The 142,152-nt window shown below is 40.6% G+C and overlaps 11 protein-coding genes across 18 annotated transcripts; 3 read left to right on the forward strand and 8 right to left on the reverse strand.

The window, feature by feature from the left end:
* Positions 1–606: 606 nt before the first annotated feature.
* lmx1al (LIM homeobox transcription factor 1, alpha-like) lies at positions 607–18,786 on the reverse strand. 2 transcript variants are annotated; one of them, XM_078268988.1, is made up of 9 exons: positions 18,200–18,786; positions 15,968–16,056; positions 14,805–14,994; positions 2,995–3,227; positions 2,028–2,191; positions 1,829–1,906; positions 1,615–1,735; positions 1,361–1,516; positions 607–1,007 (listed from the first exon to the last, which is right to left on the reverse strand). In XM_078268988.1, exons 1-9 carry the CDS (start codon positions 18,241–18,243, stop codon positions 850–852), a joined length of 1,233 nt encoding a protein of 410 aa, XP_078125114.1. In that variant the 5' UTR covers positions 18,244–18,786; the 3' UTR covers positions 607–849. The 2 variants fall into 2 exon arrangements, with proteins under 2 accessions (XP_078125114.1, XP_078125112.1); XM_078268986.1 differs by having other exon boundaries at positions 14,805–15,012.
* A 101-nt stretch (positions 18,787–18,887) lies between these two features.
* Positions 18,888–33,018, reverse strand: gmip (GEM interacting protein). Of its 2 annotated transcripts, XM_078268985.1 has the most exons (22): positions 32,748–33,018; positions 31,187–31,277; positions 30,637–30,730; positions 30,486–30,525; positions 28,351–28,476; positions 26,478–26,542; positions 26,213–26,320; positions 26,015–26,095; positions 25,575–25,736; positions 25,223–25,360; positions 24,385–24,575; positions 23,847–23,938; positions 23,687–23,749; positions 23,488–23,577; positions 23,264–23,406; positions 22,989–23,165; positions 22,755–22,892; positions 22,428–22,624; positions 21,980–22,304; positions 21,181–21,283; positions 20,725–20,799; positions 20,194–20,283 (listed from the first exon to the last, which is right to left on the reverse strand). In XM_078268985.1, exons 1-21 carry the CDS (start codon positions 32,791–32,793, stop codon positions 20,747–20,749), a joined length of 2,523 nt encoding a protein of 840 aa, XP_078125111.1. In that variant the 5' UTR covers positions 32,794–33,018; the 3' UTR covers positions 20,194–20,283; positions 20,725–20,746. The 2 variants fall into 2 exon arrangements, with proteins under 2 accessions (XP_078125110.1, XP_078125111.1); XM_078268984.1 differs by lacking the exon at positions 20,725–20,799 and having other exon boundaries at positions 18,888–20,283.
* Positions 33,019–34,175: 1,157 nt separating this feature from the next.
* On the reverse strand, positions 34,176–40,430 carry colgalt1a (collagen beta(1-O)galactosyltransferase 1a). Its single transcript, XM_078269500.1, has 12 exons — positions 40,031–40,430; positions 37,628–37,738; positions 37,418–37,535; positions 36,754–36,888; positions 36,458–36,662; positions 36,230–36,349; positions 35,974–36,050; positions 35,737–35,843; positions 35,503–35,635; positions 35,293–35,420; positions 34,987–35,193; positions 34,176–34,854 (listed from the first exon to the last, which is right to left on the reverse strand). The coding sequence occupies exons 1-12, from the start codon at positions 40,249–40,251 to the stop codon at positions 34,587–34,589; spliced, it is 1,830 nt and encodes a 609-aa protein (XP_078125626.1). The 5' UTR covers positions 40,252–40,430; the 3' UTR covers positions 34,176–34,586.
* A 379-nt stretch (positions 40,431–40,809) lies between these two features.
* pgls (6-phosphogluconolactonase) lies at positions 40,810–49,328 on the reverse strand. 3 transcript variants are annotated; one of them, XM_078269502.1, is made up of 6 exons: positions 49,008–49,328; positions 43,020–43,310; positions 42,664–42,771; positions 42,451–42,552; positions 41,561–41,701; positions 40,810–41,142 (listed from the first exon to the last, which is right to left on the reverse strand). In XM_078269502.1, the coding sequence occupies exons 2-6, from the start codon at positions 43,281–43,283 to the stop codon at positions 40,996–40,998; spliced, it is 762 nt and encodes a 253-aa protein (XP_078125628.1). In that variant the 5' UTR covers positions 43,284–43,310; positions 49,008–49,328; the 3' UTR covers positions 40,810–40,995. The 3 variants fall into 3 exon arrangements, with proteins under 3 accessions (XP_078125628.1, XP_078125630.1, XP_078125629.1); XM_078269504.1 differs by lacking the exon at positions 49,008–49,328 and adding an exon at positions 46,275–46,476; XM_078269503.1 differs by lacking the exon at positions 49,008–49,328 and adding an exon at positions 44,953–45,053.
* On the forward strand, positions 45,204–51,150 carry LOC144530039 (uncharacterized). The gene is given in 9 exon segments (XM_078269441.1): positions 45,204–45,782; positions 45,918–46,014; positions 46,099–46,201; positions 46,470–47,155; positions 48,785–49,088; positions 49,325–49,458; positions 49,545–49,650; positions 49,735–50,267; positions 50,269–51,150. Coding segments are annotated over 9 exon segments (2,334 nt in total). The 5' UTR covers positions 45,204–45,489; the 3' UTR covers positions 50,347–51,150.
* Positions 51,151–51,544: 394 nt separating this feature from the next.
* Positions 51,545–55,725, reverse strand: LOC144530089 (uncharacterized). Its single transcript, XM_078269501.1, has 4 exons — positions 55,285–55,725; positions 55,073–55,185; positions 52,719–52,824; positions 51,545–52,618 (listed from the first exon to the last, which is right to left on the reverse strand). The coding sequence occupies exons 1-4, from the start codon at positions 55,562–55,564 to the stop codon at positions 51,807–51,809; spliced, it is 1,311 nt and encodes a 436-aa protein (XP_078125627.1). The 5' UTR covers positions 55,565–55,725; the 3' UTR covers positions 51,545–51,806.
* A 47-nt stretch (positions 55,726–55,772) lies between these two features.
* On the forward strand, positions 55,773–58,955 carry vac14 (vac14 homolog (S. cerevisiae)). Its single transcript, XM_078269499.1, has one exon. The coding sequence runs from the start codon at positions 55,911–55,913 to the stop codon at positions 58,269–58,271; it is 2,361 nt and encodes a 786-aa protein (XP_078125625.1). The 5' UTR covers positions 55,773–55,910; the 3' UTR covers positions 58,272–58,955.
* Positions 58,956–62,171: 3,216 nt separating this feature from the next.
* Positions 62,172–64,987, forward strand: trim35-13 (tripartite motif containing 35-13). The gene is made up of 6 exons (XM_078269385.1): positions 62,172–62,573; positions 63,505–63,600; positions 63,696–63,926; positions 64,019–64,041; positions 64,133–64,251; positions 64,341–64,987. The coding sequence occupies exons 1-6, from the start codon at positions 62,172–62,174 to the stop codon at positions 64,877–64,879; spliced, it is 1,410 nt and encodes a 469-aa protein (XP_078125511.1). The 3' UTR covers positions 64,880–64,987.
* slc27a1a (solute carrier family 27 member 1a) lies at positions 64,981–71,587 on the reverse strand. 4 transcript variants are annotated; one of them, XM_078269381.1, is made up of 13 exons: positions 71,455–71,587; positions 70,662–70,829; positions 70,175–70,569; positions 69,272–69,442; positions 67,973–68,042; positions 67,782–67,873; positions 67,584–67,693; positions 67,261–67,470; positions 67,049–67,175; positions 66,805–66,942; positions 66,357–66,521; positions 66,101–66,247; positions 64,981–65,991 (listed from the first exon to the last, which is right to left on the reverse strand). In XM_078269381.1, the coding sequence occupies exons 2-13, from the start codon at positions 70,826–70,828 to the stop codon at positions 65,834–65,836; spliced, it is 1,950 nt and encodes a 649-aa protein (XP_078125507.1). In that variant the 5' UTR covers position 70,829; positions 71,455–71,587; the 3' UTR covers positions 64,981–65,833. The 4 variants fall into 4 exon arrangements, with proteins under 4 accessions (XP_078125507.1, XP_078125508.1, XP_078125506.1 ...); XM_078269382.1 differs by having other exon boundaries at positions 71,185–71,587; XM_078269380.1 differs by having other exon boundaries at positions 71,181–71,587.
* Positions 71,588–71,702: 115 nt separating this feature from the next.
* On the reverse strand, positions 71,703–75,356 carry ptger1c (prostaglandin E receptor 1c (subtype EP1)). Its single transcript, XM_078269384.1, has 3 exons — positions 75,175–75,356; positions 72,306–73,223; positions 71,703–72,186 (listed from the first exon to the last, which is right to left on the reverse strand). Exons 2-3 carry the CDS (start codon positions 73,221–73,223, stop codon positions 71,968–71,970), a joined length of 1,137 nt encoding a protein of 378 aa, XP_078125510.1. The 5' UTR covers positions 75,175–75,356; the 3' UTR covers positions 71,703–71,967.
* A 946-nt stretch (positions 75,357–76,302) lies between these two features.
* Positions 76,303–85,236, reverse strand: adgre5a (adhesion G protein-coupled receptor E5a). Its single transcript, XM_078269752.1, has 19 exons — positions 84,860–85,236; positions 82,687–82,767; positions 82,270–82,413; positions 82,002–82,154; positions 81,730–81,876; positions 81,215–81,337; positions 81,008–81,051; positions 80,850–80,921; positions 80,435–80,588; positions 80,166–80,288; positions 79,858–80,048; positions 79,602–79,766; positions 79,216–79,419; positions 78,621–78,838; positions 78,466–78,526; positions 78,291–78,382; positions 77,935–78,103; positions 77,760–77,855; positions 76,303–77,302 (listed from the first exon to the last, which is right to left on the reverse strand). Exons 1-19 carry the CDS (start codon positions 84,888–84,890, stop codon positions 77,261–77,263), a joined length of 2,310 nt encoding a protein of 769 aa, XP_078125878.1. The 5' UTR covers positions 84,891–85,236; the 3' UTR covers positions 76,303–77,260.
* Positions 85,237–142,152: the final 56,916 nt, after the last annotated feature.

The raw sequence follows: 142,152 nt of genomic DNA on the forward strand, positions 1-142,152 counted from the left end.
CTCAAATGACCCTGTAGTGTTGTCTAAATATTAAAAACAAAAGTGATTTTATTTATTTTTTGGTCCAAAAAAACCAAGTTCAAAACTAAGAATGTAGTTTGAAATTACCATTTGACATGGACAGTTTCTTCCTCTTTCAATCTATGTCCTTGAAGTCACTGGGCAAGTTAAATTGTAATCCTATCCAGCACAATATCCTGAGTTATAGCTCAGGTTACATAAACATACACACTAACCTGAGAGCAAAATTGTACTCCAATCCATATACAGTATTGTATACGCTGCAGTCTTCCGCACACAATAACTAATCATTAGTCCTGTCAAAAAAAGTTATGCAATATACTAATTTAATTTAGACCCTCAGCTGCTCGTAAGGCCTGCCAAGATTCATAAATACATGTAACTTGATTGATGAATTTACTTTCAACAACCAATAATTATCCGTAAATTATGATATACATATGTTTGATAAGTGTCTTTTGTTTGTCATTTTATTTGTTGGAAAGTGCCATGAAATGTCTTTCATTGAATATTACATAAATACAACAGGAGAAATTGAGGTCTTTTTTTTTTTTTTTTACATATCTTGGACATTTACAGTGTCTGTATTTCCAGCATGTGATTCTTGTCAAGGAAAGATGGTTGGAACACGACGCTAATCTGCTGCAAAGTGATATTATGACTATGCCTGTGATGATTTTGGCCTGTGATAAAAGCTCAGAAGTGTGTTTGTGTGTAGGCTATTTCATGGAGAGTGGTCCCACAGGCATGTTGATGGACAGATTCCATTAGCTGCAACTCTGAGGTGAAAGGTGGAACAGGAGTGGGAAGGGTGAGAGTTTATAAGGGTCAGGAGGTGAAGTAGGAGTTCTGCATGGAGTAGAGGCGGTCAATGGGATTTCCCACTCGCCCTGGCAGGAGACTGCCGTCCCCTGTTGCCAAGAGGCAGTCTCCAAGGTGACCAAGGCTTCCATCGCTGTCCAGGTCATGGAACACGGTCTCTGAGTCTGCGGTGAAAAGAAATGGAAGTGGAACGTTTTTAATTACCACCAGAAAGCACAGATAAATATGAAAATAGGTACACATTTTTAGAGCAGCACTCTTTTTACGCTAAACTCAACAGCTAATGGACCTACAAAACACAATGAGTCAGTCTCTGTAGTTTACTCTCAGCCTTTTCCTTATATCAATTCCTCACAACCTCACAGCCTTTACAAGACTAACTCGCTAAATGGCCCCATTAACTTGAATTATGGTTTTGACTGGCACATGTGAAAGTTACATTATCTTTAAGGGAGATAATGACAACATTTTCATTTTGAGGGGACTGTTTCTTTTGAATTTCCAGCTCCTGTCTTACCATAGGAGTGGAGCTGCTCGTTGCTCAGCTGAGGCGGTGTAAGCCCGTGTCGAAATGGCTCTCCACCGTAGATGTTGGGGTCCAGAGCGAGTAGCTGCTGACGTGGCAGAGAGGGATATCCCAGCATCCCATCCATGCCGTGGGTACTAGAGCCATCTGTGTAGAGGTGATAATCCCTTTAGTCATATTATTTCATAGGTAATTCTTATGTTCTTCTTGATCCTGCTTTGTTACTTTACTGTGTTAGCTCTTACCCTCACTGTCGTCATTGCTCTGGCGGCCCCCTCTACTCGCTCCTCTCCTGGTCCCTCCGAGCTGCTCTTGTTCCTGCTGCTGCTGTTGCTGTTGCTGCTGTCTTCGAGCTATCTTTTTCATCTGGGGCACAAAAAACCCACTGTCTGTATGAATTTTCTCATCGTGTTGATCTGTGAGGCAGAACATGTCCTTAGGAAATGTATAAAGTCCTACCTTGGCTCTCTGGTTTTGAAACCACACCTGCACAACACGCACTGTAAGCCCTGTCTCAGCAGCCAGTGTCTCTCTCACCTGCAGATTAGAGGTTTTCATTGTTCTTAAAATACAACTTTAAAGAGTCAAACACAACTTGAGATTAATTGCTTATTTTCTGGTGAACATTTCCAATGATAAAACAAGCTGGTCCACCCACCTTGCGGCAAGGCTTAGCAGACACTTCAAAGGAGGCCTTGAAAGCACGGCGCTGCTGTGTGGTCAAGATGGTGCGTGGACGTTTTGAACGCTTGTGCTCCTTGCCTTCATCACCACCTTTCCCTCCGCCAGAGCCTCCTCCACCGTCCTCATCCTCACTTTTCACTGAGCAAGGTCAGTAAACAACAAAACAGTCAGAACAACCCATAGGAGAAGGTACATTTTCATACTTCATTAAATTAAAAATAAGTATTTGACACTGAAGTGACTGTGAGCAAAAGCCAGAGTGTTTCTTAAACTGGTCCCTAGTTCTGTAGGTAGTGAACCTCTGGAGAATAAAACTGTTTCTAGAATGTCCAATGCCAAACTGTTGCAGCGTACTGGCGGTTCAGCTCCATATACTGTAAAACATTCCCAGAATGCAGTGTAAAAACCAGTGAGCACCTTTGCCGATCCTTACTGATCACACATCAAGACACTTCTGCTACACTTTCCAAACAGAAGTAACATCATCTCAAAATGAAGGATGACATATTCAACTTTATTAAAAAATATATATATTATTACTGCTTCATATCCAAAACAGTGTATCAGTTATTTTTCCAGACCTTTTGCCATTGAGGTTTGCTGCTGTACTAAACAGTTGAGTTGTACGTCATTGACTCAGTTTCCCAGTGGTCATAAAGTCAATAACCTACTCAGTGCCTGAGATCCAGTTCATTATATACATATTTATTACCTAGTGAACAAGGGATCAGTTTGAGACCTTTAACCTCCCATTTTTACTTCACAAACTGCTCACTGGTCTGCAGTGCAGCAATGAGATTGAGACTGGCTGTGCTGAAAGATATGTTGAATGCATGAATGTAAAAGAAAGACAATTTGTGAAGATGTATTCAGAAAAGCCATGGAACAAATTGATTTAAATGTGGTCCAGGCAAAGAGGCCTTGTAACAAACCTACTTTACCTGATTCAGTTGGTGTGGGACTAATAGCAGCCAGCATTTCCCTTTCCTTCTCATAGTCCATGCGGCAGAGCAGCTGGCCTTCTTTCAGCACAAACTCATCACCTCTTTGCAGCCGGCGTTCACACTCGCAGCAGGTGAAGCAGCCCAGGTGGTACACCTGGCCTAGCACACGCATTATCAGCTCTGAACGTCCAATCACCTGCAGGCATGCACTGCACTTCCTTACAAACAGCCTGGAGGTGCACAGAAAGACACACGTATGGGCTTATATGTGAAGGATACCTACATAAACTGTAAAACATAGCATCATGTGAGTCAATGAGTGCAGAAAAGGTGAGGTAATTAAAGATGGTGGCACAGGCAACAAGCTCTGACACATCTGGGATTAGCATAGTCTCTTAATTAAAGATCATATAAACATTACCCAATTCACAGAGCAACAAGGTGAACATCTGCTGAGAGGAATTACAGTAGTCTGCATTTTCAGATTGTATTTTCTTTTCTCCCTCATTACAGTAGGTGGCAGTAGCTAGCTTTTGATAAGACAGCTGCCTGTAGTCTTTCCCTTCTTAATCCTTAAATGTGGAGATCAGTTTAATGGGGGTAAACTCCAGTCTATCTATATCCCACCCACACATTTTGAAGTGCTTGTTTAACTCTATGAATAAAGCTATATACAGAGTCTTTCTCAGGTCCATGGCTTTTTCCCATGACCACTTTCCTTCTTTTCTCCCTCTGTCTCCTCCTGTGAGATGTTATAACCCTTCAATTTCTCTCCTGCCTCACCATCTCTTCACATCCCTATTTCCATTCACAAAGCCTAAGTCTCTGCCATTAAATTCTTCTCAAATCCCTGCTCTCACACTTGGTTTCCTCCCCCTCCCTCCCCAGTATTTTCTGCCAGCATTCCCAGTTCTCCCTTACGCCCTCCCAGCCCGCCTCCCCAGTTCACTGAAACTAATAAAGACAGGATTAATTAGATTGTTGTTTAAACAGTGCGATGGCCAGACAGACGCTGTAAACTCATAACCAGGGATTGGGGATAGCATGGGGTTAATCTCTCTCCTCTCACTTATGCACACTAAAACACATAGCCACTCACATACACATGCATGCGCACACACAGGCATGCATGCACACAGACATTTGCACACACCCACCCACTGAGTATCAGTATACTTAGTCTGACATTGACTAGTTACCTATGCGTTCACCGTACCATGACCCATGATCATGCTGGTGGTGCAATAGTACAGATATGCTTACTAACCAGAATATCTTTTTAACGGAAAGAGTTACCAAGTAGTCAGAGCATAGGTGTAAGAAAGAGAAAGGTCAGCAGATGCAGAAATAGCACCAAGAACAAAGTACAAACCTGGACAAGAGGGAAGGGAGGATGAGAGGGGAGTGAATAGGGGGAGGAAGGGACGAAGGCAGAAGTGTTGACGCTCCCTGACTGAGTGATAGGAAGGTGTTGCTGCCTAAATCTGGAGTGTAAAGAAGGAGCCAGGTCTGCACATTAGAGCTCCTAATCTGTGATTCTGTCCCAAACGCAGCTGCTACGGCTAATCTTTCTCAATCCATCTGCCAAACGCTCCCCAAATTCCCCAAATGACAGTGTCGCTAACTTAACACATTTGTCCCTATAAACTCTATTGCGGCAGGACCATGTGTTTAACTAAATGTTCCTCAACCTATTTACTTAACATCCTTTTACATCTTAAAAGGATGTAATGCAAACACCTTGTTTATCAAAATATCTGGCATCTAACACATTTTCTACAAAGGAGAGCAATCACCACCCTGCTCTTTGTAGCTCACTCTCCATCAAACACACACTTCAACACTTTAAATGCTTCCTTTCACTGTGAACTAAATACAACAGAACAGAATTGTCACAGGATTGCTTGACATAAGACTGATGATGTTGGTGGTTAAGTCCCACACTCCCTAATCGGGGTGTACACAGCACGGCAGGAATTTACTCAACATGGCAAATGAAGGAAACTTGGGGCAACTGCCACAGAGGGGGGTCTGTAAGTAGATCAGTCTTATCCCTCTAATAGAAGTATCATTCACACTGGCTCTGACCATAAATCAATATAGACATGACGGTTAAAGGACATCCACATGAATTAGGTAAATTTAGGTTCCAGACAAAATCAGTTTTTCATGTTTTGGGTGGAATTACATGTATGTGTATCCAAATGAATTATAAATACATTTCTTTTTCTTTTTTAATTGGTCACTTGTCATACAAACAGGCATGTGTTTTTGATTATATGTTGTTTTTTACAGCAGAATATGTATGGTAAAATAAATATAAAAAGTTTTTTATTATGCTATATGGAACCACAGTAAAAACATGGTTTTCAAAGTTTCAATATCCCTAATATAGCAGGCATATCTTTGCTCCCATCAGGAATCAGTGGAAAAAAGAATATTTGCATGACACTGACTATATTACAGAGAAAGTTTTTCTTTGCATTTCAATTTCCGCTAAGTGGAAATGAAATAAACAACTTTAGAGGGCTTTCCTTTAATGAAGTGATGTGTGTAATATTAATGATATGTACAGAATTACAAAGAAGAGAAGTGTAAGTGCAGACAGAAGACTGTCTGTGTATGAGCTTGTAATGTAAAAACTTTAACTTGGCCGCAGGCACCTTCATGTTTAGTGTCATGGATTTCTGAGGGGTTAGGGGGCACAACTAATTACAAGCTCACTGATTATGAGCTCAAATGCAGAGAGACAGAAAAAGGTGATGTGTTGTGTGTATTTTGTGGTTATAATCTGCCCTTTCCTTCTTACAAACAGAATAACAGAATGTTCATCATCTCCCTAAGCTGTGTCATGTGGCATTGTTTTGCCTGTGAGCTTTGACAAGCACAACATTGCGTGGACCGCAACACAATCATTCCATAAATATGTATGTGTCTTAGAGCAATTACAGTTATTGTGCTTGCTTTCATAATTGATGAATATTTATACAGGTATGGGTTTGACTAACCCTAGGTTTGGAGTGCCTGGTATTGAACAAGGTTTGTATGTAAGTGAGCCAAGAAAAACCGAACTTGGACAGATTAAGGCTTCAGTCTGAAGTAGTGGCTCACCAAAGATCTACCACTGTCACTCATTTTGATTCCTAACCTGTAGTTTAAGATGCATTTCCGTCTCTAATCAAGGTACTCATGTACTAGCTTACTTGTGATTCCCACACCTTGTGTTCAGAACGACCATGTGGGTCACACAAATGGGTGTTCACACATTCCCTGAAAATGAAGGTACATCCAAGAATTCATGTGGTAGATGCAAAAAGAACAAATAATATGCAACAATCTTACTTCTCAGTTGTATTCTGTTTAGTATCCATTTCTGAGATGTGTGTGTAAGGGTGTGTGGATGTGTGTGTGTATGTGTGCACTTTCGGCGGATATTGCTTTGTGAAGCAAAATGGCTCAGAGCCAGGGTTCAGTAATCACATCATCTCCTTTTATTAAATCTCCCTGCACTGCTTCTGTGTTATTAAAATCTCCCAGCATTCCCCACGATACTCGCTACCTCTGCCACCACTCACTCACACTCACTCACACAAATACACACATGTATACAAATATATATATATATATATATATATATATATATATATATATATTTATATTTACAGTACAGTCGCACGCACGCACACACACACACACACACACACACACACACACACACACGTGGGTATACATAGCCACATAAACACAAATATGCACAGTTAGTGTAAACACAGATAAGGTGCCTGGGTACAAACATCAATAAAACACTGACAGATGCTGTCATTTGTGCACCGTATCCATCCATGCATCAATAAAGTAACATCATAAGCAGTCCTCTTGCTCATTGAACACTCTTCAAAATGTGTAAAAGCTATATAGGCTAATAGTTGTTATCCTTAATGGCCTGCAGTGTATGGAATACATCTTTAGAGGCATTTCTGCACAAACCCTCAGCCAATCCCACAGTTATACAGTTACATGTTATACCTCTCACTGTAAATCGTTCACACAGGTAATAAGACCAGCTCTTCATGAGAGCAGCACTGACGCCTGTAATATTCTTAAGACCTAATGTAATGTACCTGTGTAAAGTAACAACAAAAAACCTGCATGAGATGCATGGTCTGCATGGTATGTGTCTCTGGGTGTGTGCGATCTACACCTGATGCTACCAAGAATGAATGCTATGTGTGATATAGATGTGTGTGTGTGTGTGTGTGTGTGTGTGTGTGTGTGTGTGTGTGTGTGTGTGTGTGCGTGAGTAAGTAGGCGTGTGTGTGTGCGTGTGTGTGTGTGTGTGTGTGTGTTAGTTTAGATAAAACAGTTAATCCCCAGGCCACCAGAACGCAATATCCTGTCTGCCCGTTTCTCATTTCCTGTCTGACTCTGGCGGAGTGGGAAGCAGCGGGGAGGGGGTGGCGGGGGACAGCGGGACCCGTTGCCCCAGAAACAGGAGATACAGCCGGTTGATTTAAGAAAAGTCTACGCCGATCTCCCTATCTCTCCCTCTCTGTTGCGGCGCCCTATTCTCTCTCTCTTTTTTTCTTCTCCCTCTCTGCTTTTATTATCTCAGATTTAATAAAGCCAAGGCGAGCAGCTTGTTCTGCCATGAAACATTTATTAGCTGTCTGTTATAAAATTGTTGTGGGGGAGGAAAGATGATGGGGTTTCATCTCACGTTATGCAAAAACTGTGGCAATTTCACACACACCCCCCCCCCCCCACACACACACACACACACACACACACACACACACACACACACACACACAAACACACACACATGCATGCACCAAGACAAAAATCTGAGGCTGCATCCCTTCCTAAAAATCTCCGACACCTCGTCTTTGCCTTCTTTATCCCATTTCAAACCCTTTCTCCATCATCGAGATTTCTCCCTGATGTTCTTTCATTTATACTATAAAATCTTACTGTTCTTCAACAGCACAACGTCAAAACTCCCCTATCCCTACTTTCCTTTCCTTGGGCACACTTCCAACCATCAACAGTTGTTGAGCTGCAGGTTTAGCCTGTGTAAGGCTCCTGGTTATAGGGAGAAATGTTTGAACGTTTCAGAACCACATATGCATGTATTATGTGTAGCCTCTCACTGGGATTTATATATACAGTACAGTCCTGTCAGTCAGTGCAGTCATGATTCACCTTTAACCAACTCTGAACCACAAACTTTCCTTCCACTTGCAGTCAAAACTAATATTTTGTCACTAGTATTTCTAGCAATGCGTGTAGTTTTGGTTTCATTTGCCCAGGTTTTGAAAATGTCTGAGATTTCTGCTACCTGCTACTGAAAAGACACTTTACTTTTTTTTATGTTATGCAATTTTTTAATTAGTAAGTAACTTTTTATTGCTGTGCACACCACAACAAACTCCATTCACCTCCTATCTAATTTTAGAGGCAAACATCTGCATGGTTTGTTACAACTACAATAAGGAAGAAATGTGTTTTCTTTTTTCTTTTGTTAAACAGACATGTTTTAAAGGTGATGTTTCCATATTCAGACTTAATATATTGAAAGTAAATCATTAATATGACATTGACTCATTAACCATAGTTGAGAGACTAGCTGATGGGGATAAGGGCTTGTTGTCTTTCTGATGTGTCATTGCACAATTCTCTCTAATAGTATTTCCCTGCAGCCTAGTGTCAGGCCTGTCATCACAGGACAGCTACAGAATGCTGGGTAATTAGCACTGTACCCAATCAGCCTCCCCACTACCTCCTCCCATTCCCATCCTGAGACACAAAGAGGCGCTAAGGGAAGGGAGACGATTAAGAGAAAACAAGGGATAAATGGGGAGATAAACTGTTTGGTGTCATCGCTGCCATCAATCTCAACGAGAAGGAAATGAGGTTTGGAATAGAGAAATAATATTACAAAGCAGACAGTGATGAACGAGGTAACGGATAGAGAGACAGGGAGAGAAACAGTGGCTGGTGTCGGGGTATGGAGGGGAGAACAGAGGTAGAAGATGCTGTTTCTATCCTCAGTCTCTGTGTTTTAGAGCAGCAAGACTCAGAAGTTTAAATGCACCGTAACTTGAGAGGATACTGTGTCAGGCCGTCAGTGTTAGCCTCCCATATAGATACTTGGTCAGCAGAGGGAGATTCCATAACTGTGGCGGCGGGGTCTCCCTCTCTCTGTCTGCAAAAACAGGGTTTGTGGACCTAGATGTAGTCTCAGTGCCCTCCACCCCACAGAGTGGGGTATTAAACCCAAGATTTAGTGACTATCCACCCTGGTGACCTGTTTTTCACAGGGCTGAAGCTGCCTTTATGGGGCTTACAAGGGAGCTTGCAGGCTCCGCGCAGCCAGGCTACCCTCTGTTCTGTCTGGGCTCAGCACTATTGACCAGGGAACACTGGCCTTATACTGCTCAGTTTGGCAAGGAACCATAATGTCGAGCCAGTGCGTAAAGGCAATGACTGTGAAAAAAGTGTGTAGGATTATGAGGACGGTAGACAATATTCATGCATGTCCGTCTGCTAATCAGGTGGTTTCATTGTCTTATTTTTAATCAGAATGATATATTAATCATTCTGTAACTTTTGTTAAAAATAAACATGTTTTTGAGACTTAATTCCTACCACGGCTCATTTAGATCTTTATAAAAATGTTACCCATTACTACTCAGACATCCTGTTTCTGATGTGGTAAATGTTTTCCATCCATTATTTGTATTATTCTTGCCGGCAAAAATGATGCATTAAACCAGTGCATAAAAACATCCTGATGGGAATTTAATATGTGGAGGGAAGCCTTGCCACTAAATTATTCTAAAGCCTCATGCTGAACATCTAGTCCATAGCAGGATGGGGTTCCAGAGAATTTCTTGAGGTTTCAAAACAAAAATGAATCCACAAGAAAAATCCACAAGATGCACTTGAGTTTATTGTGTCTAAATCCCCTCATTTCCATAACTGATTGAGAACAGGGAATCTCGAAACTGAAGGCATGCCTCCTGTTTTTTCTTATTATGCCTCCTGTTTTTTCTTATTTTGCATAGATAATAAGTGGCAAGGGCGTAAATCCCAGGAGGTTAGGGGGGGTCAGGACCCCCCCCCCCCTCCCCCATCTAATGGTTGTACCCCCCTAAAAATATCATTAAAACAATGCTGTGTATTGTAAATAACATAATGATGTATACTTAAAATATCTGTGTAAGTAGTAAAACAATACAAACCCCAAAAAATGCTTTTTAAGTTTAGAAACATTTTGAGTCCCCCCTCCGTTGCCTCACAGTAGTTTGGTCCACTGCCTGCTGTACCTTAGAATCTGCACTAGACTCACAGTCACATCGGTAGTGACAGGAATGTATTAGTAAGTAGGCGGTTCAAGGCTGTTTTATTCACATTAAACATCGGATGAAGTTGTTCTTTTCTCAAATAGAAATGATGCTGAGTAATTAACTAATTAGTCATGACAAAAAGTTTGCTATGTTAGTGTAATATAATGTAACGTTACCTAGCTTATTTAATAGCTTGTTGGATAGAAATGCACCCACTACAACTAACGTTACCACAGCGATAAGCCTAACGTTATGTGTGTGAACTGATATTAGGGTTAATATTGAAGATCTAGAGTTGTGTTTTGCTGAATATGAAGTTAAGTGGCTGATCAGTTAAATATATATCCTCTGTCCCAGACAAAACCTAATATTTATGTGGAGGACGCAAGATCATTTTATAATTATAATATGACCGCGTGGTGAACCTATGAACCTAACTCATTTAGACATCTGACCTTAAAGATTTGTGTTGTTGTTGCCCAGATAAAATGACAGAGAAATGAAAAACAGGCATAAGATCCTTTTTCAGTACACCAAAACGCCAAGTAAGTACAATAAGTCCTCATATCAAGACAATTTGGTAACATCTTGTGACTGGGTGCTTATGGAAATACTAACGTCACTATGTCACAGGCAAAGGAGACAGAAAGAACTGAGGAACAGGGAGACCAGGGACAGTCAGGTGTAGAGTCTCAGGTAAGTGTGTTGAGCTTAGTTCATATTTTTGGAGGTGTGTGGCTGTCAGTGTGAGCAGATGAGCTTTACTAGTGGCTCACTAATTTACATTATGATCAGGTAATTTAACACGTGTACAAAAGCATTGTATTTCTTTTATATGGGGAAATGTTTTCAAAATAAATCATTATGTTTTAAGGTATTTTTGTGGCTTAATTGTAAACAACTTAGAAATAAATAAATGGTTTTAAAGAAGAATATTTTGGTCAATTTAGTCAGCTTTTTCATTGAATCAAGAGAAACACTGAAAAGAAGGATAATGGTACAGTCTCCATGCTACACTAATGATAGTATTAAGGCTTTCATCTGTGTACACATGTCCTCTACGAGTATAATTGTGGCTGAATTATTTGTGTCCCCTTCAAAAATTGCTCTTCAGAAATTTTATGTTTATTGTCCCCCCCTACTGTTAGATCAGATTTACGCCCATGGGCAGTATGGTAAACACTCATTTATTACAAGACATTTCAGGGACTAAACTTGAATGTGACTCACAAGTGAACCTTTATTCTATATGGTTATATACAGTATAGTGCTTGAATTTTTGGATTAGGATTATGTGTTCCACCTACTGATATGTTGAAACCTTACATTGAGAATACACAGTGATCAATTTCTAATCATTCTGAAGCAAAATATCCTTGGAAAACATTTAACATGCAAATGTTGAATAAACTTTTGCCTCGAAGGCAGTTTAGCCCAGATGAATCAGGGTGGGGGATGGGTCACATTTCAAAATTTGATTTGTCTCCTCATTTGAATTGATAGACATCTACATGCATTTATTTTTTTTTCACTTCAGCAGAATAGATTAATTATAAAATTTTCAGAGACATCTCCCCCAAAACACATTGTTTTTATTTCTATTTTACCATTTGCTTTTAGGAATACTAACTACAGAAAACAAGCACATGCAAACAAATGCACGGGTAACTTTACTGTACAGTGTGGCTTTTAGCTTATGCTGATGGCCAGTCAGGGAGGAGAGTTCTGCCTGTGTGCTGGGTGATGTAATCAAAGCAAAGGATAAACTAAAGAATATTTGGACAAGCCCAAGATACTGCATGAGGGCGAGATGGAAAAATAGCCCAGTATGAGCAAGGAAGGCCTGCAAGATGTGGTCTTACCATGCATGTATACATTTCATCCACACATTCTTTAAAAGTATACTTGACAATCAATGTGTATAGACGTCAGGCAGTTGACCTGCCTCTGCTTCTTTCAACTAGAACTAAAATGGAACCAAGCTAAAAGTAGAGGGTTAAAATAAAAATAAGCATCCCCTAATAACTGTATGGATTCCCCTAAAATGTTGAATGCACGTTCCAAATTCTTGGACATCTATTATCTGATACAATGCACACACCTGCTCTAGATGGGGGGGGGCGGGAGGGTAGTAGTGTAAGGCGCTGATGGACAGATTGCAGGGAAAACAAGGAGACATTGTTGCTGATCCACTGAAGGTCACAGGCAGTACTGCGTGCCAAGTCTGGCACCGAGTCACACAACAAGGCAACTATCCATACGCAATGTATAGGGGACTAAATCAACACCATAGTGAATGAGCCGCTGACTATTAATTTGGATCTACAATTACAGTCATTACACGAGGGAAGCAAATACGCGTTTTCATTCCATCACTGAAGACGAACCCAGTGCTTCATTTATGATAAGCCACTGCCTCCACGTTTCCCACTCATTTTTCCAGATAAACGTCACACAATGGGACTTTCATCAGCCAGTTTCTCTCTCTCTCTCTCTCTCTCTCTCTCTCTCTCTCTCTCTCTCTCTCTCTCTCTCTCTCTGTCTCTCTTTCTCTCTCCTCCAGATGTCAGGTACAGTGGGAGAGTCTGTGCTGCTGGATGCCGTCTGACACTTTTCAAAACAATGATAACAAGCTTCAGGCTCGTCCTTCAGCTGTCTAACCCTGGAGCTCCCACCGCAGGCGCACCCACTGACCACGGCACACACAAAACAACCGAAACAAAAAGCGCACACACCACACGCATACACACCCATACAAAAGGTATGGCCTCAAAAATTGAATTATCAAACAAAAAACACTACACTTTACATTTTACAAAGCAAGTATTAACTGTGTGTTATTGCTTTATATTGTAGTATGTCCAGACAGTGTACATTACATTGGAACGTTAAATAGCAATATTAAGTGCTGTTCATTCAAAGTAGATTGTGGACATAAACACCATGGGAATGGTCCTATACAGTAAGTTCCATAAGTATAACTTTATGACACAAATAGACAAAGAGAACTGCAACAGTCAACTACAAATAATTGTCATTAAAGAATTACTACAATTCTTAGCAGAGGGAAAGGGGGCGCACATGTTTCTCCATAGAAGAACTCTGTATTAAGTGCCAAGAACCTCCAGGTAATCATTTGAAACCTCAAACCCTCTTAAATGACCTCATAGATGGATCAAACATTTGTTACACTGTAGCTATATCTGTATCACACTTTCACCAAATTTGATATTTAATTTGGATGTTTTGTGTTGGTACAATTTAAATGAAATGGAAAAATCTAAAATGTTCCATTAATTGTACACACACTATTCATACTTCATATTCAATGTCTTTTGGGATCTTAACTACAATTTAAAATGAAGCTGTGTAGGTTTGAGCAAAGCTTTTGTACACATCACACTGGTTGAACATGAATTTGCAAAACAAAGTACTTTTTGTTAGATATAGCTTTGTAGGGGGAGAGGATTGTTAAACTTTTCATAAAATCAGTAGAACACTATTGTCTACTTTATAATTCCCAGCTAGACATCTGTCTCAAAGATGCATCATTGGTGGGCTGACCTCTAGCTCACCCAGTAAGAGCGTGCGCCCCATGTAGGCTGAGTCCTTTGCAGCGGGTGGGTTTGAATCTGACCTGTGGCTCTTTGCCGCGTGTCATCGACTCTCTCTCCCCCTTTCCTGTCTATCCACTGTCACTGTCGATTAAAGGGAAAAGCCCCAAAAAATAATCTCAAAAAAAAAATGCATTATTGGTTTTAGTGAAATGTATGGGTTTTTTAATCAGACTTGTGTGATATTACGACTGACTTATAAGAGTAATTTGCAACACTGAAAACACTTAACCTTTCTTGACACGTACATTCATTTGCTCAGTAACTATCAAAATGATGCTTACTTGTTTGGTAAAAGCCAGATGTTTCAGCCTGAAGAATGTACTGTACACTGTATAAATGAGGTGTGGTCACAAGTGTTTTTTCTCTAGATGTTTCCCCCCTCCAGATTTATGCTTTTGTTCAGGTAGGCCTAAGCTCTTTTGACATGGTTATTCATCAGTTAATCTCATATTAAGTCTAAGAGACTCGCTCTTAGCATGCTGAAACTAAAAGGCACTTTGTCAAGCCCCCAATTCTGACTTATTCCTCATCACCTTCTGTTCAGTATTTCCCCCTGATTTTTGTTTTGTTTTGTACAAAGTTTAACATCTAACAAATTAAGTTTGAACTAATGTTCAGTTTCTTTGTGACCTTGTAAATAATAATCATATCACAAATTGCTGTCACTACCTGGCTAGCTTTCCAGAGAGGTAGTTTCTTATTTCTTTGCAGATTAGGAGTTCACTTCAACGTAATGTGTGTTTGTTTGTTTGTGTGTGTTTGTGTGTTTGTGTGTGTGTGTGTGTGTGTGTGTGTGTGTGTGTGTGTGTGTGTGTGTGTGTGTGTGTGTGTGGACTCTTACTTTTCATAGTCGTGCTTGCAGTACAGCAGGCGATCCCTACAGTAACAGGTCCCGGTGAGCGAGCTCAAACACACGGCGCACTTGACGCAGGTCTCGTGCCAGGAGCGCTCGTTCACGCGCAACAGGAAGCGGTCGGCGATGGGAGACTCGCAGCCCGCACACACCTCTCCCCCTCCCCTGTACTCCGGACCTGGAGGGGGCATATCAGTGCGTAAATAGGGAGACAGAGAGGCAGGGCCGAATATTTAAAATACTGGGGTACATGAGTCCAAGTTTCTCCAATGCAGCCCCGCACCATAAGGAAATGTTGACTCCCTCCAAATTTCCCCCGTGACCATCTGTAAAACACTGTTACACGGATATATTTTTTTAATAATAGGCCTATGACACAGAGTAATCCACCCCGTGCGGGTGTACTCAATAGGCAAAAGTTTATAAAAACACTACTTATTGATAGTATTTCTTTTAGACAGTAGATTAAAAAGTCCCCAGGACATTCATTTAATTTATTCGTAAATATAGGCCTAGGCCTAGTTTTTATGTAAGCCTATAATGGTTTATTGTATCCTATAAAAAATTATATATTTTTTTTCATTCCTATTTGACTTGAAAAATATTCTATGTGATAGGCTACTATGATTAGGCTACTAATTCCTAGGAATTTATATTGTGTGAATACTAAATAGCGAGGTTACAGTGAACTTGATTGTGATGATGATGATGATAGATAGATAGATAGATAGATAGATAGATAGATAGATAGATAGATAGATAGATAGATAGATAGATAGATAGATAGATAGATATCCTTTATTATTAGACTCATGGTCCATTTAGAAAAACAACACGATTAAAAAGGACAGATACAAAAGAACAGACACAAATTAAAAAAGACAGCTAGGCCTATACCAGTAATCCTATAAGGGTGACTGGTATCGCACAGCACCGAACCTCGGGTCAATCAGATCTAATCAGATCTATGTTAAGGTTTTTCTTCATAGTGTTCTTTATAATATTCATAAATAGTATAGGCTAAAAGTTTATGACGAGCCTTGGTATCCTGACAATATTTTCTGTGGTAATAATGATAATAATAATCATGTTTAATTACGACGAGTTTATTTAGTTTGGGCCTTTATGCAGCAAATTGCCAGTTAACTCACCAAAAGGCGTTGAGGATGGAGGCTGCTGCTGACAGGGCTGCGGGCTTCCCTCTGTTTTCATCCCTTCTCTCCTTCCCTCAGTGTGATCGCTACAGAAAGACACACAATTCGCAATTTCTATCTTAGATATCAGACCGACTGCAATAAATGCATTTGAAGATAAGGGCAACATGAGACAAAATGTAGGCCAATGCACGCAGATTATCAGCAGATTAATATTAAATCAGTCACTTCCAAAAAGTATTTTTAAGGCGACATTTTAAGTTACCACAATATAGAGCCAAATTAGACTGAATTCGCACACACACACACACACACACACACACACACACACACACACACACACACACACACACACACACACACACACACACGCACACACGGATTTAATTCAAGTTATTAAAGACATAAATAAAAATTACAAAAGATGGAAAACATACATTTCTGATGATTTGATAAAAAGATCAAAAGAATTATATCAAGCATCAAAGTTTAGCCCATTATACAAGCTTCATTTTTGGTTAATATTAGGCTACAGTTAGGGGCCCTACATCTAGTCATCTGATATTTTAAAAGAGAATGTCAACCTTGAAATATCCCTTAACATTAAATATATATATACATATATATATATATATATATTTATATATTTATATATATATATTTATATATATATATATATATATATATATATATATATATATATATATATATATATATTTTTTAAGTAGGATGAAATTGTGAGAATACCAAAAATTAGACTACGTTCTTACGTAAAGGCCTATTTTACATTTCATTTTAAATAACCACAGGGTAATTTTAAACATTTTTAAGGTTATTTTGAAAATATCTAGCCTATGTTTTAAAGTCTTTTCTGGAAATTACAGCCAACAATTTAATCAGCCTATATTAGGTTTAGGTTATTATTCTAATTTGTAGCCTACATCTGTTTATTCATATTATTCATATGTGACAAAATGGAGTAATGCAGAAGAATCATTTAAAGACGCTCGCGGCATTTAGTGTCCTACAAAGTTCTCTTTAAAAGTCGACAAATCCGGAAAAAAAACAAAACAAGTTGACTAAGGAAACTAATTTCTCTAGTAGGCTACTTTAATTGTTTACTGTGGCCTTGTCAGACTCTGTGGTATTATTTTATTAGGCTCAATAAATAAATAGTTCTATTGTAGCATATTTTACAATTGGATATTAAATAATGTTAAGATTTTTGTTGGTGTGATATTTGTAATGAATCCTCATGTTTATAATATGACAACCTTTGGGAGGCAATTAGCCTGTAACATCCACAAATACAGAATATGCTATTGAATATCGGCTAATTGCCGCATTGCCACCGAAAAATAAAGTAATTAAATTACACAAATGAATTATGTAAATACAGCTGATTTGATGTTATGCCTAATGCCGTGTTGAATACATCACTGATGTATTTGTGTAATTCACCGATAGTGATACATGTTGAGACTAACAGCCTGACACTCTGGTAGGCTTATGATTGCCGGAATAAAATTGTTGAAAAAAAATGTCATTAACTTTGCTGCAGGTCACCTGGAGCTATAATTAAAGGAAATATAATTGCCACGTCGTATGGGGATCAACACATTGTTCTATGAAGTTGGAGCGCACTGTGAAGATTGACGATCAAAGAAAAAGTAAGAAGCTCGGTTTGAAGGTAATGACCAACCTTTATGTGCTCAGTAACTAATATAACAAGCAGAGGATATCTGTTTGATAATATAGTTTAGTTTAAAATGCTGGGGAAATTACCAACATTACCTGCTGTGTTATGAAAAATAAAAGGTTGAGTTGTTATGCGGTCTAACATTTGGATGTGATTACTCATAAAACAGCTGTAAACTAATGTGATAATGAAATATTACCCACGATAAGCATCAGACAATCTCAAAAGCAAGTACTGAACCACTAACTGAAACCCAACCTGTAATAACATCGGTTCTCTTCTATTTGTTTGGAATAACAAACCAAATCAAAGATAATTTTTCAGATAGCACGGTCACTGTGGCATGTGCTTGTGTATATATATATATTATACCTGAGCATTTAAAAAAAAAAAAACACACACAAAATAATGTTAGAGTTACGCAAGCGCTGCTGCAGGAATAAGAGACATATCAATTCTGTCAACACAATTACTTGGAAATCACAAGTCTGCCTTCACCGACAACCTGTTCTTGAGTTACCGAGTCTTACCTTGAGGTGAAACACACTCCTCCTGAAATCTCGGTTGGCAACATTAAAACCTGGAGAAAACTTTCGGCCAGTAAATGAACAGACGCGTTCACAGCTTTTTCACCTGTATCTCACAGTCCGGCGCGCATGTTGCCTAAGGTAAAAATCCAAATACCATGATGACCAAAACTATTGTCTATTGTCTCTCCTGTTTTCTCCGCCAGCCGCGAGTGCGCTCTGACTTGTTTTGTGCGTAAAAAAGGCGAGGGAGGAGATGGACAGACAGAGAGGGAGGGAGGGAGGGAGGGAGAAGGTGCGGAAGATGATGAGGGGAAGATGAGCGATGATGCAGCCTATTGATAACTCAGATGAGGATGATGTTTTGCATTTGTATTCAAGGTTAGACGGAGACTTTAAAGGGCGCAGTTGATACGTGAAAAGACTTGCGGTGAGACATGAATCTCCCTCCACACGAGAAACAGGAATCTATTGCGACGCAAATTGTTTATTATATGCTTAAACTGCCTGATTCTGGTGAAATACTTTCAAAAGGACAAAGACAAATGAAGATGAGTGCAGTTACAGTCAACCATAGTTCCATCTAGACATCAGCAAATGTTGCCTCAATTCATATGCCATGCACACTCTAAACTGAAAAATGGATGAAAATGCTGATATGGAAGTAGGAAAAGTGACATCTCAAAACATGTAATTAGAAATGAGTGGTTTATTGCCCTTCTGCTATTGTGTCTAGCATGTTTTCCCCACACACTGGGAGAAGACCGCCCCCTTGTGTTAAAACAGGAAAGATGCATGGATATGAGATTATACATCAACTTCACTATGACACCAATGAAGGTATATCTTAGTTTATGTACCACACAAAAATCCAGCCTATAAAACATTTCAAAAGCACAACAAATAGATAACAAAATTATCTTAGAAAAACAACACTTGGTGGCATTTGTATTTAGCTTTCGTTTCGTTTCGTTTGTTCAGGGCAAAACCTGAAATGTTATACTTATGTGCTAGTTTGCATCTCAATCCACCTGCTTGTTACATTGAAATACATTAGGGGCATTAATAACTGATAAGTACCTGAACCTCTCTAGTCTGGTCTGATATTAGACAGCTGGATGGTCAACAGATCAACATATTAAAGAGGATTAGTCATAATAAAGCTGTGGCATCCAAGTAAGTATCAGGTCTGAACTATTCAACTGTGTTTCCTTAAAGTAAGACTCAAATGTGAGTTTAACTTTAAGGTAACTGAACCTTCATCTGAGTAATCTTTTGAAGACATTGCTGTGTATAGATATGTGTGTGTAAAATATGGGAGCATTTTGTTCGTGAAACCTGCATGAATCTTGACAGTAATTACACACAATAAAGGATATATTATGACTATACATCCTCCAGTGCGTGTGAATGTATTCCAGTGAACTGTCAGGAGATTTCTATCTTTCCTCAGACAAAGAGCTGCTCGTCCTTCCCTGAGTGGCGGCGTCTCAGTTTCAAGCCAGACAGGATTTTCTGTGCTGGTGAAGTCAGGTTGTGCTCAACAGGAAGTGTCTTTGGTGATTGACACAGAGCCTGACTCTGTCCAGCACTCTGTCTGTTATTGGACTGATTGATGTTCTGATCAGATGGACACCCAGATGCCACCACCTTAGAAGACTCCTGTGTTGTACTGGATGATGTCGCAGTTGTAGCTGATGTAAATATTGATTCCAGTCCCAGCATGTACTGCACAACCTTGCGGGGACTCAGTGGGACGTCCACTTTACTCTCTGTGGCAATGGGGGCCGGGTGGGGCTGGTGGGTGTTCTCAAAGTGGATGCCTAAGTTTTGGGAAAGTCTCTGTGTCCCTGGCTCTGGAGAGGAGCTCCGGCTGCTGTCTGCACTCCTTGGAAGGCCCCCCGCTGTGGCTGCCGGCTGTCTGATTGGACGACCTGGGTTGGGGAGTCGGGTTCCTGAGTTATGATGCCGGTAATATTTCACAGGCTGTCTGGTGAAGCGATAGTTGGGCTGGGACCCCAAATGAGAGTCTGGTTCCCCCACCGGCTCACCCTGAGGATTGCTCGATACCCCTCTCATAGCCAGGACTAAGGCAGAAGAGGGAGAACAAGCACATGTTTCATTAAAGCAATTAAAGGTTAAAGGTGGTAAAAGTTAATGCGGCACAGGTTATTGATTATAATAAACTTGGCTACAGCATACTGTTTTTAGGCAGTTCAAACACAGAACCTACATTTGGCAATAGGTAGCAGTACTTGACTGAAAACTTGACTCGACTTGAGTTAAATGTTCATACAGAGTTCTTCTGGAAGGTGTACAGTGTAGACTGGAACTATATCCTGCACTGATTTGAAAGTGGTTAACAGTAGTTCAAAACTAATTACACTATTCTGCATTTGATGTGTGCGGTTGTGAATAGAAGCCTTGAAGCTGCTTGGTGTTCTAGCCACAGAAAGCACCTTAGCACTAAAAGTAAAGCAAGCGAAGAAAAGATGAAACTTTAGACTCAACTAAGCAATCTGACTCACCCAGTTTTACAGAGGAATATAACTAGATGGCGTCAGCAGGAAGAAACGGGAAGGAAGTCTTAGATCTATAAATAACTGGAGGAAACGTGTAAAATGAGAAAAAAAAATTGGAACTGCAACCGACCCTTGAGGCACTCTGCACCCCCTGTATCTGGTGCTTAGGATGATACTGTGTAACTGCAAGCTAGTACAAACCACCTGTTTGTGATAAATGAAGTAAACAACTCGGGAGCTGTATGTATCATACTTACAAGATCTCCAGAAAACATTAATAAAAACATGTCCTCAAGCAGTAAAGGTACAAGAAGACACAGTGATCTATAGTTCATTATACCAACAACTAAAAACCCCAACATCTACAAACTACATAAGACTTCAACACTATGAATTCAATTCTATTATTATCTTCACCTATGCTAGTCAGGAGTAACTGCTCTATCGCTAGGTCACGCCTACCTGCTCTCTCATTGGCTTCAGGGCTGAGCTGGTCCACTGCCTCATTGGATGAAGACTTGTCAGATACATAACCCTCGCTTGACTCTCTCTTGATTGTTCGACTCTGTTGGAATGACACAAGTTGAGTGGTGGATTTCTGCAAGTGTTTACAGACCACGTCTAAACCTGAGATACTGCAGCACTACAGTATGTGATAGTGATTATTACGGGGGAAGGCCATTAAATACTGCTGGATGAGTATGCCTCTTTTATATCAGGTACAAATTGAATCCTTGTCCAGGACATTTTAAACTATGAGATTAAGTAGCCCAGTATTAAGCGCTGTTTTAACCCTCCTGAAGGACAGATAATTTTACTTTTGTGCCTCTAAGCTAACTGATACAGCAACTGTAAATGTATATAGTGGGATAAATCATTTTTTCCTTCATAAGCAATAGCAGTGAAATGTCCACATGAAATAGTATAGATCGACAGAAGGCTATGCTTGTCAGAGACCAGAGAGCAAGGAAAATGCAGCAGCTGTGCAGCATGTTAATCCTGATAGAATGAACCTGAGGTTAAGGTGCTAAGGCTCTTAAAAAGGTTATTAAACTTGAAAAATAGCTCAGGTCCAAACTTACTCAGCTGTACTGTATGTGTATGCCAAGCAACTACTGCTGATCCCTTTTTACTCAACTAGCAGTCAAATGCTACTATAAAAAATGCGTTTGTGAGTCCTGTAAAAATCCTGCACACTTCAATACAGCAGCAACCATTAAGTCTGTGTTTGAATTGAATGTTTCATCACCGCAGTACTTACTTCTAGTAAGTGTGGTCGCTCTCTAGAGGAGGCTTCGTGTTCCGAGCCGGTGTAAACGTCCCCGTCCAGGGCACAGGAAGCTCTGGGAGGGGTGTCTGGAAGAGGTGCAGTGGGGGCTGGGGGAGTGGGCGTATTGGGTCTCTGCTGAAGGCCAAAAACCTTGTCATGGTGTGTGATGAGGAACTCAACAAGTACAGCCTGGTAACTGGTCTCGAGCAGGGCAATCATTGGCATGTCCGTAGACACAAGAGGGCGCAATAGTGTTGGCCCAAACACAATACCCAAATTGCTAGCGGACATCTTGTTCTCACAGTTCTCTGAAACTCTGTGAAGACAGAGAGCAGACAAATTTAAGATTCATGAAAATTCAAGAAAAATCTTCTGGCAGGGATGGGTAAAACCAGGTAAAATGTAACTAGAGAGGTCTGTAACCCTGCTCCATGCTCACTTTTGCAGGTGAGATATTAAGTGCTGCAAGGTGCTGTAGCAATATGGAGGGAGTTTCTGTAGTAGCGTTTGCAGGTTTTGAATAATGTCCGTCTCGTTAGTGTCTGGTGTTGGCTCCCTTTCACTCAGGTGCTGAAGGGTCTTTCCCACCGTGATGAAATGACTGTACAGGTCAAAGGTTAGTAAAGGCTCTGGGAGCTGGAAGAGAGTGAGGAATAGAAAGGTTATTCACTGAGATCAGAGAAAAGCTATGACAGGTCTGACACTACCTTCTCATATAATCAGCCTAATTCATTCAGTACAGTTCATTTGGCAATGACTCCTGTACCTCCTTGAAGAAGTGTTTAAGGATTGAGGTGATGTCATGCGGTGAAAGGTCAGAGAGCTCCACCTGCTCCTTTTGCATCTCAAAGGCCTGACAGATCTTTTGGATGCGGGGCTTGGACCCACTCACACGATACACCCCCTCAGAGAAACACAAAAGCAGAAAACTGTTAACAGACCACAAGTAACACCTGACACCTTTTTTTAACATTTCGGTCACTGTGATGGTAAATAATACCTGGATCGAGAGAGCGCGACTCTCAATCTCAGACGTGCAGAGCAGCACCACAAAAGGCACCTCCTCTGGCCTGTCGGCACACAGCAGAGAGAGCTCCACTCCGAACACAGTCCCCTTCCTGTGCTCACACTCCAGCTGACACACCTCCATACACTTCCTGTGCAAAGCCACTCCGCACTGAAGGTGGGACAGGAGCAGGACAGAGGATATTAACCACCTTACTCAGCACCATTCATGTTCTGCTGTTCTTCTCAAAACGCCCTGTTATTTCGTACCTCCTCACATTCGACCCCACTGACAACAATGTAGTTTTCACACTGCTTGCATTTGACCATCTTGCTCTTCATCTTCCTGAGTCGGTGTGTCAGTGCAGCTCGTGAAATCGTGCGCACTTTGACTGGCTGACCATCAGTGTATTCTGTAGGGAGAGGGAGAGGATAGAATCATGCGGTTTAATTACCATATGAGGTTATAGAAGCATAAAAAGGGAGTAACAAACCTGATTCTGAAGCTATATCCCGTTCGTCCATGTCGTCCGATGATACTGTCAAAGTGGATGCGGTTTTAGGCAGCCTCCTATTAGTATGAGCTTCAATTATGCATTCCAGTAGAGGGGAAAGCAAACATGTTTATCTTTGAAATGTTTCCAAATGCATGTGAAAGAAACGTTACAGAAACAAACGCAGGCTTGTGCTTACCAGGACTGGACAGAGATTCTAAACTGCCTCCAATACTCTCATTGTCACTGTACCCTGTTCTCCCTAAAGTGCACCAAAACACAAGGAAACAAAAATGAAATAAAAATGAAACTAAAGTGATAATTTATCTAATCATGGTGTAATCATGGGGAGTCCTTACTGCCATCGCTGTATCGTCTGAGAGGGCTATCATCTGTCTTAGGTGAAGAGTCCTGCAGAGAGCTGAGATTGTTGCTGGTTTTTCGTATGTTCCTTTCAAATAAAAAGGATTGTGACAATAAAGAGTTAGTAGAAGTACATACAAATTGTACCCCCAGTAGATATCGAGCAATTTTTTTCTGCTTATACCACTTAAAATAGATTAACCAATCAAGAGTTGAGCACACAGATTCATCCAAAGTGTCCAACGTGTTTCTTTCTTTCACTTAATATTAAGTTTCCCTTCTGGCCTTAAACATATAAATTATGATTCTTTGTTTTTTAAACGACATACTGGAGCGACCTCTAGCTCACCCAGTAGGATGTGTACCCCATGTAGACTGAGTCCTTGGCAAGCTATCATATCAATTAAAAGCCATAAAAGCCCCCCAAAGAATGAATAAAAAATAAAAATAAAGCAACATACTCTTTTGATATCCACAGTAAACACGCCACAGCTAAAGTAACAGCAGAAACTGTCATTGGTCAGTTTACCGTACCCTTTGGAGTGAGGAACGTACTCCTGGAAGGTAAAAACTTGGACACGCTGTTCAAGGCGGGGCTTGCTGAGGATGTAGAGCAGGTAGCGCTCGCCAGGCTCCAGGGACCTGGATGTCAACTCCAGGTTGTGATAGCCGAGGGGAACAGGCTCTGTCTGCTGCCGCTGGTAGTAAAACATGTTGACTGTGGCCTGATGCAGAGAGGAGACATGATTGGGGGAGACAAAGAAAATACATTTACTGTGTTAATTTATCAACAAATAGTTGCAGGGGTGTAATACATCATGTCACAATATTGCTTTGCCTATTCTTTTTAAATCTTCATCATTGCTAGCAGTGATAACCGCAACACAGAAGAAAAATGTAGCAAAACATGACTTATGTGTAGAAATTCTACAAGAGTAATTCCTTTGTTTTATTCCATTATAGAAGCAAGGTTGCAAACCATAAAGCACAGATTAAGTAGATTATTATATTCAAGCACATGCATGCATTGGTTTGTGCAGACGTGAAGGCGGAGACATGGTTTACTATTCTCTAATAACATATGTGTCATTTTATACACAAAGGGAGTTGCTTTAGACATTGTAAATGATCTGCCGAAACAGAGAGTACTTGCATCCAAATGCATCCTTGGCTGATGCTGCTATAAATGTTCATATAGTGGCCTAAGTCATTGACATTTACTCTGACTAAAACAAATGCATGACATTACTATTACATGTCCTATATTTAAACCACAGCCACATTTAATTATGCATGCTTAGCGACTGCTGCAGAAAACACCCTATCTAGAAACAAGCTGACAGATGTTTAGTTCCCTTGATTCCATACCAACCTCCTTTAGCACAGTGTCTCCCTGACAGATGAGCTTGCGAATGTGGGCAATAATTCTCTCTTTGACCTTCACTAACTCATCCTGGTGGATCCTGGCGTCACTCGCACATTGTCTGTACAAAAGCTCTGCGTCCATCACCTGGACAGAGACAGAGTGAAGACCTGAGATATGCTAAAGTATCACACATTTACATAATTTTTTATTTAATTGTTATTGTGTCAGTTCTAATTGTTAAACATCATAAACACACTATGATAAAAATGATAATACACTGTATTTATTCTGTACTAAACTCTACCAGAAGTGCATATCTACAGATTATATCAATGTAGTGCATTAAGGAGATATTCACCTTAGTCTGGGCTTCATCCTTCGACTTCCGCCTCTTATCCAGTGTTTTGATTCCAGTTGTGTCGTCCACAGCTTTAGCAGAGACAGCTTTAGCCTTTACTAGCTCATCACAGCACTTGAAGTATTGGTGACGAGCCTTTTTAAAAGCCGTCACTGCTTCGTTCTGAAAACACACAAGGGGGATACAGACACAAAGGGAAAATCTTTTTATTTTTAATTATTTTTTACTGTGTGAGCCATGTGCAGTCTAACATGTTCTAAGCAGAAATCAACAAGGTCATAACAGACAGATCATTCTTTCATAGAGAGGAATACTTTTGCTTTAGATGCTTGTTCAGGCATCCAGTCTGTTGAGTTGTCTTAAATGTGAGTAAATTAGTTTTGACAGTGTAATAAACTGAGCTCGACTTCAGCCATAAACAAGATTCCTAAATCACTTACCATCCTCCTTTGTTCTCTTGCCCACTGCTCCTTAAATTCTCTGCGCCACTTGTCGATTTCATTTTTCTTGGCAGCTAAGGCCTTTGGGACAGAGATACTGGATTAAACATAAAGTCACAGCTACATACCCATCACTGAAAACAGAAGATTTATACTGAAACTCAAACTTTTTGTATGTGTTTGTGTGGACTTCTATACTTGGTAACAGCGGTTTTGTAGCAGTTCTGAAGTCTTTCTAGAAGCCACACTGTTCTTGATGTCTTGCTCTAGTGCCATTGTGTAGATGTACTGCAGTGGCATCATTTCCTACAAAGGCAAGAACCACTTTAGACATAATTTTTAAGAGAGGCCAAATGTTACAAACAACTTTTTTGTAGGAATTCATTTCAATAACCATCTGTAACACACTGTGATAATCACTAAAACCTTTTCTTTGGTTCACATCCAATAAACAAAGTTGTACCTGCTGCCCCACAAGGGTCTTTGCTCCTTCAGCTGTCTTCATCACATTTTTTGCAAATTCTTGTTCTGTCAACAAAAATAAAGTTTTCGTTACTCACAATAAATTGTACATCAAGGCAAGACAAGACAAGTAGAATAGGACAGAATAGGACAGTGGCTGACCTGGAACCACAATATTGATTACTGCTATTAGTGTGTAGCCTCAATATGATGCTTGGAGCTCCATTTTGGATCTGCTTGGTGATATTACCTAGCCTCTATGATCCCTTCAGATAACCCTGGCCTTTCCTGAAAAGCTCATCAAACCTTTTGGAGCTCAGGCAGGGCTGGTGGGTGTCCATTTGATCCTAATCAGTGGAATTGGTTTGCTTAAAAACAGATTTGGTCTGCATTTTGCATCAGCTGTTGATACTAGCAAGTACTACAACATGAAATGAACTTACACCCATTTGTTTTCAATGTTTATGTCTGAAACGGTCTGTAATGGTCTGTAGATAATCTGACTACACTTAAACAGTAAGGGTCATAATCAGATACACTTCTCTGACAGCAGTTCTTGATTAGGCCTCTCTTTTTTTAAATGGACACTGTTGTCCATTCAACTGTTGTTGATAACTGTTGCTATTGGGGATCTCACAATGTTGTTCTAGTATGTGTAATCTACAGTAGTTTGGGGCTGAGCTCCACCCAGCATTACTCATCTGTTGCTATTGCCTAACACGGTCCTCACACAGCTAATGAGGGGGACTCTCCTGTTTTGTCTTGCATGCTTAGCATCTCAGTCTGGACACTAGGCTACTGTGCAGGCTGATATGAGGGTAATCACTGTCTATGTACTCTCAAGGCATCCTGTCTCCTTTATTACCCTACCCTGCCTGACCCTGCTAATCTGCCCTCTAATCCCTTCTCTGTGTGTATGCAGTGTGTAGTTCACTGTGGGGACTGCACCACCTGCAGATGCCCTCACAGAGTGAAATAATACAGACACACCATGTTATAGTCTGGTTACAACAACCCTCTAACATGCCTAAAGTAGTGGTTATTTATCGATGGACAATATGAAGCAAGGCTCTGCTCTCCTGAGGCCTACTGGCTACTGTAGTAATGTCTATATATATATATATATACATATATATATATATATATATATATATATATATATATATATATATATCTTTTTTCTAGGAATGTGTGGGTGTCTTGTGGCAATGTTTCTGGTAATAATTACAGTTCTGAATTGAATCAGTACACACAGCTCTAGATCTAAGATCTAAAAAGTCCCACCTGCTTATACAAAATGATAAATAGCCCACACTTGAAACAAATAAATGGTGGTACTTTTCCAAAACTAGTGACTGCAGAGTGGATAATAGGATTTTCATGCACTAGATTCTCTGTTGTAGAGACAGAATATTTGCATTTTGTGTGCAGTTTTTATTCAAATGCATTAATATTCTAAGCACAGATGCCTTGATAGAGACACCACAGTTTTTACTTTATTTCAACTAATTTACTTAGTTTATAGTACATTCTTATATCATTGCAATGTCTTTTTTTGTATATATGCATATCTATGCAATCCATCCAGTGATAATAATAATCATGAAAAAAAAGCAACAATAACAAAAGCAAGGTAACTAAAAGTATATTAAAATTAAAAGAGAGAATGAAAGAAAGAAGAAAAAAAGAATAATAATAAAAAAATAAATGTATACATACATAAATACATGTGCCACGTCTGCACACACACACACACACACACACACACACACACACACACACACACACACACACACACACACACACACACACAAACACCTATATACACATATGTTACGCTACGGTTTCCTCTTCTCAGCAGCATGTGCACTTACCCAGGCTGATTCTCTTCTCCATCCAGGCCAGGAGGTCTTTGGCGTAGCGGCACCACATCTTGGTGTACTGCAATGCTGTCTCCACTCCATCATCACACCGACAGAGGGCCAGGTCTGCTTCCTGGGCTGAGAGGGAGTACATCAGTATCACTGTAGGCCTCAGAAACTTGGAGCTGGACCCTGGGATCACACAGTGTCCACTGGGCTATACACCACAGCTTGTCACTCCTGGAAGACTCAAACAGCCTCCAGCATCCAAGAAACACTTATCTACTTTAAAACCCCCAGCCCCTAGGTTTTCTTAGACAAGACAAAGATGATCAACAAAATCAAATGTCACTTAAAAGAAAAGGTATACACAAACCCCAAACAGGAAACAATGACTGCATATGGTCAGTCATAGCTGCTCCGCTGAATAAAAGTCCGATGGTTTCCAGTAGGTTTCAGCAAACTTTACGTATCTCTTGCATGTTGGATGTATACTGTTCTAAAATCTCTTTAATCAATCAAAAAACTCCTCCAGTAGACACACATGGGGGTGTAAGTTTCTATGGACCAAAGACAAACAGCTTTAGCTAAATAACTTCCCTCCTCTTCCCTCTTCCTCTCTGCCTGGCCCCTCCCTCTCACACCTGTTCACTTCTAGTCAGCTACAAAGAGACAAGCCGAGTTGTGAGAGCAGAGTCACCAACACTACTCAGTGCCAGTGTGCAGCATTAGACAGCATCATGTCACAGCTCTACTGTGGTCAGGCAGGCAGGGCGTTATATGACAACCACTCTGGTTCTTCCTCTCTGACTCACACCAACACAGGGCAGACCTATGCGTAACAACCACGTGGTCTCTCAAGCGCTCCCCACACCACTTTCTCTTTTCCTCTTTGTCTCTTTGCCCCCTTCAGCACAACATGTGCAAACAAATGTCAAGATCTATTAGAATAAATCTTCATTTTTCGTCACCAAAGGTTAGAGCAACAGATGCACTTCCAAGAACTTTCATTTCTAAGGGTCCACAGTGCAGTTCCAAGTATTCAGCTATGTTTTTAACTGAGCAAGCACACATTGCCAGAAAGAGTGCAACAACTTCTCTCTCAAGTTCCTCACTCGGACATGCAGATTTTATTCTGGTCTGCTCTTTTACACAGACGCCAAATCCAGTTAGAGTGGTATCAAAATCCAAGCTTAGTGATCTTTTCTTCTCTGTCTTCAAGCAAAATCCCCAAGAAAGAACAAGCAATTCCAGAAGACTGATGGATTTGCTGCCAGATTGTGTGCCAAAGTTGACCTCTCTTAGCCGTTCCTCTCTGTGTTTTGTTTAAGAAAGAGCTCTGAGCACTTTCAGAAATCAGCCTCCGAGCAGATTCTGTGCTGCCACATGGCTATGACCTCCTGCACTTGGATTGGGGATTATCCTAGTCAGGTCCAGATTGTGGAGTGACAGGCTTTAGAGGAGCATTGAGTGAGGATAGGTCTGGACTGGTTTGGAGTTTGGCAAGCTTTTTTCTATTTCTACTCTGTTCTTTAAACACCATCTGGCTCTGTAATTTCTAATCTCTAATTGCGTGCTGTGACCTGAAGTTTGAGTCAAACTGAGGTTAGAGTACTTCGCAGTGACAGTGTAGTCCTTTTCTCTGTCTCCACTGTATTTACTGCAATAGCATGACACTGACACATCCTTTTTTTTCGGTAGGCCCCACCCTCTCAGCTTGTGTCTGAAGTACAAACTGAGAGCAGCTGTCTCTTGCTTTAATCCTGTTCCTTTATCCTAATCTTGTTACAACCGGGCAATTACAACTCACAGCTAAACAAATAAAAATTGAAGAAAATACTCTATCAAATATAACGGACAGCAGCTCCTGCACATTATCAGTAATGATCTGCTGGGATTTTGGATGTCAGTCACAGTGTGGTCTATGTTAAGATGGTAATTAGACCAGTAAATTTAACCACTACACTACAAAGTCTCTAATACACAGACTGGTGGTAACATACAGTATAAATGAGCCTTGTATTGATTCCCAGTGAGTAAGGCTTAACAGTTTCTATCAACTGGACCGACTGACTCACACAGGAGAAGCATACACACACCTCCACACTCATCTTTCTCACTCTCTCTCACACACACACAAATCATACCTGATTGGTTTCCATCCGCTTCATTCACCTCAGCACGTCTCTGTGGACAAAAAGCATTTTTATTTAGAATTACTCTATGAAGGCATCACCAATCCCCCCAAAACTCAGCTACATTATTCTTAAAGTGTTTTCCTAAAAAAAAATTCCTTACAGACACATCATGTTGCTCTGTGAGATCTGCACTTTGTGTCAAGATGGACTCTGACAAGGACTGTGAGTCAATGTCCAGCAGATCCTCCCCTTCACTGAACACAGAAAGAATGTATTGGGTGAGAAACATACACAGTCAAATAGCAATACCTACAAAGGATCAGGGTTGTTGAGGAACATACTATATACAAACAAACCATTTACCTGCAGCTGTGTACAGATGTAGGAAACTAAAAGCATTTCTACTTCACAATATTCAGACTTTCGGTTAGTGTCAGGGATGTGATGTTTGGGCAGATGAGTTACCAAAGGAGAAGTTTCCACTGGTTGTCACAAAATTGGATTAAGATAGACTAGACATGACATGATTAAAAACTTGTTCCCAGTGCATGAAATAATAATGGCTGCTTTGAGTTGACAAATATATTTGAACAGTTTCATCCTGTATGGATTTCTATGACCAGCCAAGCTTGAAGCATCTTTGAATGACGCCAACAAGCTCGGCGATGCAAGAGAAACACGTGGTAGCACCGTAAATGTATAATACTTACGGAGAAATGAAAGATAAATCAAGATTATCAAAGTCTCTGAAGATCTCACTGTATCGCTTGATTTCAGGTTTACGATGCACCTTCTTCAAATCTGAAATGAGAAATGAAAAAGCTAAGTAATAACATGATCACACTATTTGTGTCCTACATAAGTGGAGTTGAGATCCTGATATGTGATCCTCAACATCAAACACAGACATGCTGACACTATCTTAACACAACACAAATATTCTTTTGAGGCCAAACCAGAGCCTTTAAAAGCTTTTACGAAGAAATGAATGTTCTGCATATGTGAGCAGACTGCAGATCCACAAATTATGTTTTCTTTCTTTCTTACAAAACAAATGGAAATATGTAGGTTGGAATGATGAATAAGCCATGTAGCTCTGACCTACTTTTTAGTGGTCCCTTGATATGTTGGTGATGTGGTTATGGAAACACACTATATTTTACCTCTGCACTACCTCTTAGTCGCTCAACAAAAGGCATCAGATAACACCTAATCTACAACATAACAACATACTTTCAGAAAAAAAAGTATTGAGGTTAATGATTGTGCTAATAAGATAATTAATAAAGAATAAAAATCAAACTTAGTTCCTCCCCTGAAGTCATATACAGCATTTCTTTTACATTTCTGAGAAAAACAGTTGTTGGACTGAATGTGAACTAAAATGTAAAGCGGAACAACATGGTGCATTTTGATAACGAAGCTTCAACCTATTGTACTCCAACTACTAAAAGTAACTGATGTTTTACCTTGGGGCATACCAAAAGTTAAAAACTAAATGATTTACAACAGATGCCAAAAATGAAAAAGAACTAGTTCGCTCTTTCACGGACGTCTCCATTTTGGTCAACCACATCCTGCTTGCAATTTGTGTCACGCCGCATAATGAACATAGAGTACTTGTTTTTCACACCAGCAGTGTTTCAGTATTAGGGTGCGAATTGAGAGGCAAGTAAGTTGTTTCAACAAAACTAGAATAGAGTTTTACAGTCAAATAGACAAACTCTTGAACGTTTTTGTTTGCTGCAATATATTTTTTACTGTCATTTATTTAAGTCACATTATGAAAAGTTCCTGAAGTTCCGAGTAACTTAGGAGCATATTGCAAACATGTCTACTTTTCACCAAATGTCACACCAATCTCAATATCTTAAGTTTGTTTTCTATTTTGGGCTTTTGGCAAAGACAAGCATATCTTGTTAAATAAAAATAGAGAAGTTACACAAAAAAATGACAAAATGTGTCAAAACAGAGAAAGAGTTCAGGAAGTTCCCCAGTCATCCTCTGACTAGGAGGATGCAACACAGCATTGACAAAGGCATATCCAGGCACATTGTGCATACACACACATGCAATACGTATGTCCTAATGGCACTACAGCAATGTCAGCAAATTTCAGCGCATTGCCATTTAAAAACAATCCTAACAAGTGAAGAAATGTACAAAAGAACCAAAAAAAGATTCAAAGTACATATAAGCATGATGGGTAATATAGCCTGTATAAGAAGTGAAAGGGAACATTTACTCAAAAATCTCTTTCTTTGTACTCACCTGTGGCTTGAGAGGAATCCTTGTTTGGCACTTGGTCTTCCTCCATTTCTTCACTATCACCACAGAAGCCAGACGCTACCAACACCACGCACACATCATCTGCCCTTAAGGTCACACTGCAATGCACAATACAGAACAGTATAGTTGAGGTGGCAGGAAGTCTGCACTGCAGTGTGTACACACACTGACACACTTACACTGAATTATTAGCATGCAGCTCTGAGCTTGCTGCTGTTTGTGCTCTCAAAATGATCTTCCTCTAGTAGAGGGGAGGTTGGCCAATCTGTTCAGCACATAGGAAGAGGAAGTGTATCTTGCTGTCACTGTAGGCCCCACCTACGTACACTATCATACCACACACAGTGAGAAGGTGCCACGGTGTATAGATTGTGTCGTTTTAGTAAAAAAAGATTTTACGTCAGTGGAAGTTGAAATGCAAACATTTTGGATAGCATGTGTTGTTTTTTTTGTTTGTTTGGTTTTTTTTTTTACAAATTACAGATTTGTAAGATGTGACATCCATAACAGACCTTTATATTGGCAGGGATTGGTGTAACACTGATAGTCACCTATACTGCATGAGAATACATAAATGATTGAAATGTCACACTTAACTTGTAACTTGCTAAAGGAAAGTTAAATTTGCACAACCAACATTAACAGAGGTAATTGGTTATAACAGCATAATAATATCCAATATTACACCAATCACAAATTCAACTTTTTTTTCAAAATAAAACATTTTATTTATTGTTGGCACAATGCACAACAAACATTGTTGTGCTCCCATTAATACTCAAATCAAATTCCTGGTAGATTTAGTGTAGCCATACGGGGCAAAATCATGACAGAATTAATCTCTGTACAATGTAAGATTATACAAACTGTATGTTCTCTTTCGCAGGTGCCTTTATCAAGTCTTCCTCACCCAAAATGTTCAAATTCAGATATAACTGAAAATAATTAAGTGGAGGAGACTAATGCGTGTTTGGATGTGGTTGGGTAGGTTCTTTTATAGGGAACTCTAAGGGCATTTATAACCATGCTACTCCCAAACCACAAGTCTGAGGCGTTAACAGCAGTTTGTCCCGTCTATAGCCACGTCAACCGTGGGTTGAAACAATCCCAAAGTGATTGGGACACAGGAATAATGAATAGCATTTGGTATATATAGACCTGACTGCATCAGCTGCTTGTGTTTTGTTGCTTTGGTAAAACTCTGCTGCAAAGTGTTGGCTAATGATTATTCAAAACATAGCAATATGAAGTTTAAAAAGACAATACTAAAGATCAAAGCAAAAGACATGCAGATGTTTCTCCTCTTGGACCAATACATTTAGAATGATAACTATGACTATAACTATGATAAAATGATTCATTTAAGAATGAATGTCTGCGAAAGTCTTGATTTTTGCTCAGAGACATACAGTGTGGTAACAGCTCAATTCATTTATAGTTTTGAGAAATTTATAAAAAAAAAAAACATTTCACAGTGTAATCTCAAATTAGGACAACATTAACTGCCTGATGACTGAAATGCAACAGTCCAATTACATTCTTTGCTAATATATAGGTTCATTTCTGTATGACAGACAGAAGTTGGGTACTGCAAATGCCATTCCAAATGGCAAGTCTAGTGCCTTTATAAAATAAAATCTATAAATGGACAATGTGACAGAAAACACACCTGATCCCTCATTTACTTGTCACACATAGATAAATTAAAATCTAAAATCTACAACTTTGATGTCACATCCCTGCTATGATACAAAATCTTAAGTATAAGAGACGAAACATAGGTGGTTTGTAAAATTCTGCAAGTCTCTCATTCAGTTCTTCTCATAGCTCGTCCCTCGCTGTGCTGTCCAAAGGCGACTGGAGCACATCTGAGTTCTGAGCCTCGGTGCTGATCTCAGCCTGCTCCCCCGTTTTTCCTGAGCGTGCTCTGTCCCAGTCTGTACGGACCTTATCATTGTCCCACACTGTGGAGGTCTCAGTGTCGCTGATGTAGCCTTTGTCGCCCGTGTAGTGTGTTGGATACACTAGAAGAGGCTCAGCTGAAAATGCCTTCAACTCCCTGGTTTCAAACTGTTCCATATAATCAGACCTGTGGATGAGAAGATAATGTCAAGAAAAGGAAAAAGGGCCAAACTGCTGAGTAGAAGTGTATGTTGGGTGTGTGTGTGTGTGTGTATGTGTGTGTGTGTGTGTGTACTTGTACTGGGTAGGGTACACTTACACAGGATGTTTATTGTACATGATAGGAAGAAACTCATCCACTGGCAAAATCCTCTTTAGTGGTTCTGCTTTCAAAAGCTTCTCTGCACCTTGTAATGATATCATATAGCCTAGTGTCCAATATGAATAGTCTGCTTCCACTATGTTGCGTATATTAGGCACTGCTTTCTCTGGGTGATCCACTTGCATTCTCTTCCGACCAATATAACTGGAAGAAAAAAATAGAAAGGAGGATTGAGAAGCAATTGCAAACTTAGGAGAATCAAGGAAAGAAAAATCAAAGATTGTGAAGGAAGCACAAACTCACATGAGATCCCAGTCCAGTCCTTCATCCTTCACCTCCCTCATTAAGTTCATCAAGCGCCGTTTGAAGAAGATCTCGAAGCGCAGGTCATCTTCAATCACCAGGGAGGTGTCCAGGCGTCGCTCCACAATCTAAAGCCAGACACAGATTTATCAATCACTCACCCATCTGTCTAGTTCACAAACTTTCACATGCTTGGCTTCTGGGGTTCACCTCTTTCCAGACGTTATAGTGGGAAAGGAAGCATCCCAGCTCTCCCTTCGTCAGTGGGCGACCGTGATAGGGGTCACTGTATCCAGGGAGCATGTGGATGCCCATAGCTTGAACTTCACTGATATTCATCGCCCTGAAATAGAGAAGAACAAATGTGACAAAATGGTAAGGAAAAACATGTGATAACTAAGTACTATATAAGTGTAAAGTAATCATTAAATAGAGTTAACTTACTTTCCATCTACAGCTGCAATGACCTTACAAGCAATCTCCTGCTTGTATAATGCCCTCAACATACGTTCTCGGCGGTCAGTTCGCCTCTGCAGGTTTATCATGAACACCTGCACATGGGCAACAGTGGAGCCGGTCAATGTAATTACAGATTTCTAACAACAGGGGGAGGCATTCAGCACAGAAGTGGATAGAGGGCCATTTTTGCAGACTCCCATCTTCACGTCACTCGATACTCACCTCATCAAAGCCCAGTTTGTCGGGTTGTTTTCTAGGAAGAGGTATGTATTTGGAAGGCATCACTGGGGGATTTCGCACTACACAGTGAGAGGGAAGATGGATGCAGAAATGGTATAAAATATATAATAAGAAGAAACCTATGCTGATAGTGATCATTAGATAAAGCAGCAGGAAGTAGAATACAGACTTCAAGCTCATGGAAAAAAGGGAGTTAGATGCAAAAGTACAACCCTTAGTCTGAATGCAAGCTACTCACCATTAGCCTCCAGCAGGGAGTGCACAAAACTGTCAACTTCGTCTTGCAAGGTATTGTGGGATCGCAGTGGCACAGGAAAGTAACCATAGGTCTCTTTATTACATACAAACATTTGAACATCTGTAGAGAGCAGAGGATGAAAACGTTTCGTCAATATCAAGTCACGCCATTTAGGTTCAAAAGGTAAAAGGACAAATGTGTAGATTCAAGCATTGAATTGTAAAATACCTGCCATCCGAGCAGAGAAAGCAAACACAATGATGTCATCGAAAGCCCAGCTGTATTCTGGGTGTGGTGGGTGAAAGGCCAGCTGCCTGGACGCCTCTTTCCTGAGGTCTATCAGGAAGGTGGAGTGGACCATGGGAACTGCAAAACAGCCCTTGCGCACCTGCTTTCTCATGGGTATGTAGGCAGGAGTGCGCTTATAGTAACCCTGAAGAAGCCGAGACGATTTAAGAGCATTCATTAAATCAAACAAACACTTGACATACACAAGCATGTACACCCAAACATCAACAAAGTACCTGGGAGGTCATTCCGCACCAGAAGTTTGAATACGCAGCACGGGATTCAAGCATCGGAGCTATGACAGTCTTGTTTTCTCTCATGAGCTTCCACAACACATCGGGATTGGTGAGGAGGTTATCACAGTCCACCAACTACACAAGGAGAAGGAGATAAACTGTAAAATATGTTTGTGAATTGTCAAAAGAAGTCTATAAGGCACACCATCAATTGACTCAGGAATCTTCAAAATATATACTTACAGGTCACGAGGGTAAATGGGGCACTAACAAACCCAAGAACGATAAGAGTTTCCAAAAAATTGTAGCACAAAATTATTGCAATTCTGGATGTACTTTGCTTTAAATTATACCCCACTGAAGCTCGACTATGTGGGCTGGGCTAGGGAATACAAATAGAAATGTGCTTCATTTTAAAATACAGCTCATGTTGAGACAAGATTTGTGTCAGTGTAAAGGATCCAGATGAACCAGACCAGATCAACTTTAACCACAGGAGACAGAAAAATAAAAACGGGTACATTTTTGACACACTTCCCGCTGCTTAAATTACCACTGTGCTGGTGCTTTGGACTTGACTCTTGGCTCAATGTTTAAAATGGAAAATTGTTCAGTGTCATTGTGCTTACTTTTGTGCCTGTAAAGAGTAGCTTTGTTGACCTACCATAAAGTAGTCCGCCCACATCTCACGAGCTGACTCCAGTGCTACTTGCCGAAGCTTCATCACATGCTCATAACGGAGGTCTGTCCATTGCTTCGGACCATCTTCACTCTGATAATGTCTACAGGAGACATTTGGATACTAATCAGACTGATTCTATCGGCTCTGTGAGCAACACAAAAATATCACCAGAAACTCTAGTAAATAACCAACCTGGGTTCCTCTTTTGGCCTCCACTCCACATAATGGTAAAGGCTCTTCATCTTGACAAGCCAGTCACGCAAAATGGCTGTGGTGTTGTCCTCGTTATGATCAGTTGCTACCCTGTCATTAAACACCAAATGTAAATGATTAGAATTAACTTTATTGTCTATTCGACATCAGAGGGGTTAAACATGATCTACAACTGAATGAAAAACAGTAACATTGGTTGAATGTTGCACTAATAACTGACTGGATCCAAGCTGAGACAAGAGTTGAAAGACGATACCATGACTCAAATAACAATAGCCCAGTGTTCACTTTTAGTAAGCACATTGTCTGCCGCTGTGGGAACTGACACAGGTGTTAATGATAACACACATGATGGTATCATTAACACCTGTGTCAGTTATACCATCGCCACAAAACAAAAACACACACTGTACACCTAGTTGATTGTTTATGGAAGCACATCACAATTTAAGGAATAAGGAATCAAGGAAATAAAATAAGGAAACCAAATTAAATAAACAACATCCACAGCCTTCCTTCTCTTTAGCCATGTGTTGTATTTTAGGCTAACAGGCTTGGCTGCAAAAAGAACGAGTTTGTCTCTTGCTTGAAGGGACGACAGCCAGGCTGGGTTCTCTTGACAAGATTTCACATGGATCCGTGAGAACGCAGCAGCTGGTTGCTAAACCATTTCATCCCACACTCCTGCTGTCCATCCTTCCAAATTCTCAAAGTTTGAATTACACTGACTCTTCCGCCTCATGTCCATCTCAAATAAATATTTATTAAAAGCATAGTTTTGAATGATGGTGCTCCAAACATACATCTACAAGTGGTGTTTCACTTAGATCTGGTGTATCGTTGCTCTCTTATGAGTAGAAATGCAGGGCTAAATGCAGACACCCAAGACTTAAATTAAACTTTAGCCTAGGCATGCTTACATACAAGCAGCTGCAAAAAAGCTTACAGCATGTAGTGTTTACAACATCTCGCAATTGTTAGCATTTTACAGCTGTAGCTTAATGTGCTTGCAGAACATAAAAAAAAAAGGAGCAATCAACCAATTCCACTCACTTAAAAGCCCCTAAATAAAGGTCCCCCCTTTATTTAGGGGCTTTTAAATGAGTGGATATACTTCAAATTAGTGAGTGAAGCGCATATACCTCTCTGAGCCCTCCAGACAGTCATGCAAACTGCTAATAGCTACGAGGGTATAAGCATGGGTGGGCTGTTGGAACATGTTGTTTAGTTATTGTGAGAAACACCTCCCTTTCACCTCCATCAACTTTGCCTGAGCATGGTAGACAGATGTTTAAATAGTCTATAACAACTATTTGCACTTCCCACAAAAGAATTGTCTTAGAATGTTACTGTGTTAGCCCTGGAAAATGGCAGACAGAAACATATTTAGTGAGCCAAAATAGGGAATAATACAAGGTTTCAGTCTCCATAACCATGTAGCATGTATATAATATCGATAGTTGCACTGTCCCTGCACAAAGCTAAATAGGCTAAATAGTACCATGTCATGCTTTTATTTCTAATGAATTACACCAAAGAGGGCTAAAACAGAACGCAATAAAGCTAGCTAATGGTTACTTTTTTGTCATAGTTAGTGCTGGAAGAGAAGTTATTAATTTTCACTTCCCCTATAGCCAACAAAACTCTTCACCGTTGGCATTTCCCTAGGGCTAAAGCTTTACAAGATGGAGATCTGTGGACTATAAAATGGATCTGCCCCTGACATGATCCTGGGTGGGAATCAATCCCTCCACTGAATACAGCCTACATTACACACAGGCCTAACTGGTTGCCAGGAGGTGATACGGGAGATGAAGAACAGAGGTAGCCTTGAGTTAAATGTGTGTGTATTAATGGACAGTGCAGACACAACAATAAGTCACTTTGTTAGGAATTGTGTTAAATCATACAGCTCCCCTCGTGGCCAAATCAGTTCCTTCCTCTCCCCTCCACGTATACAGATCAATGCATGCATGGCCCCTCTGATGAGCAGTGACCAGATGTGCTCACCTCTGTCCAACAGTGGCTACCTAAGGTTGCTTTAAATGTCCATTCGTGGTATGAAGACGGCGATAGTTCTTCGTTGTTTTCCGGCTTGTTGAAATTTGTTGGACACGTTTAACCCGCAACACAACTTGGCTAACATTGATATTAACGTTAATAAGTTACCCCATCATTTTCTGCGGGCCCACCCCATTTTTACTCAGAAGAACTCCCCAAAACCCAGCTGAACAATCAGCAATGCACCGTTTTTTATGAAAATAGTAACTTTAACAAATTTTTAACCTTAGCTAAAAACATGGACGTTATACTTTAACTATTAACGTTAGCTGCTTATCGTTACTAGCTTGCGAGAAAACGAACATCCTAGTATCAACTTACCACAAAGCCATACGCTCCTTGGGATAGTTGAGGCGCTCAATAGTACCGAGGAAATACGGCAGAGAGTGCTCGGAGTTTCTGCAGATGAGGGCGACGAGGATCCGGGGAGCGAGGAGCGAAGACTCGGGGCTCCAGCGCTCCTCCGCAAAATATCCCCGAGCAGGAGTACAGGAGAGGAGCAAGAGAAGCAGGGCGGCGGGGAGGCAGGCGAGCCCGTGCATTGCGACAATAAATTAACAAGAAAAAACTAATCCAGGTAACGTTAGGTGACAGTTGTGGCTCGTAGTGAGACACTACAGGTTAGTTGCCTCTTTACTTTGTGCAGCCATCACAGGACAGCTAAATCTGTGCAGCAGCTCCTGATGTGACCACACTGCAAAGTTGAGCTTTAAAGGGGTGGTGGGATGTGCAACGATCTTAAAGGGGATGGACAAGTGAGCAAGACGTAGGCCTACATTAAACACAAAAGGCAAATGTTATATTACATATTTCTCTAAATTGCTAATGAAATTAAGTGTTATAGATGGTTGTAATGCACCCAAGTTCCAAATGAGGATTCATTTTCAGGGTCAGAGGTAACTTTATTGGATATTTTACAAAGGGTGGTAAGGCAACTCAGAGTTGAGAATCAGAACAAATATAGCTTCTTCTTTTTTTTCTTTTCTTTACAGTGCATCAATATAATAACTTTGTCATATAAGTGGACTGTTCCTAAACTTCACAACCGAGAAAATCTAAATTTAAAAAGGTCCCCTCCAGACACACACACACACGAAATGTATGGTCACACTCACACACTTTTTTTATTTTATTTTTTTTTCCATCTCCATTTCTTCTCTTACGATCTCACCTACATAAACCATTTTAATGTGAAAGTAGGAATGTTTTGCATCATTTTTCAGTTTCTTCATTCAGGTTTTCACACCAGTGTTGACGTTAAGCCTTCATCTGGCAGATGGAGAGCTCTAGAGTTTGGCCCCCGAGCCTAGCCTTTCTACCTGGATAGTTAAGGAGGCAGCTGCAGGGTCATCAACAAGCCAGAACAGCTCGCCGTTAGTCGGGACAACACGGGCCGCTGGAAACGCTGGACCCTCTCTACCCTCTAGCACTTCCTGCAAGAAACACAACATTGTTACATAACTTAGTATGAACCATATTTCTGCTAGGCCAGTGGGTCATAAAACTGCTGATCAGATTATTGTTTTTAGTCATCTGTAACAGAATACAGGCATACATTTGTGCTAAAGTTCATGTTCCTTTCACTTTTTTAGTTTATTTTTAGTCCTGACATGGTTTTCAGCTAGGCACTGCCTATCTATAATTGTAACTGCCGAGTCATATAATTGGACCTGCAGAGTCTATCTCAGTGATTTTGTGCATGGTTTTTGTTTTTGAATTACTCATTTTTTTTCTCTATCTAATAACAAATGGGTTTTGTGTCTAAAATGATTGATTGTGCCATGGAAACAGGAGACTTTTAGGATTATGAATATGAAATGTGTTCAATGAAAGACTATATAGAAAATATACTTTTAAAACGGGTGCTTTGCTTCCTCCTGTTGATACAAAAGCCACACAGCGTGCAGAGTTCACCACTGGAAAGGTCATAGTTACGCGCTGTGGCGGTGGTTTGGGAGAGTCGCTGATGGGGGCCACAATCTTCTTGGTTTCCTGAATACGGGGTACACCAAAACCCAATCATTATTATGTGAACTGTATAGCCATAAAAGTGTGAGAACCACAACCCAAGACTATACTGCAACTGTCAAATATACGATAGAACATGAGGAAGATTGCCACACAGAGGTGTAACAAGGGATGACAGTGCAAACCACAAATTTCAAGTTGTGCTTGAAACAAAACCAATGATCCATAACTGGTCATGGGAGTGTCTTGAAAAATGCAGGCAAAACACACATTGTTCTTCTAGACTAGCAAAACAGGGACCACATCAAAGTGTAAACCCCAAAATGCCTGCAGACCTTACTTAGCATGGCTGTCAGAATTAAATTATTAAATTAAATAATGTGTTTCATATGCTTACTGTAGAAAACAAAATTCATAGTTCTACAACTGAGAGGTATGATTTACAGAAAAATATGCAGAATGGCCAGAGCTTTGCAATTTAATGACCAGTGTCAAATGAGTCCAACATGATTTTACATGTGGATTTATGTTTTTAGAATTATGACAGTACAAAACATATGAAACTTGTGTTTTTTAATTAAATATAATAAATGTATTCCAAACAAAGCTTTGATGCATAATTGGTTTAATCAACTGAATCCTCTTAAGATGTGTATGGTGAAGAATCAGAGAAGGGGTGTCTTTCTGCACTCAAGACAAGACTGTGACAGACATACAGTCAGACATTACAAATTCTGCCTGTTCTGACAGTTTCACTAAAGTATTGCCCTCACCTCCAGGAGAGGGTGGTCTGGGAAGAGGGAACAGGTGTGTCCATCAGGTCCCATACCCAGCAGTAACAGGTCAAACACTGGGAAGTCACCATCTGGGAAGGCCTGTGTATTTGAAAGTAGCAAAACAAAAACGGTAAACATTCTGCAAATATATTAAAATGTAAAAGAACATGCATGGGTGACACAGTCACAGAACAGTAAAGATGCCTGCACCTCCTTCAATTTGCGGGTATAATCCTCAGCACACTCGTTGACTGCCAGAGAGGAGTCAATGGTTAAGATCCCACTGTCAGGGATGTTGACCTTGGAAAACAACTGACCCTGGATGGAAACAAAGGCTTATAGTTGACCCCAATGTAATAGAATACCATAGATTAATCAAGGTAACTTTATTGTCCCTGAGGGGCAATTGTTTGTACAGCAGACAGACATAAGGACAAGACACACAACAATACAGCAAGACATGAAATACCCACCGTATCTAAAACACAATGGTAAATAAATACATTTAAAACAGTTCATTAATGTAACCAGGACACATGCAAACAAACACGCTCCCGAACAGATACCTTGTACAGCCCATAGGTGCTCTCAGGATCATCGAAGGAAACCAGTCGCTCGTCACAGAAAGCAACCACCCACTTGCTGCAGTCCAGGTCTGGCAGGGCGGGCAGCTCTTTGCTGAGCATGGACACAAGACTTCCTCCAGAGAGCCCCAGAGTGAACCGGCCATGAGAGATGATGGCCTTCTCAGCCCGAGATGTCACCAGTTGGGCCAGCACCGGTCCAAGCTCCGCTGAGGAGGGGAAGACCACAACTCTTCTGCCAGCCATGAGAGAGTTTTCTGAATAAAGTTGTTCCTGGGTAGTACAGAAAGCGAGAGAGAGAGAGAGAAAAAGCAATATATAAGGAAGTCAATTACAACACCGTTTTGCAAGTCATCATGATGTGTCTGTAAAAATCAGCTACATAAACTGTTTGTATAATAAAGCCCTACTTTTAAAAATAGTTTGGTTAGATTGATACTGTTTACTTAACGTTATAGGCTAGTGACAATGCCCCCAAATTTTTGAGAAACCCCTACCGGAGGTAGAACTAAACCCAACAATGTTTTTCCTCATCTCTAAGGTCTCCCATATATGAAATGGATTCTTGGCTAAAAATATTTTACTGCTAAGTTTGTTAAATTAACAGATATTGTTATACACCCCAAAACCAAAAAAAGGACTAAAATATAGCCTGTCCATATGAGAGTTAAGGCATAGAAACTAATGCAGATCAATCACACAAGCTCTGAGAGCTTTGAAACTTGAAACTGAATGGCTACCAAAAGCAGTTCATGTTCCAAATGGTTGCTGCTAGAAAAAAACAGCTTGAGAAGAGGTGGCGATTCAGTGAGGAGTGGGCTCATTCCCCCTCAGTGTTTGTTTTGTTAGATTGCCATTTGTTTGATTTAAGACAGTCATTTAAATTTGTATTGTGTTAAGTTACAGTTTTATTAAAATGCTCATTAAGGTCAAACTGCAATTCTGACTTCTGGTCTCCTGTTTGTGCTATGGTAAGGTGTTATCTTTCGATTTCAATCTTTGTTTCCATATGAAATGTATAGGGCATGTGTAGTGCCATATGAAATGTTTCATTATTAAATGTATCTTATATTTGAATTGCTCAACAGTTTTCTCACCACTGATAATGGGCTTTGGACTTGAGACTAAATTATGTCAGTGTTCCATTTTCTTTCATTTTGGACACCTCATACATTGAGTGAAAGAACACCCTGATTTGTCATGCAATATTTACATATCTGGTATTGCTGGATTCAGCACAACCCCACCTTTCCAACAAGCCATCATATGTGTTTCTATGATAATCCCTGGCAAAGTAACCACAAAGTAAATAAAACCATTCTGCATAGATATTCATTTTTTGCATGTTCGCCTATTTTAGGTAGGCGTTTATAAGTTTCTGTTTATTCCATGCATCAAGATATTCACATCCATTCTTTTCTAGTAGGTAATGCAACTTCCTGACTACAAACATGCCAAGTTTCAAAGCTCTCAGAGCTTGTGTGATTGACCTGCATTAGTTTCTATGCCTCAACTCCCATACGGACAGGCTATATTTTAGTCCTTTTTTGGTTTTGGGGTGTATTACAATATCTGTTCATTTAACAATCTTAGCAGTAAAATATTTTTAGCCAAGAATCCATTTCATATATGGGAGATGAGGAAAAACATTGTTGGGTTTAGTTCTACCTCCGGTTGGGGTATCTCAAAAACTAAAGCCCTTTTTGACCATTTGTCACTAGCCTATTAGGCTGGGACTGTGCAAAGAGAGGACTTGAGCTAAAACCAGTCAATGAAAAAAAAACAAATCCTGATTTTGCATGATATTGCACTAGCCAGTATCGGAAATATGCAGGATAAGCGATTCTCATTTCTTAAACAAACCTGACATTTAAGCTCTTAAACTACAGCTTTCTGAAAAAAGAAGTGTCCTTACTTTAGTGGGAATCTCAACAGCAGATTGTCATGAGGAGGAATTTCAGTCGGCAAAATGTAATCCGACGCGCTACTTCCTAAAACGTTTTCTCACCAGCCAATCACATTCTGTGTTTAGACCACACTGCATTCTGGTTAGTGGAGTCCCCAACAAAGTAGTCTCGCATAAAAATCCTCTTAATACATCCATGATAAAAACTCATCTTATCGACCAAGTTAAAAACAACAGGCGATTATCAAAACACCTCGGAAAATTTGGGTGAATTTCACACAGTATCGATATGAAAGTCAATGAAGAAGCTATGTCAACATTACGGCTCGTAGGAGCTTTGTGTACGGCTGCTGTGCCTCCTCCCAGCCGGTAGATGGACATACTGTATCCGTTTCAAGCACTTGAGTTTTGAGACACTCGCGTATCTTGCTATGGACATGCACGCAGCTATTCCTGCGTATTACGTTTGAACTATTTTACAGTGAACATTCAGAGCAACAACTCGTCCGTGTGCATCTCCTCGCCCAGCAGAAATCTACACGAACCATGTCGACAGTCTTCTCTTTCCAGACACAGCTCGTCTCCATCATGGACGCGTTATCCAAAACAGCTGTAATGGAAATAAGCAAACTGGTCGACATCGAGTCTAAGATGCTAAAAATTGAGATAACTCGAGGGCGAAATGAAATAGCCTCGCTCACAGAGAAACTGCAGCTGATGGAGAAATTGCTTTATCTCGCACAGGGGGGCAGGCAGGACGCAGCAGCATCCTTAGTGCTGAGGGACGGTTCAGAGGAGGGAATATTGGAGTCTGGCAGAACGAGACCTGCCACAAAAAGGTAGGCTTGTTGATTCCTGTGTTTAGCCTACAGGTAGATTTAGTGTTTGTGTTATGCTTGCACCATAAATACATCTCCATTCAATCATGACTCTTTGCTGTTAATATACACCCTGCCTGGTGTATTTAATCGAAGTTTGTATCCTAGTGAAAGTCCGTGGGAAAGCATAAGTTCCTCCAATGAGATGAGTAAGTGGCATCATCTTCAAACGGAAGAGCATGCCATAACTGAAGTAAGTCCTGCACTGATCATATTATGTCACTATATTGTACCATGTCCTTAATTTGTAACAATGCATGCACTGTTCTCTGACTAGCTCCCAAACCCACTGAAAGAGCAACCTGAACAGATAGTGGTAAAAGAAGAGCCGACAGAGGTGGACAACAGAGACTGTGAACAAGATAGGACAAGTGAAAACAGTGAGTATTAAATACATGTTTGGTTTCACAGCAATGTGTCAAACACAGTACAAATTCTGGCTCAGGAAAATACCTTTTTGTATCATAAAATAGACCTTGAGTGACAATACGTGGATTTAGGAACTTTGCTCATCATAATATGTGGTTTCAGAAATTCTTAAAGTCTTCTTAAAGTGTCGAATTCATCTATCATCTTGTGGCCGTCATCAGGGCAATTGGGGTCAACAATATTCAACATTTTAAAATGTTCATATAATGCTGTCAACAGGAAGGAAAACATTCACAGACACCGGGAAGAGCCCAGAAGTGATGCAGTGTCTCAAACCCGTTCCAGAACGTCAGCAGCCTCTATTTACTGACAGCTTTGTGACAATGAGCACCCAGCCGTCTCTCGCTGGACCAGGGAGGAAGGAAACACAGTGGAATCCACAGCTTACACCTGCACACACAAACCTAGTGGTTGGGAAAAGCATGACTCAAAATGTTGCCTCCCAAAGCTTAAGTGTGCCCAGGAATATGAAGCTCCACAACTTGAGGAACTCAACTGCAAAGAGGTTTGGTTGCTTGCAGTGCGGCAAAAGCTTCAGATGCTTTAGCCAGCTTGAAATACACCAGAGAAGTCACACAGGAGAGAAACCGTTCAGGTGCACACTGTGTGGAAAGAGATATGCACAAAAAGGGCATCTGTACACACACCAGCGCACACACACTGGGGAGAAGCCCTACCGCTGTCCTATTTGTGGAAAGGGCTTTATTCAGAAATGCACTCTCGATATGCATCAGCGTACACACACCGGAGAAAAACCTTTTGTTTGTATCAAATGTGGCAAGGGCTTTACCAAGAACTGTAATCTGAAAAAACATCTCACAGTACATCTAGATCCTAGTTTGAACATGTATGGTAGTGAATCTAGTGTACCGACATTTAGTGGGACATTCATAAATGGAACCACTTAAAACAGCCAGTCAAATGTAACTTGAAATAGTTTGTGCATAATAAATCCAAATGCAAATTTGAGTGTGTGTCACCTGCTTTTACTGTTCAAATGGGATGAACATGTGCACTGTGTTATCTGCTACCCTTCTAAGTTTCAACCAATCCCCTTGATATTGTGCTGCAGTATAAATACTACACTCATATATTACAGTATAAAAACAACTGATGAATGAACTAATCACTCTTGTTTTATTGATAGTTGGCAATGCCTAAAAAGAAAAGAAAAGCCCAAGTTGCAGTAATCTAGAGGCTAGAAAATGAGTCAACAATCAATATAATAGATGTTTAGAAGTCTTTAGATTGGCCTTACTTGACTTGGGTCTTGTTAGTGGCACATCAACACTTATATAAATAAATCAAATGGTTTAGTCCCAGACACCTCTGATTACTGAGACCATGTTGTGACATGATATGGTTGGTCACTACTTTCATATATTTAAATGAAACAAATATTCACCAGAAGTTATAGTATTCCATCATGTCTTCATTGTTGGTTAGACTAATAATAATGATAATGAGTTGTGAATATTGATCAATAACTATTAGCCGAAATGAATGGGTGTTGCAGTTCCTCACTGCTACCACTAGAAGGCAGTGAGCCCTTGGTTTTAAATGATGTCTAGCAGAAGAAGAGTGGTCTCTACATTATCAGTGTGTTAGCATAGACTGTAACAAAGCCCGTCTTATTAGAAATTCTTTGACTGTATATAAGAATGGACCAACAGATCCCGTTGCTCTGGACGGAGACCAGTGAATGCCTTTAAAAGCACTTTTCCGGTGAGCGCTGAGCGTTACTGCGCAGCCTCCAACTGAGAGAAACGACGTAAATGTGACGTGAGCAACGTGTCTGAAAATTGTAAGTCTTCTGGTAGCTGTGCCAAGAGAAATCTCAATCATTCCCAATCTTGCAGAGACGGAGAGCGTAGGTATATGTAAGGAGACAACATGGACACAGGCTAATTATTGCTAACTAAAATGCTAGTTAACATTAGTAATTAAACTTAAACAGCTAATGTAAGTCCAAACTGCCTGCGAGCTTCTCCTGTACTATACGGTAATTCCTCTAACGTCGGGCGATCGCTTTGTAGCATCAAAATGGCGCCATAGGAGATTCGAGCTCTGAAGCGAAGCTTACCCCCTTGTGTGTTAGTTATAATTTATACCACGCTCACGCCGTAGACTGTAAAACATAGGAACCATGCTAATAATGAGTTGTACATATTGATATTAATAACACTACTACTACTGGTGTGTTACCAAAGTAGACTGTATGTCTATGGTTAGTTGGTAACCATGGTTGCTTTAGCAGTCCCTCCCTTCATTTTCAGCTGTTTAAACAAAGGGTAAAATAATGTATCATGTATTATTAAACATAATTTTTTTTTATATTACTAACATGACTTAGTAGTCAGAAGTATCTATATAATTCCCACTTAAGTAAAAAACGTTTTTAATCTTTCTGGGTTTTTATACTGTGCTGCTTTCGGGTGGTCCTCGTAATCGTACGCGAGCATTCAGTTTTCCCACAATCCCTTGCTGCCCCCCTATAAAACATAATTGATAAAGGAGCAACGCTGTTTCGTTAGGAATCTTGCCAAAATTTCGAAATACTAAGCTCCCCTGTCGAGATGATGTGCGACACAACAAACCGAAGTTTTCGGGCGCAGTTAGCCGGTGTTCTGGACAAGCTAACGAAGGCGGCTTTGGTTGAAATAGGCAACCTCGCTGACGAATGCTCTTCCGTCCTTCACGCCGAGATATCCCTGCACAAAACGGAGAATGAGGCGCTGAAGAAGAGATGTTACTTACTGGAGGTCCAGCTGAGAGCAGCGAGGGAGGCACAGACCTATCCTGCACATGCCAACAGCGTCAGCCGCCGACACCCTGCAGGTCAGGATGGTCCGTAATCTGGTTTGTAGGTTACCATAGCGCGGAGTAACAACGTAGGCTATCTGTATTTGTGTCATAACAGGCTAACGTTAGCTAGTTAGCTTTGTTGTAGACCACAGCCACCTTAACTCAGGTCTTCACATCATTATAAACACTAATACATGCTGTTCTAAGTTGTATTTGATCTTGATTACATCTATAGGAGGACCACATTTCACATCTGCTTCTTCTTCCAGAACGGCAGCAGCCAGCTATCGACGGAGTTTTTGGAAAGGACTGGTGCATGGATCTGTGGAGAGAAGAAAAACTCCCCTCTCAAAGAAAAGAGACAGTGGAGCCGGCTGCTACTATGACAAGCATGGGGATACAGGTCAGTGAATCATCGACCAGCTGGTTTTGTTTTCTCTTAATGCAATCTGACTGAATAATCGTTGTGTTTACATGTCTTGTTGGCAGGCAATAGACTTAATGGAGAGAGAACCTGATCTCATCTTTGTCAAGGAGGAGACATATGACGACCATCCAATTGGCCAGCAGATGAGGCTAGGAGATAACAGAAAAAGTAAGTTTGGATTAAAAAGAAACAAAATAAAGTCATTATAATTTCAATAGTTTGTGATTTAACTGCCATATTCTTATTTGACAGTTGGGATTTTTGACGAGGACAGCATGCTTCATAGATCTGTTGATGAGCTGCAGCTTCACTCAGGGCAATTAAACCACTTTCCCATGACGGCTGACAGTCAAACACAACAACGCACACAGCCAACAATTATGGACAAGTTGATAGATGATGCAACAATGTGCACTTTGGTTGACAACACAAATCCACCTTCGGCCACCGCCGAATATTCAGACTTCACGAACAATATCCACATGAATGCAACCAAAGAACTCACTATTCAGCCAAAACCTGTGAAGCCAACAAACCGGTTTGAGTGCTTATTCTGTGGGAAAATATTCAACTATCTAAGCAGTTTAAAAGTCCACATCAGGCGACACTCCGGTGAGAAGCCGTTCAGTTGCTCAGTTTGTGGGAAGCGGTTTGCTCAGAAAACCTACCTGAAACTGCACCAGCGTGTGCACTCGGGTGAGAAGCCTTACAGCTGTCCAGACTGTGGAAAAAGTTTTTCCCAGAAAAGCTCTCTGAACATACATCTTCGAACACACACCGGTGAAAAAGCCTTATAGCTGTGTGGACTGTGGGAAATGTTATGCATACAAGTATGGTTTAAATCACCACCAGTGTTTCAATTGACTGATCAAACCATGTGGTTATTGGTAAGAAGTCTAACTGGTCAGAACTGCTTCTACTAAAGTGCTCTCTGTGTTGCTCAATATGTCTATACAAAAGTCAAATGTGGATGGAAAATGTAGTTATGAAATACTCCCATCTATATAAAAAAAGGCTTATTGTATAGCCTGTTGATGGTGCTGTGTTTGATGTGTTTTTAGTTTTATGGCTAAGAGAAATGTGGCAGCAGTCAAACAAGGTTACAGAGAATATCTGTCTGAATTGGTGGGATTCAGTTTATTTGATTGCTTAGGGGGTTCATTGTTGAATTTTTGTCATGGATGAAACATGAGACATGTTTGCGGCTTACATTTACTGTGAGGTGCTCATCCAACCTATGACAAAAAAATACATCAATTTTATCCATTGCATGTTTTCGTATGTTTGGGGTACCATTATACATACCTCAGTATCATGTCTCGTCCCACAAAAGGCCTGTGTCAAATAATGCCAAAATACTTACTTTGGACAAGTGCTCCATTGCTTGCACACATGTAGCATAAATCTTCAAAACTACCTCTTCACAACTATGTAGAAGTAAAACAACTCCGTCTGTTTGCTTTATTGCCCAAGTCTCAGTGTTGCTTTTATATTTAGCGTATGTCATGCCTCATTTCTTGGTATTTAAGTGATAGAAAGTGGGTAGTTCTATCTCGTTGACAAACAAATGTTAATGTGTGTTGGTTACATAATATTGAAATTACTTCCAGAAAGGGTTCTGGTTTAAATGGTGTTACTGTTTTAAATAAATGTATTTGTATGACTGCATCATAATTGTAGAAAGACAAAATGTGTTGTCAGTGTAGTAAAGCCAAACGTCATTGGTTTTTCTTCTAAATGTGACGCATTTCTGTTCTAGAAATCATATATATATTTTATTCTGTACTGTGTCATCACACCTAAACTGAGCAATTCTTTGTACTAAGCATCAATTTTGCTTGTAGTGATTCCCCTGAACAGACCACACTGACTGAATGAAAGAATAATCCCTGCCCAAGAAAGAAATCTTGTGCGTTGATTTTTTTTCTGCATGACCCTTACAGAGCCACATCAGATGTGCATTGTTCATGTATGTAAAGACTCCACTGATGAAAATGAATTAAGACAACTTTTAGATTAGACAAAATAAATAATTCACTCGTTCTTCCTTCTTTAAAAGGAGTTTTATCAAATAAAAGTTTAATTAAATTAACATTCATGTGTTTTATTGTAAGGACAGAAACATCTAAAACACTGACGTGCTTAATTCTTAAATTGACAAAAGCGCTTAAGCAATACAGTACAGGCTACAAGACATCACAAACATGATTAACTGCCCTAACACTAATGTGAGAAGTAGTACACAATGCAGTATATCTCTTCTTGCCCCACAATCAGGCCCTGACAGGTTTTAAGCCTTTAAAATGTCTCCTAGCTGTCGAACCTTAACGATTTATGTGTGTCATTAAATGATGGCTGAGGTTGACCTTTTGCGTGAATGTCTTCCCACAATTAACACAGCAGAACGGTCTCTCTCCAGTATGGATACGAAGGTGACATTTCAGATTGCCTTTCTGGGTGAACCCTTTACCACAAAAGCTGCACCTGTAAGGTTTCTCTCCCGTGTGGACAACATAGTGAATCCTCAGAGCTGATGGGTTTGCAAAGGTCTTCCCGCACAGCTGGCATGATCTACTGACTCTCTGAGAGGCCACTGGAGGCACGCAGCTGTGCAACTTGTTGAACTTGTTCCTGTGAGGGAAATGCTGCTTACAAATGTTGCAAAAGTTGGACTTGTGGGACTTCATGTGCAGTGTTAGAGTGCCCTTGTGGAAGAATGTCCTGCCACATATTTGACATGTGAATTTGTCTGGATCTCTGGCGGTTTCTACATTAAATATATAAAAGTCATCATGTGAATCTTTTTCCAGATCAGTGCTGTTTTCAGAGTTGTTGTTTGCAGGTGATGTGTGCTGTTTGTTGTGGTTGGGCCCATCTGCAGCATTCATTGTTGGCTCTTGCTGACTTCCTTCAACAAATTGTAAATCATCATCATCATCCACCTCTTCAATTGGAATGATATGAGTGCTGAAGGCCTCCTCTGTGTCATTGATGGATACAAACTGTATGGTCGGTTCTTCAATACCACCTGCACACACAACCTGTTCTCCATCCTGATCAAATGACAGGCTGCAAGTGCTTCCTGAGTAACTGACCGACAGTTGCTCTGGTTCCTCAGCTATGCTTTCTTCGTGTTCTGTTGCATAAAAATACAAAGTCAAACACTCAAAAAGCATCTAAAGCTGCTAAATCTGCATTGTGTATTCCATCATGCTAACACTCCTTCACTCTCTTACCTTCTGTACTAAGAGTTTCCTGCAGGCAGCTGTTGGCAGTGTCCTCCACATAATCCTCCTGTTTGATCTCAGTTACAGTAGTTTGGTTGGACAGCATCAACACAGACTGCAAATTAGAATATACAAATGTATAACCTAAATTACATGGTTCAGACATTTATCAGGGCATCTCTATACTCCCTGCCTTAATTACGGTTGCTTTTCAATGTTCATCAGCAGAGTCTCTCTCTCTCATCAATTCTTATAGGTATACTTGCAAAAAGTCAGGGAACGTTGAGGATCGTAGACGCAGTGGTCGACCAAGTAAATTTAGTGCAGCAGATGAAAAACACATCAAGCTTATTTATTTCCCTTCGAAATCGGAAGATGTCCAGCAGTGCCATCAGCTCAGAACTGGCAGAAACCAGTGGGACCCAGGTACACCCATCTGTCCGGAGAAGTCTGGCCAGAAGTGGTCTTCATGGAAGAGCTGCAGCCAAAAAGCCATACCTCCGACATTAAAACAAGGCCAAGCGACTCAACTATGCACGAAAACATAGGGACTGGTGTGCAGAAAAATGGCAGCAGGTGCTCTGGACTGATGAGTCAAAATTTGAAATACTTGGCTGTAGCATAAGGCAGGTTGTTCGCCGAAGGGATGTAGAGTGGTACAATAATGAGTGTCTGCAGGCAACAGTGAAGCATGCTGGAGGTTCCTTGCATGTTTGGGGCTGCATTTCTGCAAATGGAGTTGGAGATTTGGTCAGCATTAATGGTGTCCTCAATGCTGTGAAATACAGGCAGATACTTATCCATCATGCAATACCATCAGGGAGGCGTATGAATTGGCCCCAAATTTATTCTGCAGCAGGACAACGACCCCAAACATACAGCCAAGGTCATTAAGAACTATCTTCAGCGTAAAGAAGAACAAGAAGTCCTGGAAGTGATGGCATGGCCCCCACAGAGCCCTGATCTCAGCATCATCGAGTCTGTCTGGGATAACATGAAGAGCCAGAAGGATTTGAGGAAGCCTACATCCATAAAAGATCTGTGGTTAGTTCTCCAAGATGTTTGGAATAACCTACCTGCAGAGTTCCTTCAAAAACTTTGTGCAAGTGTACCTAGAAGAATTGATGCCGTCTTGAAGGAAAAGGGTAGTCACACCAAATATTGATTTGATTTAGATTTCTCTAGGTGTTAACACCTTATAATAAAGTGTACAATAATACTATAATAGGTGTAATACAATACCTTTACAATAAAGGGTACATATCACTTCAGTAATGCTTAACTAATGCATGACTTGCGATGATTTAATGTATGAATTATTACAGGATGTATCATGAATTCCTGTTGCTCACCATTAACGGATGATCAAGTCACAATGACTTTATGTAATTAGTTCACACCATAGACTGTATACGGAGGTTTACACTTGATAGATCATCAGTTAAAAAGGTCCAATGTGTAGGAATTTCTGCATTGAGATCATATATCGCAATCAACTCTCTCGCACCACGCAGTTCAAAGTACGTATTACAGCTACGGTAGCCTTCACGCTTCAAAAAGCCGGTCTCTTGCTCTTTTCAATATCCTTTTTCTTTTTCTGGGCGAAGAAGAAGACTCCTGTTCCTGAAATTTGGATTTTGAATATGTGTGGCCCTCCATGTTTTCTTCTTCAAACTTGCCGGCGCCGGGAAGCTACGATACCCATTAGCAGCACCTGTGAGTTTATCATGCGACAGTGAAAACGCAAAAGGCGGAGCAGTATGTCCTGTATGTCCCTTACCGGCTAACGTATTTCAAGATGGCGCATGAATATGGAGCGTCTACCCCAGTTTATGCGAATGCAAATGTAAAATTTCAAGCCAAAAGGAATACTTGGAATTGATGGTGGTGGTAAATATTCATGAAAAAGGACACGTTTGTGAACAGGCAACACAGATTTTGATAATTAACAACTAAACACGTTACACATTGGACCTTTAAGGAAAGTTAATCACAGTTACTTTATACATTAATTGGTATGCAACCAAAATAGCTTGATTTCTCTAACAAAATACTTTATTTCAGCGGAGTGTAGCACAGTAGAGAAAGATGCACTAAACCCACAAATTAATGAATGTAGAAAGTAACTGTGACTTTACATTAACTAATGATCTATTAAGTGTGAACTAATCACATAAAGTCATAGTCACCTGATCATTTTTTTTTATGGTAAGCAACAGGAATTCATGATGCATCCTGTATTAATTAATGCATTAAATCAATAGTCATGCAATAGTTAAGCATTACTTAATTATATCATTTATGGACTTATTTATTTATAAGTCGTACCAAACATTTGATAGCTCTATAAATCTTCCTCTTACTTCCTCAGATGACTGTGGTGAGTCTCTGTCCACACTGTACGGGTCTCTGTCTTTCCAGAGATTCATACACCAATCTTTTCCAAAGATCCCCTCTATGGTGGGTGACCCAGACACTGAGAAAAAGTGAAAAAATTAAGGTAGAACAGGGAAACACCTCAGCAAACACAGAAACAATGCAGATGATTTCTATTCAAATCATCTGAGCGGTTTACCATGAACGTCCCCCCCGTCTCCGTGGCAGACAGTTTGTACACCTACGCTGCGATAACTTTTACACAACCTGGGAGAGTCGCTTCTCACAATCGTCGGTTCGCACTCCAGACTGTTTACTTTCTCTGCCAGCGCGGAATTAGCAACCAGGAGTTGAGACAAGCCTAGCCGGAGCTTGGCCGAGTCTTCATCCACCAGCTTGCAGACTTGACTAAGGGCAGACCTGGCCATCGTCTCCATGATGGCGGAGAGCTGTGTGTAAAAAGAGAGGCGGCTCGCCATCGCTGATGCTGGCTGTAACAACAACCCTCTTCACCAGCTAAAGAAACAAAGTATGAGTAGGCTACAATTCGAGAAGTGACACTGTATTGAATGCATTAGCTGCACACGTAGCTAATGAAGCTAATTTGAGCTAACGATACTCGCAAAGCGGGACCCAAATAAATGTAGCAACCGTGACGTGTTTCCGGCGGATGTAACCGGTCAGCTGCGTTGGATTACAAGGCTTCCTGGTTCGCGAGTGAAATCGATGTGTTTTCTCTCATAAATGATCTTAAATGCTGAGTGTGTTCTCTCGTCACAACGTACATTTCAGTAGACACTATCCGGTACAACCGCAGCTACGAACATGAACACGGAGAAGGACTTTTCGCCTCTGACGCCCAACATCGTCAGGGCTTTGAATGACAAACTGTACGAGAAGAGGAAAGTCGCGGCACTAGAAATTGAGAAACTGGTGCGGGAGTTTGTGGCTCAGAACAGCTCTACTCAAATCAGACATGTTATCCAGATCCTGGCCTCGGAGTTTGCGCTTTCCCAGCACCCCCACAGCCGGAAGGGGGGTCTCATTGGACTGGCAGCTTGCTCCATCGCCCTCGGCAAGGACTCGGGTCTGTATCTGAAGGAGCTTATTGAGCCTGTACTCACGTGTTTTAATGACTCAGACAGCCGTTTGCGCTACTATGCCTGTGAGGCCCTCTATAATATAGTCAAGGTGGCCAGGGGAGCTGTGCTGCCCCACTTCAACCTGCTCTTTGATGGTCTCAGCAAGCTTGCAGCAGACCCAGACCCCAATGTGAAAAGTGGATCTGAACTCCTGGACAGACTGCTGAAAGACATTGTGACAGAAAGTAACAAGTTTGACTTAGTGGCATTTGTCCCCCTGCTCAGAGAGAGAATCTACTCCAATAATCAATATGCTCGGCAGTTTATTATTTCCTGGATCCATGTTCTGGAGTCTGTGCCAAACATCAACCTGTTAGAGTACCTCCCTGAGATCCTGGATGGGCTCTTCCAGATCCTAGGAGACAACAGCAAGGAGATCCGTAGAACGTGTGAGGTGGTGCTTGGAGAGTTTTTGAAGGAGATTAAGAAGACACCCTCCAGTGTGAAATTTGCTGAGATGGCCAACATCCTGGTCATCCACTGCCAGGTTGCAGATGAAACAAAACTCACAAACGACCTGATCCAGCTTACGGCTATGACCTGGATGAGAGAGTTTATCCAGCTTGCAGGCAGAGTGGTTCTCCCCTACTCCTCTGGCATCCTAACTGCAGTGCTCCCTTGCCTTTCCTACGATGACAGAAAGAAGAATACCAAAGAAGCAGCCAGTGCCTGTAATCACAGTCTGATGAAGCTGGTGACTCCTGAGGATGACGAGGATGAGGAGAAAAGTGGAAATACAGGCTCCGTGGAAGATAGCCAGCCGAAGACGGAGGCAGACAGCAATGATATGCTGAATGCATCACAGGAATCTGTTGGTTTCAGTAATATCAGCTTCTTCACTCCAGCGAGTGCTGACAGGCCTCAGGTAATTCTGGACCTGGACGGTATTGTTCAGGTGTTGGACCGACACCTCCACGACTCCGCCACTGGCATGATGACCCGCATAGCTGTGCTCAAATGGCTCTACCATCTCTACATCAAGACACCACGCAAAATGTTTCGCCACACAGACAGCCTGTTTCCCATGCTGTTGAAAACACTGTCTGATGAGTCTGATGAGGTGATACTGAAAGATCTGGAGGTGTTAGCTGAGATAGCTTCATCTCCTGCTGGCCAAACGGACCAAGTGGGCTCCTGCGACGGCACTGACAACAAACTGGAGCTCAAGGTCCCTGAGGGTGGCAAGCCAGGACAGCAGCCCAGCACGGACTCCAGAGCGGTGGACTCGTCCCCCTCCACTCCCAGTATGAACTCCTATTTTTACAAGTTCATGATCAACCTGCTGAAACGCTTCAGTCTGGAGCGGAAGCTTCTGGAGAACAGAGGCGCTTTCATCATCCGGCAGCTCTGTCTGTTGCTTCATGCGGAGAACATCTTCCACTCCATGGCTGACATCTTGCTGAAGGAGCAGGACCTCAAATTTGCATCCACCATGGTTCAGACGCTCAACACCATCCTGCTCACCTCGGCGGAGCTTTTCCAGTTACGCAACCAGCTGAAAGACCTCCGCACTCAGGAGAGCTGTGCTTTGTTTTGCTGCCTGTATCGTTCCTGGTGCCACAACCCCGTGGCCACTGTGTCGCTCTGTTTCCTCACGCAGAACTACAAACACGCCTATGACCTCATCCAGAAGTTTGGAGATCTTGAGGTGACCGTGGACTTCCTGATGGAGGTCGACAAGTTGGTACAACTCATTGAAAGCCCCATTTTCACCTACCTGCGCCTGCAGCTCCTCGATGTGGAGAACAACCCTTACCTGATAAAGGCCCTGTACGGCCTGCTGATGCTGCTGCCACAGAGCCAGGCCTTCCAGCTGCTGTCCCACCGCTTGCGTTGTGTCCCAAACCCTGAGCTCATGAGGACTGTGGATGAGTCCAAGTATATGGACTCCAAACGCCAAGTGGTCTCCAAACGTGCCTCTCACACTCAGATGGATTACAATGAGCTGCTGCAGCATTTTGACCGTGTTCAGAGCAAACACCTGGAGGTCCGACACCAACGCTCTGGACGTGCCTCTGATCACCCTGACGGGAAGCTGATGTGAAGTTACTGTGTCATAGTGACCTCTGGCCCTTAATGGACAGCAAGAGGAGGGGACAAAAATGTTAAGGACAAGAACAATATATCTATGTTCTGTAAAAGATTAAGATATTGAAGCCAAAAAGTATTAAGTATGATTTAAAAACTCTTATCTTACACTTGACACATGCAAATTAATAGTGACTACTTTCTGTGAAGATTTGAAGAATGAACATACGATCTCATACATCATAATTAGAGTGGTGGCTTCCATGCTAATTGAAATGTTCACAGTGTTTCAAGTGAATCTGACATGGATTATAGTGTTTAATAGCACACCTCTGTCATTTAATGTCCATGTGAACCACAGTATGTCCATGGTGTATCCTGTTGAGCAGTATGAATAGAGCATGCGTTCAGGGTTGCCTTAATCTCTTATCACCCAGAAAAGAAAATCTCGTGTAGAGTATTGACCCAGCTCAACTGAGATTTTAAACTTTGGAAGCCATCGATGACTGAAAACTGGCACTAATTCTGGGTAGATCCACACCTCCAGCTTTTAATTCCATTTCTTTCTTATATATTCTTCAGTTAATATGTATTTCTCCTTGTACAGTGTCTTGTTTGTCTTGCATTCTTGAAAAAGATTCACACTTTTGTAATTGCTGTGTGAAAATCAATAAAGTGGACCATGTGATTTAATAATGTACTTTTTTCCTTATCTGTGTATTAACCAAAACTTATGTCATTAGAAGTACTAGTTAAAAGTGTGTCTGAGGGGAGAAGAAAGCAGCAGACACATACTACTAATGACCCTGTTCCTGCCTGTGTTACAGTACATGCTGCATAACCTGCAGCCTTTTGAAAATGGTCCAGTCGATTTTGCTTTGTATTTATTATTATAATTGGGCTTATTATAAGTCAAGCTCCTAATGTACACTATTAAATCATTTAACTTCTTTAAAATGTGTAAATGCATTGTGTTAACTTTGCCTAGGTTTCTGTTGTGATTTATGATTGTGTAATACAGGCAGAACTCTATGGAAGCACAGCAAATAGCTTTTAAGAGGGTTTCCTTTAATATGAGTGGAAATTACCCTTTTATCTGTTTAAATGCTTATTTAACCTTAAAAGAGGCCATACACAGTTTTGACTGTACTGAAATTTAGACAAATATATGTACATTAAAAGAAATTGTATCCAAGGCTTGTTTTTACTTGCCCCAAAAGATCCAGTGAGAGTAACCGAAAACCACTTTCCCTATTTAACTACATGGAGGCATAAAACAAATTTAAACTCAACTTTAACATAAAAAAATACTATATTACAATATTACCTGCATTGATTTCAATGGAAGAGTGCTATAGAGCTAATTCTTTTAGCAGCATGTTTTGATACTGAGCTGAAAACCCGCCTTTAATGTGCGTGTTTATTTGTGGTGAAACTAGAGGAGCTGGGTCTCTCCTCTCTCTCCTGCTGCATGACTATATGCAGTTGAACACCCATGGTACACACTGTACATGCAGAGGGAATAAAGGCTTTACTGCCTGGTAGAAACCAATCAGTGCTGCATTGAATTCCACAGATGGAGGCTGTGGACGATTCCTGTTGCGCTGTGTGTGGGGACATCTTCTTGGCTTCAGTGGTCCTCTGCTGCATCGATTGTGATCGTAGCTTTTGTACCTGTTGTTTAGAACAGTTCTGGATACAACATGGTATTAGAGAGTGTCCTCTCTGCTTTAAAGAGAGACCTGGATTTCCACATAAATCATGTGAAGCACATGGAGAGCGACTGCTTCTTGTCTGTGTAGCTGATCTGGAGCCTGTCTGCTCTACGTGCAACAGATCAGGCCTGCACATGAATCACAGAGTGTATCCAATAAAGGAGGCATTCAGGGATCGTAAGGTAAGCTGAATAAAAAAATAATTCTATTCTTTCTATTAAAAAGTGTTGAGCATACATTTGCTAATAGATTTTCACTACATGTAAACTACTTCAACATGAAGGATGATCTTTATTATTCCCAGCCATTATGAAGACACATGTTGGAAATTGAAAATTAGACCTAGAAAACCTGTACAGTCTTGCAATGAAAAACATGACATAGAAAGCATACTACTATACCTGTAATATAATGTCTGTCAGCCTCTTCTTTATTTCTGTTTGCCTCTGTGTGAGATGCACACACAGGTGTAGCCTAAACCCACACAGCACAGCAATCCATCAGTCTTTTCCTAAGTAATTTAATCTTTACCACTTTGAAACTATTTTCAGTTTGTGCTCAACAAATGACTATTCTGAAGATTAAAACAGCTCAAACATTTCACCAAATTAAAACAGCTATTAATGTACCTACTTTAACCAGAACAGCTTTTCAACAGCTTTTCAACCCTAACTTTAAATGACATTATGTAAATATTTAAAACACATAAAGCTGACTTTAGATAAAAGAAATGCATGTTAAAAGAAATATCTGTCATCTGTCGAGTGGCCGCATTCAGAGCCACTACTAATCTGGCAAGGCCGTAGTGTGTGTGTGTGTGTGTGTGTGTGTGTGTGTGTGTGTGTGTGTGTGTGTGTGTGTGTGTGTGTGTGTGTGTGTGTGTGTGTGTGTGTGTGTGTGTGTATGTATGTGTGTGTGTGTGGGGGGGGGGTTGTTGACTCTTTTGGCTGTTCACTGTTACACTATTAATGGCTCTGAACTGCTGAAGGAATCACATTTTCCCTTTGGCATCTTCACAAGACTTATTTGGTCAGAGATTGCTCTGGGTGGTTGAATAAAAATAAAGTTTTCCTACTCACAATGTATTCTAGACCAAATGACTCTTATTGAACTCTTTATCTGTAATTTCTGTAATGATGACATAGCTATGTCTGGCTGTGATATGTAAGAAGGCTTTTATGGGATTGTAAACATACAAATACAATTATACCTGACATGATACCTGTCTATACCTTATTATTGTAAAACTTGACATAATAATATCTAAAGCAATGCCAATATACCGGATTGTGTAGCTAATGTATGCTTGCTAAAGATACAGTGCACAACAATACAAATGTTCCACCTGCATGGTTCAAAGATGACTGTGAACCCTAACAGCATGTGTGAGATGTAAGCGTTGAAGTAGCACTGGTCTACACAGTGTTTTCTAATGGCAGGATTGTTACCTTTCTCTCTCTCTATCTACACACTCGTGCCCTATTTCTGGCACCGCATTTGTTCTACTAAACTAACACTCACAACAAAATACTGGATTAGAGTACAAACAGGGTCAGCTTACTGTTAAATTCTTTTGAAATTAACAAATTAACCTTTAAGACAACCATGCTACTGTGTACACACTGTGCTTTGAAATACCCTCTATTTGCCCTTAAGTGCTGTTTTATTCCAGAAGTGGGATTTGACTCTGATATTTAAAAAAAATAACCACGTGTCAACTCTTAAAAACCTGTTGCCCAAAGCTAAACTTGAATGTGAAAATATCCCAATGGTCAGCAGGAGGACATTTCTTTACACACATAACTTCAGTCCAAATAGATTACTTCTGTCTATTTATATCCTCACCCTGAGTCTTTTTTTGGACATTGTTTCTCTGTGAACTCTTACTGTGACGTTTTTTCAACAGACTTTTAGCATATCATACTCTCTTCTGTTATCATTGGGTTAGTCAGGCTACTTTTTGCTCTGTGCTGTACGGATACAGTGTCTTAAATGTTAAGCCAATTCGCCATTTGTTTTGTGGTGTGGTGTTTATTTGAGAACACGCAATGTGCATTCTCAGCACAACACAGCATAACAAGGGATATGCCTTTGGGAGCTGAGGTATCAACACTTATTTCTGAGGTCAAGATGAGGTAGCCTTCCAGAGAAATGGGAGGGGCCTCGAATCCTGCCTTCTCATCAAAGCCCTGTGACGAAGAATGGCCACCAGACGTGCTCATCTAGAGGATGACCTTTCCTGTCCAATTTGTGGACATATTCTCAGTCAGCCAGTGGTGCTCAATTGCAGACACAGATTCTGTAAAGCCTGTCTAAAAGACAGCTGGGAGACACAAGGCAGCGAGGATTCACACTACTGTCCTCTGTGCTGGCGCCGTGCCTCCATGGATCAAATTGTGGTGAGCTCTGTGCTGGAGAAGTCCTGTGAATCCTTCAAGCAGGACAGAAGCAAGAATGACCCAGAGGCTTGTAAGGAGCATGGAGAAAAGCTCACATTGTTCTGTTTGGAGGACTTGGAGCCAATCTGTGGTATATGTGGGAAAGCAGCTGCACACACTGGGCACAGGCTCTATCCCATTGGGGAAGGTGCTCATGACTGTAAGGTGAGTTAAATTTACAGGGTTGGTCATCCCAGTATTTCAAAGTGATAACATATTTTCATTGTTTGAGCTGCATCTCTACAGCATCAGCTAATTTACCAAAAACCTTTGATGATGATTACAGCTGTAATGAATTAGGATGACACATCTTTCGAAATATTTGTCACATTGTTTGGATGCTGAATTTGATGAATGTCTGTGTAGACTGCCTAAGGTCAACGATATAACCATACCCACAACATTTGGGCGAGCCTTCACAATTAAAATGGGAAGCTAATTCAATTCATTTGTCAATCATAGTTGATTAGCATGACAAGAAATGAAATCTCAAAGGCTATCCATCATTCAATAGATGAAGAGGCACTTTGTACCTGGACATTGTTTTAATGTACAGCTGTCAACATTTTGAAAATACATTAAAATATATGTGTTTTTCACCTATTTTATTTTATTACTCCCTCTGTGCTTCTCTAAGCCTGATATGTTTGTGAAGGTGTTCGGCAGATTACATTCACATTCTAAAAATAGATTTATATTTTTGGTTTGCCGTTTCCATGGGGGTCTAGAGAGGACTGAAACTTGATTCCCAAAAGGTTTCTGTGACGTTTCATTCTACTCCTGCCCTCCTCGGCCTTCTCACGAGAATAGAAAAACCTTGAGTACTAATGTGAAATGAATCGTTTGTTTGCCATATTGTGTCTCCGTCTTGATTCAAAGTTGCATGAGCTCAATTCTGCTCATGTTACCAGGACATTAGATCATTTTCCATGGATTTGCCCCTTTAATTTTATGCTGCTGTATTGTGCAGCTTACAGGGAATGCTGCCATGGAAGAGTATGTGGCAGCTGAAAGCCCCACATTGTGTGACAGCTCGGGCCATCTGCCAGACTGACCTTGTTTTTAAATGTTGATGCCCTGTCACTGACTTTTTTAGGAGGAACTGAAAAGTGCGCTGTTGCCTTTGAAAGAGAAGTTGCAGCTCTACAAGAAGGCAAAAATGGCCTGTGAGGAAATGACAGAACATGTCAAGGTACTGTCAGTTCCATCAGTACATCATGTTACTTTGAACGTACAAGAGCCAAGGTGTGGAGGCAATGATTACCTATCAATCATGTTTCTTTCCAGAACCAGGCTGAACATACCGAAACACAGATCAAAGAGGAATTTGAAGCCCTTCATAATTTCCTGAAGGAGCAGGAGACTGCCAGACTTTCAGCTTTAAGGACTGAGAAGGAGCAGAAGAATCTAATGGTTAACCAGAGGTTTGAGGAGATGAGCAATGAAATTACATCTCTCTCCAACACCATCAGATTAGTGGAACAGGAGATGAAATCTCAAGATATCCCATTTCTTAAGGTAGATGACACTGTTGCCTCAGACAATTCGAAAAAAAAACAAATCTTAACCAGAAATGGTTTTAAGTTGTTCTTTTCAATTTTTGTTTTCAGAATTACAAGGAAACAATAAGGAGGTAAGTGGTAATGCCACATCTAGGATCCATCTAAGCATATTTTTTTTTAGGAAAATATAGCTCTCAATAACTAACTGCTGTATCTTTTCAGAACTTGGCAACCTTCTCTTGAACCACAAATGATTGCTGGTGCTCTGATTGATGTGGCCAAGCACTTGGGCTCTCTGAAATATAAAGTGTGGGAGAAGATGAAGAGTATAGTTAAATATAGTGAGTTCCTCAAACAATAACTAGTCATGTTTCATTGACCAGTTCCTTTCCTGCCACTTTAGTAACTTCTCGTATTTTTTTCTCTCAAGGTCCTGTGATTCTGGATCCAAACACCGCAGCTAGCTGCTTCATCCTCTCAGAGGATCTCACAGTTGTGCAGAACTCTACCCAGATTTTCAAGCTGCCAGACAACCCAGAACGCTTTGACATCAGTGCTGAGATGCTGGCTGCTGAGAGCTATACCTCTGGACGCCACAGCTGGGATGTGGAGGTAAAGGACAACACCTATTGGGTGGTGGGAGTAGCCAGTGAGTCCATCAACAGGAAGGGTAAACATGTGCTGACACCAGCAGAGGGATTCTGGACAATAAGGTTTCGCAACGGAGAGCATAAGGCCTGTACTGCACCATGGGAGCCGCTGAACATGACTAAGAAGCCAGAAGTGATAAGAATAGTTTTAGACATGGACAGAGGCAAGGTGACCTTTTATAACCCTGGAGAGAGAACACCTCTCTACACCTTCAAAGATATTATCACACCCAGAGCCTTTCCCTACTTTTGCTCTGCCTGCAAAGAGCATCCACTGAAAATCCTACCTACAAGGATACTCTTGTCAACGGACAACTAATTCACAATGGAGTGAGACATATTGCCAACCATTGTTTGTATAAAAATCATCTTATGATGCTTGTGAAGGTTATTTTCTGAATGAATGACATAAAACAAACATAGGTTTTAAAATATTTAATTTGAGTTACAACAGAAAATGTAGTCTGGAAGATTGGAAATTGTAAATAGCCTTAATACCCATATATTACACTGATAAGATTTGTTACATAAAACGAGTCACCTGTGTGACTCAGCTTTGCATGACACAAAATCACTACTGTGATATTCACAATCTTTTGAGCTCCTTTCCAAGAAAAGCACTAAAAATTGAAACACTATCTGATGTTTAATATAAGGCACATACAGTTACCAACGTTTGTGTAATTGCAAACCTGTGCAAAGTGTTGTTCAGAGGTTCAAATATGAAAAGTGAGATTAGTTTTCCATTGCATTAAAAAAAACTATGGTTAGTGTTTTTAGTAATCATGTTGAAGTGTTCTTTCAGGCTCATCCAAACACACGCCAGTAACGTCATAGCTTCACACTCAAGTATTGCTTAAACCTAAATTGGAATATACCCTGTAACATAATTTGACTTGATCCTGACCCTTGCTGTCCTGACCACATTATTGTAACATGTATTCCATTTCAAATGAGTTATGGGAGATACCCACTCTGTGTGCGGTGATGCTCAAAGGCTTTTTGAGGTGTTCATTTAATAATTAAAAACAAGTTATTAAAGGGTGAAAATGCCCTCATATTATGTCCTGGTGTGTTACTCATAGTGTTAAAACATCATATGTAACAATACTCTGTCTATTTAAGTAGTCCTCTCAACTCTGTTCCCTGAAAGGTTAAAATCCTGGCATGTGGTGCACCAAGACTGACTGATCCCGACACCAGCATATGTTATCCTCTCTCTACAGCATCTCTTTAACTGAGGCACAATGACTGCCCTGCTATGGCCTCCATGTCATAGAGACATTCTTCCCTCCGCTATGGCATTGTATAGCTCCTCATCTACAGCCTCATAAGATGCAGCTCTAGTGTTCAAAAAGTATATCTGGTCAGTGGTGAGACGTGGGTCATATCCCTCACTCTGCAGCCTGGTTTTCTGGATTTTAAATGTACCTATGCAGGAATACAGAGATACATAAAATTAATTATGATTTGTTGATATGAAATCATCAGTGATGGTTAACATTTTTAGAAACTCAGGAAGGATATTAGGATAGTGTACCTGTGGTGTCCACATGTGGGGAGATTCGCAGAAACACGGGGCGAGCATAAGAGGGAAGAGCGTGCTGGACTTTCTGCAAGAAACCTTTGCAGTCAAAACTCCCTGTAGTGTCTGCAATGGCAGCCATGCCTGCCTTACCTTCCACACCTAGTATGACACATGGAGATAAATGCTTGTCAAAGTAGTGAGTACAGTCAAAAGCAATATGCATTAAAGAGAAATGCGATGCTGAAGAGCATACAAAGTTAACCATCACCTGGTACTGCCACGCCATACACAGCCACATCAGTCTGACCCAGAAGACTGCTGAGTACGCCCTCCACCTCGGTGGTGGAGACATTTTCTCCTCGCCAGCGGAACGTGTCTCCGCCGCGGTCACGGAAGTACATGTAGCCCATTTCATCCATCACCAGCACGTCCCCTTGCGTAGACATATAGATAGCAAGACCTTGGGTCAAAAACTCCATGTCTGGTCAAAGTATGGCTAAACAATCACTATCATAATCACAACACATTACCCCTACTGAGCGGTGACAACGGAAGCTTGGCAATCCGAGATTGCCTATATTTTCAGTGTTTTATCTTGAACATTTAAAAGACTCATTGCACATTTTTTTAAATGAGCACTGCAAGCTGTGTTGAGTGTTATGATGCATTATAACAACAACATATATTTATTTTGAGAATCAATAAGGACTGGTAACCTGATAAATATGCAGAATCATTTTTCTTGAACACATTGTTAGCTATTTTCTTCCTTGTAGCATCCTGGTTAGCGTAGCCATCGAAACGCCGTAATGGGTCCTGTTGGTTGATACGGCCCACCAGAAGCCCTGGCTCTCCTGCAAGACATGGAGGAGTCTCATAGGATTCTTTCAGAAGATCAACAGTGAATCAATTACATACATCTAGAAAAACATCCTTATTGTAAAGATTAACATTAGTTACCAGGGCGGCAAGGCACACAGAGTCCCCGGCTGTCACGAACCAGCTCCATGCTGTCCTCGTCCACCATCACCAGACGGATTGGGTACACGTTGGGGAGAATGCGACTGTTGAATCCACAGGCTCCCACCTGGAAGGACAGAATTCTGATCAACTTTGATCCAATTCACATTTGATCAGTGTAGACACAGACAAGTAACACAGTGATCGCTGACCTTGCCATCCATGTTGGCAATGCTGCAGTTGCACTCAGTTGCTCCATAGAACTCGCCGATCTGCGCCACCCCAAAACGCTCTGTGAAGGCCTCCCACACACTGGGGCGTAACCCATTCCCCACTGCCAGCCGAACTTTGTGCTCTTTTTCTGACGGCCGTACTGGCTGAGACAGCAGGTAGCGGCAGATTTCCCCGATATACTGCACTACCTACAACAGGAGAGCAGTGTTGTTTATTGTGGCTTGTTGAAAGTTAATGTTTTATAGTTATTGATTTCATAAAATATGGCACTTCTCAATATTTTCCGAGCATAAGCGCTTACAGTGCAGTTGTACTTAATGCAGTCTTCCCAGAAGCGGCTGGCAGAGAATTTCTTCTTCACTACCACAGTGAGGCCATGGATCAGACACTGACCGACTCCCATGATATTACCTGGCAAGAAGAGAAAGCTAACACTTCAGTTATGCAAACTGAAAAGAGAAAACCGTATTCATCAAGAGCCTGCCATCATATACAGTACCTGCTGAGTGATAGAGTGGCAGGCAGTCATAGATGATGTCAACGGGGCTCATGCGAAAGGCAAAATACCCAAAAGCAGCAATTCTGTAGTAACTGTTGTGGGATCACAGGAGAGATTGTCAGACATCTATCATTAACTGTACAGCAACTGTAACAATTCTGGAGATGGATGCCTTTTTGTGAGTAACGTACCGACTGTGTACCACGATGGCAGCCTTGGGCATTCCTGTGGTGCCAGATGTGTAAATATAAAATAGACGGTCTGCAGAAGAGAATACAATAGAGCATTACAAATTGCACACTGCAAGTTTAAGAATCAATACAGGTGTCTTCACAGCATTTCAGTCACTGTTGAAATGCCATCAGTGAATCCAAAGAACGACATATAGTCATTGTTTTCATTCCACCTCATGTTTTCCTGGGCAACACAGACCTCTAGTCTGATTGTTAGGGTATATCTGGGGCTCACACCTTTCATGCTGACTTTTATATTCATTCATCAAAGACAGATTAACTACTGTAGGGGTGTAAAGAGTCACCAATACGAATCGGCTGCTGGCCCGGTTGTAACGTTACAAAGCTTTGCGGTCAATTCAACAAAGCTGCTGCGGTGTGTGGTCATGTGTGTGTGAAACTTGGTCATTCATGTTCGTGGTGATAGGGATCAGCCAATCAGCGCCCTTTTTTTGGGTTTGCAGAAAAAACACCCGTATGTGCCGGCTGCTACAGTAGGCTTTGATTTTAGAATTAACGGTGAAAGTGGCTGAGAGGTACATACAATCAACATCAATAGCAATACAATGTGGATATTGTGGAGTGTACTAGCTGCAGTCTGTGAATCATCCATCCACATATGCGTTCATAAACATGTAAGTAGACTGATACAAATATAAACAGATATGTATTTCGGTGTGTTAAGTTTATATTGACATTTATATCTTCGAAGATGTTCATTTAGAATATATTACATTAGTATAAAAGTCAGCCATCCGCAACGCTCGCAACACTAATATTGTGCTCATATGTGTACTCAAGTAATACTGTATATGATTATTATTGGAGTGCCCACAATGGCTGTGTTACTGTCTCTAGGATTACAGCAGCAAGGAGGCGGTTTCATTTAATATTGAGCTGATGTGTTTGTTATTTGGTTATACGTGGCTAGCTAATGAAGCTTAAGTTATACTATTACAGTAGCATGTCCTAGCTTTGCTATTCCCTGGTCCTTTTTACGAAATATATATTTAATTGAATTCAAAATGACTCATAGCTCTCAAAGTATTCAACTCATCACGCTTGAGTCACATAATTACTGGGAATCAATTTCAGTTCAGAAACTAAACAGTAGAGTAAATTATTTACAAAAACATCAGGTCATAATCCAAACACAGTATAAGGAAAGTTTAAGTTTAAAAAAAATAACTACTAATTAACATACAGATCAAGTCTTACAGAGTCACAGTTTAGTTCAGTGATAACTAAGGTACCCACCGTTCATGCCTTTGGGGGGAACACAAGGTGAAGGGGGATGTCTAGGCGAAGAGGCTAAAATTGGATCCAGAGGTTGAGCACCCAGTCGGGCCTGATGTTCTGCACTGAGGTCTCCTCCTGTACTAAACCGTACCATGGACTGGCTGATAGAGGAACTGATCTCCAGCATGGCTGACATCCAGTAAGAGGAACAAGAGGGAAATAGGAAGAGAGGACACCAGTCAGGTTAGAAAGTACTGTAAATAAATTTTTTTATATATATTTTGAGTGAAATTAATATAATTATATGCTGCAACAATGAGACGTCATTGAATGATTTTTATTTTATTCCTGAAGCCATGATGCCTATAAAAGTAAAGAAATGAAAACATCACAGAACTGTGTGACAACATTAAGACAAAAGCAGAGAAAACTGACAACTGAGGAATAAATAGAGTGCTTTTTAAATAATACAAACATTGTTAAGCAAATATAGTAAAGTCAAACACAGAAACCACAGAGACAAAAGGAGTGACATGATTGTATTGTAACAGAGAACCAACATAATCAAATGTTAACTAACTTCAAAAATAGATGGTAATGTGATCACCAACAGCATGCCCTGACCACATGACATGCTGGAGACACAGTCATTATCACAGTTTATGTTCCACACCAAAATTAATATTAAAGTGTGACACAACAGGATGAAGTGCTGACCACCTCATCTGATGTTACACACAAAATGGTATTTAAACAAGAAATGTGTTGCTGATTTTAGATATCATTTCACTTTTAAATACTTTGCTGATTAAGAGGTAAGATAGTATCCTGTAAAATAGCATTTTAGAATGCACCCCTACATTTGAATTAACACCTACTTTCTTAATGGGATTTTTCCTACCTTGTTTAACACATTCTTACCATCAGCAAGCTCAGCTCCGAACACAATAGCCCGTGACCCTGACACCCCGATACAGTGCAGGAGGGAATCATGGCGGAGATTGAAGTTGATGAGTGCAGCCTCCACCCCAACCTTGGCCAAGCCCAGCCAAAGCGCCACCTGTAACGGCCTGCTTTCCATGAAGAGGGCCACCACATCCCCTGAGACCCAACCCTGACCTCTTGCCCAATGGGCCACTGCATTAGACAACTCGTCCAGCTGGCTGAACGTCCATGTTTCCCCTGTGGCCTCATAGATCAGTGCTGGTTTATTTGGGTGCCGTTTTACTGTCTTGGCGAATATGGAAGGAATGTTACTTCCATTGCGCATGTAGCGCCATAAAGCCGTCTTCACTCTCAACAGCACATAGAGGCCACTGGTGAGGGTCAAAGGAGGGAGACAATTAGACATTAGGTAAGTAAGGATGTAAACCCATGAGCAAGATATATTTGGGCATATTGATCTTACATGATGTCTCTCTTGGCGGTGCGTGCTGCAATGTAGAAGTATTTCCAGCTTCTCGTGCCCAGATAAATTCCAAGGCCTGCTGCTAGACTCCAGGACCAGGACACCCCGAAGAGACGCAATAGTCCCATGGACCCCAGAGAGGCTGAGACACTCACCGCATTGTGCATTCTTGTCATGGAGGAAATGCAGAAAGATGGGCTTTTAGGATAGAATGGGCATAACCTGATGCCCACATAGGTTTTCCTCAGGAGGTTGAATTAACTTACTGTACGTTAGTGCAGGCTGGTACACATAAATAGGCTACACACTTTGTTTTAAGATGACGTTAATAGCTAAAACAACTAGCCTAACAGTTATAAAAAAGCCAGAAGCAGGGTTACAGTTATCACACATCAACAAGCTCACATTTAAGCTGTAACGTTACATAAACAGGCATCACTACAGGTCACATAACGTAACGTTATGGTCGTCAACTTAAACGCAATATCTAGCTACATCCATGCATAGCACGTAACTCACCTACGAGTCAATAGACAGAAGCGACGTCACCTTTCACCCAATAACCCCGCCGCTCAGCACAACTTTTGCGGAAACTATCGAGTATTGAAATCTTCCTCCGGATGTCGACAGCGTCGAGAAGATATTCAATATATCGTTTTTAAAGGAAACCAGTAGTTGTTGTGTTAAAACTCTTTTACAGTTTACGTTAGCGCGGTTGTTGTTAACGTTAAATAATGTTAGGGCTAGTAAACAACTTGCATTCAAACGATATTTGGAAATATGTCAAACGTACGTGAGCGAGTCCTGTAGGCTGACATCTACGGGGTAGAGTTCATTATTTGGGCCCGAAATGCAAGAGTGATCGAAAACTGTATGAAAGCAGTGAAATACAGAGCGAATCAGGCTATTTTCTGTACTCCATATTGAATAGAGTCATTGCCAAAAAAGCACCGCCCACCCCGGGTGTGAGGCTTCTCCAGCAGCTCAGCCATTTGCTACACGCGGCGCTTGTCAAGCTTTTCTCAATTTTGATTGGACAATAATAACTCCGCCCAATTGCCCAACCACCAGTTTTGCAGGTGGCTGCTATTGATAGTAGCACCGGCACAGACTACTAACTAAATTTTGGGAAATGTTGGGAAAGTCTGTTTAAATCCCTTATTCACACTGCTACCGTGTAGACGCTTGACTTGCTGAATATGGACCTCACTGAGCCCTGTTAAAAAATAACACAGCAAAGTTTACATTTTTCACAACACACAAATACTTTATTTCAGTAGGAGGAAAAAGTCCAAGAGCAACATGGTCAGGCCTGCCTGTGTGTGTCTGCACAGGACCTATTTTCTGTAACTGTGGGTCTCTGTGTGTAGAAAGCACAACAAAGTCTGAAAAGCACTGCCTTCCTCAGTAAGATGTAAACCCAAGGGTCCAAGATCTGATTCCAAGAGGCCATACGTAAGCCCAGAAGAATAAATCCATCTTGGGTTGATGTTCTTTGATTGAACTGCATCACAATAATATGGATCTATATTAAAGGACACACAGAATCACTCATGAGGTGTATTACTTTATCATCTACAATATTCTTAATAAATACCTTCTAAAAACAAATTCTGCAATCTAAAAAAGTAGTTGGCTACTCACAAGAAAGGGGCTCCAGCATACACAGGAAACCACAGTGATCACTGCCAGTTGTGCCATCATCTCTACATCCAATGCACAAAACAAGGAGGAAGACGTGGACGATGTACGACGACAGTGAGCTGCTGATTTTGTATTTACATTGTGGGACTTCATTCTGGCTTGCAGCAATGCCAGACCACTCAGGATGTTGCAGAGTAGGGAAAGAGCAAGTGCAGTGAGGCCCAGGCATGAGAAGGCCAGAGCCAGGTTGGTGTCAGCTGTAGACTGCGGACCATGGATAGGCAAGAAACACCATGTCCCAGGAGACTGGGTAGTGTAAGTCCCCACAGCAAATAAAGGTAGAACTGCCAGAACAAGTGCAAGAGAGGACAGAAATAGCACAACTCGCCACACATGAGCCACTGTGATCATAGCAGCATGGAAAAAGGGCTGGGTGATGGCCACACAGCGCTCCACTGCCATGGCACAACCCAACAGCAAAGGGCATAAGCCAAAAAACACCATACTTGCCCCAAAAATTTGACAGAATTCTTTGTTCGGCTTCTCGGCCTGTATTTTATACCTCTGATCTATGTGCAGATACAAAGCAAAGGCGCCTAGGATCACATGACCTACGAGGTCAGCCAAAAGCAAAGCCACTGTTAGTAACATAAATGGTGCTTTGGATTGGCGGCGGAATCGGACTCGGGACTTAACCAGGATGCTGAGAGCCGTGAGGTTGGAGATGGCACCAAATGTCATAGTGAAGCAGGACATCCCTAAACCTGAATAGTTGACTGGGGGCCAGGTGCTGTTGTTCAACCAGGGACTTGGCTGTTCAGAAGAGTTGATTTTCAGGTTCTGGTGTAGGATAGACGGCATAGAAGAGGTAGAAAACAAAGTCACGAGTATGGGCGGTGTCCTCATCTTCAGTGTCATCTACAGAGATTTACAGGCAAAGTTAAAATACTTTTATTAGTTCAAACAAAGACACTGAGTGATCATTTTTTAGCTCCTGGCTCCCCCCAGAATAGGAGGACATAACTCCTATTCTGTTGTCTAAAATGTGTTTCAAGTAATTCACAGACAGCAGGACAACAGAGATATCTTAAATGCAAAATTGTATACTAATGAATGCTATGATAAATGCTTCTCTGGGCCTCTCAAAAACTGATTACAACAAGTGGTCTGCCAATGACGTGGGATTTAGACCTTAATTAGAAGAGCTATTACTGCCCAGGCAATATTGAAGAGAAACCCTGCCATTTCTCATGACTGCAAACTTTAAAAAAAAACATGTCATTCTTGACGTTCTTGGCATTTGTAGGATATTGTAAGGATTGTGCAAGGTGTTATTGTCTTCACTACAGTTTACAGTCACAGAGGTTGGAAATATTTGTAGCGAGACACATGACAAAGGCCTCAGGCCATGTTTGAATACAAAACATACTATATGCACCTTAGCCAAGTGGATGAGAAGATGTCACCATACATTGTGTATTTCACAAAATGTTTCTTTCCACTCTTCAGATCTCTCACCTGCCATAATCCTAACTTGTTTATTTATCTTTTGCTCCTGCTCCACAACTCCTCACTTAGCTAGTTCCTTAACTCATTACTCCATTTCAGGTACTGGTATTTTGGTTTTTGCTGAACTGTTATAATGCAATCAGTGTGCCTCAGTTTATCTGTGTTGGAAAGAGAGAGTTTGGGTTTTTAAATTGTGGGTTACATAATACCTTAGAATCAATCCCCTATTTTTGAGCTAGTTGCCATTTAAGATGCTTTGAACCAAAACTAAAGAGAAACTAAACTCATGGATGATTTTAAACAGCAACTCATGGCACAACTGTCTTGTATTTGCTTTGCTACTTAATATTTGTTGTCATTCAAACTCATCCTATTATGATACTGCATGCATCAGCCACTATGCTTGATATTTGTAACAGTTTCATTGATTCTTACTCTCCAGACTCAGCCTTTTCACAGAGGCACAGCAATAATGAGCACAGACTCTCTTAGTAGGTATACATGGATGGAAATCCTAGAAGAGCCCTCCAGTGGGTTCCAGGAGCAGAAATGTCTTTATATAAGAAAACAAGAAGTCAAAACTGCGGCTAAAATTGATCTGGTTCTTTTCCATCTCCTGACCAACATAATCTTTTGAATCTCGAAACCTGTCTGCTTTGTTAGCAACCTCCACATAAACTGTTGAGTATCAAGACCTCCAAAGGCTAAAAAAGACCACCTGAAGCCTGAGGGGAAATTAATAAACTCCACAGTTTCTCATGTGTCTTCACCAGTAACTCACAGCTGATCGAGCAGTCCATTTGTGTTCATTTATTTATATTTTGCTTTTGCATTTCTTTCTGTTACCTCTCTCTTACTTCGTCAATAGGCTATGTACAGAGAGAAGTGTTTTCCCTGGAGCGTGTGATTCCAGGGGAACTGCATGATTAAAAGGAATTCAGGGATTATATTAAGTATTGGGAGGATGTTATAGCAAAAGAAAGTTGCCTTGTTGACCATGATATAATTTACCATGACAGATTCTGTATCTTTTCTCAAACATCAAGGCTGTTACTTTTTGTCTGCTCAGCTTGTACATTTTTCATTTTTCACATTCCTTGTGACCAGGGTAACTTATGCTTTGACTGAAATGTTATTTCACTATCTGACCTCCTCGTCTTATTTGTTTTCTGTAAGCTGTACCATATGAGCTGTTTCATTCATAATGAAAGTGGATGAATTAGATACAATCAGGGAGGAATCCAGCTTTCCTAGATCCACCTTCCCTTAGACTAATTTGCTGCCACAGAAGAATGTGCTAAGTATGTTATCTATGAAGTAAATTACCATGAAACGGTTATGAATAATAAATCAAACTTACCACCACATGCCTCCGGATGAACACTGGATTATTTGGGATGGCGTAGAGTAAATGAGAGCTGCGTGATTGGCCACGTTTAGTAATCACTATTGTTCACAATCAGTTGCTCTCGTTGTCCTCTCTTTCTTTCCCCCTGCCTCTCTGACAGATTCTCATTCTCCCTGGTCCGGCTTGTTCTCTCTCCAGAGGTGTGGCAGCTTTTTTATATATGCATGCCCCCCCCCCCCCACTGGATGTGGTCTTTCCATCTATTTATCTTCACTGCTGATCCTTTGAACCAGAGGGGATCTCAGCCATCACTTTCATTTTGCAGTATTGATCCAATGCAAGCTGAATAATTCAACAGTGAAAAAAGTCAGCTATTGCTAGCATTTTCTTATTGACTGTACTTTCTCAAATTCTCACTCCTAATTCTATTTCCTTCAAAACAGGAGATTTGAGTCTGTAATTCAACTGGTATCATGAAGATTATCACCCACTGTCAGTCACATAAACATACAACAAGCACAGAGACGGACATCAGAGGAGTTTGAAGAGGAGAGCATGATTAGTTGCCTCAAGGGTTTCTGGTGTAGCTTGTGAGATCCTGTTTGAAAGAACAAGATACTCTGATGCCATACTAAACATTTAAAAGATAATTATCAGGAGGTGAGTATAAACCAAAATATGCATCAGCAACTTGATAAAGTACCAAGGTTTGTAATGTTTAAAGAGGGGATACTAAGTTTGATCTTCACTGAAATATTATATAATAAAACATATTTTTAGGACTACTAAACTGACTTATTAGACCATCATGTATTCCACATAAACAGGAAGGAAGAGATGATACACTTGTATTTCCTCTGTATGTACAACTGTTTCTATCTTTAGTGTCACAAATGAAGTTGGAAATGAAGATAATATCATTGCCTTGGTTTGGCAATGGCTTTCCGTTATCTCTTTACAACACTCTTAACTTCACTCTTAGTTTGTTGATGTTGCTTTTTCTGCTAAATCTTGGCTCTGACATAAAGAAATTTGAAGATAAAGACGTATTTTTCCTTCAGATGTTCAAAACTAATTTATATATATATTTAAATAAAACAATTCAAGGCTTGGAAGACCTTCACACAGAACCTTTAAACATGAGGTACATCAGGATATTTATTTCATTTAAAGCTTGCAGGAGAAGCAAGAAAAATACAGAACAAAAGATAGGTATTTTGACCAAACATCAATCAAAAAGTCAAAATTGTGCATAAAACAGTACTAACATTTTTATAGACAATAATAAAAAAAAGTTATCTTTGAACATTCAAGTTTAAAACTAGATAAATAAAAAACTTTTAAACTATTTTGAAAAAATACATTTGACATGATACAGCATGCTGAATAAAGCAGGAATGTAGTTACCTATTGCCCAGCAATACATACAAACAAATTTAAATGTATTTCTTTTTCATAACTATCCTCCTTTTTGTTGATCATGTTTAGATAATATTAATTTAAATACGGTGGACAAATTATACAGAAAAAAAGTGCTTGCCTCAGAAAAGTCTTTCAGATTGTCGCTGGTTGAATAAAGTACCTGGATGACATGACAAGCCATGTTAGATGTACCTGATTAAACAGGTCTTCATAAAATGATCTATCACTTTGATATTTTGGTCCAAAATAAGAGTTTCATTTTTTACCGTTCAATAAATACTCAAATAAAATAAGTGTTGGCATGAAAGTAAAGCACACTATGTTCTTAAATCATGGGTCATCTTAACATCTTTACTCACATATCAAAACATTCCGTTTTTAAAAACAGAATAGTCTCTATTAGGGTAATACTATCAAATGTAATTTCTCATTTTGAAGGAAATCCTTAATTATTAATTATACTTATATTATTAAATTCTAACCACCAACAGTTCCATTTTAGCTTCAAATACAAAGACCAGCTCAATAACAAAAAAGTAAAGAAAATGTAAAGAAGGATACTATTTACAACATTTTGCATTTTCCACAAATAGCAGGGCAGTAGTTGGCCGAATGTCTGAGATTGCAGTCTTTAGGAAATAAATCAGACTTTGCGCCCATGTCACTGTTTACCTCCTCAGATGCGAGACTCTCCTGTGTCCTGGGTGCTCTTTGATGCCTGAGGACCACATAGGGGAGAGACAAGCCGATCAGTCACGACAGACAATGTCAGTAATCTTTCATTCTCAGGACAGGCTGTGCTCTGACACACTTCACATCTCCTATAATACCTAAATTATGGGTTTGCTTTCGGAAGGTTTCCAAATCAAACTTCCAGTGACTTAACTGCATTAAGTCTCTTAAGAAATCTAATTACAGATCAAATGTATGCTGTCTACATGCATACTAAATGTTTGATCTAATTTTACTGTGGCCTTGTCGGTGAGCAATTAAGGCATCTGTTATTTAACAATAAGTAAATGCAATTCTTTTCTAACCTCCTTTAGATAATATGTCTTTTTATGAAAAAAGACCTAGTGAATGTGAATGGCAAAATGATTGGATAATACAGTTTAACTTCATTGTCAGTCCACCTGAATCAGAGACACTGCGGTGACATCAAAATAACGGCTTACATGAGCTTTGCTCGTGTGCGAGGAACTGAAGTTTAAGTAGCTCTTCTTCCCAGGTGCACAGAATCTGGACAGGATGTTTCCATATTCTTCCCTCACCTGAAATCAGAATACAAATTGAGTTTTGACACCAGAAAAAGCAGCATAGCTTTTTATTTTTGAAAGGAGATTGACTGACCTGTTTAGAAAACAGACAGTGCATGACGAAGAGCATAATGCCCTGAAAGCTGCCAAAGATGGTGAACAGGTAAGATGAGATTATTGTGCTCTCATCAACCTGGAAGCAACCAAAGATCCACATGCTGCCCAATAAACACAGCTGAGCCACTGCAGTAATGGTGAACGCCCTGCAGGAGGCAACAAAGATACACACAGGTTAATCTGAGGCACTTTAACAAGAGCAGCTTACATTTTAGGGAAGAATATTTTGGATTAATGTCTCTTTAGTCAAATTATGCTCCCATTTTTACAAACATGCACACTTCGTATAGCATACGTGTGCCTGATTGTTGCAGGCAGCTTGTGCTGACTCACTTTATTTTCTGCAGATTGTCCAGGTCAGGGTTTAAACTTGAGAACTTCTGTGCCAACTTCCACACAGTGATGAGAAAGAAGAAAATGTTTACCTGAAAGGCAACGGATGATGAGGTTTTATCAATGTTTAAATTTTAGGGATATTTTTCAACTCAATAATTATTTTCTTACTCACAATGATGATGACACAGGCAGGGCCAAAGAAACTCCAAATGAATTCCAAGTTTAACCAACAACTGCAATGCACATTGAGAATTATGTCAACATAACCTGGGATTCAGGTATAAATATAAAAATAAAACAAGACCAGCATCAGTGTGGGGAACTTACTATCTTTCGGTGCCATATCCCTTGGCATTAGCTAAGGCAGATATAGCGACAATAACAGCTGGGACGCCATAGCCACCTGCCATCATGTAGAGGATTTTGAAGTTGGCGTTAAAGACCAGGATTACCATCCTGAAGAGTTGAAAGCCCTCCAGACACATCCAGCAAAATGCTGCCAGGAAGAAGAAATGCAGCAGCCCTGCTACCACTGCACAGCCAACCTAATGCAGTAGGGAGAGAGATGAAGATCTGAATGACAGCAGTGAAAAAAGGACAAAGGATGCTGAAAAATGGGGAGAAACAAATACGGAAAAAACTGAATTGTTGTTTGCCAAGTAAGTAACACTTACAAGGAATTTGCCTTGGTGGTTGGTGCGTACATAAACAAACATACTAAACATTATTATGAAATACACAATAAATACAGAATCAAATACATACAAAATAGCTGTTTAACATAAGAAAATAAAAGGCTGATTTTTTTAGTGCAGAATGTGCAAACATATATAGTATGTACAATGGGCAGGTGTATAGTCCAGGATGTAGGTTAATGCAAATCTATTCCTATCTATTCCCAAGCTGTTACAGAAGTATTTACCCGGCTCTCTGTACGAGAAATGCCTGCAAGGAAGATAACGGTGGCAATGAAGAGGCTGATGCAGAGGTGCAGGTGGATGGTGGTTCTTGGGCTTTTGATGGAGTGGATCAGCGAGAACGTCAGGATGCAGATGAACAGGCAAATTAGTGAAAGGGACAGACCCACTTGGGTGATCAAAGTCAACGCATACTTGTTGTTGTTGTCCTGTTGAAAGAAAGAGGGTGACATTACAGTACACACACACACACACACACACACACACACACACACACACACACACACACACACACACACACACAAACACACACTGAAGTTTCAACTAGAAACTTTGAACTATTCCGTCATGATTTGCTACGTATCATTATATATGTAACTTGAGTTTTAACCTTTATCTCATACAGCGCCATGAGCACAGCAAAGCTGCTCAGATGGTTGCAGGAACACACAGTGTATCCAGAGCTGGACTCCACCACACTGCAGCCACGAGCAGACCATGACCCTCCTTTCTCAGAGGAATCCCAGAACACACAGGTGTGGTTGGATTCATTTGACTGTGAAACAAAATAGAGATAATGACCGTTATAGAAGTAATATTTTCCTGCAGAGATAGATTATCATCCTTCATGGCAAACTAGATGCTACCTGTTTGAGGTGGTTGAAAGTCAATTTGACTGGCTCTTTGAGGTGGCTTGTGTTTCTGTTACTGGCAATGACAGTCACAACTTTAGAGTTGATCTTAAAGCTTTCGTTCGCTTGTGGTTTCATCCCACTAAAGAAGCCATCTGCAGAGTCTTCCAGGTTTGCATAGCTCAGCAAGGACACTGTTGTGAAGCCTTTTACAATAACAACAGGATAACATTGGATTAAGTGGACATTTATTACATTGCACCAGTTATCTACGTCCTAATGAAAGTGGTTACAAATGTGTTAATTACAAGCATGATCATTACCAGGGTAATAGGAGGGATCTCCAGCAGCTGTCTCCAACTGGATGTCCAGCCGAACTTGGTTAGATGATAAGTTCACAGCTCCCTGGGGTAAATCAGCCCCCTTATGTACCAGCAGGCGCATCTCTGGACCCAGATACAAAGATCACATTTGTATCAAAATACCTTGCTTGTCAATACTGTAGACGATTTCAACAAAAGAGAAATCTACCAACTGTTGAACAATATAGTGCATCTAAAAAAGTGTAAACCTCAACAATTTGTCTTTGTACCTGTGTAATTGGAAGATCTTGTTGTGCCGGGGGGCTTAATGAAAGGTCCTATGAACCCCAGAGTGTTCTCCACCATGTTCAGAAAGGTGGAGACTTTCCTAGTATCTTTGAAGGCTCCATGGGACAAGAGCCCATCGATCAAAGACAGCATTTTCTACAGCCACAGGAGAGGAGGGGGAGATGGAGCAACACCAGCATGTGCAGGGAGTAACAGGACAGAGTCAGACCGAGTCAGACTTTCAGGCTGCATAGCAGCTCAGGTCAAAATAAACAGTCTGCATAGTTGTGCACAGACATCTAAATACAATGTGACAGAGCTTGAAGGGGCAGAACTTCCTATTTCTGTGCTGGTTCTGAGGAACTGAAGGCTTTGCATAATCAAATTGCATTTCAATTTAATCATGTGCAGAAATACCTTTAATAGTTCCTCTCCATCCAGCTCTGTCGGATTCTCACTTTCTGTAAGGTCCAGACAGCTTTTTTTCAACTGCATCATGAAACAACAAATTAGGCCATAGACATGTTAAATATATGCTGAACTGTGATAAAACTGTTGTGCTGGTGTAGTGTTACCTCTTTCAGAATGCTCATATCTTTGAATACATCACAGTTTAACGCTGAGGAAAGAAAAGGTTTTGTTTCATTTAATGTGCTTGCTGATGACCATAGCATTCATATTATGACGATACCTATACTCGTGTTCTGTTTACATATATTTACTGAACAAACACCGGTTCAGTAATGGATGTTGGAAACATTTGAGTGCTAATGTGTTGTTACCAGTGCAGCGAGACCCATTGTTGCCATAGTTAGTAAACCCTGCGTGGCATGCACAGTAATGGCCGCTGGCTCCATGGTGGCAGGTTCCATTTCCACAGATTGTCTTATCAATCATACATATGTCTAAAATAAAAAATAAAAAATCAGGGAGTGGAAAATGGTATTGCATGTTTCAGTCAGTGTTAATGGAACAACAAACATCCTGGTCCACCAGAATGTTATATAATACATGTCCAAAATGGCACTTGATAGGTTTTTAAAAATAATGCACAGAAACATAAAGCAGAACCAAAACATGGGACAGATATTCACTAAATAAACACACAACCTTGAAAGTCCGAAGAAGTCAGAACTAAAATGAATTCTAAAGTAAACTTTCTTTTAATTCTGTTCCACTTTTGTGGGTCAATTTTCTTGAAAAACATACCCTACATCACTGAGACTCATTACTAGATAAAATAAATAGTACATAGTAAAATTAAAAGTATTTTGTAGCATCATGTCATTGTCCTCACCTTCACATTGCTCCTGATTGCCAGAGAAGTTTGATTTGCCTGATTTCAGTCCAAAGCCAGCATTACAGACACAGAGATAACTGCCTGGTGTGTTGACGCATGCTGCATTTTGACCACAAACCTTTTCCTCTTGACATTCATCAATATCTATATATGAAGGAAGACGCCGTTTAAGAATAGCTGAGAAAGGAATACATACAGTATGGTACATACCCTATGTATAACCTACCACAGTATTTTTTTTACAGTGAGGGTACCGACAAGCATCTTACCTTGACATGTAACATTGTTACCATAGTGAAATATTTTCAACCCAGTAGTGGAAATGAATCCATCATCACATGTGCAGTAATAATGTGGAATTGTATTAAGACATTTGGCGTTAAGTCCACAGATGCCTCTGTCCGCCGCACACTCATTGATATCTTAAGGCAAAAGATAATGACAGGACTTTTATATTTGAATGACGACTGCAGCAGTACAACTTTGAATCAGAGTCTCCGCCATGATGATTCAATATACAAGACTTACATGACTTACCTTTACATGTTAAAGATGTTGCAGCCCCTGATGATGTGAAACCGTCAAGACATTTGCAGTAGAAGCTGCCATTTGTGTTGTGACAGGTTGCATTCTTTCCACATGGCTCATCAGGATAGTCCTCCACATAACATTCATTATTATCTTAATTAAGGACATGAACATGAAAAAGATGCAATTAACACTCTTTTCATACCAAAAATAAAGTTATGTGGTAATACGTTTTGAATGCAATTGTTTATACATTATTTGATTTCACATGAGTTATCTAGCATACCATTTTATATATTTTCAGTTTCTAATTTCTAAATGCAAAGATGACTAATCTATGACAAACTGCCATAAAAACGCACAATGCCACCACATGCCTGTTTTTCAATGGTGGGTTATGTGTTAAAATAAGTTTGTTTTTCATACCAACGCAGGTTTGGTCCTCAAGACTATATCCTTCAAGGCATTCTGTTTCTGACAGGACCATGACGAGAGAGAGGTACAGAGCTGAAAAGCAAGCAGGCGACTGTCAGTCTACAAGTTCATCACGTTCTAAGCAATAATGCAACATCTGCTACACTGGCACCCATGCTTAATCTCTTAATCTACACTAATTTAAAAAAAACGTTCAAAGATATTTTAGTTTAGCTTCAGGGATATTAAATGATCAGTTTGATCACATAAATCTGTTGAAAAGATAAATTCCCTCATTCTCTACCCTCATTTCCTCAGATTGTTCCAACAGCATCTGCACCATTATTCTAAATGAACACATGGGTGTCTGGAGAACTCTGCTTCCTATGTATGAGGAAACATCAGCTGGCGTGGCACAAAAAAACATTAGGCTTTATCCTCACACTGTAAAAGTGAGAGTCAGTCTTTGTGGTCGCCTAAATGACACCAGATGGGTGTGACGTACAGGCTAATGGAAACAGGAAGAAAGAGTCCAGTTACTTTTTTCTTCCCATTATCAGTTTATGCAATTCATTCTATAATCATCATCAAAAGAAGCAGGTCATTCGTTGTTAATTAAAAAAGGGTCAGCTCATTCAAATCATAAAGATGCGTATTCCCAGTTATTAATAGTAATGTCTAGCCATGCAGATAGTTTTTGTATTATTTGTTGACGATATTTGCTGCTCAAGTGTTTGCAGCAGCACTAATACATTGGAGGTGAATGGACTTTTGTACTTTAAAAATCTCTCGCTGGGTGCTTGGGTAGCTCAGTTGGTAGAGTGTGCACCCACATATAGAGAGTTTACTCCTCGACACAGCGGCTGCGAGTTCAACTCCAACCTGCGGGCCTTTGCTATATGTCATTCCCCCTTTCATGTCTTCAGATCTCCTATAAAAGCCTAAAATGCCCAAAGAATACTCTATACCCTCTCTGTCAACAGTTTCACTAATCATTTGTTTTAACTTTGGAAGAAAATAGTTTCCCTTAAAACTTGTTGGATACCGTAGATATTGGGGGTAAGTAGGAAAGTACAGCATGTTTTTGGGGATTTGGCAGAACTGATCATTTAATTGCTAACTTAAGAAGATGAAAAACTAATTTACATAATGTAGAATTAACACCCTAAACTGTTTTCAGATTAAAAAAAATTGTGGGCAGCTGATATCATGATGTAGCCTAGAAGCCTAAACTTACATTCATATCTGGGGACAAGATAATATCAAAGGTTAAAAATGGCTTGCTAAGATTGCGATCAGGACATGATGTTAGTTGCTCGCAGAGGTTGATATTTCTCAGTGTTTCTTCCTGTGTGACAGTGGGTGCTATGAGACAACAAGTAACATGGGTGCTGTGCAATGAACTCATAGTGTATAAAGGCCACTTTAAAAGCAGAAGCGCAACAGAGGTCCTCTGTGCAGTGGGGCCAAGATAGTGAGTTGTTTTTAGAAAAGCTGCTGTGTTCAGCATCACTCTCCTTTTTTTCTTGTAATTGATTTGGGCTCTTTCCCCACACTCTCTCAGACTCTGACTGCTGCAGAGGCTCGCATTAAGAATTGTGACAGTTTGAGTTTCTCACTCTATAATTTCTGCCAGTGAGACATGCTGGCAGATTTGATCTCAGAGAGATGTTGTTAAACAAAGTTAAAAAAAACATCAAATTTAGAAATAAACATTATTATATAGAGTAAAATAGTTTTAATGTTGTCTGTTACAGTCTTTTACTGATTCATTTTTGTTGTGATCATGTGATTTTATTTTAAATTTCTCTGTTAAGCGCTTTGGTCAACGTTTAAAAAAAACAAAAAGTGCTCTATAAACACATTTGACTTGACTATTATTAGACAATTATTAACTTTGTTAACTCCATTTTGAATCTTGAATCCACTCCATGTATACATTTAATTTCAGTAATGTGTTAAATACTAAAAGTGTCAATATCTGTTTTTGTCTAAAATGTCATGGTAGATTATAACAAAAGACATACACTGATATAAATACCTATTCTGAAAAGTTTAATAAATAAAGTTAATAATAATAATTGCAGTTAGTTTCCCTCCTTGGAGCACAGAACATTTTCAAACTTTCTCAGCAGATGATTTTCCATCCAAACTACTGTGCAAATGCATGACAGATGTGACTCACCCAGTATGAGGAGTTTCCACCTGGCCGCCATGGTGAAGGGGGTAACCGATCTGGATGAGGAAAGTTAAAACAACCCAAACTAGGGAACTCTCCACATTCAGATGGCACAGTTCTTTCTCCTTCTCGTTCTTCTCTTTTTGTCTCCTCTCAAATTCTTTTTAAAAGTTTCCCCAAGGAACAGTAAAATGCATCCACTTGTCAGGTTAATGGATGTGGAAAAAGTAGCTTCAGTATATGCTGATACCTGCAAATAATATATATATAAAAAATCTGCCGGAATCAGTAGTCTCTCATCTCATACAATGACCTCTCCTCTGTCTACCTCTCCTTGTCTCTGTCTCTTTCTCCCCTTTGAATCGTCATCTGCTCTCACTAATGAGGTGACACGCTGAGATGACTAGTTTTCAGGGGAGGGGTTTTCTCAATCACGCCTCTGACACAGAGGTTTGTAGTATAAGTTTCGCTACAAGTTTCTGAAAAGTAACTCCTGCTCTTGTTGGGGTGGGCTGATGGGAAATGGCTAAGCCAGCTCACTCGACTCTATTTCATGACAGCAATGTGTTACGAAACAGTGTTTTTGCACAGGCAATTTCTTTCTCTCTTTCTGTGTTAGCTCCTCTCTCTGTATCCTTCCCCTCTGTTGGACTCTGTGGTTAGAGGGCAGACAGGGGGTCAAGAGGAGTTTATGAGGCTGGCCATTGTCCTGCTGGTGGGTAAATTCCCCATAAGCAGAGTTTTAGCACACAGCTCATGACTATGGCGATAGCATATATATAGCTTGTGCCTCTGAGTGCGTCAGTCTGGACAATGTAACAATGGTAACAATGTTAAGCTTAATTTTGAAAGAAGTGAAAAAAGAACAGTGAAGTATATACTGTATATATGAAATTCCCCATTCCCTGGAGGCAGACCTACTGCTCTTATTTTATTTTCATCAAAAGATAGAAATGTAGAGTTTTTTAACCAGACCTACATTACGCCAATGCGGTGAGACAAAGGGAGAACTTGCTTTTGTCAGGTTTGGGCTGCTATTAAATGAATGTCCATACTTTAAATATCTTTCAGTGCGGTGACCCATTTATTTCACGACGGTGCATGCTCACTACGTAGCACAGGTACATTTCAGTTGTCCATCATTTCAGGTAGGTTTCATTCTGCTTTCCAACTAAATCCTAATAAAACAATACCACTGACAAGCCATTAACACGGTGGAAAGCTGGATGCTTTCCCCTTTGCCACACACCTCTAGCTGATTACCTTTATGCTTTCCGGTGACAATGCTCCACCCAGTGATCAAATACAAAACTGCATATGCATTAATGTCACCAACAGGGTATATAAACAAAACAAAAAGCAAAGCTACATAATGGCTCCAACAGGGTAGAAGAAGTAAATGTAGGTCATAGATTACTGTTTACTTAAAAACAACACAAAATGCTGTGCAAACTACGAACCAAATTCTTTATCATAAACTCCAGAGAAGTAGCCTTGTGAGACCGTCCAGGGGCTCGTTTCAGGAAGGAGGTTTAACAAACTCTGAGTCTAACCCTGATGTCTGAGTTGATTTACCCTGAGATGGGAAACTCTGAGTTTTCGGTTCCAGAACAGCTGATATGAGTTGGTTCAATCAACTCCGAGTATGTTCACGCGCGTGCACCACCACAATAAAGAGGCAGTATGAATGGAGCTATGATACTACGATTCACCATAGTAACAACCACAAACAAACCGGTCGGCGGAAATACTCATGCGCACAAACAACGAGTTTGAACATGTATTTCGTTAACAACTGCAACAGAGAGAGAATTGGTGTGGGAGAAAATTGCTGCTCGAGTCAATGCATAAAGCATTAACAGTGTATTCATTTCATATTTAATCACAGTTAACTTATAACATAACTGATACAGACTGAATGAATGAATGAGAAAATGAGAGAGAAGAAACCTCGAGTTTCTCTCAGTCTCCTCCCTCTGACACTGTGTCAGAGGAACTCGAGGTTTCTTGAAGAAAACCTGCTCCCGACCAGGTTAGGTTCACAGGCTCAGTTACCATAGTAACTGACTCTGAGGTTAAGTTACCTCTCTTTCTGAAACGGAAAACCCAGAGTTTCCCTCATCTCAGGGTTAACAAACTCAGAGTTTTCACTAACCCTGCTTTCTGAAACGGGCCCCTGATCTCGCGAGCTCCAGTTTTCCACTCGCAGATCAGTCTGGCATCTTGAGACAGAGAAAATTTGGAGCCGTTCGCCAAACGACCGACCAATCAGAGTCGGTTTTGAGGCGGGTTTAGGTGTGACGCAACGAGAAGCAACTGTTCAGTCTAAACAACATGGCGGCTTCCACGGATGAGATGAGCGTAGCTAACGCGCAAGTTTTATCCGAATTAGAAAGTATTAGTAAAAAACGGCACTGGAGGCTTTTCTCGGAGGAAAAGATGTTTTTGCTCTTCTCCCGACTGGTTTCGGCAAGAGTTTGATATATCATTGATCTGACTGGTTGATTTGGCCCGTCTATCACCAACATAGGTGGTGATAGACAGATGGTTTATCCAATCAGCTAACCAGTATTTTCGCCCCTTCCCAAAACTTCTCCAACGGAAAGTTCCCAGATGGATATGCTGAGCAAATGCGAAGCAATCCATCTGGCGGAGTCAGGTTACCAGAGAAGTGTCTGTCAAATGAATGTACATGTATTGTCAGTAAGAGGAAATACAATTCTCAGAAAATAATGTTCTTTTCTTTATGACACATTTGTAATGTTCACTATGGCTGTGTCACAAGGTCCCTGCTGTGCAGACTTGTGTTTGTTGTACTGGCTTAAGCATTAAAAATCTGAGGAAATGCCGACATGCTGTAAGCATTTGTAAGAGCAACCTAATAGAAAAAAATAAACTGTTGCATTTTCAGCAACTGTTCTTGTTTCCAGCTCGCAGTAGCAAGGTCATTTTCAGGTCTGAACACTGTCCCAATGCTCATTGACAGGCAGGTTGATTATTGTGTTATTTTACACTCCTAAACAATTGGGTAGGCTTTGGGCTTTGTGAGCCTGAGAAAATGGAGGTGACAGACAGCCGGCCTTTAGGGACTATAGCAGTGTACAGCTGTGTTACAGAGCATGCTCACAGAGGGACCTTGAAATGTACTGACATTTGCATGACCTATACAAAAAAAAAAACCTGCCTGCAAATAGAAATGTGTTCCTCCAGTGACATAGTTATTCAAAGGCAGGGGCGCCGCCAGGAATTTTGGGCCCCATGACAAAAAATCAAATTGGGCCCCCTCTGCACAGCTGTTGTCACCACATGTCTAGGACCTAACTGTCCCATCAAAAGCTTTACATAACTCTAATTAAAGGCTTGCAACTGTCTTGCTTCTTGTAGTTCAATACTAGTACTAGCACAACATTTACTGCTGGTGATTTGTACATGCATGCAAGTCTAGTATGCAGTTCACTATTTGATGCAAGTTTAAAAGCAACCATAAAAAATGTGCTGAAGGCCATCTTTTACAGTCTCAATGTATTTTTATTGTAAAATTTGACAAAATGGAAAATTCTCTTAACAAAATTATTATTATTAATTAAAGACAGAGTAATCCCCACAGACTCCCTGCAATGATGTCATTGAACACAATGTTGCTCACCTTCTTCACTGGGACAGGGAGGGGCACAGTTAGGGGGAGACTGGGGTGCTGCTGACTCATCTGTTAAGTCTGCTAAAACGGGCAGGGACAATGATTTAATATGAATATCTTGCTAAACGTTTCCCTGCACTGATTAAATGGTGATTAAATGTAGGCTAACACTAGTCTGTAGCTAGCTAGCTTATTTCACTATGGACATTAAGCCAACAGGTTAATACCACTCACAGACTATAGGCTACCCACCTTTCTTGGTGAAAAACTGGGTTACAGTTTGACACCTTTTCCTTTGCCTTTCCTCTCTCTTTTTCTCTCTTTACTTTTTTGAAAACCAGATTTTAATTTAACGTTACTTGGCAACATTGTGGTCACTAGTAGTTCTGGCGCATCTACTGACTGCAACTAAACACCGTCACTGAGTGCACTACGGCTGGACCAAACCATTTCATGCAGATACAGGGGGGTGGTCGGTCAATATGGATGTTTACTTTTTGGTCAATGGGGATATTTAACTTTTACTGCCAAAAACAAGTAAAAACAAAGAGATCATTAATTGTATTATTATATTTGAAATATATATACTGAATGATGATGGTTTAATCATTTTTATATTAGTTTGACCCCTGTCAGTCATGGGCCCTTGGAATTGTCCTAACTTTTCCCCCCTATAGAGCTCAACAGTCCCGCCCCTCCTCTGAGAGACCTTGGGTTCGGGAAGTAAATTTCCCATTCATTTCTCCCATTGACGTCTGGAAAAATCCGTATATAAAGAGTTTTAGACCATGCCTTAGGCTAACCAGGTGGTACGTGACTCATAAGCACACAATGTATCATTTCGAGTAAAAAAACGACCAGAAAAATCCCCAAAAAGTCAAAGGTACAAGACTGTGTACATATCGTCACCTCAGAGCGAAGGAACTACTCATCCCATAAACCACCGCGCACCACTGAACAAGGGGCTCGGAGGGGGGTTCAAGGTGACGCAGAGGGGTCTGCGGGGGTACGCCCCGATTCGACGCAAAAGCATAAATCAGCCTTAACTTACAGCACATCATGTACTGTGTAAAGTAATGACACTGTTCTTTGATGACAGCTCGAGCCCACATCGCACACTGTGCAGTGCTGATGGGAATAGTAATACATAATCCAGGAGTGGAGTACAACAGATAAAATACACGTTATGTACTGCACTCTTTTTTACACAGTCTATCATAATTAAGTGCACCGTTTACAATCAAGTGCAAGTCCTATAAAAAGTGACGAAAATGCAGTTAATTTACAGTACAATTAGAAGTGATTGAAAAGGGGTCACAAAAAATCACTTCTCAGTGCTACATATAACCCCCTTTGCAATAAGGTGGCCTATTTAAACTGAACAGCAACTGATGCCACTGGCCCACACATTGAATCCACATTATAATCATTGTCAGGCTCTGTGTAATGAATTTTTGGCTAAGGATGTTGTAATCACTCTCCGATCTAAGCTGTGCTGAGCTTGTTATAGCCTTCCAATGAGTGATGAGGTCAAAGCCTGTTATCACCTCTATACATATACTCTGTATTTAAACAATGAATCTGTTCCACTTGTTATTGGCGATTTGAACTATAGTGTCTGACTGCTTTTATAAAGAGTAATTTCCAGCCAATATGATCATGGCAAGCGTCCAAGGCTTATCCTGTTATCTCACAACATTCTTCCTGTCTGTACATATAAATTTTGGATGTTTTGTGTTGGCTGTGTTTGTTTTCTTTTTAGTGTCTTTCTGAATTCTCAAACAATGAGGAGGGACCTCAATGTGGCCCAGCTGTCTCAACAACTTCCTGACAAACCCTGAACAAAAAGGTCAGAGTGGAGACTGAGTAGTCTGGTCAACCCCCTCTGTCTAACAGAGATGACTGAGACTTAGTCATTTAAAAATGTTCTATTTTCAAAGAAAGTTGCAGTGCATCAATAAATATTTCCAAAGCTGCTACACTGATGATGTTATCCTTGTGGCTGTGGCAGTGTGGAATAATGTTGAAGTCCTTCCACGTGAAAATGTACTTACATTTTATAATCACGTTCTCTTGCACCACCTTATAAAATATACTTTGAAAAAGCTAGTGACAATGTTATGGGTATGGCAGGATGATGCACACTGGATAGTGTTGCAACACCACACCATGTGTGGAACATTCACTATACAGTTTGTGGCTATAGTGGTTAAGCAAAACACTGGCTTATTCATTTATGAACATCATAAAGGAGTTGCTGGCAGAGCTACAGTGGTGTGAAAAAGTGTTTGCCCCCTTCCTCATTTCCTGTTCCTTTGCATGTTTGTCACACTTAAGTGTTTCGGAACATCAAACCAATTTAAACAAAAGTCAAGGACAACACAAGTAAACACAAAATGCAATTTGTAAATGAAGGTGTTTATTATTAAAGGAGAAAAAAAATCCAAACCATCATGGCCCTGTGTGAAAAAGTGATTGCCCCCCTTGTTAAAACATACTATAACTGTGGTTGTCCACACCTGAGTTCAATTTCTCTAGCCACACCCAGGCCTGATTATTGCCACACCTGTTCACAATCAAGGCATCACTTAAATAGGAGCTGCTTGACACAGTAAGGTCCACCAGAAGATCCTTAAAAGCTACACATCATGCCGAGACCCAAAGAAATTCAGGAACAATTGAGAAAGAAAGTAATTGAGATCTATCAGTCTGGAAAGGGTTATAAAGCCATTTCCAAAGCTTTGGGAATCCAGCGAACCACAGTGAGAGCCATTATCCACAAATGGTGAAGACATGGAACAGTGGTGAACCTTCCCAGGAGTGGCCGGCCGCCCAAAATTACCCCAAGAGCGCAGCGACGACTCATCCAAGAGGTCACAAAAGACCCCACAACAACGTCCAAAGAACTGCAGGCCTCACTTGCCTCAGTTAAGGTCAGCGTTCATGCCTCCACCATCAGGAAAAGACTGGGCAAAAAATGGCCTGCATGGCAGAGTTCCAAGGAGAAAACCACTGCTGAGCAAAAAGAACATCAAAGCTTGTCTCAATTTCTCCAGAACACATCTTGATGATCCCCAAGACTTTTGGGACAACATTCTGTGGACCGATGAGACAAAAGTGGAACTCTTTGGAAGGTGTGTGTCCAAGTATATCTGGCGTAGAAGGAACACTGCATTTCATAAAAAGAACATTATACCAACTGTAAAATATGGTGGTGGTAGTGTGATGGTCTGGGGGCTGTTTTGCTGCTTCAGGACCTGGAAGACTTGCCGTGATAAAAGGAACTATGAATTCTGCTGTCTACCAAGAGATCCTGAAGGAGAATGTCCGACCATCTGTTCGTGTACTCAAGCTGAAACGAACTTGGGTTCTGCAGCAGGACAATGATCCTAAACACACCAGCAAGTCCACCACCGAATGGCTGAAGAAAAAACTAAATGAAGACTTTGGAGTGGCCTAGCCAAAGTCCTGACCTGAATCCTATTGAGATGTTGTGGTATGACCTTAAAAAGGCCGTTCATGCTCGAAAACCCTCTAATGTAACTGAATTAGGACAATTCTGCAAAGATGAGTGGGCCAAAATTTCTCCAGGACGCTGTAAAAGCCTCATTGCACGTTATCGCAAACGCTTGGTTGCAGTTGTTGCTGCTAAGGGTGGCCCAACCAGTTATTAGGTTTAGGGGGCAATCACTTTTTCACACAGGGCCATGATAGTTTGGATTTTTTTTCACCTTTTAATAATTAACACCTTCATTTACAAATTGCATTTTGTGTTTACTTGTGTTGTCCTTGACTATTGTTTAAATTGGTTTGATGTTCCGAAACACTTAAGTGTGACAAACATGCAAAGGAACAGGAAATGAGGAAGGGGGCAAACAATTTTTCACACCACTGTATTAGATTGTGCCAGCTCACCATGTAGTTCTTGTTTGGATATTCTACAGAGAGAGAAAGATGGCCTCAATAGCAGAATAAATACAGAATGTCAAACTTTCTTTTTTTCTTCTCTTCCGTCCCTGAGTGACTTTTGGAAACTATAAAGTGGGTAAACAACGGGTTTACTGTCAAAATTCCATTTCCCCTTTTTCCCTTCTACTTTTTTTTTAAGTGAAAGAGGAATAAAGCTTACTTTTCATTTATTCAAGAGCATGATCTAACCCAGCAGTGTGGCAGGGATCCAGAAACTCTCATAATACTGCATATTAGAATTCAAATTTTCCTATATGGATACATAAACGATGAGGCTCCGTCTAGTTTCTATAGTCTTGCAGTTTCCTTTCAGTTTTTTATCTGCCTATTTAACTGAGTTATCTCACATTACTGTAGATTAACATTATAGTTGACTAAGTTCAGTTTGTTGTGTATTTCACAAACATTTAGAATGTTCCCGTGTGAATGAATATCAAATGTTGCAAGAAAGACACCAATAACCCAGAAATGGTTTTGAATGCCATGTACAACACCCTGCCCCACACTAAGTGTTATAGTGTGTGCAAAATGGTATTTCCTTTATGTAACTGTGTAAAAACAGTTCACATGCATATAGAGGAACTGTGATCATGCATTACACTTTCATTATGTTGTCAACTTTTTGTGGAAATAAATTATAATAGTTGAGCTATAAAGTTTTTTGGGTTTTTTTGCAAAATAATTTCCTTTCATTTAACACTTCTCCATTGTTCAAATTAATTATGAAATATTTTTTTGGAGTGATTTCACTTTTGGATGCTCAAGAAGAGTTTTGAACATTTTCCCTTTTACCATATTGCCCTTATATAATCATAATTCCTTAACACCCATAATTCCACTAGATAATAAAGTTCACTGTCTTTATTTTTTAAATCATTTAGCTGTTCTCTAGATGCATCAGCCAAGTTATCAATATTTTGGGTTAATTGCTAAATTTCTGCTGCTAAAGTTTGTTCTTTCATTTTCTTTTTCTTTCTTTTCCAAAATGAATACGCAATAGCATGTCCCCTAAAACACATTTAAAGACTTCCCAGACTATTTGAGGATCCGCTGTACCATATTGACAATGGTAGCTTTGCAATTTACTAAATGAAGTCATTTTATTAAACCCTCTTTCTATGTAATGGCTGGTGTGAAAAAAGCCGCTTGGGCCAAGATAGAATACCTCACTTGTATACATATAGACCAGTACAAATAGTACTAGTACTAATAGTGCCTGCAGCCCCTTCACTCTGACATCTCTCCAATTAATGCATGTATAGGTCCTGGGCATGTGTAATGTGTGTAACAACAGAGTGTAAAATGTAATTTTCCCATTGGGGAATGATAAAGTATTTCTTCTTCTTTTTAGTATGTGTGTGTGCAAAAGTATTCATGTATGTGGAGGAGGTCGGGGTAGAAGATTGGGTCAAACAAACACAAGCTTAATTACTTTCTGACACAGATACTTTCTGATCATATAGATTACAGGTATCTTCAGATAGACCTACTGTATCATTGAATACATGAATGTAGATGAAACACTGGCTGATTAGTAATACAAGCCTTAAAACAATTATAAATTATGAAAACAAACTTTTACAGCATCAGAAAACATTGACCCCCCAGGTGTAGTATAGTGTTAGCATATTATGAAAAGATTTCCATCAATTTGGGAGTGAAATCAAGCTCCGCACCTGTACTTTCTAAAGAAAAGAAAAAAAAGATTTGAAGGCTTTTAATCTACTATGTTTTGGTTATAACAAAGCTGCACAGATATAGCTGAAGTTAGTGCAGAAAACAAAATGGTGTGGTTGCTGCTCACTGTGAAGGTGTTGTCAAAGTGAAATAGCACAGTCTTGTGGAGAAAAGTGGTTAATACACCATCACTCAATGAGAATTTGTAAAATATCCTCTGGGTGTGCAGATCAGGGCAGCTTCTAAGTAGAGCCCGTAGCAGGTGTAAGATAATTTTCAGTGTTGAGAATTTTTCTTATCAGGTGCAATGTGGAACAACAATTTACCTCCTGTTATTGGGTTGGGAATTAAGGCGGAGCCACTATCTCAGCAAGTTCAGCATGTTTAAGGAAAACTCTTAAAGATGCTGACTTTAGCATTTTGAACATGATGCTGGTTTACATGTAGGCTACAGTACCAAAGCCAGAGGGCTGCTCTAGGGCAAATGATCAAACCATGTTTTATGTTAAATACTTGCATTGCAATATCCTCTCTAATATTCCAGGTCAAACAACTGCATCTTTTAGACTGTATTTGTTTTAATTATATTGGACTGGATTATTAGATGGTATGCACTAAAATTGTCACATGGCTACATTTTCTTTCATCATTTTAACTATCAGGACACTGTTAAGCACCATTGCTTGTGCAACTGAAAACATGCAGGCTCATTTGCAGCCTTGCTACACTTAATATTAAGACATGTATAATCAGTCACGTGTTAATTAACTTAATTGCTTTAATATTTAAAATCTCATTGATTACAGACTTTATCACTCTGGATAACAGGTAAACTTTTGACAGCAGTACACAATCACTAATACTAATATAAACCCTGTGTATTTACAGTGCGTCCTTTTGGACTCTTTCTGTGAGTAGGCTATATTGCGATTTAATAATCTCCTTTTTGTCCTTTACTTCTGTTACTCAGCATTCAGGCAAACTGGAAGTAAGCTACAGTACACAGCATGTTTTGAGTTTTATTTTTTTTACATCTGCAGTTTTACATTTAGTTAAGTAGCATATTTATAATTCATTGTATTGTATGCTGCATCACATCCATTGCAGAGTAAAAACAAAAGTCATGATAAACAATGCGAGAATGCAACAAAAAGAGGTTAAATCAGCAGCTGCAGCAGAGAGGGAGCTGCGGCCGATCAGCTGTAAGACATTATACATGCTGTAATGTTTAGGCTACGTTCACTGGTGGAGTTTCAGAGGCTTTTCTTCTGCTTTGCTGTTGTGTTTTCTCTTTAGCCATATTGGTTTGCAATTTAGAGCCACCGTTACATAAATGCATACAAACGTGTCAAAATTACGATCTCACGTCAAGTTGCATTGACATCTGTAGGATCTTTTTTTTTTTTAATCAGCCCCAAAAAGGGGCGTGGCATTTATTGACGCTTTGCGAAGTACCCGTACGCGCCACTCTCGTCTATTACCAACGAATTGCTATTACCCATAGACAACAGTCTATGCTATTACCTCAGCAGGTAAAAAGCTTGTGATTAACGGTGTGCGCCACACAGCGGGCACGCTTAATTGCCACCATCGCGTGACCGACTGTGACCAACAGGTGCTGGATCTAGCTTAAATCCACATGGTGGATCCTCCACTTCTAAGTTCACTTAGGAACTCTTAGGTGTCTACGACATGCTGATTTGGACAATAAAACCTGTCACAATTGTGACAGCTGCGCGCTCATTCAACTTACAGTTTGAGGAGCACAGTGGGGCCAGCGAGGATGAGTGGACTGCTTATATTTGGCATTGAAAACAAACTAGCAAAGAAGTTGAACGTAGAGCAGACTGTGGAGGAGTTCGAGGAGCACGTTTGACAGAGTGCCACTCAGACAGGTGAGTAGCCTACAACAACCTCACTTATAGATTCATCGCTCTTTTTCCCCCGGATAATGCCAACAACCACTTCATAGCAACCGCAGTGAGTGTGTGCATGTGTGTACTATGATGGGTAACAATTGTGCAGGCGTTTTTTTGCTGAAATTAATGTTTTGGACTCTTGCTGCTGTTGTGTTTTTAATGACAAGGCTTACCTGTACATCTGCATTGGTGATGCTTTATTATTATATTCATTCTATCTATATTCTATTCTAAGAAAGTTATTTAATTTCTGTAGTTTATTATTATTATTATTATTATTATTATTATTATTATTATTATTATTATAATGCTTGTTGCACCCGCCACGGTGCCAATGCCCCCTTTTAGCCTGATCATTGTCGGCTAATTTTGTTGAATTGTCTGACTTTTGTCCTCTTCTGGTTAAGTCTTGTGAGACTACACTGAGCAGAGATGGCAAAAGTACTCACTTCCCGTACTCAAGTAGAAGTACAGATACTTGTGTTAAAAAATACTCTGGTAAAAGTAGAAGTACTTTACTCAAGTAAAAGTAACAAAGTACAGGCTTGGAAATTTACTTAAAGTATAAAAGTAAAAGTAGCCTTGCAAATGACAACCATTTTTTTATGCAAAGCTACCTGGAACACACAAATGTTAGTAGAGTGCAAGCTGAGAAACTTCATTGGACATGGAAAAAAGGCTCTTTATATGCCATTGCCTACATTTTAAATGGATTTCTGCCAATAGACCTAAAACATCACATATATGATTATTGTGACAGAGACTGGGACTCCAGGTTAATAAGATTCTGACTGAGTAGCAAGATATTAATTCATTTGTGATTCTGTGAGAATTCCCAGATCCAGTTTCTCTTTTTTAATCTTCCCCTTAACGTTTAAATGAATCTACATGTATGTGTGTGTGCTCAAATATGGCTTCTGGAAAGAAAATAAAGGATAAAATATGAATTACTAAAGAGACATTAATTAAGAAGTTCCCCATACTTTTAGAGTTACGCAGCACATTCGCCAGGAGTCATTCTTGATGCCTACTATCTCAAACATCTCTCTCAGATAAGGCCAAGTATGATTGGGAATGTCTTGCTGCTTGTCTGCCGAATCTCTGGGATCTCCGTTTTCTTCATTTTCAATCATGTCAAATAATAACGGTAACTCCACTGAAATTATTTGAAACTAAAGTAACGAGCCAATTTTGTAAAATGTAAGGAGTAGAAAGTATCGAAATTCGTGTTAAAAATGTAAGGAGTAAAAGTAAAAAGTAAGTAAAAATATCTGAAAAATCTACTTGAGTACAGTAACGAAGTATTTGTACTTCGTTACTTTCCATCTCTGACACTGAGGAAGGTGGTTGTATATTTATTATTGATAATTAGTTGTATGCACAGGCTGCAAAGTGCCCATTGTTTCACTAGTGTAGGCCTGTAGGTTAACATATTGCACTTTAATTTGTAGAGTTCTTTTCTATAATATGATCATCATTACGTTTTATTTACCCTTTAATAAAACGTTTATTTACCCTTTAAAAATGTAACACAATAACGTTTGGATTATAATTTAACTGACCTGCTTTTAGCCTTTTATTTATGTACATTTTTACACAAGGTATTTTATTTTATTTTACCTAACTACTTAGTTAAGAGTTCTCAACAACCAACCAGTATCTGAAAAATAGATCTTTGGCCTTTTGAACAGTCTTTTGGATGTGAACTCCTGCATGTCAAGATTCAACAAGAAAGACTGCCATTTTCCTGCTAATAGAGAGCTGTGCAGTGTGACAGATGCCCTTTTAATTCCCCACATAGAGATTGAACTTGTCTAATTTGCTCCAAGGCCCACGGATACCCTCTCGGAAATGGATGTGGATGAATTTTGAATCATCTTCCAATCCAGTCTGCTCTGAATATTCAGTTCAGTTCAGTTGGACGTTTAGGGGTGCAAGATATATCGACTCAGTATCGTTATTGCAATATATCAAATGTGTCGCAATAAGTATGCAATATTTTGTTTATTTTGTGGAGCGCTTCGTCCCGTCCGTTGGCTGTGTGGCTTAGTTGTGTTCGATTTAGAGCCCGCTTGAAACGCTATAATGATCATGTTTCATTGGCCAGTTACTCTTGGATCTACATTCATATTTACAGACCTACTCAGGTCTGTGACAGAGTAGTCTATATCCACGACATTCCACACCCGGGATTGCTCCATTGCCGCCGGAAATTCCGCCGGATTTCACTCTTTTCGGCCGGATGTCTGCTTTCTTTGTGTTGTAAACACTGTTGTTTTAAACTCCGGTGGATTTATGAGGACTATGGTTACCTGCTCCTCAGATCTCTGCAGGGTAAATCCAGACAGCTAGCTAGATGATCTGTCCAATTTGAGTTTTCTGTTGCACGACTAAAACAACCTTTGAACTTACACGTTCCGCCAAAACAAGTTCCTTCCTGAGGCTTTTTTGCAGCGCCACCGTGGCTCTGCCTGGTGCTTAGCCCATGGCGATTGTTATTGGTTTCAAAAAATGCCAGTCAACCAGTGCATGTTTTTCTCCCATCCATGCATATGCATGTGGACTAGCCAGACCCTTGTCCGCAGCGCTGTGGAGGAAGGTCTGGCAAAGCAAGACTAGTGACAGAGTGACAGTGCCTGGTTGCAAAATCTACTTGAATTTCATCCACAAGAACTATTGTCCATAACAGAGAAGCTGCACAGGCCTCTGAGGTGCACTCAGGCCTCCAAGAGATCCCCGGTGAAGCTTTTATGCACATGGACTACTTCTCCTTGCCTCTGGCCAAACACTTCCTATGCTTGACAGGGATGAGGACATGTAGGAACGAAGGTTATTATAGGTTAGAATTTTTAATTAGTTTTTATTTTTGACATTTCAATTTCATTTTAGTCTAGTTTTAGTTTGTTTTCAGAGTGTATTTGCTAGTTTTAGTTTAGTTTTAACATGTCTAAGAAGGATGTACCATAATGGCTTGCTTGTTAATGCTAGATGGCCAGCCCTACTACAGTATTAATTTTTTATTCATAAAATGACTATTGTACTAAAGATTCCTATCTTTATCTTATTTTGACACTTGCTTTCTACACTTACCGCACTTCCTGTACCTCACTTCCTTTCCTCCCCTGTCTCCTTGTTTTTCCACCCTAATTACCTGATTGAGTTCACCAGGTCACTCCTTATTTAAAGACTGCACTGCCTCCCAGTCAGTCTTTTTCTACACCTTCACATGGGGTGGCAGCTGAGCCGCCAACCCATGTGTCTGTCCTGTCCTGTTCTGAACTGAACTTCTCTGTGGCTTTTCCTATGCATTCTGACCGATGCCCCATGACGATGGCAATCAACCTCTAAAACTGAACCCTCCTTAACAACTGTACATATCAGTAAGTCTCAATGCGCTTTGCAGACTTTAGGCGAGAGTACACTAGTTTGGACTAGTGCATTACATTTGGGTATATCAGTAATCATGTTAATGGCCACATTCTCAGACATTATAACTCCCCCATTAAAGCTGTCACATCCTACTGCTGCACCCAAAGTGTAATGCATAGTTTATTGTATTGCCTTATATTTGTGAAAATATTTCATAAAATACTGTTTGCTAACGTCTTTGAGGCTATTAGCCAGATTAGCTTGGAGAAATGTTATAAGGTCCATTTAATGCACATTGGTTGATTGATGGAAGGCTTTTTAATGGATAATAATGGAAATATTTATGTTCTTACTGAGCTAACTGAACACTGTACACAGTAGAGTAGTGGTTCTCAGTAGAGGGCAGTGCCTTTTAAATATATTGTTGGAGTTGCAAGATTCTGTCTAAAGTATGAAGTAAATTACCACAAATTAATTACATTAATGTGGTTATTATATTATTATGGTCATATTACCGGAGATCTTTGCGAATAAGTATTGAACCACTAACAGCTCAGCAGTTGCACACTACAGAGCACTGATGTCTGTGGCTAATGTGGATTTAAGCATTCACTACTGTCAGCAACAAGCCAGAGATAGCCAATTTGTCTCAAAGTCAGCCCCTCCAGACCCATTCAACATCTCTAAGTTAATGATCATAGACTGATGTACTTCATATTGCATGAAACACATTTGAACTTGATTATGCCTTCATTTGATTGCGAGCGTTTACTCTATAAATGTAAATGTGTTTTCGCTTTTTGAATAGCATGAATAAACAAAAAGCTGCAGGGCTTCTCAAGGGAGAAATGATCGAACCCTTATACATGATATTAGGATAATTGCATTGCAGTGTCCATGCATGCATGTGTAAAGGAAATATCACAGAGCTGCACACATAGGAGTCATGAGTGCAGAAGTGTTTAGATCCACTAGAGTGCTTAGGCAAAAAAAATCAGCTTACTCTATAAAACTTGAAGTACTTTGGAAATACTGTTGAGTAGGTAAGTCAAAAATAGTACTAAAATGTGGAATCATACAGAATTCAATGCCAAAGACTTATGACTAACTTAATAGGACCATTTGTGTATTTTAATTATTGCAAAACAACAAAGAGACTACTAGTTATTTGGTTGTGTATGAATCTTTTTTTCTGTTTTTTTTCTTTCTGTTCTGACATAAAAATTATTATTTTGTACAGTAAAGGAGTGACAATCAGACTGTAGGTATTAGTTGCACTCCCAAATCCCAGACCTCAGTTTGGAAGCCGTATGTGCATCTTTTTGCGTAAGCATTTTAAAATGCCTTTTGAGCTCACATCTGAGACATAAAGATTTTTTGATGTCCTTTTGTTTTGTGCATTTGTCTCTATTGTTCCAACTGCTATTTAAGCACAGCATGCATAAGCATTTGTCTGTGTAGGATTAATAGAGAATATATCATTTAGACATCAACACTTGCTTCAGGAGTTGCCTCAAGAACAACAATAGCACAGTTCTAAGTCTCATCAGTGAGTTTTATCTGAGCACGGTGCAGTGGTAGGTTAGTCGTGTGATAACGACTGATACGTTTGCCAACTCCAAAATAATTCAAAGGCTGTCAATTCTTCAAGTCAAAGATTCTTGAGTCTCTGAGCTTGGGAAAAGTAATAGCGCTTCAGAGTTATATTAGTCCTGCTCAAAATCCGACTGTGCATTCCAGCTCCTGCTGTAAAAGACAAACTGTAGATAAAGCAGTAGTTGGTCAAGTGGCCACATGCAGTAGAGGAGGGTGGGAGACTTGTTGTGCTTGTGCTCAACCAGCAGGATGCACTGCAGCCCCATCACGCACCAGCTATAATGTCTGGAAAACGATCAAGCTGAAAAGCACCATTTCAGCGAGTTTGAGATGAATATTTATGCGTGTGGGTAAATTAATACCATTTTTCACATAAATGAATATCTGTGCTCAAATTAGAGGTTGGAGAAATGTCTGAGATTATCTTGTTGCTTAATTGAAGTCAGCTTCTAATTAGTTTGGCTATTATCATCCAACTTAGCAACAATTCTAGATTTCTATAACTTTTCAACATGGTGAGAATAGAATTTTGCCCCTAGAAATAAATTTAAAGCTACTGCATTATGAATAATTATAATCTGTGTCCTCTTGTCACAGCTTCACCCACTGTGACCTCTTTTTAATTCTCATCCTGCTCAACATTAATTTAGCTAAGAGCAAAATCTCTGAATTAATGTTCCTTTTTCTTGCCGTGTCACCCTCATTACATGCTATGCAAGTGCTGGGTGTCTTACCTTCCACAAGGCAAATGGAAGTTCACTATGCTATATCTGCAGCACATTTTTTTCACCTTCATTCTGAACACTGTGCTGGCTTAGACAAAGACATAGTGTTTGCTATACAGAATGGAGTTGTGCATTGAGCATTGGGGCCCTGAATGGACTTCCCGTGGTTTTCATAAGAGTATAATTCCTCTGCTTGTGTCTGCACTGCAGGCTGGTGGCAGCTCTGATTATGGCCATACTGCGCGGGTGCCAGTGTGAATGAATTGTTCCAGAGTGATGTCCTGCACAAAGAGCTTACCTGGGAACAAAGTGCGAAAGATTCCGTTACACTGGAACTGTGCCAGGAATTCTGCCTCTGGACCACAAACACTGGCACACCTACAAGGTGTTTTTTGGCACTGTCAGTCCACATGCAGCAGAAGTGGCGCTGGTATTGATTGATAATATAAGATCTGACCTTTGGGCAATCAACACTCACCCTCTCGCCCTTCAACCCTCTAAATACAGTACATTCTAAACACCTGTCAGCCAGCAGGTCCCATTCTGCTACCTCCTTCTCCTCCACTACCTTTTTTCCACCTCCCTTTGAATTATTGAGCTCTTTCTGGGGACCAGTTCCTCTCATCAGATGTGTAGGCCATCAAACTTGCTTCACCGCTCCTTCACCCGTGGCTGCAGCCGCCCCCATGTTGCCTCATGACATTGAGGAAATCACTCACATGTCCCTCACTTACTTCTCGCTCACTCCACCACTTGCTCCCTCTCAATCTTTTTTCAAGCTCCAGCCCTCCTAACCCCTTCTTTAAATCTCTCTCTTTTACCCTCACAATTTCTATACCTCTTTTTATGCAATGTTCCTCCCTCCTTTCTCCCCACCTTCTCACTCTGTTCCTTGCTGTGTTTTTTTTCTGTAATGACACGGCCCACTGCTGGGTGTCACTGAGTTGATGGAGGGAAAAAATGGAAGACTGAGGCAAGGGAGGGGTTTGACAAGGGTGTGTGTGTGTGTGTGTGTGTGTGTGTGTGTGTGTGTGGACATGTCGGTATGAGCGACGGGGAGAGAGAGACAGAGAGGCAGAGCGACAGACATTATGCCTTCGGCTGTGTCTTGTGTAAAATGCTCCATCCTAGTGAAAACACACTTGGCAGTTAGTGCGCCACTGCTTCCAATAAAGCCATACAGCCTGGTGCTTGTCACGTCTCTAATGGTGTTCCATTACAGTCTCCCAAAGGACCTCTTTCAGTACACACACACACACACACACACACACACACACACACACACACACACAGACTCAGTCAGTTTCTATCATCTTATGCAATCTTGTGCCACCTGAAGCCAAGTGCATTGTCTGGCACTAATGTATACACATGGAAAACCCGTAGCATACTGATTAAACCGTTTGTAATACTGCATCTCATGTTTACCGTGCAGGCGACTGCCAAATCACCGCCACTTTCTGACTGTGGAAGAAGAGCACAGCGCTCTTTGAAGAAAGAGAGACCAATGGCGCCTTTATTCTCTGCTCTGTTGTAGGCTCATTTTGTGCCACAGAAAGCACTGAAGCGAACCTTAAGGATCCTTTTTAAAAGCTATGGTAGCAGTGCATGTGATCTAAAACCTAATCAGGGAGACTTTACGGCTTGGTGCAATTGCAACATTATGAGAGTCGATAAGACCTTACTGTTTAATACAATGATTTTCACGTGTCATCTGTCTTTATCGCTCAGGTCAGTCAATAGAATCGATTCAATCAGCAGCACAGCACAAAACACAAACTGAAAAAAAAAGAAATCACCCCACACTAGCAAACACAATTCCCCCTGACAGTAGCAAACATCTCAACCCCACAATGCACCAATACACATGCATGCTCACACAATTACTAAATAGGGATTTGGGGGTTTGGAGGTATTTATGTGCGTAGGATTTGGACTGTGAATTTGAGTGTGAATTCTGTTTGAGGAAAAGACAGATGTGTGCTCAGCCACCAAGACAGTAAATTCAGCGGGAAGTGCTTTTGGAAAGCCCCCCACAGCTATTCAAACAGATTAACGGCAACAAACAGCCAAACAAAGCACAATAAAACACTGACAGTGGCTGGTCGCCAACTGACCGATGGCAACAATTGATTTATGTTTTATGGGGTATATGCAGTCTATGGGAAGTTAGGAGGTTTGAAAGAGAAAAAAAGACTACTACTGTGTGTGTGTGTGTGTGTGTGTGTGTGTGTGTGTGTGTGTGTGTGTGTGTGTGTGTATTTCTGTAGGATCAGGGTTAAGAGAGGTCTCTGGCATGAGTGGGTGGTAAAAATACCCCAACTCCTGTGATACGTGATGATCTGAGGAGAAAGTATGAAGTGGCTGATCTGGTCCATGTTATTAGTCGAGCTCTGTTAGACCATGTAATAGCCTCACAGCGCAACAGGGAGTCGCTGTTCCAAGAGCCGACTCTGCCCAGTATGACATCCTGATATGGAAGATATTTGTAACGGTGTTACAGCAAAACTCGCTGGATGGCTGTGTACAGGTGTTTGTGTGTGTGTGTGTGTGTGTGTGTGTGTGTGTGGGGCTAGCTCTTTAGAGTGTTTGCATAAGTGCTGATTCTGCTCTTCCAAACCCTTCAACTCTGCATTTTTCACAGACTTTCCCCCCTCTGCTGTGCCCTCATCTTCTCTGCTCTCTTCATCGCCACACAGCTTGCCTCCTCGCCCTTTGCCTCAATTCGTCACACATACCTTTTCATTACCCCTTCGAACCTTGCCAAAAAACAGGGGGAAAAAGCCCTCTACCAATTCCTTCCTTCACAGAGAGTTGCCAACAACACGAGGTAGCAGGCATCAAGCAATATCCTATTCTGGAAAAGTGAGAGCTTGACATTTATGAGACAGCTATGAACCTTGGTGATGGTGAAGGGAACGAGTGTATGCGGTGTAGATGGAGTACAGTGTGAGAGTGGAAGCAGGCGATAAGAGACATCATAAGATCCAAGTGTAAGACAATTATTCAGCATGAGAAAAAGCATGTTAAGAGGGGATACATATTTTTATGATAAAGGAAACAAGGTCATATAGTTCTGGTCTAGATGATCAAGTTTAAAATGGTTCTCTATTAAGTGAGAAAAGTTTTTTTTTTTTTCAAATACAGCAGATTGTGTTCATGAGTTCTTTGGTCTGGTATGCAGCTCAGGAGAATGTTGATCTTATTTCTATGGAGGGCACTTCACCTGTTTCCTGTAAGGCTGAGCAATTTTATCGATTCTGCGATATAAATCAATATTTTTTTTTCCCAAGAAAGTATCGATTTTTAAGCCGCGAGTATCGATACATAAGTCCCATTCAAATCCCCCGTGTTTACCCCCATTCGCGTTCCAGGGCAGTTGGGACTCACCCGGAAATGGCGAGCGGATGAGCCTCTCAAAATCTGACGAAAATCTTTTAAACTAACCTTTGTCGATCTGAAATGAAGACAGGTTCAGCAACTGCATAGCCTATTTCTCGCTTAAAATGTTTCAGAAACACGTTTCGGTGAACTATTTTAGTACAATATGAGATCGTATTCTGAACAAGCCGCCATGACAGTCTGGCTGTGAATTTCCGGAGAAAAAAGAACCACGTGACGCGTTTGTCCCATCAACTTTTCATTTTCTGGGAAACAATCAGACTGTTAATGGAAACAATACAGAGCAGCGCCGCCAGCTGCTATGGAGACGTATTACGTTTCGCGCACGGGCAGAGCGTATGCTCAAGTCGGCGTTTCTTCGGTGTGTTCTGAGGAGAAGCCATGGTACTATGTTTACTTACCTGGTGGCTAGACTGGCTACCTCATATGTTCAGTGTCAAGCTAAAAAAGCTGTCAAAGAAACTGTTCAGAACAGGCCACTTGCTGCACTTTTTAACTCTCTATTGTTAATTGCAATACTGCACTTTATTTACTTTTCAAAGGCTTGTAAGCTTTCAATAAATGGAACTAATTTTCAACACATCTTTGATTCATTTTGTCCAGCATTTGCAAGCTGTAGACTCTCTGTCCAGTCAGAGACATATATTGTGTAATTGATGTTTTTAGTTTTCAGTTCAATTAATTAAATCCAAGTAAATGGAACACTCACAAGATGTCACCAAAATCACTGTCCCCTTTAAATCTTTCAGAAAATAATGTAAGTGTATCCAATTATATCGAATCGTATCGTTGGCTAAATATCGTGATATATATCGTATTGTGAGCTGAATATCATGTATCGTATCGTGAGATTAGTGTATCGCTACAGCCCTAGTTTCCTGTATTTCAGATAACAAGAGGTTGCCAAGCAGGAGAGAAGCATTATCACTTTTAAAGATTACACTGGAGATATATCTACCTGTGGATCTTAAAAAAGAGCTGTGTGCAGTTTATTCACAGAAACTTACAACTTGCTACTCTGCTGGTTTTTCAACTTTTTCATTTGCTTTACTAGAATTAACATTTTGGAACAGGTCTCTTGTACGTATACACACACACACACACACACACACACACACACACAAACACAAACTACACAGTGTGTGCATGCTCATGCAACCATACAGCATATTTAGCTAAGTAATAAAGCAGCATTGTTTAAAGAGAGAAAATACAGCAAATGAATCGATATACAGCCCCCCCACGCCAGGGCATTTTATGTGGCATCTGTTTTCCATTCTTTTGCTCGGCATAGAGAGCTGGCCGGGTGCCGCAGCACTGTGGCCAATCTCTCTCAGCCAGGGTTGAGGTATGCAATCTGCATTGAGCTTCATCTCATTTGAGCTCACACTAGCCTGGCTGAATATGCCTTTGTCTTTTCCCAGGAGTTTGGTGGCTTGCATAAGTTTACACACCCATGCTAAAGTTGACTAAAAAGAGGAATAAAAAAAAATCTTTTGGAAATTGATCTTAATGCCTTAATTAAAGAAATTAGGAAAAATCCAACCTTTAAGGACACCAATTTTCTTTCTGAATGAATAATGTATCTTAAATAAATAAATGTTCTTCCTTAAAATACAGGGGGCATAAGTATACACACCCCTATGTTAAATTCCCATAGAGGCAGGCAGAGTTTTTTTGTTATTTTTAAAGGCCAGTTATTTCATGGATCCAGGATACTATGCATCCTGATAAAGTTCCCTTGGCCTTTGGAATTAAAATAGCCCCACATCATCACATACCCTTCACCATATCTCACAATTGGCATGGGGTACTTTCCATAAAATCATCTCTCAATGCAAATCAAACCAGCTATTAGGCTAACTGAAATAAAACCATGCCAATCTCTAGGTCTCTATGGGAATTTAACATAGGGGTGTGTATACTTATGCCCCCTGTATTTTAAGGAAGAACATTTATTTATTTACGATACATTATTCGTTCACAAAGAAAATTGGTGTCCTATTTTTTTTAATTAAGGCATTAAGATCAATTTCCAAAAGATGTTTTTTTTATTCCTCTTTTTAGTCAACTTTAGCATGGCTGTGTAAACTTATGCAAGCCACTGTATATCTATCAGAACGGGTGCAGAACAAAGAGAAAAAGCAACTACTGAGCTTTACAGGAGAGCCGTAATGCACTTTACAGTTAGCTGTTGCAGTGTGTTATTATTTCCCCTGTCCTCTTTTGCCAACATTACACTTCCTTTGTTGTTCTGATCCATAGCCCTTTTTCTTCTCTCCTGCTTCTTTGCTTTCCTGCATCCCTCCCTCCCTCTTTTCCCGAGATTATTTGTCTCCCATCTCTCTTGTCTCTCTCTCTCTCTCTTTCCCTCATTCTTAGCTATATAGTACCACTGGGATCTCATTAAGCCACTAACTTCAAATAAATAAAACAAACTGCAGAGACAAAATGAGGGATCTATATATTACAAAAAAAGCTGGATTGCAATGAATTTTACTTTTCCCTGTTCTGACACTTTTCTGCCCTCTCTTCCCCATCTTTGTCTCACTGGCTGCCTCTGACAATTAAATTAATTTCAAACAGGCTTTATTGGCATGACAGGCATTTTTAAGGTGCCAAAGCTTTACAAAAAAGAGAAAAAAAACATGCTGCATTATGGCTGCCTCTCCATGTCTTCCTCGCTTAACTGCCTTAGTGCTTCCCCACTTTCTCCCTGCCAGCTTGCAATCATTGCAGCCAGCCGAAAGCATAAACTATCTCCTTCCTCCTTGGCCATCTTCATCAGCCCCTCCTCTGTTTGGGTATTTTTCTCTTATTGTCCATCTGTAAGAGACCTCAAACAGAGATTTTCTATTTGTCTTTCCCATTAGAGATGAAAAGACAGCAATACAGATGGATTGGAAGCTATGGTGTCTACATCTTTGCTTGTTTCTCCTCTTACCCCTGGTTTCCCTCATTGGCCTCCCTCATTTTCTCTCTCTGTTTGTCCAGTGTGTGTGTGCACAGTAGCAGGCAGGGGTATTTTACTATCTTCTGTGGGCTTCGGTCCCAGCTCATCATTTGTGGCTGGATTCTTTGTCCTGGGTCAGTGAGAGAGCTGAAGTTGACCCAAGAGTTCCTTTCAAACATATGTAGAGGCTGGAACAGGGAAGCTTGACCTGTTATTGCAAGGGTCGGCTTTGTTATGCACAGATGAACTGGGAATGGACTGGGCCAGGGCAGAGGTGTGGGTCACGGAAAAACGATGAGCACCCTGGGAAAATATTTTATTTCTTTAATCGATCAGCCTCAGAGGGTGAGTACCACCAAAGATCTGCTAGTAGAGAGAGAGAGAGAGAGAGAGAGAGAGAGAGAGAGAGAGAAAAGAAATCTTGATTTTTGTCTGAGAGAGTATTGATTTTTTCCCCTGTTTTCAGCCTGTTATTAGTTTAGAAACAAAAAAAGTGGAATGTGGAGAGAGTTGGAGGATGTGTGTAGGCCAATGTGTGTATGTATGTGTGCTGCCTGGCTGCACTGTTTGCATGTGTTTTTGTTCTGCATGAGGGTTTATGTTGCCTGAGTGGCATCACATGTGTATGAGGTGTGTGGGTTTGTGCATTTTGTCTGTGTACAGAGGCCTGGCTTTTGGACTGGTGTATCGGCCTGCGTGGTTTGGAGCCCCTGGCTGGTTGGAGATGTTGGGATTAGGGGGAGATTAGAGCAGTGATTACACAATGTCTTCGCTCTAATGATCCCAACTGTTTGTTCATCTTATCAGCCACGCTGCACTGGATTCCACGACTGCCGCTGATATGCGATAACACACACATTACTCCCACGCACCCCACCCTCCAGTCCCCCAACTCCAACCACCCCACCGCTGCCAGTCAGAAAGAGGAGTGACCTGGCAGAGTTGGCAAACAAACCCTCAGGGAAAGGGAGACGGAGATGGACATGTACTGTAGGAAATTCATAGACAAAGCGGGTGACTCACAGGGCTGACCTCTTGAGTCCACAGAAGCATTAGCTAGAGTGCTCATTGTTCACTGAGACAATACACTGACCCCCCGGAGAGCCCTTGGTCTGCACTGCAATGTACCCACAGAGCCGCAGCATATTACAGAGGGAGCAGTGGGTGGAAACAGCGATAAGGTGTCCAATGTACTCTGGTACACTATGTGGTGTGATTGTACATTTTCTGGCTTTTGGGGAGAAGTATGAGGGTGTTTGTGTGTGTGTGTGTGTGTGTGTACATATTTCTCTGTAAAAGCAAAAGGTTGTACTTGGTTTCAGTCAGTGCAGTGGCCTATGAAATACATTTTTTAATAAAGTAAGGATGCACAAATTTGTGTGCTTAAGTGTGTTCGCCTAAATATGACTGTGCGTGAGAGAATACAGTACATGTGTGTATCAGCATGTGTGTGTGCACTTCTCTCCATGCCTGCATGCCACTCTGATCTCCCCATTACAAGGTCGATTAAGCCACTAATCCCCAAAATACACGCGTCCAACAGCACGACACTGGAAAAAAAAAATCTCTCCCAAGGAAAAAATGGCTGAATCTTTCCTTTCCTGTTGCTCGGAGCTTAAGCCACACACCAGTGCAGCGTGCTACAGAGCATGAGCACGGAAATGTGTTTTACCTCCATAACCACACAGGCAGGGGATTAACAGGCACCCTAAACCCTGGAAAAGCAGCTACTTTTACACTTCTATGGCCTCAGAAGAAAAAAAAGTTAATACACAGCCACAGTGACACAGCAGGACTTTGAGTGCTATACATTAGGTACCCTTTCATTCATGTTAACTGAAATGCACAGGGTAATTAATTTTCGGTCTAGTTTTGGTATGCGTAACTGTCACACATGGCAGTTGGAGGAAACGGATCAAAAACGCTGAACACAAGTTAATGGAATGAAGATAAAAATCTCATTACAGCTTTATTTCTCTAACATAGGCTAGCACACATACCCGTACATATGCTTTTCATATAATCTTGTCCTTATGACTGCATTCTGAAAATCAGTACCGTGGCTCTTTAGTTATGTATCCCTGCTGTCCTGCTCACTGGATGAGATGTGAAGGAATCTGCATAACCTTTAATTAGAGTGCTGGTGTTCCGAGCGGAGGCTCCGTAAGTGAAATGGACCAGAGCAGAGGACCGGGGGCCCTCGGAGCCATCCTGATTTCGCTATCTACTGCCTAATTTGGCCTGATTAAGCTGGAGTTATGATTTAGCCCTTTTGCTGCCTCTTTCTTCCTTGTCTTTCCCTGTCGGTATGATTGGTTTACATGGTGCAGCTTGAATGCTACAGATGTGTTGGATTTAGAATAATAGGTCCTCATGAAAAACACGATTTGGGTTTATATGACTATTTTAGTTGTTCAGGGTTAGTTTGGGGGCATCACATTTTGTTTGAAACCTGCCACTAAACAAAAACAAAAGTTGCACTGCATTGACCAGATCACAATGATCACATTTGGGTCTAGTGTAATCAACAAAGAACAAACCAATACAGCACCTTATAATTGTTAGTGATGACTTTGATAATAATATAAAATTGTTCCTGTCAGGTGTTCTGCTCCTGTTCAACAGTCGTTCTTTATCCCACACTACTACATTGCTACATATGCTGAAGTATAGAATAAATAATCTGCACACTCTGAACCTGAGACGTTTTATTTATTACCATGGATGTTGTTCAGGAAGAGTCCTTCTCAGTGTGTAAATGTTAGCATTTTGTTTTCATATCGAATGCCAGCATTGCTAACCGGAATGACCTCAAATGTTTGTGTAACAAACAGCAGCTAGTCTTGCTCAGTGAGGAGCTACTTTAAATACAAACACAGAAAATTATTATCCGAATGAATCATTTTGTTGCAGCCAATCATGGTAAATCCACTGTGGTAAATAGCCTGCAATGTTATGTTACACTATTAGACAGTGACATCTCAGAATTCGCAAAGGCATCGCATCAAATCATGTTTGTGATAGCTGTTTCTATCTCTATGGTATATACAGTTAAGAATTCTCCCAAGGTTTTGCACTGGTTGCGAAAGAGTATCTAACAACAACGGAGGATGTTTAGGGTTCTAAAAAGCAAAACAGATTGGTTGGAATAAACTTGTTATATGCTAACAGGTTTTGTGTGTATCCACAGTCTGATGTATCTTATGCCTACGTGCTGTAGAACTCCATTGTTTTCCAAAAACTGTTACATTATATATAAAAAAATGTCATTGTTCTGTATTGTGATCAACACGGTCAGAGTAGTTTACTAGCAGATGTGCATGTGCATGTTTGGAACTCCATCTTCTCCATGTCCACCACCTAAATACACACCTAAATCACAGTTCGCAGTAGAAGCACACAGTATATTATCTGTTTCATGTTCCCGTGTTGTCTGCTGTAATATTTGGGTCTTATCACAGCTGGTGGTCTCTCAGCTCGCCTGCGGGGTATAGATCTGTTCTGCTCTTCAAGGATCCAGTTAACATGGCTGACCTCTATCTCTGCAGGTTGTGTGCTCTAGAGTCTGTCTCTGCCTGATGTTTATTGCACCACCAGGAGCTACCCAGGAGAGCCTCTGTCATGACCCCGGCCTAATTGAATTGTAATGAACCCGAAATTTTTGTTTCTGGCCTCTAATAAGTGCATGTCTGTATCCTGAGGTTGCTGGAAACAACTTCTTATACTTGAAGTATATCTTGTAATCATATATAACTATTTGCAGTCATGACGCCAAAACACATATTTGCCAGTTTTGTGATAAATTAAAACTAACTATATTGATGGCAATAAAAACTAATTAGCATCTGGCTTACTAAGGTAATTAGTATTGAGCAATGCAAGCACAGACGGTTCATTTGTCCTGCTTACTTATGACCTATGAATGCGTTATTAGCCATGTTAAGGGCACAGGTGATGCATTGTAGCTGTACAGGCCAATCATTAATAATGGATATGTGTCACCTCTTCTGAAATTCTCATGAACTGCAAAGTGAGAAAATCCACCAGAGGTTTAGACACATTAAAATGAAATAGCATGTAAATGATCCAATTTATCCCACGAAAATAGACATCAGTATCATTCTTTCTTGTTGTAATCCCCCTTATGTAATGATTCAAATCTGGTGTGACTGCTCCATTTTATATAAAAGGGCTCCCTGACTCAAACGGCTAATGTTAACAGTATTAATTATGGTAATAATATGTTTAAAGTGTTAGATGTATCCCCATCAGTGCTTGATTTATACTTAATACCTGGTTTATCCTTGATTATCTTCTAATGATAATAAGCATTAATTAGCTACCAATAATAATTAGCATTTTTCAAAAACACAACACTAGGGCACAAGGTCCCTCAATTATAATCTCCTATTCGGTTGTGACAACCTTAAAAAACATCCAAACGACAAAGTATCTCTGCTATCAAACCCAAAAAAAGAACACAAAGCACACTGCACAACACTACACACAGTAGAAATAAAAAAAATAAAAAGAAGGCTCCAAGGAGAAGCATTGTAATGGCATCCACTGTGACAGATGAGTACATTGTTTCTATTCAGATAGAATTTATTCAAACACTTTACTGCAGTTTTTTCTTCACTGTGCTGTCTCAAGAAATCTCCGGAGTCCAGGTGTCGCCTGTGGGTGTATGAGTATGTGTATGAATTTGTGTTTGGTGAGTATTCTTTTTTTCCCGTGTAATTATATAGTGCACTTTGCGCAATGCTGCTGCTGCTGCTGCTCCAGGTGACCAATCAATGAGTAATGAGAGACCCAGAGACCTGTAAGAGATTGACTGCAACCCCCTCGTCTCATTCAGGTCTTAATCACAGTGGTCCCGTAGGATCCCATGATGCATGCCTGGTAATGTTTAGGCCTGTTTGACTCAACATGGCTATGTACTTCCCAGACCTCATCCTTCTTTTCCCTCCTTGCTTTCCCTTCTCTCCTCCCCCTCCACAGCCTGATGGAAGTGGAAGGATGGAATTGAAACCAAGAGTAGGACTGTAGTATACATAAGGGGGAAAGTGGTTCTATAAATGGAGAAGTGAAACGGCTCATGAATAGCATTTCAACCTGCGGGCAAAGTCTGCAGGTTAGAATGTCCACTTTCAATTGGTCAGGGTCAAAATGAGAATAGTGGAGAGATTCAATGAAATCCTTAATGAAAACTATTGGTATCTACAGGAAACCTAATTAAGTCAGGGCTACTGCTTAATTGCATTTTCAAAAGCCTTTTATTTGATTGGTATATTTTTGTCTTCTTGAAGCAGCATGGGGCTAGACTGTAAATGCTCTTCTTGTCCTGTGTCATTTGTTATGTATGATTAATATTCATCGCTGGTTCTCCTCTGCTTTTAATCATTATGGTCGCTATGAATGTTTGGCCTTGGAACACCCACACGTAGCAAACTTCAATGCTCCAGTCAAGCCATTGAAAACCTCAATGTAGATTTGAAACACCACGATAAAGTATGTCACTGTCATTGCTGTCAGCGCTGAAGTCCCCAGTTTTGCTATTGATGTAATTAATTTGGAAAGACGAGGAGAGCATGTGGGAGGAAATGTGTTGTTGTTGCACTACATTATTCAATGTAAAATGTTAGTCAGTTCTTTTTTCATTATGATAATGTGGAGTATATCTTTATTGAAAATGTTACCACAGTAACAGCAGATATCTATTGAGTGGCGAGGAATGAAGAGGGAGCGATATGGTGAAACAGACATTACATACATTGTAAAAGTTGCTTTAAGTGCCCAGGAAAATGAAAAGGCATGCAATATTCAACAGTTAAGGACCGCAGGCAGTTTTTAATACACAGAATTAGAGAGAGAGAGAGAGAGAGAGAGAGAGAGAGACTTCCTCAGAAGCACATTTAGTGAACAGTTCTTTAGTGTGTAGGTGTGTAATGTCCCTTTGTAAACCTGCCCTTGCTTCTATAGCAACACGCCTCTGTGGCTCGATGCACACACGTGTAAACTCAGCTCTGCATGCTTTCTGATGGCCACCACCCTCTCATGTTCCCACACTCCTTCACTTAACAGAAATAAGAACACTTTACTCAATGTGCTTGAGCCACTGTTGCCACATTGTTGTCATTTCATTCTGACACTGAAAATGCTTATGCTAGAGCTAATTTGTAACCACTTTTATTTGTGCTCAAACTCACACCTGTGGATTTACAGATGCAACCATTTAAAGGAACACGCCGACTTATTGGGACTTTAGCTTATTCACCGTAACCCCCAGAGTAAGACAAGTCGATACATACCCTTCTCGTGTCTGTGCGTGTTGTAACGCTGTCCGAAGGTTCCACCGGTAGCTTAGCCTAGCACAGAACCTACAGGTAACTGGTTCACAAACAAACTGTCACTGTCAACAAACTGGGAACTATATTCTCAGAAAGGTGAAGCTCTGCTACTTCTGCTACTTGGGCGGATTGATATGCTTTGCAGCAAGCCTTTCTGAGAATATAGTTCCCGGTGTTTACGGTTAGAAGATGGCTGTGTCTCATGTTACATTGTTTTTTGTACACGCTGTGACTCTACAAATCACAACATGTAAATAGGAACATGTTGGCGTTATTTTGTCACTTATTCGGAGCAGTAGGCTAGTTGGAACCAGTTACCTGCAGTTTCTGTGCTAGGCTAAGCTACCGGTGGAACCGTCAGGCAGCGTTACAACACGCACGGACACGAGAAGGGTATGTATCGACTTGTCTTACTCTGGGGGTTACGGTGAATAAGCTAAAGTCCCAATAAGTCGGCGTTTTCCTTTTTAAAGAAGAAAAAAAACTCTTCTAAAAAAACACAGAACATCTCTGCAGTATTATGATAAATGCCTTCCCTTCAGGCAGCAGTAGGCTGATTTTAAGGTCTGTTAAGTAATCCATGACCTTTATCGACCTCTATTGGCAACCAGCAGGAATTGCAACAACATTAATAGAACTCATCTCCTTTTGCACAGCCAACGCCCCCCACCCCATTCCAACTGCTCCTGCTCTCTTGATCCAAGGCAGTCTGTAACTGAAACAAACAATGAAGTTATATACAAGTGAGATGAATAAGGTGGCTAATTAGACCAGAGATCCAACAGAAATAGTCTGTAAAAAGGTAATACATCACAATGCAAAATACAAAACACTACAATAATAATACTGCTGTGTCATTTGCTTTTTTGGCTTGTGCTTTCCAGCCTTTGTAGCTGAAATGTTGTTTGCTTGCTTGTAGCTCCATCCTCCATCATTTAGCAATTTCAAATGTGAGTATATAGAGAGTAAAACAGGAGCCCCTGTTTCAAGAGAGGGTATGAGCTGGTTATGGGATAGAAAGAAGGGTTTGAAATCCAGAGATCACATCAAGGGAAATGATCAATGACTCATTTGTATTGCTCGGAAACCATATAGGCCCGCCTGTTGATATATTATGTCATTTTGTATATCGTCGCTGTCCGGTGAAAACCTTGTATGTCCAAAACCGTTGTTTTTCAGGAAATGAAAAAATGCTACATTTTATTGAGCTATTTACCTCAGATGAAATCGCCTTATCACTGTTTAAATATTTGTGAAACCCACAGACAGACGTGAAGGGTGACCAACAACATTAATTTATGAAAGAAAAAAAAGACGAAATATGGAGATACAAGGTTTCTGCCTGACAGCAACGATATATTGTGGGACTAAGAGTGCACTTATTGTCCCTCGAAAATATGGAAAGAGTAAAGAAACCAGGCTCAGCTGCTCTGTGACTGGCCAAACATCAGCTCACTGTGCACATTGAAACAACTCCCAGAGTAGAGGATGTTTTTTTTCAGTGGAGCTGTCAAATGAGTTTCCTGAGATTCACCCATTAGACAGCTTGCATGTTTAGCTGCTGCATGTTTGGTCCCACCGCCACATGGTTAGTACTACAGTATGCCTTGGATGTGGAATATGACAACATTTTAAGAAACTGAAATTGTTGGTTCATGGCAGATGGGCAGATTGTGCACACAGATTCTGTCTCTCTCCGTCACACACACACACACACACACACACACACACACACACACACACACACACACACACACACACACACACACACACATTGACATTCATTGAGTTATTTTTGCTGCTGTGCATATTTGAAATGTCTGAGCTTCAGGCAAGGAGCGTGTGGGGGGAGAGCTGGTTGAGAGGATGTGCAGCAAAGCAAAGCTTCTGATAAAGCCACTAAAATACTTCCTAAGCTTCACGTTCACCCCAAAACACGTCATCTGGGATTAATTTATAAGCATTGGTAGCTGAAAACTATTACGATGCTCAATATAACTTCCACTTTTATATGCCCATATTAGTTCAAGAAGACAAACAAAGTTAGTTGATTTAATAAACAACTGTGAAGGGACTCATATGGACTATGTCCCATTTGGGCACTCAACACCTGTTTTTCCTACCAAAGCGAAATAATTCTTCCGCTAAAACATTGTCTCTCAAAATTAAACAATTCCCTCACAAGAATAAGTTTACTTTGAATCCCTGCTTCCAGGGAAAATAAACTGGTCTGCGGCATCTGTTACCAGCCTACTCGCCAGAATTGTATCACCAGTGTCCATATGGTCACTGCCACCCGAGTCAGTCCCTTCATAACTTAGTTTTCTTATTTAAAATAAACATTTTCATTCCTCTTACTGTAATTGTAAATTAATTGGATTAACATCGGTAAGAGAGATGATGAGACCGGACAAGCGAGAGGCAAAAGAAAAGACTGGTAATGAAGGAAAAGTGTAAAAAGCTGAGAGAGCACTCATCGAGTGAAGTATGTGTGAAAATTGAGTCTGAAAGCTTTGTCTGTGGATGGCGGATGTGTTGAAAGGGAGCTTGTTCGCCATACTAATATAGACTTGTCTGTTTTTTGGGAAGGTGAAAAGGATATATATATATATATATACGCACACACACCGCAAAATACATAATACAATACAATACTTGCCAGGTCTTTGAGCAGCACAACGAGGTCAGATTAATCTTAATTGCTTTCAGGGTTAAGTGCTTCTCTTTTCATCCTCTTCTGCAGTAAGTCTGTGACAGCTCTGCCAGCCCAGGAAAGACATCTCAATTTCCCCTGCTTATATGGACACTTATCTTATTTTATACATTAAGGCAAGCACACACACACACACACACACACACACACACACACACACACACACACACACACACACACACACTATAAAGAATGTGATCGGACATCGTCCTCCCGACAGGTGACAGTAGAATGGAGGCTTCAGATTAGAGATGGTCCGATACCATTTTTTGCTTCCCGATACCGATTCTGATACCTGAATTTGCGTATCGGCCGATACCGAGTACCGATCCGATACCAGTGTGTCATATATGTTATTATGTTTTAACAGCTGTATACTACTATCCCTGTATGGATGTGATATTATTTCTATCTTTGTTATCGGTCTGGCTCAGGTTAAACTCTTTGTGAAACATGAACAATGAACGCCACAGAACTTTTTTTTATTATGCAGTTTGACAGTCAGTTATAACGGAAAAAGAACATACATAAACTACTTTAACGTAGATTTTCTTTAGGGCTTTATTACGTGCTATCGGATCGGTGCATAAACTCCAGTACTTCCCGATACCGATACCAGCGTTTTAGGCAGTATCGGAGCCGATGCCGATACTGGTATAGGTATTGGAACATCTCTACTTCAGATCAGGATATTCCGCATATAAAAAATGTGTGTGCCTTTCATTATTATTAATTGCTCTTGGGGAATTTCAGTGCATGTTGGTTCCCTGTCAATTAAGTGCACAACAATAGAGACAAGCTCACCTCCACTGGCCCTCTCCTGCAAGCACAACTGCTTTTTTTCCTTCTTCCCAGGAATCAATTCTCAATGGTAGACTTCAGTGAGCTCATTAGGCTCTCACTAGGCACTGACTCCATTACGGCTGCATAATTACCACAGTTCTGCCTTCATCCCCCTCTCTGAAAGAAACACCTTCATTCTAGACCTGACAGTGATTATTGTTATGATACATCACCTGGGACCTGAGAGCTGAAAACAGTCTTTACATTGCACCATACCGTATCTACATGCTGTGTGCTTTTATACTCGATTTAGCCAAATAGCTGTATTACAAAACCTAGTCCCTTTTTTACAATCTGCATTTGCCACTGTTAGCAAGCAGTAGGTACAGTAATGTTTGAATCATGTGATTTTTATTTCTTTCCTCGGTCTAGATTATGTCCTTGTTCATGTTCACTGCACACGCCTGATGTGCCTGTCTTATGTTCATCAGGTTTTCTACCATGCATAAACTACAATAGATATGTATTTGATTTGCATATGTTCCTCTACTCTTGCATATGCAAGTGTGCGTGGTTGTATGCTCACATGAAAGTGTGCATTTGTTTCTATTTCCACTGCCTATGTGTGCTTTCGTGAAAATTGTATATGTGTGAATAAATGCGCAGATGGGATTCGGGTAGCTAGAGCAGGGAAGGTTGCAGTAGGGGTAGCAGCCACGCTTTGCCTGTCTTTCCTCTCACAGGCGGTGCAAAGGAAGTGTAACATGACATGAAGATAATTAAAATCCAGATACATATATATTAAAAACGGCAAAGCCCACGGTAGGAGGACAGGGCCAGGAGTCATTAGGATTCTGTCCATAATGTAAACTTAAACTGGGCCTTAGCTATCCACCCTGAAGGCAGAACAAGCCTCTCAGAGAGCTGATATTTCATTACTCCCGTCTGGAGGGACTAAGTGCACCTCCCCGGCTTGATCTGTACCTGCCTCATGGAGAGCTGGAGACTCCCTATGGGAGCATAGCTCCTACTGTGCTGCTCCACATTGGACTCTGGACTGGAAAATGACATTTTCAATCCAACCCACACATGTAATAGTGACTCAACAAGCACTTAGCACTTGAGTCCTGTAGATGGTACCTCTCTGAACATGTTAAATTAAATGTTACTGCTTCCCAGAAAAAAAAAGTGTTAGAGAATATTCTTGTCGAGGCCAAAACTGACATAGTGTGTAGGTAAAGCATCAGGGGATGTACAGCATGTTGTTAACATTGTGGCATCAATACATATGTGCCTGTCTTGTACGTGTTGCTGCGAGCAAAGCAACTACCACTTTCACACAGGGTGGACATGCCTGCCATTATCCGTTAAATAGGTTATTTCCTAGGTGCATTTCCTGAAGTAGACTGTTAACATGACAGCCCCTGGCCACCCCGAGAGGACAGGATTTGGCCATGATAACAGCTGTAACAACAGAGTATATGATCTAATAGGAGCCCAGTTGTTGGAGGTGAATATATTTCTTGAGGGGATGATTAAATGAGAACATTGCAGAGGAGGTGATAGATGAGAAGAGAGAGATAGAAATGTGCTGGGAAGGAGTGGGAAGGCAGCAGATAGTGAGGGAGAGAGAAAGGCAAAAAGAAGTGAAAATTAACAGGTGGGAGTAGAAGAGCTGAAATAAAGAAAAAGAGAGTGAGGCAAGCTGAAAGTAATAGACATATCATGGAGGAGGGGGAGGGGGGAAGAGGAGAGTTTGATTGCTGGGCAAAGAAGGTACAAGAACATTTCAATCAAGAGCGACTGTTGCAGATATGCAAACATTTATTAATAAGATATAACCAAGTAAGTACAAACATAATTATTTGGAGATTAGACTCCATTGTAAAGGGGTATCTATACAAATCTAATAGATAATGACGTAGAAACGAGCCGTCAGCCAGGAGAAGACCGAGAACACCGTCGAAAATGCCTGGAGGTAGAAGGGGAGGAGGTGGGTCACACTCTCGTCTGAAAATACAACTGACAGAAGCAGGAGAGAGAACAGATTTAAAACATGGTAGTATGCTGTGATTGGTTAGAACATAAGTGCCCGATTCTAATTGGTATACAGAACCGTAACACCCACTGCCCAGCTGATCAGTTAAAGAGAAGAGACACAACGTAATAGAAGTCTCCCTGATAGAATTTACGCTAAGCTACATTAGCTGTTTCATTACACAGAGCAAGAGAACCTGAATCTTTCCACACAGAAAGGTGTACGTATCTTCCATTAGAGAGCTCCGGCTCCCAAAATACCCCCAGAACAGAGCTCTCAGTTTGGCCCTAATTTTCCCTCCCATTCACCACAAAAACAGGGTCACAGCAGAGTGGTGAGCAGTCTGCATTGTCTATATCTATGTATTCAGCGGTCTATGAATTTAATACCTTTACATCAGTCTATTTTGAAAAAGATGAGATGTTATTCTGTGCAGGCAATGTTCTAGGTACTGTGACTGGGATTATGAAAGTATACACACATCACTGACAGACAGTCAGCGAGGCTCCTTAAAGGTTACTTGCATGTTGGTAAACAGGGCAGAGATTATGCAGTGAAAGGCAGGTTTTCACAGTCTGTGTATGGGTTTTTATTTTACTGTATCTGAGAAAGAGAGTGAGAGCTGCAGGTGACTTCATCAGTCAGAGAGACGGGTGGGTTCCGTCAGTGTGACGCCCTCATCAGCGGCCCATATTAAACACATTAAACACTGGGCCGAGCTGCTCATTAATCAGACCAGAGACATGACAGCCAGCTCAGCTATCAAACCCATACATCCACGCGTGCCCAGGGCTGTCTGTGCCCCCAGGTAATACACCTCTTCCGCAGATAACACCATGATAGATCGATGCAGCCTCTCTGATTGGGGCTCGCTAGTGTAATACCACCTTGTCTGGCTTTATCAGAGAAGCCCATTGAGCAGTAATGGCAGATCAGCTTTTCAAGAGCTTCATGATTCAACTGATTTCTGACTGGAAGGGAATGTAGTCATGTGTCAGCTGATTTAGTGTCAGACCTATAAGGTGAGACAGGTATTTTAAAGGTACTGTCCGATCATAATTGTCATGTCTACTCCCTCTTGAGGAGAATAATGACATGCTGTATGCAACCTGCGACATTCATTTTAACAGTGGTATTAACCCCTCAAGAGACCCTCTACCAGCTTTTATAGGTGTGATTGATTAATTCTCAAAGTTTCCTGCAGTTAATGTGATGTAATGTGTTTTTAATTTCACTTGGCTATCCATGGTGTTGGTGCAGACTTTTCCACATTTTTTAAGGCTGATACCTAAAACACCAGAAATCATGTCTGTTTACTCACAGAATACAATAAGGCAAAAGAAAATGTTAGAGAAAATGTTAACTTTTGAGCACTGCCATTATCAGGCTCCTTCAAAAGCAATCTTTTTTTGCATCCTGAATTTAATTGATTTGTAATTACACCGCCTACCTGAAGGGTGGCTTTTAATCATTCTTGGTCATGTAATATGAGTCTTGTTCCTCCTATATACCACCACACCAAGCAGCCACCAAATCTGGCACCTCATCCATAATCCCCCCACACACACACACACACACACACACACACACACACACACACACACACACACACACCAGCACCACCACCACCACCACCAAAACAAACCACCTCATTCTTTGGGAGAGGCGCTTGAGGCTGATAGCGAGCAGTGTGCAAATCACGCCAATAATTGCTGTAGTTAGTGGTTCAATTTGATTAACATGCCTTTTTTAAGAGAAGAGAATGTGTAACGATGATGTGCAGTTAAGTGAACTTAGCATAAGGATAGAGAGCATTGTCCATGTCCAGGGGAAGGTCCAGAAGGTTTGGTTTGCACCACTAGGGGTCTCTCTTCAGATAGGCTGGAGATCGGGGCTTGGAGCTGACAGAGGGTCTGAGAGAGGTCAGACCCATAGAAGAGGGTGGTGAGGGAGGAGGGAGGCAATGAAAGAGAAAGAGGCGAGGTCAACTCTACTTGGTCCTCTGCTTCTCTCTGTGCCCTTGTTTGTACACAGACGTGACTGTTTTCTCTGCTGCGTGGAGAGCCATAAAAGCTTGGTTCCTAACTGTCGAATTGTGCTTGTTGTTTTTCTGAATAATCCTCCAGGTGCATTCTACTCACCTATTTGTCTTAACTCATTTGTGATATAAAATGCAGAACGGTTGCCTATGATAAAAAAAGATAAAAAGATCCTTAAATCTTGAAGGCAGTGAATGAAATGTCTCTTTTTCATGTTTTCATTTAGCCAACAAGTATTTTGTATTTATTATTTATCCTCCTTTTTCACCTCCCAAGGCCTTTAGTTCTGCCAAATGCACATTCTCTTTCTCTTCCTCTCTGGTTTTGTTGAGATATGCTGCTCTGCATTTCCATTTCCTTGTCCTTCCACCTCTTCAAGAGGAACTCACATTTCCTCCATGCTCATATTGTCTGCTCTTCTATTCCCTTGTATCAAGTACAATCCTGCGCTACAGAGGTTATATCGTTTTGTATTGGAGGGTCAGAAGTTCAGCAGTATGTTCGCCCAATGGCAGCTTATCTCAGCAATGCCATAAAACTAGATTCCAGCAAATCCCACTGAAACCACATACCATATTCAAGCTTGGTGAAATACTTGCAGAATAAATAGGAAGTAAAGACTATAGCACAAAATATATATATAGGCTTTCTGTCACCTCATAAGCCAACACAATTTTATTCCCTGGGGTCTGTGTTTCCGTGCAACAGTGTGCAGGCCCTTCAACGGTGATTCTCCGAGTGGGTGTGGATGAGGCCGGGCAACGGGTGTCATGGTGCCACAGCCTGCCTGTGCTGCTGCCGCTGTGCTGCGGAACACACATGAAGCCAGTGTAATTACTTCCATTATCACCACCACACAACACAGAGCGACAGATGAGGAAGATGAGAATTGAGTGGAATCACAAAAGGGACATATGAAATCTACCTTCTGCACACTGGCATATTGAGAGAGAATATAGGAATCATAGAGAGAGGTAGGGTGGTGAGAGGAAAGAGGATGAATAAGAAACTGGGTTTCTGGAAATTCTGGGTTTGCTATGGTTGTGTGTCTATCTGTATGTGGCCTGAGTGTTTGCACGTTTCTTTTTCATATTTGCAAAGAGAGGAGAGCTGTGCAATCAGTTTCTCTCCCCAGCTTGTAATCAGCAGGCATGTCAGTAAACACTGTTAATGGGGGTGGACACTCTTCCTTTTCACCCAAGACCCCTGCAGTAGCTAATTGGGATAAATGCAACTTCATGCTTCATTTACCCCCATCCTCTCTATTCCTTTCTGTCTTTTCCCCTCACATTTTCTTCCTCCTCCTTCGTAGGCCTGTCACGATAACAAATATTGCTGGACGATAAATTGTCCCAAATATTATTGTGATAAACGATAATATTGTCGTTCTGAGACAATTTTCATCTAATATAATGATAATGGCATAATAATGCAGGTACACCTTTTCAAAGATCAATAAACTTTTATTCCTAAGGAATATTTAACACTGGAACTGGAAGACATTTTAAATATCCACAATATGTCTTTGATCTCCTTTCGTATGTCGTCTTTCACGCTGTTGTACAGTTGTAGAATTGCCGTTTGTGACACGTATGTTGTCCCAGGCAATTCGTACTGGCTGTCAAATGTTTGCAGCATTCGTCGAGTGTTTGGACGATAGACTACAGACTCTGTACTACATTTAACGATTATTTATTAAACACTAAATATTAAATTTAAATAATATATAATTACTAAATGATATCTATCTATATCTATGTGGCTATCTGCCACATGGCGAGTGAATGTTTGTACCAAAATAGTTCTGTTTTTCAGTCTTCATTTTGGTGAAGGTACTTTCTTCTGCTCCTCTGCTGTCTGCAGGTCGGAGCTTCGCGGGGGCGGGCCGCGCACACACACACACACACACACACACACACACACAAACACTGGCGCGCACACACAAACACTGGCGTCACTTTCCTGAAACCGCTTGTGAGACATAGTCCACAGCGGCGTGTATGTCCGAGCCTGTTTCCACCGCCTCCAACTGCAGGTTGTCAACTGTGTGCTTTGGACTGAAAGGGAGAAAACAGGATGCCGAGTAACACGGCGGATATCGCTCATATACTTTTTTTCTTTTTTTTTTTTTTTACGGCACCTTAACTGCAAAGTGCTGCGGGAAACGCTGCTCCAACTTGCGGGAAACGCTGCTCCAACTTTCAACTAGCGTTTTCTCCTCTCTCTCTCTCTCTCTCTCTCCGCCACACAAAGACCATGCGACTGACAAGAGGGTTCACTCCTCGTTACACTAAGGAACCGAGAGTGGTCATCCAGTCTCTTTGGTAGAGAGAGAGAGAGAGAGAGAGATAGACGTCAACAAACAAGCATGCAAATGGAAATTATTGCGTCCGGAAAAATTATCGAGCTCATTTTTTTTATCGTGCGATTAATTGATTTATTGACTATCGCGACAGGCCTACTCCTTCGCTTCTACTTTAACCTCATCTTTCCCCATCCTATGCCTTCTGTTGCTCTCTTTACTTGTGCTTATTAATGGCTTCCCGGGTCATTGATAACCAAGATGTTTTTTAATAATCAAAACATGAGAAATGGCAGAGTGGACACAACGCCGTCTCTTCCACCATGGGTGATTGAAATGAGCTGTTTGCTGTGTTTAACATGGGCACAAGACAAAAAATGCATTGTGCTATGAATCAAATATGAGCTACTGTGAGCGACTGTTAATGCAAATCATTTGTTCCAATTTTCTATGATTAGTTTAAGCTAGTTACGATACTGAAATTCCTACCTATATGCATACTTCATGTACCTCAGAGTAAAGGAATAACTAGTTGATTTGAGATTATTCATTATGATTTATTATTTTGTTGCTGCCTTCCGCCCTTGCTCCGCGTGTATATAATGGTGTAATGTATTCATGGGTCTTGCTGCACCATCATTGTTTTTGTGATGTAATCTCTTTTCCACTGGCTTGGACCCCACCTGTGGGAGAGGGAGAGAGAGCTGTAAGTGCTTGTGTGATGTAAAATGCCTAATTTGGGGGGTGATTGATGGTTTAATATTGCAGCCTGCAACCTTGCTGCCCCCACCTACCCAATGAAGCTGCAGGCAGGCACGAAACCGTAGCACTGTGTGTGTATAATGTCACTTTCTATTCTCACATTCAAACCCAGCTGGTGGAATTAAACCAATTCTGAGCTTGTTTGTTTTGGTGTGTGTGTGTGTGTGTGTGTGTGTGTGTGTGTGTGTGTGTGTGTGTGTGCGCGCATTGTAGGCATGCTGGAGCATTTCTTCTGTCGCAGCACAGCTAAAACCCACTTAGATATATTGACTGTGGTCTAGAGTCAGTGGTCAGTTATTGCAGCCATTTTTATTTTCCTCATTTTAACCAATCTTGCCTCATCTTTCCTGTCTCCTTTGTTTTCCCTGAGATACAGTGCATGTTCTCATTGTCACTCATTATTGTTCCCTTGATGTCATGAATACCTGCAACCCTTCTTCCTTTGTTGTCTTCCTGTGTCTCTCTTTTTAACTGGTCTGCATGCTTCTCTTTCTGTGTTTCGTGTAATGTTGTGTTATATTAGGATTCTACAGATTTTCATGCAAATTAGGGACACCAATCAGATGCACTGGATCAGTAATATCAAACCTATATTGGTTTTAATAAACATCAGATTATCTTAAAGGGGTGATAGAATGGTTATATAGGGTATTTTACACTGTTCCTTAAGGTCTCCTAATAGGGTATGTAACATTGGTTGGACTGAAAATGGCCCAGGTGCTTTTCTATGGGTCTGTGAATACCCTGTGAATATGGCCCTATTTGGAATGACAGCTTTTCTTCCAAATATGGTATGCATGAATATTTTAATATTTTTTAACTTATATTTCAGACACTGCAATGTTATGCGAGAAATAAACTATATAAAGCTCAAATATGGGCCGTTTTACGAATTGATGGCTAATTGCAAATTTGGGAAGACGTGTCGGACTTCCGGAGCTCTGACGACACACACACACACACACACACACACACACACAGACACAGAGCTGCGCACACACACACACACACACACACACACACACACACACACAGACACATTGTTACCAAAAGTACAGACATGCCCAGATATGCCCGGGCGCGAGCAGCGGCTGCAGCGCGGCTAAAACAGCCGAGACAAAATGCAAAGTTTCGAGACTTTCATTACAACTAGTGTTTTTGTAACGTTACCCTTGGGACATAAAAAACCTCCACTAAGGAATCACAACTCACCTTGTAGCTAGTCAGCGCAGGGAAATTTAGCGGAGAGTGAGGCCCTGCAGGCATGTCCTCTGCGCCGCTGCGTTAGATCCACAACTCCCGCGCCATTGTCTGATATACTCGTTCTAAACACTTTTCTCTGGGCCAGTATTCCGTTTTACAGCCTGGAACACTGCATTTACGACCGTGGTTCTTTTTCAATATCCTTGAAAAACTTTCTTCTTTCTAAAGTACACAGCGCAGCTCGTGTGTGAGATCCTGACAGAGCTCCAGCTCATATAGCAGGTCTGTGAAGGGCGAGAGGCCGACCGGGAAGGCATCAAACCCGGCTGGCAGTCGCCGCCTGTCACGGCAGATTGTGGAGCTCCTGAAGTCTGACACAGTCATACAAAATTGTATTCAATTAGCCATCAATTTTAGTAAAATGGCCCATATTTGAGCTCTACATAGTTGATTTCTCGCATAAAAAAGTCTCAGAAGTGAATTTAGCAATGAAATAGCAGACGAACAATGTATACAATTTCTGAGATCTGCGCGACCTATTCAGAAGACTAACTGACCTCAGATCAGTCAGTGGCCTATGTAAATTTTGGGGCATTACAAAGATGGAAGTTTCGTAATTCAACTATGACAAGGTAAACTCGGTTTTGCATTCTATCACCCCTTTAAGAAAAATGACAACATTGGTTGTTTGTTCAAATGCCTAAATGGACCCATGATGTGGTGTAGTTTCTTAAAACCTCTTAGTTGGGGTGCAAGCTTCGCTTTGACATAGGTGACTGCTGTCCTTATCCTGCTTCCTACAAAGAGTCAATGTTGTTTTCTTTTTTAAACATGTTCACGATATTTCCCTAATTTTAATGTTTTTGTGCCTAAACCTCACCACACCTTAGATATAGAGATGGCAGATTGTATTGTATTAATCATTTTGTAACTGTCATATGCATTTCATAAATAACTGCTAAACAATGTTGTCCTGCCAATACGGGCATTGATTCAGAAAGTGCTCATATGGACCAATTTGGAAGGCAATGACTAGCAACATGTTTTCTTTTTTAGTTTGGGGATTTGTTGAACAGATTGAGTCCTGGCCAGATGTGTCCAAACCACACCATGTATTCGGAAAGCACCGAAAGTATTGTTTCTTTTTTCTTTTGTTCCTGTCATTCTATATTCACACATCTCATAGCACATAAACTGCTCTTTTAAAAGTTGGTAATGACATTAAGGATTAATGGTGACAATAAAAAAACGTTAGTCCTAATATTCCTAGACCTAAGTTCTGCATTCGGGTCGATCATGAGATCCTGCTGGAAAGGCTGAGGCTTCAATTGGTTTGAATCCCTACTTGCATAATCAAAATTTTCTCGTCACACTTGGGGACTTTCACTCCAACGGTCACAAACATTGTGTGTGGGTTCCCACAGGGCTCCATCCTGGGTCCTCTTTTATTTGACCTATTATGCTTCACCTTGGCTACATTATCAGCAGACATAATTATGCTGATGACACACAGATTTTCATCCTATTATCCATTGACAACTTCCAACCCATAAACTCCCTAGTCAGCTGCTTGGAAGAAATCAAAGACTGGATGGCAGCAAACTTCCTTCAGCTAAACAGGGAGAAAACTGAGATTTTGGTTATGGGTGCAGATGACCACAGACCACTGGTCCACGGGACCCTGGAGTCCAGATCACTAAAAACAGGTGACCAGATCAAAAACCTAGTAGTAACCATGGATGGTGAATTCAGCTTTAAGGATCATATCAGATGCATCACCAAGGTTGCCTTTTTCCAACTCAGAAACATTTCTGAGGCTTTTTTCCCAAACTGACTCAGAGAAACTTATTCATGCTTCATGTTTGTTATGAGCAGGCAAGATTATTGCAATTCTCTGTTTATGGGTCTTCCAAACAAAACAATCCATACAACTTATGCAGTTACAACTTATGCAGAACTCAAAGATCAGACCATATAACTCCAGTCCTCTGAAACCCTCATTGGTTACCTGCTATTTTCAGAATGCAATTCAAAATCCTCCTTTTGGTTTACAAAGCACTGGCTGGTCTGGGTCCACAGTACATCTTAGACATGTTGTCAGTTTATTACCCCTGCAGATTGCTCCGATCACAAGGTGGAAATCTCTATGTGCCTAGAGCACTTTCAAAGTCTGGTAAGATGGCATTCAGTATTTATGCAGCTAAAGAATGGAGCAGTTTGCCTGCTGTAAATACCGTATTCGTACAGTATGTTTGTTTGTGTGTATGTTTATGTATTTTTATGTGTATGCATGGTGGTTTATTTGCACATTTCTGCTGTTTTATTTAGTTTTAATGTAAAAAACTCTAAACTGCTTTTGTATGATATGGTGATATACAAATACATTTGAATTAAAAATGATCACAAAGCATTTTTATAAAAACTAGAACAATATAATTGAAGTTTGATTAAACAAATGTATATTTTTTCATGTTACCTTACACCTAGAAGAAAGGTCCCAAACAGTTCCACAGCGAGGTTCACAGATTTTAAATTGAGTTAGTATCAGATATTGCCATGTAATACAAGTGTAGTTATTGGAATCAGTGCATTTCTCAGAGAAAGTGAAGACTCACTACAAGCTGCTATCTATTTAGTATGGGAATTAATTGTCTCTGAAGGCACTGTGCAATAGAAGGCAGTGCAGGATTGGCCTTCAATGAGAAAACGCTAAAGAGGTGGCAAGGTAATGACACTTAATTGGGTGTTCCCACTTCTTCTTCTTCTTCTTAATCTTATTATTATTATTATTATTATTATTATTATATTGTTATTGGACAACTCTTAAATTCTTTTTTTTTTCATTTGGTGATGTTTGGCCTTTCAATCTCTCAAAAGGTTTCTTTTTCTTCTTTTCACTAGCTGACCTCCTCACTCCCATCAATCCTAGCTTCATGTGAAGATGGACGCTACCTGAGGAACAGATAGACAAATGATGATCAGTATCAGTTTGAAAAGTTTCTGAATGTGTTCATCACCATGTTGATGATGTTGATTTGTATTCTATACAGTTCACAGTTGGGAAATGAATTATGGTACTATGCCTCTGAGTCATCTAACCGTGCAGAAACTATGGTGTCATTATGTTGATATTTTGCCTACTATTAGCCATAAGGAACAACTGCTCACAGTGATATGCATAATGGCAGCTAGTGTGGACAAGCACTAAGAAATACACTGAGAATATTTGTTCTGAATTTGAAATGCAGACACACACACACACACACACACACACACACACACACACACACACACACACACACACACACACCACATGTGAATGTGTGTGGATACAGCCTCAAATGGTTGTTGTGCTAATATGTTTTTAATGTCTTTGGGATGCAGTCGACATCTCTAATTTGTTTTTGTCTAAGCTGTGTTCTTATGTGGATGGGGGACATCAAAGCAGTAAAAATAGCATTTCTCATTAACCAGCCTTTCCCTCTCATTTATTTTCCTCATCCTTACTTGCCAGTTTGTCCACATGAGTGTTTTTTTAGGCACATTTTGTGAAGTTGTGAGGAGTTGCTGGAGAAAAGATAATGGGCCAACGCTTGGTGTCCGTTCCTTCCTGCTTCCTATGTTCAGCCCTCAGCAGGCTTTCATCAGGAACTCATCGTCATTTGAAAAATCAACTCTAAAAAGCTTGTTACAAATCAAGTTACATAATGCAAATGAAACAGCCAGTTTAGTTGTTTAAACTGACAGTTCCTGGCTTGCTATGAATAATGTTTGAGACTAAAAATAACAGTTTATGGCAAGTGGTTTGATAAACCAAAAAGGTTTTCATGACGCAAGCAATAACTTTTTACCAGGTTCATTAACACTATTGTATTCATTATATTGTTTTTTTAAACTCTAAAAGAGAGTTCTAACTAAAAATCCATTTAAATGACCTTTGCTTATGCATTTAAATTAACAGAAGGCAGAAAAATGTGACTCAGTGGGTGAAGAAAAACTAAAAATGAGAGCACCAACATTTATTTTACTTTAGCCACTGGAGCCGAGTATAGTTAGGCTCCAGTTACATCTTTTTGAATCATTACAAGGTGTTGTCATTTACATTAAATCAAAATCTATTTCATATTTGATAAAGGTACGTTCATTTCAAAGAAATAACTGTAGCACACTATATAACTGCAAATGATTTGGCAAAGTCTCCATATTACACTCTATCTCTTGACTCAATTAATGTTAGAATCCTTGTATTTTGATAAATAAAGCATGATAGATGTAGCAAATCACACATGAATAAGGACAATAAATTGTCTGTTTAAATGGGGCTGCAGCCTCTGCAGCCGTTGCATTTTAGACAACATATTTTAGCTACATTCTAGCTGCTATGTCTTCTGAATGAGGCTTACAAATAGATACCTGTATTTACAGTCTTGTGATGGCACCATAATGTGGGGGTTTGTGTCTCTGTGAGCCGAAAGCATATGGCTGTATTGGTCATAAACGGCAAAAGGAAGAAAGGTAAAATGATGTATTATTCTTGAAGTTATTTTTCAATTATTCACTAATGGAAAAAAAATAAAATCTGCTTCAACATATTTCAATGTATGCCGATAGGTTAGCGGTCTCGCATTACTCATTTAAATAGCAGCATCAGCAAGGATTACTGAGCCATCCTTCCCACCATTTCTTTGGGCAAACAAGATTTAACCTCTGCGTTGCTGTGGCTGTAATTATAATACAAATATCTCTGTCAAACAGGAAGGAGGGGAGAGAGCTGCGTTTTACTGACTGATTTAGCTGTTAATAGTATCTCACCTCCATAATATATATATATATATATATATATATAAATATATATATATATATATATATATATATATATAATCTACCCACTGATCCAACCCGGCCACACCTCCAAAAACTATTACAGTCTTATTATCCAGTTTATTATGACAGTTTAATGTCACATCTTCTGTTTATTCTCCATGTACCTTGTGTCTGCAGCACCATGATGAAGAGACGGATCTACAGTATTTGCCACACCAGTAAGAGACTGAAGTCACAATGTTTAAAATTCCCAATGCAGATTTCCCTATCTTCTGAAATTCATGATTTGACTGTAGGTTGTTAAGAAGAACCTCAGATTTGCTCTGCACTGATGTTTGGTTTTGTGTGGCTAGAGTTTAGTAGGGTGTGGTGTTGCAAGCAACTTCTGCCCTGCACTCGGCTGAAGTCGCATTGTTTCAGATTAATTGGTTTAAGTTTGAGCTCCTCATCTGAAACATGTTTTCATAATTCAGTCAGGAGAGCTGGTACCATTTATGTGTAATTGTTGAAAATTAAGTTAATGCATGATTAAAATCTTATTATAAATATTACAAGAATTTTAATGGATTCATTTTACAGTATGAAAAATAAAGTCAATCAGTTACATAAAATTTCAGTAAAATTGTGTTGTATCAGAACCAAGAATATATGCAAATATTTAGTGGTTTCAAGCTGCTGGTTTGCCAGTGATTGAAAAACTATGTATTATTCTGCTTGTCACTGATTCAGCCTGCTTGTGAGTTACTATCAGTATGGTCAAATGTTGCTGGAAAATAGTCTGTTCTGAAAGATGTGATCTTGGTCTAAATCTTTGAATTGGATTGGTTTTGGTTTCCATAGTAATGGCCACACAGACTAGTCCATCCATTTAATAGTGCCAGTGGACATGCATTTTTATGACTATTCACCCAGTCTGTCCCATCTCCCTAACATCACTATTCAAGCACACGGTTGTCATTTTCATCATATAGCTAACCCAGTGGCAGATTACAATCACACAATGTGACATGCCTTTAAAACAGTAGTGCGAGACGAGTCTAACACTGATGTTAAAACAGAACAGAAAAATGCTAATCATTCCCAGCTATAACAGAATACATTATTCTTAGCCACTTCATGTTGCTGTGGAAACTGTTTGAGTCAGAAGGTCTGCCAAGGGTGTGCAGATAAACATGTTGTGTGTGTGTGTGTGTGTGTGTGTGTGTGTGTGGGTGGCTTGGCATGCTATATGTTTTATCAATTGAAACGTTGCACTACCCGACGGCAATGCAAGTTTGACGGGTTCATTTGAAAAAACAGATGAACAGATTCAAGGAGATTCATGGTGGGTGAGAAATAAATGAAAAAGTAATGGTGGAGGAAAAAGAAACGGACAGATGATGGGGAGAAAGCTGCACTAAGAGTGGCGAGTGAAAAGAGTGAGGATAAGAGTCTGGATCAGAAGAAAGGGAGACTAGAGACTAGAATAGAGTTGTGACATGCATGTACAGTACATATAGATTGTTATGGAGGCGTGTATTAAACCCTCTCCGCGAGGTGCGATGAATTGGCTCTATTAATGAAAGTGTGAGCCACTATGTGGTCACGGATCCAGGACGCACACACATATACACACACTGTGCTCCCTCTCCAGGCTCATATCATTACCCATCATTACACCCCCCATTTGGCATCAGCCGGCCAGATCGATCATGGCCGATAACTCTGTCTCACTCCAGGCCGGCCTATCTATCTCTATCTCACCCCCTCTCATATCTTACTTTCTCTGTATCTCTCTTTTTCACACCATATCTCCTCTCTCCATGTCTCAACCCCCTCACACAACTCTCCCCTGCCTACAAACTGTATCAGTTTCAAAATTACTTAAATTGTCTGCCTACCCTATCCTCCTTTGCTTTTTAGCTTTGCTCTCTCTAAAGTGTCTCTTTATCTCCTGTCGACTAAATCTCGCTATCTACCACTCACTAATCTCCTGCTGACTCCTCTCTAGGTTCTGTACCATTTTCCCCTAACTCATATATCGAGCTTTTGCCACTGTGACAGGCATATCAATCACCTTGTATTTCCATTTGTCGCTGACCTGCTTTCAGCTTCATACAGTAATACGCCTCTTCTTCTTCCACTGTACCCTCCCACAGCCTTTCATCTTTCTCTCAGTCTCTGTCACCCATCTTGTTCTCACTCAGGCAGCCCAGTCACACCAGCTGTGTCTTTGCACATGACTCACCGTTGCTTCCTCTCTTCTTTTTCTGTGCTCTCCTCTCCTCCACCACCAAATCTTTCTGCTCCTCCTCCTTTTCTTCTAACTTTGCATCTCCTTGTTCTTCTTGTCTGCAGATAGAAAGTGGTGCTTACATCAAGGCTTGAAGGCTCAAGGCTGGGCTGACTTAGAGAAGTTATTGTGATTATCTGTGCGTGCGTGCATACTGTTTGTGTGCAAAAGTGCAAGAAAGCAGAGATGAACACTTGAAGAACTGAAAAGAAGAAAAACAAATTTGGTTCATGCTGATCTCATTTGAAGGCCTGTGAACATGGCTTAAAAAGGAGGAGAGCGATCAGCTGCTTTTCTCCCCCTTTACTGTCCCTCTCTTTACTTACGTCTCTTGATCTAATGATGCTCTTGCTTGTGTATGTTCCACATGGATTCTAATTCAATTTGGATGGAGCGATTCTTTCAGACAATTGTCTGCAGCGAGGGCCCCAGATGGATTTTTTGCTTCTTCTGTATGCATGAGAGATTAATGGGAGGAAGGCCACACCGGGCAGAAGAGAGCAACAATCAATTTCTCAATAATTCCATATTTACACATTCTCTCATGTATAGAGAGTAATAAAGAAGGGAGAAAAAGGAAGGGAATACTCTACATTGTACTGCAGAGTGGAGCGTCTCCCTCTCCTGGGAAAAAAAAACAGTATTGCAGGAAGAAATGAATGCAACCTTCCCACAACAAGGCTAGTCTGTGCAGCATGCTTCTTTGTGTAAAGAAATTGGTTCTGTTGACTGTTGAGTTGATGAATTGATATTGATTTATGATTCACTATAACCCAGTAATAACTCTAGTTAATGGTCTTACTTTGGTTATTTATATTGATCATGGTAACATTCTCCACATTAGCCTTGCTTTTTATTCATAAGTGTTTACAGGCATGTTAATGGGCACATTAAACATGTGCATCCACAAACAACTTGAAGCTACAAATGAAGAAAGAAAAACTTAATTACTGAGATTTACAGCTCCAAATCTCTACAAACAAGCGGATGAATAAGGGGTTGTTTTGTAACCAATATAATTGTTAGCCAATATAAACCAAAAGAAGAACCAAGTTGTAAAAATACATTTTTTTTTCCTTGAATGCCCTGCAAGCCAGCCACTGCAGAGTCGGAGCTGTGGCTATGGTTTCATTTGAATGCTATCATGCAGTGACACCGAGCCTTTGTACTAAGATTCGCTTTGTCACAGTCTGTTTTCATGCCCACTGTTGTGACACTGTTGCCACAGGGAACTAAGTGCGTGTGTGTGCCTTTGTACAAGTGTGCATAAGCGTGTTAGCATGCGATAGTCCGTGTCCTGAGGTGTATCACTATACTGCACTCATCTCACGTCAAAACACTGGTGACTTGCCAGCTGTGACCTGTGTGGTGATGTCATCTAAAGCAGCCTGAAGCAGCACAGACCCACAGTGCAGCATCCCTGGCCTCATAATATCCCTGGCTGTCTGTAGTGGCTATTGGTAGTTTCCTGGCTATCCACCTATTTGAGCATCTGGCTGAGATGGTCTCTGGAGGCTGTGCTATAAGCCCCAGACTTGCTCCCTGCAGGCCGTCTCACTGACAGGAGATCAGGCTACATCAGTATGTGTGAGAGGTACAGCAGGATCTGAGGGATGGATCCTATTTCAGCTGATCCAGCAGAGAGGTGGTTGCCAGAGAGTCACAAAAAACTTTCTTTGTGGACCTGTGTGTGTGTGTGTGTGTGTGTGTAACCGTGCGTGTGCGCAGACACGTGTGTGCCTAGTTGATTGTGTGATGTGAGTGGGTTTTAGAAAACGATAGCAGTAAAAGACTGTTGAGACTGTGTGTGTGTGTGTGTGTGTGTGTGTGTGTGTGAGAAAGAGATGGAAAATATGTTTGCCCTGTTCACACCGATCTGTTTGTGTGGGAGTGCATTAACATCTATGTGGGCTGGAAGGGAGGCTGAATATGCAAAACAGTTGGAACAAAGGCTAATAACTCTGGAGCTGCTGTGCAAGAAGATGGTACATTTCCTTGACTTGTGGAAGACGTATCGTTTGGAGGAGAAACACAGGTTTCTTTTATTCTTTCAGTATGTAGAGAACTTATCTGAACCACAGGGAAACATTTTGAGTCTAAAACTGACAGTTGTGAATTTAAAAGTACTTACTTTTACTTTCCATTCCTCATAGTCAAAGGATATTAACTGAACAAATGAGTATTTTGAGGGCATGATTTCTACTTTTTAAAATACCTTTATTGTTACTGAAATATCTTCTCAGTCATTCAGTAGAGCCACTGTTCATCACACCCCCAACCGGCACCGTCAGACACCGCCTACCAAGAGCCTGGGTTTGTCTGAGGTTTCTCCCTAAAAGGAAGTTTTTCCTCGCCACTGTCGCACTAAATGCTTGCTCTTGGGGGAATTACTGGAATTGTTGGGTCTTTGTAAATTATAGAGTGTGGTCTAGACCTACTCTATCTGTAAAGTGTCTTGAGATAACTATTGTTATGATTTTATACTATAAATAAAATTGAATTGAATGTTCAAGGCAATGATGCCATTTTTGTATGCTAAAAATGTCAGGGTTACGTTTGCATTTTGTGAGAGTATGTGAATGGGGATCGGTTTGTCAATGTGCTAATGTTTACTAGAATACATGCAGCAAAGTGTAATTGTGTGTGTGTGTGTGTGTGTGTGTGTGTGTGTGTGTGTGTGTGTGTGTGTGTGTGATTTCTTTTATTTCGGTAGTGGAAGATTGCTGGCAATAAAGGGATTTGAAAAGTGCGATTTTGAACTTCTTCATGTTAGAAGTCAGTTTGATCAATGTCTGCTGCAGCTCTTACTTGCTTCAGGGCACAGTGAACCACTGATAAATGAATTCCTCTGTGTGAGTCCATGGACTGATGTGTAGGTGTACAGTGAGAAAAAGAGAACAAAAGCAAATCACAGTCTAAAAGTGTGTGTCTACATGTGTGCGTGCACACATATCTACATATTGTATCTTTTTAGTGCAGAAAAGGTGTGGGTGTTGTGTATCTGTGAGCTTCTGCATCCATCTGTGTGTAGTGTTCACTTATTGAATCACATATTCAAAACCTCTAATTAGTATCATCTTACTCGTAGGCTCATAGCGGCTAACAAAGACACCAATAAGTCTCTGGACTTTATCAGCCTGTCCAGCCATGGAGACGGGCTGCCAGTCAGGCCCCAGTGCCCAGCCTGGCCCTGGAGCCCAGCGGCTTGCAGAGGAACCCATGTGCAGAAAACCTTTTAGAGCTCCAGCAATCCGATTAAGGCAGCTCTTTTTTTTCTGCAGCACTGTTGATGCTGAGATAAGTGTTCTAGTGGGCTCCTCAGATCAACTCTAAATGCACTATTTCATTAAACCAATAACTCAAATTTCTGAGTGGACCATTTTGGGTTTCTTCATACATTTTTAGGAGGTGAAATGGACTAGAGAAGCTTGCATACGTGTGCACACACACAGACATCAAGCAGCAGCCATCAAGATGTAAAATAATAATGCTGGATAAAAGGTGGTGAAGCTTCTGACATAGTAAGCGGGAGATGATAAATAGGCATGAGAAAGATAGATTTCTTTCTTTTACATATTTGATTTACAGAAACAGAAAGGACTTATAAGTCTGAATGTGTATTGTGACCCTATTTATGTTTATGATTGTGTGGTTTTTCAAAGACAGGTACAACTTGAAAAGCCTCCATATTTATCTCTAAGTGTTCTGGCAGAGTGTCAGTGGGATGATGGATGATGTCGTCATCGGTGGCCAATTCTCTGAAGTTGTGGTTTGAGCGCTGGACTGAAAAACAAGATTACATTTAATGGACATTCACTCGCATCCAGAATTAACTGCAGGCTAAACACATACAGCTGGGCATAATAACATGGCGTCCAACAAACCAATTCAGGATCCACTGTTTAAAGAAATGTCTGAGAAGCACACCGCTAAATAAAATTACGTGCAATTTTTTACAATAAACTCTTGAATAAACTAGTGAATATTGGTTTTATAGAGTGATAAGGAACATATCCTGAACTGTCAGCTGAACTGAATAACATGTATTTATTCATCAATTAGAAATTTTTCAAATAACGGTTTCATATTTTTTAACTTCAGTAAATTGGATACAAAATGTTTAATCTGCAATACAAATAACAATGTTATTTCCATGTTGTGACCTTGTTTTGAACTGAGGTGGAGCAATGTGCTTTAATATTAACTTGCTCTTTAAAGAGGAGATATTTCTTGCAATGTTGAGACACCAGGAACCGAAAATATCAATTTATAATGAGAGTGTTTCGAGGAAAGTTAGAAGAACAGAGCATATTGAAAAATTAGGGATGCGCCAATATGAAAGTTTTGGCCGATACGATAACCGACATCAACATTGCTATTATGGCCGATAACTGATATTTACTGATCTCACCAAAATACACACCTCCCTCTCTCTCTCTTTCCCTCTCTGTCTCCACCGCACACTGTCTAATGTGTGGGCTACAGCTGCCGCTGTTTGTGTTAGGCTGCTTGCTACAGAAGTAGCTTGCTCCTGATATTGTTAGTAAACGTATGGATGGCAGTTCTTTATTGGAGTGATCAGATTAGTGGTGGTTAATGATTTGACATGGCATCCTCCTTGCATTACTTTGACCTTCAAGTATTGCATCCTGCACTCGCTGGTCTTTTTTTTCACAGAGAAAACATCCAGACCGCTGGCATTGCTTTGTCTTCAGCATGTAAATTCTGTGCTGCGTCACTGCATAGCCCAGACACATACCAGTGCTGCCGCCATGAAACACACAATGGCAGCTAGATGGAAATAATCAATGGTTGTTCACATCTGACCCGTTTTGCTCATCGGACCTGTGCCCATGTATTAAAAAAAATGACTCGGGCGCCTAGTTAGCTCACTTGGTAGAGCGGGCGCCCATATATAGAGGTTTGCTCCTTGACACAGCGGCTGCGGGTTCGACTCTGACCTTTGGCCCTTTGCTGCATGTCATTCCCCTTATCTCTCCCCTTTCAAGTCTAAGCTGTCCTATACAAATAAAGGCCAAAAATGTATCTTAAAAGAGTAAAATCGTCCAATACCAATATAATTGCCGATATATCGTGCATCCCAATAAAAAATGGAAAACTGTGAGAAGGAATGCCGGTTAAGTGACAGAAAAACCTTGATTATGCATCAATTCAAATTAATAGCTAAAACAAGCAATAATTGGTTCTCATAATTACTAGGCTCTGCAGGTAACTACTTAATCAACATGCCCCTAATTGTACTCTTTAGTATTCTGTAAACAACTATTAATATACTATCTGACTATATGTTAGTCATTTTGTCGTTCTTTCTCCTTCCATTTTCCAAGGCAATGTTAACAATCACTCCTCACAGCTGCTGTTGAATTAAAAGGGTGTGAGAATGTGGATTGACTTAGTAATAAGGTTTCAAGCCATTTAGGATACTAAATGGGTATGCAGCTCCCTATCGCCATCAGAGGGTGACCTTTTGCTCGGCCTGTTCCTGTATAGTTTTCCTTAGGGTGCAAGGTTGTGGGCAGAGCTTGGCTATATACAGTACAGTAGGAGTACTCCGCAGGATCAATAGCTCTCTCTAAAGCCAGACACACCTGCAGTACCCGGGGTGGCCTTTGTGACACAGAGATAAAGAGAAAACACTCCCCAGGCTGTTAGTGTCTGCCGATCTCCTCCTGTCGCTGCTTTTCTTCCTCCTCCTCTTCCTCAGCCTGCACGGAGGAGGATGGATAAATCAAACTCCCATGACAGAGGGAGAAGTATTGCTAATATTTTCACGATCCACAACAATATTGTCGTGACTTAACCTTTTCTTAAAGGCGAAGAAAAAAATCTCCCCCATCCATCCATGCCGGGGTGTGCTGAGACAGCTGAAAGAGCTGGAGGGCGGGGTCCATGTATATTTACTAACTCTCCACTCCATTAATCAAAAGACACAGCATGTTGGCTCCACCTGTCTGTCAGTGTCCTCTCACATTCCTTGGTCACTTCCTCTCCCCTGGCCTCTCCATGGTCTCCTACACTTGATATGTGCATGTTTAAGTAGAGTGCACTCTTCTTTGTCTTTTCTCTTTCTTCTTTTCTGTCTCTGGTCTTTTCTTGCTGACTCCAATCTGCCACTTTTCACTGTCTTTTTTTCCCCTTTTCTTCCTCCCATTTCCTGTCCAACTCCTGTATGCAATTTCCCATGCTCCTGGAACAGTAGTAGTGTGTAGTATGAGTGTGCTGTCCAAGCAGGGTTAGAGAGGGTAATTTGAGCCTCTGAGGGTGCCGTAGGGCTTGGATCTAGTTTTGGAAGGTGTGCTGACAGTCAGCAATTCGGCACTGATCACACCAAAGTTGCACAGATCGGTAAGATGTGTAAAATCCTGCAGGGAAGGGAATAAGTGTAAATGAGTTAAGGAGAGAGTGCAGAGAAGGAAGTGCTTGTAGTTTTATCCACATAGACAGAGTCGACAGAGATGTCACTTACCACCTAAGGCCATGTTAGCTTTTGAGCTAATGTCCATTTGCACCTGACACCATGGGAGAGCAAGTAAAAAAAAAGACAAAAAAAAAGAAACATGGGAGAACAAATTTTCTGTGTGTGTGTGTGCGCAGTGTGAGCATATTTAGAAAAATTATTCTGATGGGGTACACTGTTTAAATGTGTTTTAAAGAGAGACTAGTATGTCTCAGCTAAGAGCTTATAGTTTCGACAACACAGCACATACTCAGTCAAACTTACCTTGCACGGCAGCTGGATTCTTGCAGTATCACGCGAGAATTACAGGATCATATATTACACAAAAATCCATCTTGTCAGGTTTTAAGTAATGCATTTGTGTCTGAACTACCAGCGTACCAAACCAATTATGGTCTGATGAGCCTAAAATGTTTTCCTAGGATGGCGAAGGCATGCAGAAGGCATGACCTGCCCTACTCTTCCAATGCTTGGCTAGCACTCACTGCCTGCTCTGGTTGGGTTGGTGAGGTTCAGGCTAGTCTGGATTAACTGAGTTCCTCACCTTCCACTTTTTGTGCGTTGCCGTTCTTAAAATCGCCTCGGGAAACAACCTTTGAGTTAGCATGCGGAAAATGGCAAGTTTAGAATTTTTTTGGGGGATTGTGCAATAAGGCAGGCCTGCTTGATTCTTTTGGTGAATGATTGTAAAGATTTACAAAGAATATGTTTACAGCAGGGCTTAATTTGAGCCGGAACAGGCTGGAACATGTTCCGGCACCTCCGACGTTGGATCCGGAACCTTTTTTATTGGATCCGGCACCTCCTGTGTCACTATGAAAAATTAATCGCCTAAATGAAATAAATAAACTACTGTTTGTGTAGTGTTCAATGTTGTTATCTGTCTTGTTAGTCTTTATTCCCCATTGGAGTTCCACAAAAGTCTTGTGTTTGCATTTTCAATGTAAGGTTGAGGTTGAGATTGCTGTTATAGCCTCATTTCACTCAGGGGAAAAATGTCAAAAAGACAACAAAGTTTGCTTTGTCAAACTTTTTCAAATACGCTGGCCAGTCGGATCCCAAACAAGCAAAAATCGTTTCTGCCGATCAAGAATGTGGAGACCACAGTGGGTTTTTTGTTTTAATTGTCCGATGGATAATTGCTGCTTGTGAAAACGATCGTTGCAGTGTATTTAAATTTTTTTTTTACATTTCGCACCGATGCAGTGCACGTTCTGAAATAAAAATAAACATTGCCCTGATGTACACACAGCGTTGCTTTTTTAGTCAGAGTCAGAGAAGCTATGTAGGCAGGTGTAATTTTTTTTTTGGTTCCGTTACCTCCAACCCCCGTTTTGAGTCGCCGGATCCCTCTGCGCTCCGGGACCTCCCACTTTACAAATTAAGCACTGGTTTACAGCATTTACTATCTAACATTTTCGGACCGATTGCTGAGATTGCCGTGGACACGGTACACACAGCGATACACTTGTAAGAGCAAATTCGTTTAACCATGTATCCAGCTAATTTAAATAGCTCACGTTACTGTATTGTGTGAACAGTTAACGTCAAATTATATTTTATGTGGTGTTTTCTTTTGCGGGGTGCAAATGTTCCACCGACAACAAGTTCTTTCACGAGACCATTTTGCAGAGCTGCGTATGGAACTTAGCGGCGGCCAAGATGATTGTGATTGGTTTAAAGAAATGCAAACGACCCAGGTTTTTTTCTCCTATCCTAGAATGTATCGGTGGTGTAGCCAGACCGTACTCTCCATTGCTGTGGAGCTAGGTCTGACAATGTGAGACTAGGTTTAGGCAAGTGATATTGAAAAATTAGGGATGCGCCAATATGAAAGTTTAATAGTGAGTGGGAGTAAGAATTTCAGGGAAAGCCAATCAGAGGTAGAGTAAGGCAAGGTAGAGTAATGCAATGCAAAGTAGGTTTAACATACTTTCGCCATCCTGGAAAATTCTAGGGGCTAGAGGCGTGGTTTAGGTGTGTGTGACGGCCGCGACTTTTCGTTCACAACAACTGACATGATAGATAGATAGATGGTTCATCCAATCACCTGCCAGGTATTTTTTGAAAATGCCTGACCTTTTTCAAAGATGGTTCTGTATAACAAGCCATCTGGCGTGTCAGTAGAACTACACCCAGAAAGAAAGAGAGATGGAGTTGGAGTTGGAGTTTGAGTGGAGTAGACAAGTGTCTGGTATAGAAGCAGTTTTAATATGTTAGCCTGTCTCCCTGCTGGCCTCCCCTCCCCCTTTCAGGGACGGCACTAATGCCATTAAGTGTGGGACAGA

Source organism: Sander vitreus, chromosome 15 (genome assembly GCF_031162955.1).
Source record: "Sander vitreus isolate 19-12246 chromosome 15, sanVit1, whole genome shotgun sequence".
Lineage (NCBI taxonomy): Eukaryota > Metazoa > Chordata > Actinopteri > Perciformes > Percidae > Sander > Sander vitreus.

Bases quoted from the DNA above. Each gene is read 5' to 3' on its own strand.
- lmx1al (XM_078268986.1), bottom strand. From the start codon at position 18,243: ATGTTGCCAACCGAGATTTCAGGAGGAGTGTGTTTCACCTCAAG. The intron at 3,228-14,804 runs GTAAGAGTCCAC...GTGCACCTCCAG, and splicing joins TGCAAGCACGACTATGAAAA to GCTGTTTGTAAGGAAGTGCA. The intron at 1,736-1,828 runs GTAGGACTTTAT...TTTGTGCCCCAG, and splicing joins TTCAAAACCAGAGAGCCAAG to ATGAAAAAGATAGCTCGAAG.
- gmip (XM_078268984.1), bottom strand. From the start codon at position 32,793: ATGGAGGAAGACCAAGTGCCAAACAAGGATTCCTCTCAAGCCACAG. The intron at 26,543-28,350 runs GTAAGTGCACAT...TTTTGTTGACAG, and splicing joins GGAGAAGAGAATCAGCCTGG to AACAAGAATTTGCAAAAAAT. The intron at 23,750-23,846 runs GTAAGGACTCCC...GGTGCACTTTAG, and splicing joins CAGACGATACAGCGATGGCA to GGAGAACAGGGTACAGTGAC.
- colgalt1a (XM_078269500.1), bottom strand. From the start codon at position 40,251: ATGCACGGGCTCGCCTGCCTCCCCGCCGCCCTGCTTCTCTTGCTCCTC. The intron at 36,350-36,457 runs GTATTTTACAAT...TGCTCTCTACAG, and splicing joins TTTCTCTGCTCGGATGGCAG to ATGTTCAAATGTTTGTATGT. The intron at 36,051-36,229 runs GTGAGTAGCTTG...CTCACTGTGTAG, and splicing joins CTCCCTGCTGGAGGCTAATG to TGCGAAATCCCCCAGTGATG.
- pgls (XM_078269502.1), bottom strand. From the start codon at position 43,283: ATGGCTGGCAGAAGAGTTGTGGTCTTCCCCTCCTCAGCGGAGCTTGGA. The intron at 42,772-43,019 runs GTATCTGTTCGG...GTTTCCATCCAG, and splicing joins GCACCTATGGGCTGTACAAG to GGTCAGTTGTTTTCCAAGGT. The intron at 41,702-42,450 runs GTGAGGGCAATA...CCCCGTATTCAG, and splicing joins CAGACCACCCTCTCCTGGAG to GAAACCAAGAAGATTGTGGC.
- LOC144530089 (XM_078269501.1), bottom strand. From the start codon at position 55,564: ATGGCGAGCCGCCTCTCTTTTTACACACAGCTCTCCGCCATCATGGAG. The intron at 52,825-55,072 runs GTAAGAGGAAGA...TCTAATTTGCAG, and splicing joins CACCACAGTCATCTGAGGAA to TCTGTGTTGATGCTGTCCAA. The intron at 52,619-52,718 runs GTAAGAGAGTGA...TTTATGCAACAG, and splicing joins GGAAACTCTTAGTACAGAAG to AACACGAAGAAAGCATAGCT.
- vac14 (XM_078269499.1), top strand. From the start codon at position 55,911: ATGAACACGGAGAAGGACTTTTCGCCTCTGACGCCCAACATCGTCAGG.
- trim35-13 (XM_078269385.1), top strand. From the start codon at position 62,172: ATGGCCACCAGACGTGCTCATCTAGAGGATGACCTTTCCTGTCCAATT. The intron at 62,574-63,504 runs GTGAGTTAAATT...TGACTTTTTTAG, and splicing joins AAGGTGCTCATGACTGTAAG to GAGGAACTGAAAAGTGCGCT. The intron at 64,252-64,340 runs GTGAGTTCCTCA...TTTTCTCTCAAG, and splicing joins GAAGAGTATAGTTAAATATA to GTCCTGTGATTCTGGATCCA.
- slc27a1a (XM_078269381.1), bottom strand. From the start codon at position 70,828: ATGCACAATGCGGTGAGTGTCTCAGCCTCTCTGGGGTCCATGGGACTA. The intron at 68,043-69,271 runs GTGGGTACCTTA...TCTCTTCTGCAG, and splicing joins TCCCCCCAAAGGCATGAACG to ACCGTCTATTTTATATTTAC. The intron at 67,176-67,260 runs GTCAGCGATCAC...CTGTCCTTCCAG, and splicing joins TTGCCAACATGGATGGCAAG to GTGGGAGCCTGTGGATTCAA.
- ptger1c (XM_078269384.1), bottom strand. From the start codon at position 73,223: ATGACACTGAAGATGAGGACACCGCCCATACTCGTGACTTTGTTTTCT. The intron at 72,187-72,305 runs GTGAGTAGCCAA...CCTTTAATATAG, and splicing joins TATGCTGGAGCCCCTTTCTT to ATCCATATTATTGTGATGCA.
- adgre5a (XM_078269752.1), bottom strand. From the start codon at position 84,890: ATGGCGGCCAGGTGGAAACTCCTCATACTGG. The intron at 80,922-81,007 runs GTAACACTACAC...TTCATGATGCAG, and splicing joins ATATGAGCATTCTGAAAGAG to TTGAAAAAAAGCTGTCTGGA. The intron at 78,383-78,465 runs GTGAGTAAGAAA...GTTGCCTTTCAG, and splicing joins CTGCCTGTGTCATCATCATT to GTAAACATTTTCTTCTTTCT.